Source organism: Culex quinquefasciatus, chromosome 2 (assembly GCF_015732765.1).
Source record: "Culex quinquefasciatus strain JHB chromosome 2, VPISU_Cqui_1.0_pri_paternal, whole genome shotgun sequence".
Classification (NCBI taxonomy): domain Eukaryota; kingdom Metazoa; phylum Arthropoda; class Insecta; order Diptera; family Culicidae; genus Culex; species Culex quinquefasciatus.
In genome coordinates this window covers 139,258,028-139,390,541 of record NC_051862.1, presented here as the reverse complement: position 1 = coordinate 139,390,541, position 132,514 = coordinate 139,258,028, and the positions used below count along the sequence as shown (strand labels likewise).

The following is a 132,514-nucleotide window of genomic DNA, read 5'->3' as shown; positions in this document are numbered from 1 at the left end:
TTTCGTGTTTCATCCTAGTTGGCTTGCCCACAAGCAGAAGAAAATCAGTTCAATTAGTTGGGTGGTGACGCGCGGTCAATTATGTGGCATTGTGTGTGAAAAGAAAAGAATTTTATTTCGTGTTTCATCCTGGTTGGCTTGCTCACAAGCAGAAGAAAATCAGTTCAATTTGTTGGGTGGTGACGCGCGGTCAATTATGTGGCATTGTGTGTGAAAAGAAAAGAATTTTATTTCGTGTTTCATCCTGATTGGCTTGCCCTCAAGCAGAAGAAAATGAGTTCAATTTGTTGTGTGATGACGCGCGGTCAATTGTGTGGTATTGTGTTTGGAAAGAAAAGAATTTTATTCCGTGTTTCATTCTGATTGGTTTGCTCAAGTCCTTCCTACATCATCGTTGATCGGGAGGCACGACGTCGTGTGAATTGTTGCATTAAAATAAGTTTAAGTATTACTGTAAATGACTGTAAAAAAGTCCTTCCTATATCATCAATGTCGTCTGGGTAATCGTGATGAAAAATTACATTTATTCAGTATTTAAATACCTGTGCGCGAGTGTTTTGGTGTGCTAATTAGAAAGACCTTCCCATAGCATCGTTGCTCGGAAGGCTCGCCGACGGGTTTGTTATGAAAGTCCTCCCCATAGCATCGTAGCTCGGGAGGCATCGAAAAGCCAATACCTTATCCTACTAACCCAAAAAAAAAAATAATCACGTGATGCTTGAAGGAGATGCTGTGAATTCAAAGGTCTCAAGCGGTATCAACAAGTATATAGCGAAAAACTATGTGCTTGATGAGTCTGCAACTTCAACTATCGGACTAACATTCCTCCCTTTTGTTGAACTGCAGGCTTCTTGGGAGGGCGCCGGTATTGACTAATAAAGTCGGGGTCTTCAGGGGTTAAACAGTGAACGGATGGTTGGCTCCCACTGATCATTTTTGATTCATTGTTTAACTTCAGCTGATCTGTCAATAACGGAGTAGCAGCTCATTGGCTGTCAACCATGCTCATGCTCATGCTCATGCTCACTTTTTTTTTTTTAATTTACGTTAATATAAAAATATTCTTTCATTAGAGTTCTTCCAAGCAGCTTTTACAGAGGTGGGTGACTCACACCGCCGTGTCGGCAATTCGACCACTTGGAAGGGGGCAGTTCTAAATCCCGGGGTGGGGAGGTTCACCTTTGATAATTCTTCGAGTCTTGGGTCATTTCACCAATTAGAGTGCTTCCATTAGAGTAGAAAAAATATTTTCGCAAACTTACTCATTTAAATCATATTTTCATTCCCTGTAATAACAATTTGACTACCATTTTATTTTGAGGTTATTAGTAGGGATAGTGAAATTTCAATCCGCGAAATTTTGCTTTTTCCGCGAAATCCCGTGGAATTTTATGTTTGTGTAAAACTGTAACGATTATAATTTTATTAGTTTTCAATTGAAAAGCATTTGAAGAATTGTTCAGTTTTTTTTCAGTTTCTTTTAGAAACTAAGTAAATTTAGTAATATCTTCATTCTTTGCAATAAAAAATTTACATGGTACTTTATTTGAAACGAATAAAATAAAAATAAAAAAAAGTAAAATGAAGAGTATTTCTTTAGAAATTCTAAAAATATTTCAGATTTTTTTCTGAGTCCTGTTTAATTTTAACGATATTTGCTTATTTGGGTGGATGATTCCCGTGAAAATTAAAAAATACTACTTTTTAATGTTTTCTGTTCTTAAAAATTTCGACTTCGTTACAAATTACATTATTTTTGACAATTGATTTTAAATTTAGTTTTTAATAAGTGAGATGAGAACTTTAAAATTTATTTTTTATGTGCTAAATGTCGCAGAAAATTCAAATTATTATTCTCTTTTTGGCTGGACAAGATTGTGAAATCTTGCTTTGATATTAAATTAAATTAAATGTAAAATGATAGAACAGAAGCAAATAAGCGAAAACTTTTTAGCAGTTAAGCAGTTAAGTAATTGAGAATACGCATGCCCTACATTTGGTTTCAAAAATATATATAGAGCTCATCTATTAACCAGGTCGAAACTTTTTTGAAAATTAGGAAGATTTTTTTGTTACGTTCAAATTTAGTGAAGATTTTTTATTTGATTGAAGAATAACAAATAGTTGAGCATAAAAAGTAGTTTTTGTGATTTAAACATAAGATTTTGAGAGTGAGTCGTGTGGTGTTCGTCGGGGGGATCGGTGTGTGACGTCGCGCGCGAGAATCCGCGAGAAAGTGGTGGAAGATTCTGGAATCATTGAAAAGAAGTTCGCGTCGAGGCCTTGGAAGTTGGGCCATCAGTCGTGTGGTGTTCGTCGGGGATCGGTGTGTGACGTCGCGCGCGAGAATCCGCGAGAAAGTGGTGGAAGATTCTGGAATCATTGAAAGAAGTTCGCGTCAAGGCCTTGGAAGTTGGGCCATTAGTCGTGTGGTGTTCGTCGGGGGATCGGTGTGTGACGTCGCGCGCGAGAATCCGCGAGAAAGTGGTGGAGATTTCTGGATTTCATTGAAAAGGGATTCACGTCGTCGTGTGTATATTCACTTTCATTTAGTTTTGGAAGCCCTTCCCATAGCATCGTTGCTCGGATGGCACGACGGCGGTAGAAGTGAAAAATCGCGATTGAGGAATTGATAAGTCCTTCTCATAGCGTCGTAGCTCGGAAGGCAACGATTATGTTTCCCTGATCTATTTAAAATTGCACGTTGCCGAATAAATCGATAAATACAATAACATTTAATTTTGAAAGTCCTTCCCATAGCATCGTTGCTCGGATGGCACGCCGGCGGTATGATGTGAAAAATCGCGATTGAGGAATTGATAAGTCCTTCTCATAGCGTCGTAGCTCAGAAGGCAACGATTATGTTTCCCTGATCTATTTAAAATTGCACGTCGTCGAATAAATCGATAAATACAATAACATTTAATTTTGAAAGTCCTTCCCATAGCATCGTTGCTCGGATGGCATGACGGCGGTAGATGTGAAAAATCGCGATTGAGGAATTGATAAGTCCTTCTCATAGCGTCGTAGCTCAGAAGGCAACGATTATGTTTCCCTGATCTATTTTAAATTGCACGTCGCCGAATAAATCGATAAATACAATAACATTTAATTTTGAAAGTCCTTCCCATAGCATCGTTGCTCGGATGGCACGCCGGCGGTATGATGTGAAAAATCGCGATTGAGGAATTGATAAGTCCTTCTCATAGCGTCGTAGCTCAGAAGGCAACGATTATGTTTCCCTGATCTATTTAAAATTGCACGTCGCCGAATAAATCGATAAATACAATAACATTTAATTTTGAAAGTCCTTCCCATAGCATCGTTGCTCGGATGGCACGCCGGCGGTATGATGTGAAAAATCGCGATTGAGGAATTGTTAAGTCCTTCTCATAGCGTCGTAGCTCAGAAGGCAACGATTATGTTTCCCTGATCTATTTAAAATTGCACGTCGCCGAATAAATCGATAAATACAATAACATTTAATTTTGAAAGTCCTTCCCATAGCATCGTTGCTCGGATGGCACGCCGGCGGTATGATGTGAAAAGTCCTTCTTATAGCGTCGTAGCTCGGAAGGCAACGATTATGTTTCACTTTCTGGTCATATCATCTACCAAGATGAATCCTGACCTTCCTTTCCTTCCCCTACTAACACAATTCCCCACTTCCCGTGATGCTTGAAGGAGATGCTGTGGATTCAACGGTCTCATGCGGTGTCAACAGGTATAGAGCGACAAACTCTGTGTCTGATGAGTCTGCAACTTCAACTATCGGACTAACATTCCTACCTTTGTTGAACTGCATCTCCTTGGGGGGGCGCCGGTATTGACTTGAAGCAGAGATCTTCAGGGGTTATACAGTGAGGATGATTAGCTCCCACTAATCATCTGTTGGTTCATTGTGTAACTTCAGCTGATCCGTCAATAACGGAGTAGCAGCTCATTGGCAGTCAACCATGCTCATGCTGCTCATGCTCATGCTCATGCTCATGCTTTAAACATAAGATTTTGAGAGTTATTTTAACTTTTTTCACGTTCCGCGAAATTTGCGTGAAATTTTGTGTTTCGAAATTGAGGTCCCCGTGAAATTTGTAATTTTCAAGCGTGAAAAATCACTAAGCCTAGTTATTAGGAACATTGAAATTGGATTTACTTAAGATTGAATGAATATTAGCTTATTTCTTTTACTTTTATTTTTTTTTAATTTTCACAAAATTTTAAAATTTGGTTCAATAATTCACATAAAATTTGAAATGTAAAAGTTATTTTTTTCAACTTTAGATATTTTTTTACAGATTATACTTTTGCTTTTTAATTTTTTATGAAACTTCATGATGAAAACTTAGAAATATTTTTCAAAATGTCGAAGGAAATTCAAGTACAGTCCAGACTCGATTATCCGAAAGCCTCGGAAAAATTTCACTTCAGATAATCAAAACTTCGGATAATCGAATCACGAAATGTTTTTTTCGCTGTCTTATTTTTGATTGTCGAGCTTAAGTATGACCCCTAAACTACGCTAAAGTGATTTACATTTTTTAATCCAAGATGGCAGTGACGAAATATTGACAAAGTGCATTTTATTATTTAATAAGCAATCAACTATTCAAATTTGACTAAAATGGGGCTGCAGAACTCAAATTTAATGTTTAAAATAAGAAAAAAAAGAAAAATATAATTTTTGTCCGTGATTCGATTGTCCGAAGTTCCAAAAAACCTTTGGATAATCGAGGCTTCGGATAATCGAGTCAGGACTGTGACAATATTCATTTTGGCTAGATAAGACCGATAAATCTGTCTGTTGGAGTTAATTAAAATATAGATACCTAGATAAAATAGAAGCGTTTAAGCTATCATTTAAGTTGAACAAAAAACTAACGCATTGTATTTTTCTGTTTCAAACTTGTTTAACAGTGCATATCACAAGTATATTGGTAATTCAGTCTAAATATCTAACAAAGATATTTTGAAATGATTGGTGAAACAGGCGATCGAAAAATAATACAAAATAAAGTATAAAAACGTACTTTATACAATTGGGTCCTAAAATGAAGCTTAGATTGCTGATATTATTGTTTACAGCGATAAAGCTTATTTTTCTGAGTACAATGACCCTTTGTACGACCACATAGAGTTTAAAATGGATTTTTAAATCAATTTTGAAAAATTAACCTCGCGGTCCTTCTTGACAGAAAAGCTCCTACTTGACAGCTCGTTCCAAGGGGACCATAGTTGATCCATCGAAAAAATGTTGTCTTGTCAAAATTTTGTTTTGCATTAAAATGAAAAAAAGTGATCAGAAATGGTTTTTAATCGTGTTTTTTACCGTTGTGCATAAAAATTGACATAGGGCTTTAGTACCCAATTTTAAGAAAACATTTTCAATAATATTTAACTATTGTGACAGGCTATGTGGTAGCACTTCCACCTCGTAAACAGTAGATCGGGGTTCAAATCCCGACTTTGGCCAACACAGCTGGGGTGATCTTCTGTGTTGTATTCTGGTAAAACAGAATTTAGCGTGCAAAGGAATAACAACGCGAGGGAAAAAGTGAACTGTCAAAAAAGGAAAAAGTTGGAAAAGAAATAAACAACGCGGTTCAAGAACGGGGAATTAAATTTGGTTTTATTCAACTATTTGCACCCGGAATAAAACACAACATTTGGCGACGAGTGGTGAAACAATCCACGAGAAGCGCGGAAGTGATTGCGATTAAATTCGGGCGCGGAAAATAGTTATATCAGCGCGGAAGTTGACGCGGCCAAGGGAGCTGCTCGACAAAGTAAACAAAGGAGAAAAAAGAAAGATTCGATTCGGTTGTGACCAGTTGTGACACAAGAGCAGATTCAATTCGATTGTACGAGGATGGATTTTTTTTTTTTTTTTGTTGCCCAGTGGGCATTGGGTTAAGTTCACTGCGACCACCTGAGAAGGTTATCTTTTGTGATGTACCCTGGCTACTGTCCATACTACAAATTACTCGTATCCATTGGATCGGAAGACGAGGGGTTATTTTGCAGACATGGTTTATCCCAATTCGGCGCAATACAGTCGATGAACTGTATGACCTTCTTGGGATGGGTGTGGTGCCATACATCGTACGGCGTAAGAAGGTGCGATCCAAAGAACCGCAGCCTTCGAGACACAAGTGCTCCACAGAAGCAGAGTAAATGTGCCGAGCTTTCCAGCTCAGTTAAACAAAAACGACAGAGGTTGTTAGGCCACCTGCCGATTTTGTGCAGGTGATATCTGGCAGGACAGTGTCCTGTTAGAAGCCCTGCGAGTATTCGTAGTTCCCTACGGTTTAAGCCAAGAAGTTTCCTGGCAATTGAAGGACTTGGAGTGATAAAAGTTTTAGCTTGTCTCAATCCTCGCATCTCGCCCCAGATTGAAGCGATTTGCGATTGTCCCCAATTAGTTATTTCTTGCTTCACGGCACTTTTGAGATTCCAAGGAACGGCTCAGGACCCACGAAGATGTTTGATGAGCCTTGTCTGGCAAGTTCATCAGCCATTTCGTTGCCTTCAATGCCGCAGTGCCCTGGAACCCAAAACAACATGACTCTGTTATGCCGAGAAGCAAGTTCCCTGAGGGAAGCGACGCACTCCCAAACAAGTTTGGATTCGCATTTAGAGGATTTTAATGCCAATAGTGCAGCTTGGCTATCCGAGAAAATACCGATTTTTGCGTGTCTATAATTTCTCATAATACACGTCCTTGCACAGATGTGTATGGCATACACTTCTGCTTGAAAACGGTAGGCCACTTTCCCATAGATATGGTTTCCCTGGTTCGAGGACCGAAGACTCCAGCTCCAGTAGAAGTGCCCATTTTTGAACCATCCGTAAAGAAACGAATAGTTCCTTCTGGAAGTGTAGGTCCTCCATTACTCCACATTTGGCGATTTGTTTCAATCACCTCATATGGAATGTCCATGTTGGGCCTCACCTCCATGCAGTCCGAGACTGAAGTTGCAAGGGGGGAAATGTCAAAAGCCTTCACGATCCGCGAGTGACCCGTTCCATCTCCTTCCACCCAGTTGTTACACCGTTGTAGTCGTAGAGCGCCAAGCGCTGCCTCCTGCTTCACATGCAAATGTAAAGGCAGAATGCATAGCATGGCTTCCATGGCCGCGGTGGGGTTGTTTTCATTGCACTCGTTACAGAGAGACATGCTAGTCGTTGGAGCTTGGTCAGCTTCGACTGACATGTCTTCTGTTCAGTCTTCGGCCACCAAACAGTCGACGCATAGGTTACCCTAGGTCGAGCGATGGTGGTGTAAGACCAGAGTGCAAGTTTCGGTTTAAGGCCCCAGGTTTTGCCGAACATTTTGTTGCACGCCCAGATAGCAGTAGTTGCCTTCTTTACCGCATAGTCCAGATGTGCATTCCAGTTCAGCTTTTGTCGAGGATTACTCCTAAATATTTGACCTCAGAACTGAAGGTCAGTTGGGTTCCTTTCAAGGTAGGCGGCCTAAGGTCGTGTTTCCTCCTGTTAGTAAACGGGATTATCACGGTTTTGTTAGGGTTTATTGTCAGCCCTTCCTGCTCACACCACGACATGGTGCAGTTTAGAGCTGACTGTAGACGGTCCGATAACGTACCGTCGTACTTCCCCCGGATGATTAGGACTACGTCGTCAGCATATCCAATGACTTCGTAGCCGAGTAGTGTAAGTTTTCTTAGAAGACTATCTACCACCAGCAGCCAAAGCAAAGGAGAGAGTACTCCCCCTTGCGGACAGCCTTTGGCTGCTGTTATTGTGATAGATGTGTCTCCTAGCGATGCTGAAATCTCTGCTCGTAAGCATAGCATGAATCCAGCTCGCAGTTGTTCCATCGACGTTCCTCGACCGGAGCGCTTCATTGATGGCTGTGTACGAAGTGTTATCGAAGGCACCCTGAATATCAAGAAAAGCACAAAGTGCAGATTCTTTATATTTCAGTGCGTTCTCGATACGTGACACTAGCGTGTGTAGGGCAGTTTCGGTCGATTTGCCCGCTTGGTATGCATATTGGTGTTTATGCAAAGGGAAGTCCTTCAAGAACTCCGCCCGGATGTGGTTGTCCGTGATTTTCTCCATAAGCTTGAGCAACGTTGCTGTCAGGCTTATGGGTCTGAAGGCTTTTGGCGTCGTGGGATCACTTCTGCCGGCCTTAGGTATGAAGATCACCTTGACTTTGCGCCAGCTTCGAGGGATGTAGCCCAGGGTGAAGCTGGCTCGAAGTAAGTTGATCAACTCAGCCATTATGGTGTCGGCTGCTTTTTGGAGAAAGATTGGAAGGATGCCGTCGGGTCCCGCAGCCTTCAGTGGTTCAAACGTGCCGAGGGCCCATTTGATTGAAGACTGATTGAACATTCGACGGGCTAGTTGGACTGACTCTCTTGATGGCCGACACCATGCGCCATCTGCAGACCGGATACTAGCAGCATCCTCCTCTCTTTCAGTTGATTCTGGAAAGTGCGTACTCATGAGTACCTGCAGTGTTTCCTTGTTTGTGACAGTGAGAGTGCCTTGCTCGTCTCTCACCTGCCCTAGACCGTTAGAATGGTCTTTTGACAACGCCTTTTGAGTCGGGTTGCTTCAGACATCGAGCTTATGTCCTCGCAGAAATTGGCCAGGCTAGTTTTTTTGGCCCTCCTCAGCTCCGCGTTGTACTTCGTAAGGGCTGCTTTGTAGGCATCCCATTCAGAAGTGAGCTTTGCTCGGTTGAAAAGCCTTCGTGCCTCCTTACGGAGGTTGCTCAGGCTTTCGCTCCACCACGGTACGTCCCGACAGATTTCCCTCACCTTTTTTGGGCAGCTTGCCTGATAGGCAGCCGTGACTCTGTGTTGGAGAATATCCGCTGCATTGTCCAATTCTTCGGGTGTTCGTATCCGTGGAGGGGCATGTGGTTTGGACCGGGTAAGGTGACCTCGGAAGGCATTCCAGTCCGTGTCGGATGGGTCACGAAACGTTTCCCTTTTCAGTTGACTGGCTTCTATGTCGAAGACAATCTGTCTGTGATCAGACAGACTAGCTTCTTCAGAGACATGCCAGTTTTTAATTTTGTCTGCAAAAGCAGCACTACACAGAGTGAGGTCCAAGACCTCCTGTCTTGCGACAGTAACAAAAGTAGGTTCATTGCCCTTATTGCATACATTGACATCATGCGACGACAGGTATTCAAGAAGGTACTCACCTCTTTCGTTGACGTCTGTGCTTCCCCATATGGTGTGGTGGGCGTTCGCGTCGCAACCGATGAGGAACGGTTTGTTGACAGCCCTGCAGTAACGCACAAGTGCGTCCACCTCAGGTGGTGGTATTACGTCCTGGTCGCCCGGGAAGTAAGCGGATGCAACGACCACCTCCTGCTTTCCTCTGGTCGTTGGAACCGTTAGCGTTACAGCTACGATGTCACGCTGGGTAAATTCTGTAATGAGAGAATACTTGATATCTCTGCGTAGCAGAATTGCAGATCTTGGGGATGACTGCGAGTTGCAGTAAATTAACTTACTGTCTGGACTTGTAAGTCCGCGTATTTTTTTGTGGTTTACCCACGGTTCCTGGATGAGAGCAACTCCCAGTTGCTCTTTTGTGAACCTTCTGCTAAGCACACTTGATGCGCCCTTAGCGTGATGAAGGTTCACTTGGATGCAGCGGATGCTGCTCATTGTCCAGGGGGTGTGCCGCCTTCTGCCCGTTGTCCATTGGACTCGAGCGTCGGTTGACGGATTCCGACGGCTGTGTCGCCGATGTATGAGGACCCAGGATCCTCTTGTAAGCTCCCCAAGGCTTGCAAGCTTGGGGTTACGGGTTTGCTTCCTTTGCCCTTGAGGGGTTTCTGAGCGTTGCTGGTTCCAGGCGGTTGGGGCTTTGAACCGCGTGCGGTTTTTGGCTCCGTACCCGTTGCAGCATCGGTGCTAGAGGCGATTGGTTTCTGCTTTTGGGCTTGGGGGTTGGGCTTAACCGCGTTTGCTTTCGCAGATGGTCGTTGCTTGCCCCCCTTGCTGCCTTTTTGCTGTACCGTTCCACCTTTCGCGGGATTGCTCGTTTGAGCAACAGAATGTCCTCTTTTGGCGGTGGATGCGCCCCCCGGTCACCTTGCGCAAGCGAACCTTGCTGAACTTAAAGTTCAGGTGGGAGTTGTTGGCAGCGATGGTCTCTGCTGACTTCTCGTCTACCTCCAGCAGCAGTTCCACCGTCTTGGCAATCACTTTCCTCTTGATTACCCGCCAAGATTTGGTGCTGAGACCGACGTTTTGATTCTCCATAAGCTGGAGAATGCGTCCAGTGGAGTCGTTGCAGCTGTCGAAGACGTACGCCGTAAAGGAATGCAGCTTCGGCAGATCTGCGACCTCGATGGCTTTTAGAGAAGCACCTTCCCACGGGATGAGTGAGGTGATAGTCTCTTTCAGCCAGGACGCAGTGCAAGCGTCTCCGCACGCAAGTTTCAGGTACCCCTGTTTGAACTCGCAGCTGCGGAAGTTAGGCCTGACCACCGGATTGACGAGATTGCCTATCATTGTGATCAGCGCCTCCTTGACCACTACGAGTTGCTCCATAGAGAGCCGTGTTGCGGGATAACCCTCGGTGGTGATGGCAATTGGAACAGCGTCCGCCAGCTCCTTGAAGGTAATCCCTGGTCCTGGATTGTGGTTGTCCTTGGACCTTTTGTTTTGTGGACCGGATTGTCCACCGGTATTTGGAGACGGTTGGTCCTCAGAACGTTGCCGTTTCTGCGTAACCACCGAGAAGCGACACAACTCCCGAGCTGCGGCTAGAGAATGGCCTTGGCCAAGGAGCCAGTTGAAGCGCTTGAGCTCAGCATCGCTCATGCGCAAACCTCTGCCCTTTTCCATGGTTTCTCCGTTTCGCCTCGGGTCGTCCTCGCCATGCTCTTGACCTGCCTGTACGGATGACCGATTCGGCGTGTTCAGAATTGACGACGAGACCGAGGCGATCGTCCCCAGCGACATGGAGTCTAGTTGCTCCTCCATGCTCTCATCCAGCAATCCAATGCTGTCGAGCTCCACATCGTCCGTCTCCTTGGACGATCCCACCTCTTCATCTTCCTTCTTCTCCACTACTTCCTCCCCACTATCTCCCTTCTTCTTCTCCACTACTTCCTCCCCACTATCTCCCTTCTTCTTCTCCTTCTTGTCCATTGTTTTGTTTAAAGTATCCATGATTATCGAATGTACGAGGATGGATGGTGGAAAAAGCTCCGGATTGGCTCCGTTTGTTCCCGGGGACACGTCCACGGTCTCTTCCCGGTGGAAGAAATGGAAACGTTCTTTTCAAATCTTCCTTGACGTGAACAACGTCGCAATCGCATCACGGAAGAAGTCATACCTCCTTCACTATGTGGGACCGCAAGTGCAGGACGTGTACTTCAGCTTGCAGGGCGACGATGAACCGGAAGTTCCGGTGGGATCCGACGTATTCCAAGAGGCGATGAAGCTGCTGGACGAGTACTTCCTGCCAATGAAGTGCCTGCCGTTGGAGCGGCATAAATTTCGAAACCTGGTGCAGGCCGGCGAGGAACCCATCGAAAGTTTTGTCCTACGACTGCGGGAGCAGGGCAACCTCTGCGAGTATGGTGACCACTTGGACGACGAAATTAAGGAGCAGATTTTTGAGAAAGGAGCGTCGGATGATCTACGTGCGAGGATTCTAAACAAACCTCAGATGACTCTGGCCGAAACCGTTGAAGCTGGCCGTTCATTGGAGACAATCGAGAAGCACAAGAACAATTTGACGCTGAACCCAACTCCGGCGGAGAACGACGTGGAGGTGCACAAAATCCGGTCAAGGACTCGATCGAACCGGGAATGCTACCGTTGCGGCAAGCAGGGTCATTTCGCCAACGATGATAGCTGCCCGGCGAAAGACCAGGAGTGCAAGCGCTGCGGTATGGTTGGACACTTCAAGAGTTGCTGCAAAACGAAGAAGCACAAGAAAAAGGTGGGAAAGCGGCTGCGGCAGGTGAAGACTGGTCGACGTGACACGGACTCTGAGGATTCCGACGATTCGGAACAGCTGAGTGATGATTCGGCAGAGGAGAACGTGCAATACCTGTTTGCAACTGACCCAGGTCGAGGAGGTAATGTTATTTGTACTGTGGGTGGCGTTCCAGTTAAATGGGTGGTGGATTCGGGTGCCGGAGTTGACGTTATCGATCGGCGAACCTGGGAGCACATGAAGAAGGAAAAAGTGCGCATAAAGTCTCAGCAGCCTGTTGTGAAGAAAAACCTGATGTCCTATTCTGGCCATGCAGTTGAAGTTGCTGGAATGTTTTCGGCGGAAGTAGCCACGGAGAGAAAGAGCATTGTTGCCGAGATCTACGTTGCAGAAAACGGAACCTGCTGCTTGCTGGGTCGGAAGACAGCTGAGATGCTAGGAATCCTCAGTATCAATACGGAAGTGTGCGCTGCTAGGGAGAGCAACGGAAGGCGATTCATTGAAGCAGCGTCCCTCACAGTCGACCGGCAATCGAGCCGGTATCGAGCCCGGAAGTAGATGGAACCAAGATGGAGTATGGAGAAGTTTAGGTCAAGACGATATTGAGTTGTAGTAGGACACTACAAGAGCAAACCGGAAGAAGGAGAGATTGTTGTATTCTGGTAAAACAGAATTTAGCGTGCAAAGGAATAACAACGCGAGGGAAAAAGTGAACTGTCAAAAAAGGAAAAAGTTGGAAAAGAAATAAACAACGCGGTTCAAGAACGGGGAATTAAATTTGGTTTTATTCAACTAACGTCATGATTCGAATTCCCGGACGCTTCGAAACCCGGACACTTTGTTTTATTTGGTAGTCAATTAAAACAAGTTTGATTAACTTAACAAACTAACGTTTATTGACACGACTGTACTGCTCGGCACTCGGATACAGAATGAATGAAAAGTGAGAAAGAAAGAGAAAGCGCGCGTGAATGAATGACGTTTGTAGGGAGTGTCCATAAACTACGAAACTATGGCATGGTGATAAATAACGTAATACAACATCTTCCCTGTTTTATCAAAAAGAAATCTTAAAAGAACTGTGCTTGAGAATGAGGTTAATGTGTAACTAAAAATAAAGAACTAAAACTAAACCACAAAATGCTGGATGTTTCTGAAGACCACTGGAGCTTGTTCGGATGATGTGTGACTGCTAGAGGCAAAAGCTTGATGACTGGTATCGAGATTTGGTGGGTTACCTTGGGCGTGTTGGGTTCATTACGTGGATCCGGACTCACCAAGTCTCGAAAACTTCGTGTAGCGGCCAAGACCACAGCTAGCACCATTCGTGGTTCGCCGTGCGCGGACTGGATCATCCGTCTGCGGCTGCCGCGGGACGCCTGTCGTACGATCACAGCGCGTTCTTGTTGGTTTACGATCTTGCCCGGCAACGCTACCTACACACTGAGCTTCAATGCGGCAGATGCTGCGCTTGGTAGAAACCGGCATGTTGACGCGAGTCATTTTGCCGAACTCCAAGAAGCCCAAAGTGCGACACACGTGCGCAGATAGCAACGGACCTTGCTCAACATCGACCACTTGTAGGACCAGGTTGTACTTACGGCCGTATTGCCGACAACGGATAGTCGTCTGACCGATCACAGGAATCTCGCCGCCACCAAAGCCATGAAGGTGGTACTTCGACGGTTGAAGATCACTGTGGGCTCTTCCGGTCATCCGCTGTAACCAACTGTGTCCCACGAGGCTGGCGTTTGCCCCTGTATCCAATTCGCACTGAACTGACTGCCACTTTCCAGCGATGCACATGTCCAGATTAGCTTCAACATGCCCACCACTTCCATCGGAAACTTTTCCGATTGTTGCACTTTCGCTGCTCGTCGACTCCGTCTCCGTCAAGTCACCGTCGGTACTGCTATCCACAAGCACTTTCTGCACACGAGACTTCCGCTTTAGCTTCTTCCGACGCTCTGCCTTGCACACTGCTTCGAAATGGTTCTTTCCGCCACAACGATAGCACCGCTTGCCGAACGCTGGACAACTGCCTTTCGTGAAGTCATGCATTTCGCCACAAAACTTGCAGTTTTTGCATGCTTCTTCACTTTGTTCACGCTTGCACTTCGTTGCTCGGAAATCGGGTGCTGTTCGGCAATTTCCTCCGCGCGGCAAAAATCAACTGCTTGTGCCTCCGTCAGATTCTGCATCGTCAACAGCTTCGTGCGCAGCTTCAACCATTTGATCGACGTGACGAGCTTGTACTTCAGCAAATCTTCTTCCAGGACTCCAAACTTACACATCTTCGCTTGCGACTTCAATCGACACAAGTAGTCATCGATTCTTTCCTCCGTCCCCTGAGACAGCGAGAAGAAATCAAACCAATCGATGAACTTGTTCCGCTCACGTACAACCTTCCGCTTGATCGCCGCCAATGCCAGCTTCGGGTCCTTCTTCTCCACGGCGGTCAGTTCGAAGTTGAAATACTTTTTTAAAGCCTCCGTTCCAACCACCGACAGCAGTATGCTGGTTTTCTGCTCGTTTTGAGCCTCTGACCACTTGTCCATCCCAACCGCACTGGCGTAATACTTCCAACTTTCTTCGAAAAAATCGAAGTTTCTCTCCATGTCTCCGTCCAGTTCCAGCGGGGGTGGAAGAGGAACCGATGCCATTGCCGCCGGTCTTTCCACAGGCGCAGCCGGCGCCTTCTTCAACGATCCAATCATCTCCTGGAACTTTCCCATAAACTCGGCAAACTGCTTCGAATCCATTTTGTGGGAAAACACTTCACCTCGACACGACGTTAAAGAAAAATATGGCGCTGGACAGGATCAAACAAGTTCGCTCTTCACTGCGCAACTGCTTCGCGATCACTTCCGCTGATAATTTTCTTCGTCGCTCGATCGAACTTTTCCTCGCCGAACACTTTCCGCGATTTCAAATGACGCCGGAAATCACCTTTAGTCCACGAGTGCTTCTGACACCATGTTTTATTTGGTAGTCAATTAAAACAAGTTTGATTAACTTAACAAACTAACGTTTATTGACACGACTGTACTGCTCGGCACTCGGATACAGAATGAATGAAAAGTGAGAAAGAAAGAGAAAGCGCGCGTGAATGAATGACGTTTGTAGGGAGTGTCCATAAACTACGAAACTATGGCATGGTGATAAATAACGTAATACAACACACTTCATCTTGTTTTATCAATTATTTGAATATAAGTTAGCATTATGAATGTCAAAACTGTGTTATTTGATGAATTCCAACATCAACTTTCATTTAAAGTTTGTTTGAAAGCTGTAGTTAATGCCAAAGCAATTAAATACAACAAAATTATAAGTTTATCAAAAAGGCGAAACATTTCACTTGAAATATTTCATAGGCGTTCGAAGCACCGGGAAGGCAAAGCAGAAATTTATGGTTTCGATTTCCTTAAATTTTAGTAAATTTTTATATAAACTATTGATTGTTTTGATGTTAACTGCTTATTTAAGACCTAAAGAATGCCATTCACTAACATTTCAGTCCAAATTTGTGCGATTCATAAGTAAAATCGAGTGTCCGGAATTCGAAGCAAAAGTGTCCGGATTCCGAATCAGCTTTTATCAGTGTCCGGGATTCGAAGCACAACAAGTCATTTTAATTTTAAAATTCTGATGAAAAATTGTTAGAAAAGACATATTTTGCATGCATTCCCTTAAAACTGACTATTTATACTATATCCTGATGATATTTCTACATTTCCAACTTATTACATGATTTTTTGCCAGCTATAACAAAAATGATATGCTACTAAGTGTCCGGATTTCGAATCATGACGTTATTTGCACCCGGAATAAAACACAACATTCTGGATTCGATTGCTTAGTAAGGGGAAGGTGGCGTATCATCACAAGCTGAACCACATAATGGCCAACCAAACAAAACGTCTTTGTTATTGTTTACATTGCGTGCTCTCCTTTTTGTTTATTCAATGTCAAACACTTTAAAACGCGTTTTTGTAGGAACGTCAAAAAGCGACGAGTGATAAGTAAGCACGACAGCGTCGAAATATCCCCCACCCCCCTTCAAATTGGTCCGAAAAATCAGGGGGCAAAACAAATAATTTAAAAAAAAAAACTTGAAAATTTCTACTTTAGCACAATAATTTAACATAAAATTTACACAAGGCTTAGAGTTTTCTGTAAAAAAAACTCAACAAAACTAAAAAGAGAGAATAGTGCGCACTGGCTTGCGATTATAAACCTTTCGCACGCATTTCAACAAAGTTTTGTGTTCATTGGTCCATTGAGTAGCTTATATCGACAAATGACCATCACAAATTCTTCGAACTGGAGTGGCCGATACGGCAAAGGCACACTTTCGCTTTGTCGGAGGTCTTGGGTTCGATTCTCGTAATCGGCACTGTTTTTGAACGGAGAACTCGGCCATCTCGGGATATATCTTCTTCATTCGTTTACAGTACCTATTTACTACTACCAGTCCATGATGATGGCGCTGCCCTGCTGTGGGTGTAAGAAGAAAAATATAAAGTGGAAGTACATTTTCTATTAAAACCTCGTATTTTGAAAACTATTGCAGTTAAAAGACATTTCTTTTTTGAGAGTGTGTGGATTTTGTTTCTCAATATAACTCAAAAAACATCTCCAGCCATGTTAATCCGCTCAGCAAACCAACACCTGATGTGAGCTCCCATATGATCAGCTTGTTGTTGTCAACGGAATCCGCAAGCTCCCTACTCCCAATTGCTAATTCAACGTGCAAATTTGGAGTTCAAATTTGACTTCCTCGCACCGAGCGAAGGGGGCAGAATAAAATGTGGATCAACCGCCCCATCTGCGCTGGCATTGCGCGCTCGTGCGAAAAAAACAAGTTTTCGAGCTCAATTAGTGGAGCCAGCTATGATTTTGCGAGTCTTTTTTTGGCAAGTCTTCCATTCGCAAAGGCCACTTCTTCGCCGTTGATTTGGTTGGTGTTCTTTAATTTAGGCTATTGGATCCCGCGTGGACCCCACTTTAATATGATCCTTCAGGGCACCCCTTCGTTTGACGGCGGCAGTCGTTGACCCTCGGCCGTTGGAGACGTGATCTTGAATTTCGCGCAAAGTTGAAGGATACAACGTGGGTTCCCTTTCTCGAGGATGTTCGGCGCTCGGTTTATGATAAATATTTGTTGGAGGGAAGTGTTTGTGATGTTGAAGGCAGACAGCGGAGAAAACCGGCATTTAATTATAATGTAACGAACGCAGAGCAGCGATCAAGCAAGTCCTGCTACGTCTTCTTGGACCAAGTCACGTTGATCGAACGTGTCCTCTTCCGATTGCCATGCGGCGACGGCGTCAGAGGATCGAATCAATAAGATGCGTGCAATTAATCATGATGAGGCTTATTATCTCCGCGGTGTCCAGTGTCGAAAAGTGGATATTATCTGACTTTCTTCGGTTGGGAAATTACGAACTTGGCGTTCGTTAGCTGATATTGAAGCGTTTATCAGACATCAGACAACGTTTTTTACAATGAAAGTATAACGTCCAGATGAAAACTTAATTGAGTTAGCTAAAAAGTTGTTGATCCAGATAAAGGCATTTCTTATGGTTCAGCTTCTGTTCAGAATAAAATCTGTGATCATGGCGATGTCCAGTAATTTGCCTCATCTCATGCATGCACCAGGTGGTAACTGATCCCGGTGAGCAACTGTGCTTGAATCACTCGCCAATTATCCCGGTACCAGCACCAACTTTTCTTTGTGCCAGCCATCATAGTTACAACTTAAGGCTGTAGTACACGGATCGCGTGTACGGTTGCACGTACCACACCCGGGAGATCACATGGTGGCGGAGCGGAACCAAAAAATAACTGCTAAAAAACGATATCGTCGTTACTTTTCTTTTTATTTTTCCAGCACCCTTCCCCCTCTCGGGACCCCCCCCCCTTCTCGCACAAAACGGTTGTTTTCCTCAAAATCACTGACCCAAAAGTCGGTCATGCAAGCCGCGTGCTGCACTGTCTTCGGCCACGTTCTGCGTAGGTTTTACCACCTTTTTATCTAGTGGATCGAGAGCTGCTTTAATCGGGGTTCCAACGGTCGGTGGTGTTACGACTAGGTGGTGCTGGCAAAAAGTCATACCCGTACCCGTACCTTACGTGTGTAAAAGTTGCTGTTGATGAACTCCACGAGGGGCCTTTTTGATGTAGTGGACACTTTTTAAATACGAACCATTTCATTGTGATGGCCCTATTAGCAATAGCAGGTGTGTTTTGCAGGTGCTGGTATGATAATTTTGATTTTAATTTATGCATCCTTTGCACAAGTTTTATAGTTCTTTCGTTACCATTGCCTTTTTTAAGATTGAAAAATCGAAGTACATGTTGAGACAAAAACAAACCTGAAATTTTCAATTTCTTTTTTATTTGAAATTAAGATTTAGTAAGTGTTCTTCGGAATGTAGATAAAAAACAGCGTCAATTTTGTTATGATTTGAAAATTAAAGATTTACAAAGTGTTTCATTTCGAAATATCTATGATTGCCTGAATACATGTAACTTAACAATACAGAAGCACTTGTTCTCACAAAAGATATAACCACAGTATATATTAAACCATAAAGCAGCTTTTGATAGTAAGCTTTTAGTTAGTTGCAAATGCTTTTAAAAATAAAATGGTCATGTTTCTAATAATGATGATGATTTTTGAGAACATTAATTAATATTTATTATTTTTGATTGAATTGGTTTTAGCCTATCTAGAAAAATGAATCAAATAAACTTACTAACCACCTAACTTTTTTTTATGTGGGGTTTCAATTTTTTATCACAAATTAATGTATGCTGTAATCACCTACCAGATTTACAATATTTTCTACAGTGTAAGCATTTTTTGTTGTTTTAATCGATATTAGAGCGTCCAATTTCCGAGGGTTATAAATTTCTCGGGAAACGGATTTTTTTAACCAATTGGCTCCTTAAATTAAGCTTAAATTGTGATATTATTGTTCACAGCGATAAAACATTTTTTTTCTGAGTATAAACAACCGCAAAGTATTTAAAATTGATTTTGAAATCATTTTTTTAAATTAACTTAACGGCCCTTTTATTGTAAGGTACGCAATTCGGAAGGAATCGGTCAAGAAAAATTTCAAATGGGCAGCAGCGGTAGCGAAAGCAAGTCGGAGAGGGTGAAGAAAAGCCCCAAGAAAACATTTCCTCTCTTTTGTTCTGCCGTTCGTAAAGCTGTTTCTTGACCCCCTTTCTTTTGAAGAGCATACCAGCCCTATGACAGAAAAGGTCCTGCTTGACATCTCGTTGCAACGAAACCATAGTTGATCCATCGAAAAAATGTTGTCTTGTCAATATTTTTTGCATTAAAAAAAATTAATCTGGCGCGTATTGAGAAATTAAAAGTGAGAGTGTGTGCAACATGGAGTTAAACTTTCTATGAAGTTGCTGTGAATGTTACCATGACACTTTGAAAAGTTTAACTCCATGTTGCACGCACACACTCTCACTTTTAATTTCTCGATTCCCGAGAAAGACACACGGCAAACCAGCCTCGAAACGACGCGGCGCACTTTCGGCAAATGCGTGCTGTCAAATCCCGTACTGCACGTTTTGTTTTTGTTGATCGTCTTCTTCGAATCGCCTGGCATTGTTGTCAGGTATGTTTTATATTGCACCAAAAGTGCAGAAAATCGCTGGCAACAATGTCTATGGCATATTCTGAAATGCCGCGCGGCGTGTACCTATGAAAGGAACGGACAATATTATAAACCGAGATACCCCATCTGAGATTTATACGTAGAAAGTTGTGTTTTACTGGCCTGAATCAGAATTTATAAATACGAAAATATTCTATCAGTGAAAATTACGTTTTTCAACATTTAAAGATTTTGCGGATTTTTAATTGATCTGGCCTTATAGGTGGATCGATCTTTGAAAAATATGTTTTATCTCCAATGTGCAGAGAAATCTCTAACTTTTAAAACGCTGTTTAGGGTTTGTAGGGGAAATATACCCATTTAAACCTAACAAGCGGTCCGGTTGAATGATGCAGGATAATCTGGAGTGTTCCTTGAAATTTACTAAAACCAAGAACACCAACGAGTAGAGCAACTTTTTGTGATCATTTCTGTTTATTTTTACTTTTATTAAAGTTATGCTATTCCTTTTACAAGCATTAAAAAAAATCCAAATGCATTCTAATCAGTCGAGTGCATTGGGCAACGCCCATTTTCATACTTTCAGCTTAGCTTTTTTTCTTCTTCCAGCGCTCTTTTGGGTCTGCTTAGTGCTGTTAATATTGATGAAATTTTAAGCGAACACTCACGAAAAGTAGCATTTATAGAGAAAATTTCCTGGCATCACAGGCTCACTCCAACAGGCCTTTGTTCTTTATTTGCCTTCGCTCCTCGCTCGGTTTTCTTCAGCCGTCGATTGAAATGGGTCGTCAAAATTCAAACGTCAAAAGACTTGGCGCGTTTGTTTTTTTATGGCGCTTGCTAATTATTTACATGTTTCGGGATTATTTTTCAAGTTAGTGACTAACTAATGTTCAAAAGAACATGTTGCCGGTAGTTGGAAGCAATTTTATACGCGCAAGTGTAGATGTGTGTGCCACCAAAATGATGAGAAATAGTCTCGCAAAATAGAAATTATGATCAAAAGTGCATTAAATTTGATCTTTTTGGCCAGTAAATGGCATAAATTTGCGTGCTTACTCGAGGCGGTGCTTTTGCTGGTAAGTTTATAGCCTAAATAGTATTTTTGGAGCTTTAATCGAGCATCAAACTCTTCATATGACGAAGGTAGGTGTTTGATTAGAAAGGGTATTTTTCCCCTAAATCCGTTTTGATTGTCAAAAGATATTCCACTTTAAGGACAATTATATTTTGGCTGATTTTTTAATGACAAACATGGTCCCAGAGGTTCAAAGTCAAACGAAGTTTGCATTAAAGACGGATGTCTTTGAAGTGGAATATCTTTCGACAATCCAAACGTATTTACAAACCTTAAACAGCGTTTGAAAGATAAGATCTCTACAAATTGGTAATAAACAATATTTTCAAAGATCGATCCACCTATAAGGCCACATCAATCAAAAATTGAAAAAGGCATTTTATATCGATAGAATATTTTCCTATATATAGATTCTGATTCAGGTCGGTAAAACACAACTTTCTACGTATAAATCTCCGATGGGGTATCTCGATGTCCCGCCCGTGTGGATCAATCGGACCGTGCACTGGACTCACAATCCAGAGGTTGCTGGTTCGAATCCCGCGGCGGGCGTTCTAAAAATGAAAATATGGGTTTCCAAACCCTCAAATACTAAGGAGGAGCCCATGGCGGCAAAGTCCTTGTAGTTAAAATGAAGACACTTGTGGTTGGTAATAGCAATGGTGGCCGATAGCTATAAAGTCAACTTCGTTTTTTGGGTATCTCGGTTTATAATATTTTGTTCCAGCCACGCCGTGCTGTATAAGAATTATTATGGGAACCTCATAACATTATAATTGATATTCTGTATAAAGTTAGAATGTTCTTCAAAAAGCAAGAGTATGGTTTTCCTTAATCATTTTGCTACGCTTTTATGATTAATTAAACCTCGTAAAAACGGATTCCGTCGCCACAAACAACCAAATTAGCACCTAAACACCACTGTTTAATGATCCTGCACGCGATACAATTTCCTGGCCCTTAAATCTACCCGCCGATATCAAGCCCCGATAAAGCTCCCAGACGTAAAGGTCCCCAATTTATTACTCTACTAAATCAAACCCAGGAGAAAGAAGAACCAAAACAAACCTTGGATTATGGTTTCGTCACGACGAATGTCCACGACAAAGTGAAGAAAAATGCTGATAATGAGCCTGTGAAAGCTCCATCACGAGAGCCTACGTACATAAAATGTTTACGTCGAAACTCGCGGCAGCTTTCTTTGCTGAGTCGAACGACATGTAATTGTGCTTCTGTGTCGAGTCGCCGTTCAAAGTCCACATTCGAGGAGGCTTCGCGGTCTTTGTATCACAAACTAGGGGTTGATTTTAAGATAAGTTTGCTAATTTTGATTATGTTTTCATGTTGAATTTTGGTTACTCAATTCTGAGTTGAGAAATTATCATGTTAGCAAAAAAAGCTAAACTAGAAAATTTCTTTAACAATATTCTAGTTCAACAATTACCAACAGACCCCATTAAACTTAGTATCAAGTGTGTGCGGTTCAACCTGTGCAACGCTAGACAAAGTTATACAAATAGAACCCGCACCGGGAAAGCTTTCGGGGCCGATATAATATCAATCACGCTTTTGCCGGGAGTCTCGTTAAGCCGGCGAGCCGAGCTGACCCGACATCACCAGGGGTGTTAGGTTAGGTTAGGAAGTGAGATGAGGTTAGATGAGGTGAGGGTGCACTGCTGCATACGGCTGTCATCGCGACACACGTGCCACAAACAAATATCACGGCAGACGGTAGAACATGAAATCCGTGCCTGTGGGGGTTTTTAAGAGTGTATGTGTGCGTGAATGCTCAGGTACAAACATGTTATAACTCGTGTGAGCTCGTGTGAGCATGAATCGAGTCCGAATGTAGTGACGATGGCGGCGACAACGAGTCGGAAAGTTTGCACACAAACTATGCTGAAAGATAGTGTGTATGGAAGAAAACGAGAATGATGAGCTTTTCAGGTGTTGGTGCTTTAGCTTTGGTGTTCGATGCTCAATGCTGTAGAGTGTATCTTCAAATTTTGTCATTTAAAAATCATAGCTATTTGAGTCACCATGCGTCTCCACCTTTTGTATCTTAATGTGATAAAACCTTTTTTGCCTGTCACCTCACTAAGGAAAGACTATAAAACACTCAAAAAATGAACATCTTATTTTGACGTCCTAGACCAACCTCCACGTATACATATCTACTCAGGATCAAATTCCGAGCAATTGTCTGTGTGTGTGAGTCCAAAGATTGAAGATATCAAAAGTTATTGAATTGATTTGATTTGATGTGATAACCAACATTGCCACAAGGATGACCTATGTAGCGGTTGCCGACAATTACAGTGTCTCAGACTCAAAGGAAACATCTTCAAATTACTGCCGTATAAAGGGCCAAAAGGGGATGGTTGGACGATATTTTGATAAAAACGTTGTCCGGATTTCCAACGAGTTCAAATGATTGAAGATGTGACAACCCTAATAAAAGAAATAAGAACTTAAGTGTTATTTGTACATTTTTGGGAAGCCGGATTTCAAATATCTTCTATGAAAACGTTGTCTGGATCTTTCATGAAAACTTTCGTTGGAAAATTACTCGTTCAAAAAAAAAAAAAAGGAATTCCTTTCTATACATTTAACCTGACAATACCTGTAACTTTAAAAATGGCGCAGTTTTACAATATTAAATGTCATTTGAGACAGTACATTTGATTTTGCAACTAAAATTTAATTCTCAAAATATAGCATGTTTTGCACATGTTCCATATTATCCAAAAATCATTCGATTTCCTTAGATTTTTTGCCTTTTTATTACAATAAAACAAAAAAAAACTAAAAAAATCACAGAAAAATCGGGATTCTTTTCCTGAACCTTTTTTTTCTGCAAGGTTTTACCTAAAACTTTGCCGAAGATACAAAATCGGTCATCAAATACCTTCTAAAGATACACACAACCAAGTACACAAAAACTAATGATGCACGTAGCTCTTATCATAAAAGAAGAAGGAGCAATTCTCTACCAAAACCGGAAATGGATTTTATTTGTATTTTATGATTTGGCTCAAACTTTGTGGGGACCTTCCCTATGACCAAATAAACTATTTTGTGTGATTGGTTCATCCATACAAGTATGATTTGCAGATTTTTTTTAATAACTTTTTTTTCACTAAAACTCAATTTCCCAAAATAAGTATTTTTTGATTTTCGAGATTTTTTGATATGTTTTAGGGGACAAAAATCCGCAACTTTTGAGCCATAGAGAAACATGGTCAAAAAATCTGCCGCCGAGATAATTTTTTTTGAAAAAATAGTGATTTTTGAAAAAAATTGAAGTTTCATGCAAAAACAAGTTTGACATTATTTTTTAATGCAAAATTGAATTTGCAATCGAAAAGTACTCTACAGATTTTTTGATAAAGTGACAGTGACCGTTTCTAAAAACATTTTTTTAAAGTTCAGAAAATTTGCTATAAAATTGTCTAAGAGACATTGAAGATTGGACCTCAAGTTGCTGAGACAGAGCCGCTTTAAGAAAAAGAAACACGAAAATTGAAGTTTTCTAAATCTCACCAAAACAACCCACCATTTTCTAATGACCATATCTCAGCAAATAATGGTCCGATTTTCAATTTTAATACATGAAAAATTTGTGAAATTTTCCGATCTTTTCGAAAAAAATATTTCAATTTTTTTAAATCAAGACTAGCATTTTAAATGGGCGTAATATTCAATGTTTGGCCCTTTTAAAATGTTAGTCTTGATTTAAAAAAAAATATTTTTTTCGAAAAGATCGAAAAATTTCACGTATGTTTCATGTATTAACATTGATAATTGGACCATTAGTTCCTGAAATATCGTCATTAGAAAATGGTGGGTTATTTTGGTGAGATTTAGAAAACTTCAATTTTCGTGTTTCTTTTTCTTAAAGTGGCTCTATCTCAGCAACCCGAGGTCCATTCTTCAATGTCTCTTAGACAATTTTATAGCAAATTTTCTGAACTTCTCAAAAAAAAAAATTTTTTTTAGAAATGGTCACTTATGGGCACTATTTTTAAAAATTGAAAAACTGCAAATATTTCGCTAAAATCAAACTTTCGGTGGCTATATCTTGAAAACGGAGCCATTTATCAAACAATCTGTAAAGTAATTGTGGTTTGGTTGAGCGTTTTAGCAGAATGCATTACTGTGAATACAAAGAGACGAGTTGTTCCTTTTAATTCCGCTATATATTTTTAATATTTACTTTAGGGACGACATTCGAAAGAAACGACGACTGTTGGTATCCAACTGATCCACGGAGCGAAAAAAATCACCGGGCTCCAGGCGGGACTTGAACCCGCAACCTCCTCATTAGTACTGAGACGCACTGCCAATTGTACCACTGAGGCCCTTGAGATTCTAGATGTCTCAAGCCACCTTAGTGCTACGTGTGACAATTTGGTATCTTTTCCAGCCTGAGAACAGTAGACTTAGATCGCTTTGTGTTCAGTCGGTATCGTCATCATCGTCGTCTCTTTCTGGCGAATGCCGCTGAGCAGGAAGAGTGAGACTATGGCTTCATCCAGGAAGATCACAGCGGGGTTTGCTGCTTGTTATCCCTTTCGAGGCATGGGCTCCCGTTTCTTGCTCGGAACGGTTCGCATTACTGCAATGGATTTTTTATTATTGTTTTGTATCGACACTAACGACATGTCTCCGATTTTTACTTTAGGGACGACATTCGAAAGAAACGACGACTGTTGGTATCCAACTGATCCACGAAGCGAAAAAAATTATTAAATTTCGCTTCGTGGATCAGTTGGATACCAACAGTCGTCGTTTCTTTCGAATGTCGTCCCTAAAGTAAAAATCGGAGACATGTCGTTAGTGTCGATACAAAACAATATTTTTAATATCTTGACAGATACGTATTTCGTCTACTACTTGCAGACTTCATCAGTCTTCTGTTCTCGAGTACTGTAAAGTACTTTTCGATTGCAAATTCAATTTTGCATTAAAAAATAATATCAAACTTGTTTTTGCATGAAACTTCAATTTTTTTCCAAAAATCACAGTTTTTTAAAAATTCATAACTCGGCGGCAGATTTTTTGACCATGTTTCTCTATGGCTCAAAAGTTGCGTATTTTTGTCTCCTAAAACATATCAAAATATCTCGAAAATACAAAAATACTTATTTTGGGAAATTGAGTTTTAGTGAAAAAAAAGTTGATTAAAAAATCTTCAATTTTTTTTCCGTGTACCTATTTTTTCTCAAAAGTCCTCAACAAGTTTGCTGAAGACACCAAATTGATCAGAAAATTCACTCAAAAGTTACAGCTGTTTGAATATTTACATACCATTTTTGTATGGACAGCAGCCAAAATTGTATGGAGACTTGTATGGGTGAACCAATGACGCAAAATAGCTTATTTGGTCATAGGGAAGGCCCCAACAAAGTTAAAGTCAAATAAAAAAATACAAAAAATAAAAATGGTCGAAATCGGCCGATTTCGTAGAGAGTTGCTCAAAGGAAAAATCAGTTTAGCAAAACATTATAATAAAAAAATGAATTTCAAATTTCAAGCCTGATTTTCGCACTTTGCTGTCAAATCCTAATATACTGCGCGTTTTGTTTTCTTCTTCTTCGAATCGCCCGGCATTGTTGCCAGATAAGTTTTATATTGCACCAAAAGTGCAGAAAATCGCTGGCAACAATGTCTATGGCATATTCTGAAACGCCGCGCGGCGTGTACCTTTGAAAGAAACGGAAAATAGTATCACAATATCAATAGTTTCCGAGGTATCGTCAGTTCGTCGTCGTCGTGCTAACTTGTCGTACGTGCATTTTGGGTCAAATTGAGTTAAGAACGCCATTTTGTGCAGCTCACAATGCCTCACCTTTTGACCTTCACAGATCCCCAAAATTCGATTTCAATCCTGAGATATTTAACGGAATCCGAAAAAACTTCGTGCATTTTTGTCATTTTACATATGAAAGTAGTTTCAATCTTGTCATGCTATCTTGTCACTCCCTGGAAATATATGTAAGTGCGACTACTGGATTTCAGGTCAGAACACGTTTGACGCACGTACAAGTTAGACTATTGTAGACATTTGCAATTAGGGGAAAGTGGGGCAAGTGTAACAAGCTAAGGAAATGCTCGTTTTAATCCATTAAAAAGTTAAAAAATCTGTCGGATTTTATTATAATCATCTTATTATTGGTCTTGCTTAAGACTTTGATAGAAGAAAAAATCCTGTTTTTTAATGTAAAAAATTGATTCTAAAATGTTTGATTTTCCTCAACTAGTGGGGCAAGACGAACAACCCGTTGGGGCAAGAGGACCAATGCATGAAAAAACATGTTAATTTGCTAACAATTGAACTGTTATCACTTAGATACAACAGATTAGAATGTAATTGAAAGGTTTCTTCCATTTTTAGATTAAATAATAATATTTTACTAAAAAAATTATCGTTTTTGCAAAAAATAAAATAAAAAATTACTTAGATGATAAATAGTAAATTCTCATAATATCACTATATTTTGTATGGACATTTTTTTTATCAACTGTTTTTCAGTTTTTAAGTACTTTTATGTATTTATTTCCCAATAAAATATGTTGTTGCAGCAATTCATAATTTTTTCCATACTAAAAATCCATATGGTACACTTGCCCCACCTGAACAAGATTTTTTAAAAGCTCTCAACAAAAATAACCAAAAGTTAAATCATACTTTGTAATAGGTGCATGTCATTGGTAGGGACACTACTGATCTAGGAAAAATAGCATTTTGATAAAATGAGTCTTAAAACGAACCCTAAGCCTTATTTTGTACATTCCAAATATTATAAGAAAACAATGGTTTTGAAAAAAACTTCATTAAATTTTATGCCCCTTGGCGTATACGTCGTTTTGGCGGTTATGTGGTAGTAGAATCAGCTAATTGCATTGCTAGCAACAATTCGTCATACTGGAAATAATCAAAATTGTAAAAATTACGGCCGTACGAGCGATTGTTCCTCTTGCCCCATATGGTCGTCTTGCCCCACCTTCCCCTATAACTCGGGATTCCGGATTCGGACCTCGGATTCGTGATCAGGGACAACAGTAACCCCTTAGGACAAAGTTTCACGCAAATCGAAGAGGGGTCGGGGCAACTGCTGGGTGATTTGGCGGAGAATTACCCATAAGGAAAATAGATTAAATTTTCAAGAGTTGTTATTTTTTTGCAATTTTAACCAAAGATGTTTTATTTCACAACAACCACCCCAGCAGCCCCAAAGAGAGTGCATCACAAGCTGCATCGAACTGTTACCGGTCTCAACTCACGATCGACATCAGCTATTCTCCCCAAAGCCGGTTCGGTTCTTCCCCAAAGCACTACACACAGTCAGTCGTAAGCAAAATCACCACACCACTACCGTAACGTACACGAGCAAGTTCAGCTTTCAGACCTTGCAGCAACTAGCCGGTTTCTCGTCGTTGATTCACGACGAGTCGGTTGTCGGGTCGGTATCCAAAAGCTTCTCCAGCGACGCTGGAATTAGTCATTCAGCAGCGCTCGTTCCGTTGCGTTCGTCTTCTGCGGCTCACCGTTCTTTTGTTCCGAACTTCGGGCTAGTTTTTTTCTCTCTCAGTTATTCGCGGGTACTCGCGAGAGAGTTTTTCCCTTCGTTTTGCCTTTCCCGGTCATCGGGAGGAACCGGTCCGGTATAGTCGCGGCGTGGTTGTTGTCCGTCTCGCGTACTCGCGTTGACCGCATCAGGTTCGTTCTGTGGATGTTCTCGCGTTCTCGGTGACGTTCTATCGTGTTCTGTGAGACGTAGAAGTTGTCGTCGTTGTCGATGTTATTCTAAATTATCGAAGCCAGGTGAAACTGGGTGTTTATTTATGTAATTTGAGTGTGACCATCGTCCCACTCTCGTCGGTGGGGAATTCGATAAAATCGTGTGTGGTTGTTAACCGTGTTTTTTTTTTGCTGGAAACAGTTTGAAAGCAGTGCAGTGGAGGAAAAATTCCAAACCGTATCAACAGATTTCCAAGTGTGATAAAAGCAACAAATAGAAAAAAAACGTACATCGAGTGATAAGAAATTTCACCGGAAAACGGATATCGAAAAGTGGAAGTAGATAAGTTGTGGCAAAGTGTCACGAGCCTTCAACAAATATTGGATCGCCGAGAACCAGCAACTTTACAACAGGCTTGAGCAGACGGCCACTCAAGCTTAAGTAACAAATTGCAAACAACCCAGCGAGATATTGTCCCTCACGGCAAGACTGCATAAAAAACCGTAGGCGAAGCTAAACGAGTAAGTTTCTAAAGCAACGAACAAGGTGTCACCACTGTTCAGCAGTGCAGTGGCTGCTTTCGCGAGAACAATTACACAAGTGATGTTGTAATTCGCTGTAAAGTGGCGATTTTTTTCTCGCTGCTTTTTTTCTTGCTTGCTTAATTCAAACAACGGAACATATGGCGCGAATAGGGGCAGAAATGTGCCAGTAAAGTAATTGTTTGAGAAGGGCTCTTGCAAAATTGTTTTATATCTTGAAATTTTCGTTATGAGCACATTTTATTTACAATTTACATTTAAACTATTTTTTTCGCATTTCGTTTTAAAATTTCCTTGATTTCAACTGAACCAATCTTTATTCCCATTTGTACACCCAAAACTGGCAGCGCTAGTCCGAGAGAATGATGGTCTCGAGTCGAGAGAATAGTGGTACCATTCACGGACGCAGAGAACACAGCTCGAGATGGGCGATAGAACTATTCTCTCGAGGTTCATTTGCAAAAAAAGTTCATCCGTCAAACAAAAAACCAAAAGTGTTGACAACGGGAATAGAACCAGAGACCTTTGACAAACCAATCCAATGACTTAGCTGCCTCGGCCACCACAGCTTGGTGACCATGGAGAAGTCAGAAGTCGATGTATGACACTTGTTGGAGATTTATTGATTCAACTAACGAATGAACTCATTTGTTATGATGGTGTGAGTTGGTACCATTATTCTATCGATTTTGGCACTGAGCCCTCAATAAATTTTGAGAGAACGATTATCTCGATTCTGAATTTTGGGTGTATATAAAATAAAACTGCGGATAACCGATTCATGCACAATTTTTTTGATGCTGATTTTTTTTTTCTATTTTCTTGCTATTAACATCAAACTTTAGTGACATTTGAATGGTTGATTGCCTAATAATTACGCCATCCTGGATTAAAAAAAAAAAAAAAAAATGATCGCTTTAGAGTAGTTTACTCTCCCTGTTCGCACAACTAGGGACCCTAAATAGGGAGACTGGTCGATGTGAATTTGACGCAAAGTCTGGCCAGTCTCTCTATTTAGGGTCTCTACGCACAACCCCATGGAAGGGGTCGTACCGTCGATCCGTCAGGAGATATAAAAAATTGCCCTCGGATTTGTGATAAGGACCAAGTTTCATGCAAATCGAAGAGTGGTTGGGGCAACTTTTCCCGATTTCTTTCAAGTTGGTAGAGAATTGAAAAATAATATGTTTAAAGCTTTTTTTTATTAATTTTTTGAAATTTTTGATGTCAACATATTTGTTACTCATGACCATTTTGTGATACTTTTCACCTCCTCTTCCCTTTTCTTGAAATTAAAGATTCAAATAATCGAAGTGAAATTTTCCAAGTCACACGGATAATCGAGTCTGGATTGTACTAGAGGTGGGCAAAAAAAAGAGCGAGCCGCTCAAAGAGCCGGTTCACTAAAAGAGCGAACGAACCATGGCTCACAAAAAAAAAGAACCGCGGAACTCCGGTCTTTTCAAATAACCGTTCCAAGATAGAATAATTTTCAAATTTGTTATAAATATAATTTATCGAATTTTGAACAAATTGCATCACAAAATTTGTTCTTAGAATTGAAAATGCAATCCTCAATTGAAAAATAATTGCTTGTAAAAATTAATCCCAAAATAACATTGCTGCCAAACACCACTTTAATGTTTTCAAACATATTTTCAGTTTCCTACTTTTCTTGGAAATTCCAAAAGTAAATGATTTTCTAATTAAAATGAAAAAGCTTTTCTTTATTTCACTGATCGTACATTAAAGTATTATCCGAATGCAAAGCATAGCATAGCTTGTAAAATATTGCCAAAAATCTACTAAATAGCTGAGAGATTATGGAAAAAAATAATTCTCTTGCCTGATTAAACTTCAGTGTTTATAGACTTCATCGATTAAATCAGCATTTAGAAAAGAGTTCGCAAAATCACACAATTCTTAAAATAACCTTTTTATCAAAATTTTGAAAAAGAGCGAAAGAGCCGTTCAAAAGAGCGGGTCTTTTTAGTGAGCAAACGAAAATGAGCGGCTCCTTAAAAAAAGCGGTTTTGCTCACCTCTAGATTGTACCATTTTTAATATTTTTATTTTCATTCAGGTATTTTGTTATTTCTGATAAGATTTAAATCCACTTCTACAAACTCTACAAATCATTATTTTTGTCTGTTTGAATTTTGAAAACCCTTAACCTATTCGATTATTTAACAAACACGATTTAATCTAGTAAAATAAACGTATTGAATTAATTTACTAACAGCAACGTGTTGATTACTAAATAAACATTAAATTTATTTTTCAATTTTGAAGAATCACAAAAAATATAGGAAATTTAAGAGTCAAATAATTTCACAACTAAATTGTTTAAGACCTTTTAAAATTTAGGCTTAAAAAATCCATCTAAAAAACCAAGAATTCATCTTTTTCATTTTTTTTCAAATTTTCATAAAAAAATCAATAGGACTAATCTTAAAATCAGGCTAGGTTACACCCTATTGAAAAGTTATCACGGATTTAAAATTAATCCATTACTTGCAGAGACATTGGAAAATGTGGGGTTATTTGAGTTCACTCAAGGAGATTTGAGACTATGACAAACAGTTAAACAAAAAATTCGCATTTTTTTTGTGTTTGACAGTTTGCCAAACTCGCTAAACAAGCCAAATGTTTGAAAAATGCAGGAAAACTGTCAATCTGTCAAAATGTGCGAGTTGGATTGTTTGTTTTTCATAGTCTAATACTTCCTTCAGAAAACACTTCTTTTCTTTCTGAATTTCTGATCTGCTCAAAAAAAAAATCATGAGCTTTTTTTAGATAAAATCCTTAACAGTGAGTAAAACTTAAAAATTTCGATATTTATTTAAAATTGTGAAAAGATTTTTTTATTTTGTTGACCATAATTTTGAGATTTTCTTTAAATATTTTATTTCAAAAATTTAATTTTCATGACTTCATCACTCCTTAAAAATATAAGATTTATTTCATTTTTTCACAATAGAAATGGAAATAATTCTAATATTTGGCGTTTCTTTTTAACTCGAAAAAAAAAAATTGAACAAAATATGAAATTTCCTGGGATTCAGGAATTCAGGGTTCCGAAAAATGCCCGAGAACTCTAACCCGAGATTGACGCACAAGTTACGAAAATCGTTTTTCAGAAACAGATTTAATTAAACAAAACATGCGTTCTTAGCTTGAAAAAAAAAATGAAAGTGAAGAAAGCAAGAATTTAAAACTTAACTTAAATAAATTTAGCAAAACATACCTAACCTTACCTGGGCCGTCATTTTGTTACCTGCTTGTTTTGTCAACGTTCTATGGCAACAACACTGTCAGCGAGTTTTAAACGAGTCTGCCCAACAACACCAACCTTTGAAACGCACAATTCGACGTTAACATTTCAAATAGCATCATGTGCAAACCATGCGTTTTGAGAAAAACGCATTCGAAAGTTTAGCATCATTTTTCAATTCCCAATTCAACATAAAAGCAAAAAAGATAGTATAATGTCAACAAACGGTTTTATCGATATTTGATCATCCATATTCATTAAAACTTTATTTAAGTCATTATATTTAAAGAATATGTACATGGCGTCTATTTCATGATGTTGTTTTCGTCGCCAGGTTCATGTAGCCTTTTATTTAACAGGTTGACAGGACTACGTAAACAGGTACTGCTGTTGCCAGCTATTTTGCTTATATCACTTTATTTATAATCATTATTAAACAAACTTTACTGAAGTAACTTATGCTCATTTTTGATGGAAAGGAAGCTTATTAAGAGTACTTTCAGAATATGCAATATTCAGAAAGTGTCAAAAGGCATATAATGCCTTTTGAAATTTTGAAATCAAAACTACATAATTCTTCAAATCCGTTTAAAATCATTCAAGTACATTTCTCTATCCGTTGCACCCACTTTTCAAAAATTCGTTCCAATATTTCCGTTCCCACCGTCACGATGCCGTCGCCCGGGCCGTCGATAGTCGATAACGACCGACACTGACGGGGCGGCGTAGGGGTTCCGCACTTAATGCTTTATTGCCGTGCTTCGCAAAGTTTTTTTTTTCTTTTTGACAGATGTTTTTGAACCCTTATTTCGCCCGCGATGCTTTCGAAAGTTGTCCAACCGCTTTCGATACACACCGACCGCCGCGACTTCCCCCTCTGCGTTTGTTCTGGTTGAAATTTTGAAAAACGACGCGCCCGACCGACTAGCAGCTGTCATTCAATGCTGCTATCTGTCAGTTGGTGGAATTTGGTGCGGCCGCGCGCCTGAAAAACATAATGCCGAAAAGTGATCGACCTTGGGGCGGCTCCCAGTCGGACGCGATCCCATGTTGGGTGATGTTTTATGATAAAAATAGGGTAGGGTGGCTTATTTTTTACATGTAAAACTAATTTATTTGCAGTTTGAAAACAAAAATCTTAAAATTAATTCGAGCACTAAGTTTTTCAAAATAAATTGAAGCTTAAAAATTAAATTAAAAATAATTCGAACAAAGGTTCTTCTACCCTTCTGTAGAAAAGCCTCACCAGCATATGTGTATGTGCAGAATTACACACTTTCAGCAGCACATTAGAATAATGAGTTGATTGATAGAGCTTTCCGTAATGGCCAAAGGGGTTGCACAGGGGAAGGCTGTTTCTCGCAGCTGGATTATCAAAAAGGTGAAGGTATTAGTTGGAAAGCTTACCCACAGACAGGCCAATCAGTTCGATACACAGCCGGCATAGCTGAGTGAAGAGGGGTTACTCTTCCTTTACATCTTACTTTTTTCTGTTATAGAGTTATCTACGTGCGCATGTATTGCGTGTACGTACACGAAAAAAAGTGAGGTTAAATTTTGTACCAGCCAGCAAAACAAATGGTGTGCTAGTGTGTGTGAGATCGGGCTTAGATAGCTCTATAATTTGGGAATAGTAGAATTCGAAACATTCGATGAGGGTTTGTACTGAAAAAAGTCTCAAATTAAAAAAAAATACTAATATTATTTTCGAAAAAAATTATGCTGATCTAACTGTGTGTCAATAGTTAATGTTTGAAAAAGAGTAAAAAAAAAATGATGTTAGCAAACGTTTCCATAACGCTATATCTGAAATTTGTGAATTATTGGTAGAAAATTCACTAAAATTTTAATTTGACAATTGGAGCGTGTTCAGGGAGGCCAAATTTATTATACCTTGATGAAACTAAAGCATTTACTAACATCAACTTAAAAATCTCGAATTATTAAATCAATCAAATTGTATTTTTTTTCAAAGAGCTGAAAAAATATTGTGTGCGAAAAATTCACAAACTACCCGTTGAACCACTCCATCAGATGAATGATAAAAATAGAATCAAAAGCTCTCGTAACTTTTGTATTGGTGAACTGGGTGGGAAATTACCATCTCAATGTGTTCCCACACCACCACCACTCCACCAGTACTTCTCGAGCTCTCGGGAAGCTGTACTTGATTTGCATGTGGCGGAGATTCTCTCTTTTGATAGTTCGACAACTTTTGTTTGCTTGGCCGAGCCATGTTGGTGATGCTTTGATTTCATTCACAACTTGATTATCCGGTTTTATTATTCAGATTTTTTTTCCTTCTGTCAGTTGATTAAAAATGTCTGCTTTCAAACTGAACTTTAACATTTTCGTTTCCATAAATTCTAGTGCAAACTTTTTAATTAAAACTGCACTTCGCGTTCTTTCTTCATGCTTGAATTATTAAAACAACAATTCTGCTTTCTTCGAACGTTACATTCTGGCCCGCGTAGAAACGGTTGGTTGCCGATAGCGATCAAACGTTGAACTCTGTATAATGACTCCCGATGGGGGGAAAGGGAGGGGGGGACGTTACCGGTGTGTTCTGTTGTGTTGTTATGGTTGGCTAAATCGACCACATACGCCACACATCAGCGTCAGTTGGCTTCACAGTAACTCCTGTGCAACACCCACCCTCGGCCGAGGGGGATTTTTGCCAAGTTTAAACTATTTTCTTTTGTTGAAGTAGTGCTCTCGAAATATTACATTTCTGGAATTGCTGATTCTGTTAAAATCTGAACCAAATTTAGATAAACTCATTAATTAAAGATTGCAACAAACAGTATTACAACATTCTTTACGGGTAATACTCTACCAACTCACACGGAATCGAGAAAAGTTGCCCCGACCCCTCTTCGATTTGCGTGAAACTTTGTTCTATGAGGTAACATTTGTCCCTGATCACGAATCCGAGGTCCGTTTTTTGATAGCTCGTGACGGAGGGGCGGTACGGAGGTGTTTTTCATTAAAACTTTATTTAAGTCATTATATTTAAAGAATATGTACATGGCGTCTATTTCATGATGTTGTTTTCGTCGCCAGGTTCATGTAGCCTTTTATTTAACAGGTTGACAGGACTACGTAAACAGGTACTGCTGTTGCCAGCTATTTTGCTTATATCACTTTATTTATAATCATTATTAAACAAACTTTACTGAAGTAACTTATGCTCATTTTTGATGGAAAGGAAGCTTATTAAGAGTACTTTCAGAATATGCAATATTCCAGAAAGTGTCAAAAGGCATATAATGCCTTTTGAAATTTTGAAATCAAAACTACATAATTCTTCAAATCCGTTTAAAATCATTCAAGTACATTTCTCTATCCGTTGCACCCACTTTTCAAAAATTCGTTCCAATATTTCCGTTCCCACCGTCACGATGCCGTCGCCCGGGCCGTCGATAGTCGATAACGACCGACACTGACGGGGCGGCGTAGGGGTTCCGCACTTAATGCTTTATTGCCGTGCTTCGCAAAGTTTTTTTTTTCTTTTTGACAGATGTTTTTGAACCCTTATTTCGCCCGCGATGCTTTCGAAAGTTGTCCAACCGCTTTCGATACACACCGACCGCCGCGACTTCCCCCTCTGCGTTTGTTCTGGTTGAAATTTTGAAAAACGACGCGCCCGACCGACTAGCAGCTGTCATTCAATGCTGCTATCTGTCAGTTGGTGGAATTTGGTGCGGCCGCGCGCCTGAAAAACATAATGCCGAAAAGTGATCGACCTTGGGGCGGCTCCCAGTCGGACGCGATCCCATGTTGGGTGATGTTTTATGATAAAAATAGGGTAGGGTGGCTTATTTTTTACATGTAAAACTAATTTATTTGCAGTTTGAAAACAAAAATCTTAAAATTAATTCGAGCACTAAGTTTTTTCAAAATAAATTGAAGCTTAAAAAATTAAATTAAAAATAATTCGAACAAAGGTTCTTCTACCCTTCTGTAGAAAAGCCTCACCAGCATATGTGTATGTGCAGAATTACACACTTTCAGCAGCACATTAGAATAATGAGTTGATTGATAGAGCTTTCCGTAATGGCCAAAGGGGTTGCACAGGGGAAGGCTGTTTCTCGCAGCTGGATTATCAAAAAGGTGAAGGTATTAGTTGGAAAGCTTACCCACAGACAGGCCAATCAGTTCGATACACAGCCGGCATAGCTGAGTGAAGAGGGGTTACTCTTCCTTTACATCTTACTTTTTTCTGTTATAGAGTTATCTACGTGCGCATGTATTGCGTGTACGTACACGAAAAAAAGTGAGGTTAAATTTTGTACCAGCCAGCAAAACAAATGGTGTGCTAGTGTGTGTGAGATCGGGCTTAGATAGCTCTATAATTTGGGAATAGTAGAATTCGAAACATTCGATGAGGGTTTGTACTGAAAAAAGTCTCAAATTAAAAAAAAATACTAATATTATTTTCGAAAAAATTATGCTGATCTAACTGTGTGTCAATAGTTAATGTTTGAAAAGAGTAAAAAAATGATGTTAGCAAACGTTTCCATAACGCTATATCTGAAATTTGTGAATTATTGGTAGAAAATTCACTAAAATTTTAATTTGACAATTGGAGCGTGTTCAGGGAGGCCAAATTTATTATACCTTGATGAAACTAAAGCATTTACTAACATCAACTTAAAAATCTCGAATTATTAAATCAATCAAATTGTATTTTTTTTCAAAGAGCTGAAAAAATATTGTGTGCGAAAAATTCACAAACTACCCGTTGAACCACTCCATCAGATGAATGATAAAAATAGAATCAAAAGCTCTCGTAACTTTTGTATTGGTGAACTGGGTGGGAAATTACCATCTCAATGTGTTCCCACACCACCACCACTCCACCAGTACTTCTCGAGCTCTCGGGAAGCTGTACTTGATTTGCATGTGGCGGAGATTCTCTCTTTGATAGTTCGACAACTTTTGTTTGCTTGGCCGAGCCATGTTGGTGATGCTTTGATTTCATTCACAACTTGATTATCCGGTTTTATTATTCAGATTTTTTTTCCTTCTGTCAGTTGATTAAAAATGTCTGCTTTCAAACTGAACTTTAACATTTTCGTTTCCATAAATTCTAGTGCAAACTTTTAATTAAAACTGCACTTCGCGTTCTTTCTTCATGCTTGAATTATTAAAACAACAATTCTGCTTTCTTCGAACGTTACATTCTGGCCCGCGTAGAAACGGTTGGTTGCCGATAGCGATCAAACGTTGAACTCTGTATAATGACTCCCGATGGGGGGAAAGGGAGGGGGGGACGTTACCGGTGTGTTCTGTTGTGTTGTTATGGTTGGCTAAATCGACCACATACGCCACACATCAGCGTCAGTTGGCTTCACAGTAACTCCCTGTGCAACACCCACCCCTCGGCCGAGGGGGGATTTTTGCCAAGTTTAAACTATTTTCTTTTGTTGAAGTAGTGCTCTCGAAATATTACATTTCTGGAATTGCTGATTCTGTTAAAATCTGAACCAAATTTAGATAAACTCATTAATTAAAGATTGCAACAAACAGTATTACAACATTCTTTACGGGTAATACTCTACCAACTCACACGGAATCGAGAAAAGTTGCCCCGACCCCTCTTCGATTTGCGTGAAACTTTGTTCTATGAGGTAACATTTGTCCCTGATCACGAATCCGAGGTCCGTTTTTTGATAGCTCGTGACGGAGGGGCGGTACGGAGGTGTTTTTCAATAATTTGCAGCCTGAAACGGAGATGAGATAGAAATTTGGTATCAAACGGACTTTTATGTAAAATTAGACGCCCGATTTGATGGCGTACTCAGAATTCCGAAAAAACGCATTTTTCATCGAAAAAAACACTAACAAAGTTTTAAAAATCCTCCCATTTTCCGTTACTCGACTGTAAAACATTTTGGAACATATCATTTTAAGGGAAATTTAATGTACTTTTCGAATCTACATTTTTCATTTGGAACAACATTTTTCATTTTAAAATTTCGTGTTTTTTTAGCTTTGCAGGGTTATTTTTTAGAGTGTAATGATGTTCTACAAAGTTGTACATCATTTTCGAAGAAATTTGATCATCACTCTAAAATTCTCTGTGTTGAATTCATTTTAGCGAATTTATGCACCAAAATGAATCAGCATGTGCCGGTTGTTGCCTTCTTGAAGCCACTGAAAGAATGTTTGGTCTTAATCAAATGTGTTTCAAAATATATATAATTTTTTGGTACAATCATTGACGTCCTAGTTGGCAATCATTGTTTAATGATGATTTCCATAACTTTGCAAGGAATGGGATAATCGTTAGCAAAAGGAATCTGCATGTGTAGGGCACTATTCTGAACAACTTGTAGAAGGATTTTTATCAAAATATTGAAAGCGACGCAAAATTTATATCTTTGAACGAAAATTCATGGCAATGATGGAAGTCTTCACGTTGAAAAAGATTTTTCAAATTTGATGGTTAATAATTCGTAGAAGTAAACTCTTTTTTCGTGGTAATAAAACACATTTTTTCATATAAAATTTCTACGCATTCTCAAATTTTTAATGCGTATTTATTTTTGTTATTCTGGCTGACTGACTGATATCAAAAAATAAAAAAGTATAAAAATTTAAATTACGAGCCATGGTTGTAACATTTTAATTAAAAAAAGTGGTGTAAAATGCGTTATACGCCGCTCCAGTCGGTTTGCCATCATTAATTTCCAAAATATCTAAGTTTTGACTAAAATTTTATTTTTTTCGAAAAATAAAATTTTTGCGGTGCTGTACATTGGGATTTCATAAAAATTCAAAACATTTTTCAATTCTGATTTGAAAGAATGGAAAATTACTCCAAATGCTGCAAAAACTCAACTTATTATTTTCCCTCACAAACCAAGGGCTGATTTTCTTAAACCAAAAAGTCATCACATTATAAAGATGAATGAGGTAAATTTAATGTGGGAGGTTCAAGTAAAATATCTTGGACTTGCTTTTGACAAAAACCTTACTTACAAGGATCACATTGAAAGTATCCAGGTTAAATGTAACAAATATATTAAATGTTTGTATCCCCTTATAAACAGGAATTCTAGACTTTGTCTTAAGAATAAACTGTTAATTTATAAACAAATTTTCAGACCTGCCATGCTTTATGCTGTGCCGATCTGGACAAGCTGTTGCTTAACCAGGAAGAAAAAACTTCAGAGGATTCAGAATAAAATTCTGAAAATGATTCTGAAACTTCCTCCCTGGTTCAGCACCAGTGAACTTCATCAATTAGCCGAAGTTGACACTTTGGATGTTATGTCCAATAAGATAATTGATGCATTTCGACAAAAATCATTGCAGTCTTCAGCTGCATTGATCCGCTCTTTATATAGTTTATAAGTTAGTTTTAAGGTATCCCTTTTCCCTTTTGTACATGTAGGACCTCCTACATTTGAAATCACTGAATAGCGAAAGCTACAATATTTCATGAATAAATGAAAGTTGCTAGTATTTAAAATTGAGGTGAAAAGTCATCGTTTGTGATTGGACACTCAATAATATTTAAACTGAATGAATGTACATGGAAAAGAAAACTGAATAAATATAAATAAAAAAAATCAAAAAATCAAAAATATGATTATCAATGCAGAAAAATGCATTTTACCTTGTTTTCAGTTGATTAGACTACTATTTTCATGGAAATTTTGATTTTTTTTTGCCCTCTGATTTTTTAGACCAATTTTGAAAAGGGGGGGGGGGGTATGAAAAAAACGGCCTCATGTAATTTTTATATTTTCTATTTATTCTAATTTATTTTGAAGAATTTTTCAAAGGCATTTTGATGTTTAATCAGTTAAAAGTTTTTGTAGCAAAATTTCAACCTTCAATCCTGATTTTCAATATTTTTAAGTAATCACAAAAAAGGATAAGTATCACAAAAAAACTATAATCATTTTAATAAATATATACATAAATAAAGAATGAACATTTTAAAATGTGGAGTTTTTATTTAAATCTAATAAACCAAATTTTATGATGTTTCCTTTTTGAGTAAAACAAACTGCGTTGCTTGAAATACAAATGAACAAAAGAAAAATTTAGTTTATTGGAAATGTTTGAAAAAATCTCCAGTTATAGTTATGCTTCTGTCACAAATTCGCAAATTGCTATGAATTTTCAGGAAGAAAATGTGATTTACTAATTTATGAATGGAAGATTTACATTTACATTTTTTGTGTTTTTTAATCCGACTGTAACTTTTTTGGTGACTTCGGTATGTCCAAAGAAGCTATTTTGCATCATTAGTTTGTCCATATAATTTTCCATACAAATTTGGCAGCTGTCCATATAAAAATGATATATGGAAATTCAAAAAACATTCAATACTACGCCCTTTTAAAATAATGTTAGTCTGGGTTGAAAAAATTTGAAAATATTTTTTTCGAAATGATCAGAAAATTCCACGAATGTTTCATATTTAAAATCGGACCATTAGTTGCTGAGATATTGACATTAGAAAATGATGGGTTGTTTGGGTGAGACTTAGAAAATATCAATTTTCATGTTTTTTAACCTTTGCATGGCAATATCTCAGCAACTAAGGGTCGTATCAACAAAGTTCAAAAAAGCAAAGTATAGAGAATTTCAGCCTTCAATTTTTTTTTCAAATGTGCACTAATTTAAAAAAATGAATAACTGCGACTATTTTCAAAAAAGTCTCCTAAAAATGTATTTAACTTGAAAACGGTGCACTTTATCAAAATTTCACTGAAGTACTTTTTGATTGCAAATTTGATTTTAACTCGAAAAATGGAAGGGGACAAATTTTTGCGACCAATATTTCGATTTTTTGGCAAATCAGTTTTGATTCAAAAATTCATAACTCGGTCAAAGATTTTTTGCACAACCTGCGAATTTCTGAAAAGTTGGCATTTGATGTCCTCTAAAACATAAGAAGACACCAAATCGATCAAAAAATTCCTTAAAAAGATACAGGTTTTTGAATTTTCATGCATCTTTTTTGTATGGACAGCTGCCAAATTTGTATGGAAAATTATATGGACAAACTTGGGTAATTCTCCGCCAACTCACACAGCAGTTGCCCCGACCCCTCTTCGATTTGCGTGAAACTTTGTCCTAAGGGGTAACTTTTGTCCCTGATCACGAATCCAAGGTCCGTTTTTTGATATCTCGTGACGGAGGGGCGGTACGACCCTTTCCATTTTTGAACATGTGAAAAAAGAGGTGTTTTTCAATAATTTGCAGCCTGAAACGGTGATGAGATAGAAATTTGGTGTCAAATGGACTTTTGTGTAAAATTAGACGCCCGATTTGATGGCGTACTCAGAATTCCGAATAAACGTATTTTTCATCGAAAAAAACACTAAAAAAGTTTTAAAAATTCTCCCATTTTCCGTTACTCGACTGTAAAAAATTTTGGAACATGTCATTTTATGGGAAATTTAATGTACTTTTCGAATCTACATTGACCCAGAAGAGTCATTTTTTCATTTAGAACAAAATTTTTCATTTTAAAATTTCGTGTTTTTTCTAACTTTGCAGGGTTATTTTTAAGAGTGTTACAATATTCTACAAAGTTGTAGAGCAGACAATTACAAAAATTTTGATATATAGACATAAGGGGTTTGCTTATAAACATCACGAGTTATCGCGATTTTACGAAAATTTTTTTTGAAAAAGTTGGTCGTCATCGATCATGGCCCTTCATGGTCACCCGCGACAGACACGGACGACGAAACAAAGAGAAACGCAAAAAGTAACTTTTTCAAAACTTTTTTTCGTAAAATCGCGATAACTCGTGATGTTTATAAGCAAACCCCTTATGTCTATATATCAAAATTTTTGTAATTGTCTGCTCTACAACTTTGTAGAACATTGTTACACTCTAAAAAATAACCCTGCAAAGTTAGAAAAAACACGAAATTTTAAAATGCAAAATTTTGTTCTAAATGAAAAAATGACCCTTCTGGGACAATGTAGATTCGAAAAGTACATTAAATTTCCCATAAAATGACATGTTCCAAAATTTTTTACAGTTGAGTAACGGAAAATGGGAGAATTTTTAAAACTTTTTTAGTGTTTTTTTCGATGAAAAATACGTTTATTCGGAATTCAGAGTACGCCATCAAATCGGGCGTCTAATTTTACATAAAAGTCCCTTTGACACCAAATTTCTATCTCATCACCGTTTCAGGCTGCAAATTGTTGAAAAACACCTCTTTTTTCGCATGTTCAAAAATGGAAGGGGTCGTACCGCCCCTCCGTCACGAGATATCAAAAAACGGACCTCGGTTTCGTGATCAGGGACAAAAGTTACCCCTTAGGACAAAGTTTCACACAAATCGAAGAGGGGTCGGGGCAACTTTTCCCGATTTCGTGTGAGTTGGTAGAGAATTACCCACTTATGATGCAAAATGGCTTTTTTGGGCAAACCGAAGGTACCAAAGATGTTTCAGCCGGATTAAAAAATAAAAAACAAAATTGAAGAAAAAAGACCATTTTCGTAAAGAATTGTTTACATATTTTAAATCTAGAAAATTTATTTGACCATAACAATGTTTGATTAATTGATTTAACGACCAAGTTTTACAACAAGTTTTGCTATTCCTCACAATTTCCACCATGCTCAAGCTTTATAAAAAGCTTTTCTCGTTTCTGTGTGAGTTTTTGTGCGCTCAAACAATCTCGTCTAACAGCGAATGCAAATATTTTGCCCGGCTTTTCTCTTCTATTTTTTGCTTACATTTTTCCCACTTATTGTCCCACCTCCCCTTGGAAGCGCGGTGAAATGTGAGAACTCGGGAACAAGGCCACAGATTCACCCTCTCCTGCCGATGAAAAGCTCTGCTAGGGGAAAGCCGATCCGATGCAGTCCGATGTGTCTGTGTGTGAGGGGTAGTTCTGGTTGAGTCGGTCCCCACTTTGGACCCCGCGGTTGGACGGATAGACTTAGATAAACATATGTGATGCTCACACGGAATGGTTTTGGATTTCCATTACAGTTGGGTTGACAACGTTGAAATGTGCTTTGTGAAATTTGATGACACATTCTTTATGTTACAGTTGTGCCCCATTAGCTTTTTTTTGCTGACAAGCAAATATGGCAATGGTTTTGTGGTTTATTGGAAAGTTGTTTTATCGATGGGAGTTGTGGTAGTTGTAGTTGTCTGAACATGCTTCAGTTATTCATATATTCATATAAGGACTGAGTTTTTGGTTAGTCTCTTAATTGAACTGTATCAGGAGTTTTGGAAAGAATCGTTCCAACTTAATGTTGCATCAAAGTGTTATTTGGATCAAGGTTCTCAAACATGTAATAGAACGTCTTTGCTCTGAATGGTCTACTCAATTACTAGGTCTAAAACCAAAAATAGATGAACTAGTTCTTCTTCAACCACTCGCTGTACCTTCAAGCAAGATCCTCGGCTATTCCGCTCACGTCACAACGTTCAAACCAAACCAAAAAAAAAAACTGATTCATCGCCCGGATCCACCGCAAGACGCACCACGGGACAATGTCATCCGGTTTTGCCGAACCAAATCTTGCCAACCATTGCTGCTAATTCCAAATGCTAAACCCAATCATATAATTGAGTTCAATTTTGGCGTCGTCCACCCTCGCACGCAAACATTATTCAACGCAAATTAGGTACCGATTCGTGCCTTCACATTTGTGGCGTGTTTTTTGGACACTCCCCAACCAAACAAGCGCATCTTCACGTCCAGTCTGGAAAGGTCTAGAAAACATAGACGGTTCGTGATTGACCTCAAAACTTCTTCGAATGTGGTTTAAAGAGTCCGGAGAAGTTCGATTGGAGCCAGAGAAATTGAGACCAATTTGATTCCCTTTTTAGGTGACACAGTTGTGGTCAGTCGTCAGGACTTGGAGTGAGGTCATGAGACGAAGTTGGGGACAAAAATGAATTTATGAATTCAAAAACACGCAAGTGTCTCTGAAGTGGCAACTGATAGACAATCTTATCAAAAAAGCAAAACAACAACGACTATCGAACTATTTGGGTTTTACTGTGGTTGTCAACAGTTTTAAAATATGTCAAAAACTTTTAAAACCTTCACATAGGACAAATTATGGGCCCTCCGATTTTTGCGATAATTTAACAGCCGGCTTTCGGTTATTTGATTGGACAACTTGGTTTGATAGGCCCAAAATAGGTACATCTACCCTATTTCAACCGAATTTGGAAATAAAATTTATTTTTTTGCCTTCCTCACTGAGGTAAGGCTTTAATCCTGCTCTGAAAATGGACTTTTTATTAAAAGCTCCTCGACTTGGTTTAAGGTCTCATACATCGCTATTGAATTGTTTGATGTTTCGATAAGTAATTCAAAAGTTATGTATAAAAACGTGTTTTCGCAAATATCCGGATCTCAATTATATGCACGTAAACGATGTCCGGATCCATCATCCGACCCATCGTTAGTTAGGCAATTGAGAGGCCTTTCCAATGAGTCCAAAACATTGAAGATCTGGCAACCCTGTCTCGAGTTATGACCACTTAAGTGATATTTATGTACTTTTTTGAAGCCGGATCTCACTTAAATGGATGAACTATGTCCGGATCCATCATCCGACCCATCGTTGGTTAGGCAATTGAGAAGCTTTTCCAAAGAGTCCAATACATTGAAGATCTGGCAACCCTGTCTCGAGTTATGACCACCTAAGTGATATTTATGTACTTTTTTGAAACTGGATCTCACCTAAATGTATGTAAACTATGTCCGGATCCATCATCCGACCCATCGTTGGTTAGTCAATTGAAAGGCCTTTCCAATGAGTCCAAAACATTGAAGATCTGGCAACCCTGTCTCGAGTTATGACCACCTAAGTGATATTTATGTACTTTTTTGAAGCCGGATCTCACCTAAATGTATGTAAACTTTGTCCGGATCCATCATCCGACCCATCGTTGGTTAGGCAATTGAGAGGCCTTTCCAATGAGTCCAAAACATTGAAGATCTGGCAACCCTGTCTCGAGTTATAACCACTTAAGTGATATTTATGTACTTTTTTGAAGCCGGATCTTTCTTAAATGTATGTAAACTATGTCCGGATCCATCATCCAACCCATCGTTGGTTAGATAATTGAAAGGCCTTTCCAATGAGTTCAAAACATTGAAGATCTGGCAACCCTGTCTCATGTTATTACCACATAAGTTATAACTGTGTTTTTTCTGGAACTAAAAAAAGCTGAAATGTGTGTCCAAATCACTCATATTACCCATTTTTGGTAAAAAGTGAGGAAGGCATCAACCACATAGGTAGATTAGGTTAGTTTTTTTCAAAAGGGACACTTTTAATCCCCCCCTCCAAAATCAAAACCACCAATCGTTTGCATGTTTCATAAGGGTTCACATGCCATACTAACTTTCACCGCCGGAAATTCTATCGACGTGGTGTCACCTGCAACTAAACCTTTTCTCTCCAGGCGCCGTCGTTCGTCGGCAGTGAATTATTAATTGACCCCTGAGGGGTGAGGTTCGGTGCGTTGCGTTTTTATTTCCTTTTTTTCAAGTTCTTTACCCTGTTATTTCTCGGGCAAAATATTAAAAAAAAACAACGCCATATGTCAGTCCCACGCGACACCCAGGACGCCAACGCAGCCAACGCAGCTGCGGTCAGTCTGCAGGAGACCGGTTCTAGGAGGGTTCCGTAAGGATTTATTAACATGAGAGCCAACGGCGATGGAAACACCCCTCGCAAGAGTTGTACCGTGAATTTAATGCGAACTTTCACATGCAGAGACCGGTTGGCGCCTACACACTTGAGAAATGGTTGTGTAGATCGGGATATTGCTTCTTTGAAGCTATACTGAAAATCAAAACAAATCTAAGATTTAAAAGTTATGTGTATCGTTTTTTGAAAGGGTCAAATTTACCCAGTAAAAACTTTTATTTAAAACAGCCAATCAAAAATCTGTCAACGCGCAAATCTGTCCGTCGCAACGTAACTCGTTACGCCGCGTAATTAATGTGACACTAATACGCTTGGCGCAAACATAAAACCGGCAGCAGCACCATGTTCCCGCCACAGTGTCGTCTGGTCTGGTTTGGTCTGTCGCCACATAATTTTCAGCACACGACCGCGAAACGCGATCACCTCGTCGTCGTGGTCGTGAGACGAAGACGCGAAATCGGTGCGTGCGCGCCTCCGAGGGAAGCCTTACGCGATATTCAGGGCACTCTCTGGTCTCAGTATCAGCGACCAAAGTGGTCCAAGTAGTATGGGAGTAGTGGGTCATTTCGTCGAATAAATCGCTTTATCGAATCATATCTTTACTAAATTTAAAGTAAAAAAAAAGAATTCGGTCTTATCACTTACTTAGTAAAATGACCGATTCGGTAAAATGACCAAATTGATAAAATTACCGTTTCAGTTAAATTTACAATTATAGTGATGTGATTAATTGGGTAAATAAATGAATTGATTCATTCGATGAAACGGCCAGTGAAATGTTTGAATTCGTGAAATCATGAAAACTAAACGGCATATATGGCAAAATAAACTAAAAAAAACTAACTCTGACCTATGAATTGGCCAAAAGTGAATTGTGTTACTTAAAACGTTAAAATATAATATTAGGGGGCATTTAAGGGTATTTTTTTTATTTTATTCGAATTCTTTGGACAATTTTCTATGAAATGCAACTTCTAGAAAGTTTTTTGCTCTAATAGTTGCAAAGTTATGATTAAAAGAAAAAAAAAGTTTTTCAGAAAATTGTCAACAAAGAGGACGGTGCCAAAAATAGAGAGATGGTCCAATCAGGACCAAACATGGGATTTCTATTAGAGATCCTAAATAGGGAGACTGGTCGAAGTGAATTTGACGTACCCAAACAGGCACGAGTTTGACGTATCCAAACGAGCATTTGCCTTTACGCCCAGCAAAACTTATCAGTGTTGCCAAGCTCAAAACATACGTTGCCAGATCGATTTAGCTAGCTTAGACCAGTCTCCCTATTTAGGGTCTCTAATTTCTATTACCTATCGATAGATGAACGTTCCCTCCAAGTTTGGTCCAAATCGGTGAAGGTCGAGTCCAACAGTGTACCCAGTTGACCTGGAATTACCCATATTTTGTCCAGGGAATTCCCGAAATTGAATAAAAAAACAAATGTTTGTCTGGAAATTCAGATAAGGTTGTTAAATACTTAGTAATTGATAAGACTATAAAGAATAAAAAATTGTATTCGGCATATCGTCGCCGTTTCAATCTTGTCATGCTATCTTGTCACTCCCTGAAAATTGATGTAAGTGCGACAACTGGCTAAAGGGATTTCATATCAAAACGCGTTTAACGCACGTACAAGTTAGACTGCCGTAAACATTTGTAATTATAACTCGGGACTCCAGCCACCAACTTCATCCAAAATTCGGGACAATGCACATAATGGTCAGCCAATAAAAACGTGTTTGTTATTGTTTACATTGCATGCTTTCGTTTTTGTTTATTCATGGTCAAAAATTAAAATGCGTTTTTCTCGGGTCTTCGAAATGGCTGGTGCGACAAGATAGCACGACGACGTCGATATAAAACATGAAATAAAAAAAAATGTCAAAAATTTTTAATTGACTGGGATTATTTTATTTGCTGTCGCTTCTGGGTTTATAATATTATCAAAGAAATGTTTCAAGCTTTTCAAGTCACGTCAAAAAAAAATCGTAGTCATATATTTATAAATGACTTCTTTTATTTGAATCACTTTGTATTAAAAATTGTGGTTCATTTAAAATCCAAAGCACAACACAGAACAAAAAATAGTAGTTTATGCAACAAGTTGCAAAAAGAGGATTTTTTCAGCACGAGTCGTACATTTCTCCAACGAGGTCTACCGAGTTGGATAAATAAGAAGAGTGCTGAAAAAATCAAGTTTTGCAACGAGTTCCATACAACATTTTTTGCAATTCAAAAAAAACACACACTGAGTGAAATTTTAAGTCAAATTTTCATGTATTTTGTCAATAAGTCGTTTAAATCAAAAAAATGTTGAAAAGTGTTACTTTTCGAAACAAGTGCTGAAAAGTTCAACTTTTCACCACCCATTTTGAAAAGTGTTGCTATTCGATTCTGTTATTTTTGGTACAGAAAAGTAAGCTATTTCGTCGTTCAAGAATGACAGGAAAAGTAAATAGTTTCACGACGGAATTGCAAAAAAAAACATTTTTAATTTCTTTTAAGGTATCTAAAAAGTGCTGTCCTTGTTTCAATTGAAGTGTAGATTATCATCAACAATCAGTATTGAGCTAATTCTATGATTCTAAGCTTGAAAAACATAACATGTATAAAAAATATAGATTTTTAGACTGTTTGAGAAATTTCCCAGGATTCCAAAAATATTTTTCCATTTTCCGAGAAATTCAAAACCCGGGAAAACTAGACGCCCTAATTTTTTATTCCTTTACACTTCGATTTACGTGAAACTTTGTCCTAAGGGGTAACTTTTGTCCCTGATCACGAATCCGAGGTCCGTTTTTTGATACCTCGTGAATATGCGAAAAAAGAGGTGTTTTTCAATAATTTGCAGCCTAAAGGGTGATGGATATAGAAATTTGGTGTCAAGGGGGCTTTTGTGTAAAATTAGATGCCCGATTTGATGGCGTTCTCAGAATTCAGAAAAAAAACGTATTTTTCGTCGAGAAAACACTGGAAAAGTTTTAAAAACTCTTCCATTTTCCGTTACTCGACTGTAAAAAAATTTGGAACATGTCATTTTAAGGGAAATTTAATGTACTTTTCGAAAGGTAATTTTTCATTTAGAACAAAATTTTTCATTTTAGAATTTCGTGTTTTTTCTTACTTTGCAGGGTTATTTTTTGAGTGTAACGATGTTCAACGTTGTAACAAAGATGTAGAACAGACAATTACAAAAATGTTGATATGTAAACATAAGGGGTTTGCTTATAAACATCACGAGTTATCGCGATTTAACGAAAAAAAGTTTTGATAAATTTACTTTTGCGTTTATCTTTGTTTTGTCGTCCATGTCTGTCGCGGGCGACGTTGAACGGTCATGATCGACGAAGACTAACTTTTTCAAAACTTTTTTTCGTTAAATCACGATAACTAGTGATGTTTATAAGCAAAACCCTTAAGTGTATCTATCAAAATGTTTGTAATTGTCTGTTCTACATCTTTGTAGAACATTATTACACTCTAAAAAATAACCTTGCAAAGTTAGAAAAAACACGAAATTTTAAAATGAAAATTTTTGTTGTAAATGAAAAAATGACCCTTCTGGGTCAATGTAGATTCGAAAAGTACATTAAATTTCCCTTAAAATGACATGTTCCAAATTTTTTACAGTCGTGTAACGGAAAATGGCAGAGTTTTTAAAAATTTTCCAGTGTTTTTCTCGACGAAAAATACGTTTTTTCGGAATTCTGAGTACGCCATCAATTTCAATGTCTAATTTTACATAGAAGTCCTTTTGACACCAAATTTCTATCTCATCACCGTTTCAGGCTACAAATTATTGAAAAACACCTCTTTTTTGGCGTGTTCAAAAATGCAAGAGGTCGTACCACCCCTCCGTCCTCCGGACCTCGGATTCGTGATCAGGGACAAAAGTTACCTCTTAGGACAAAGTTTGCAAATCGAAGAGGGGTCGGGGCAACTTTTCCCGATTTCGTGGGAGTTGGTAGAGAATTACCCAAAACATAAAAATGAAATTATTTCTTACTTGTTTGATTTATGAAGAAATGTGGAGAAATTAAAATAAAATAAAATACTATTTAATTAAAAAGAAACTGGTAAATTCTGCTTATAATATATTTCCATTAAAACACAAATGCCAAAAAAGTGTTAAAATGTAAATATGTAAAAAAATATTTCCATTGAATGATAAGGCTGCTATATTTTTTTTTTAATTTTTGTTTAGAGCTCAGTTCCTGAACTAAAACTTTGCCGAAGATACCGAAGCGATCAGAAAATCCTTGCTCATGATACGGATTTTAGAAAGTTTTCATAGAACTTTTGCTTGAAAAGCTCCAGAATTTGTATGGAGAAACCAATGTTGCTGAAGAGCTTGTTTTAACATAAGGGATCGATGGATAAATTTTCCTGCTAAGCAAAACATACAAGATTAACAGTACGAAACATTACGCTGATCCGCGATGACTACGTAGTTTGCGCAAGACCCAACTCTTCGCAGACGCGCATTATCGCGATTACTCACTCGCTCGCCTAAAGTGGGTTCTTTGGGCGGATGTCGGAGATGTGGATTAAAATAATTACCTGTGCTCAGTCAGTTAGTGGTACACACAGACAAAGTCTGCGAGCCCCGTACCTCGATCTCGATCATTGTCGACCGCCGTAAGATCGTGCAAAGTGGTCAGGGACGTGTCTTCGAGATTGCTCGCGCAAAGATTGTTATTATAAATCTACTATATAAACTGAAGTCAGCAAACAGGCAGACAGGTAGGAAGCCCGCCGGACAAAGACAACTCTGCTTTGATGGGTGAGTCAAGGCCGTACGGAACTTCAAAACCGCGAGAATCAACTCGGTGTGGTTACCCACGCGGATAATTTTTCGCGCTGGAAGCTGCGCGCTGCAGAGGTGATTTTGGAAAGTTGTTTTGCAACTGTTGCGAATTTTTGGGCGGTTTATATTTAGAACAGGAATTTCAGCATGTTGGCGGGATATGTTTTGGGAAACCACACCTTAAGACGTGATCAGTTCACTACCAATCGATCGCTTATTAAAATAATTATTTAAAGTGCTCCGCCATAATTATCTCACCAGTGTAGCAACATCACCGGCGTTGTTCGACTATTTTTGAGAAACCCCTCGCGAGTAGAGTCAAATCGATGAACACGGAAAAAACTACACGAAAATTCGTATTTGAAGTATATTTATATATGGATAATCTTGCTTTATCTTAAAAGATAACTCGACGACGTGCCACCCTAGCTAGGATGCTAAGGAATTTGCTTTTTCTACTACTTACTACCCAATTCGATTCAAACAATTTGTGCAAATTTCGGCGCGTTGGATTTTCTCCGTGAACCTCTTCCAGAGAGGTTGGATTAGCCGACGGTGTGGTGGCGGCAACCATACCATCTGATTGCAATTATCCACCAGGCCAAGTCTCACACATGTGATGGGCTCTTCGCCAACTGGGAATCATGCGGAGATAATGAGCATCGAAAATCGAAAAAATCGCAAAAATCCAACTCCCCGGCCAGAAATAAACATGTTTGTGCCCCGTTGGTCAATTTCTAATAGTTTTCCAACTCTTCCCCATGGGCATGTGTGTGTGTAGCAATCAAATGTACAATCGAAAACACTTTTTAAAATTCCTTCTCGCGAAGAATCGATATAGGCGAGTTGGGGTAATTTAATCATTCCGGGACTTCAAATCGTGCGGAACAGAGGCTTTGCTCTCTCTCTCTCTCCTATGATGCAATATAAATGCTGTTACGTCAATCTTGATATGGATGTTTGTGAGCAGTTTGTTGGAAAATATTTAAGGCGAGAACGATATTTCGACGTCGTCGTGCTATCTTGTCGCACCCGCCATTTTGACGTTCCGAGAAAAACGCGTTTTAATGTTTGACCTTGAATATTCAAAAACGAGAGCACGCAATGTAAACAGTAACAAACACGTTTTGTTTGGCTCACCATTCTGTGCATTGTCCCAAAGTTGAAGTTGGTTGCTGGAGTCCCGAGTTATAATTACAAATGTTTACGGTAGTCTAGCTTGTACGTGCGACAAACGCATCCTGACTTTCCTGGCCTGAAATCCCTTTGGCCTTTTGTCGCACTTACATCAATTTTCATGGAGTGACAAGATAGCACGACAAGATTGAAACTACTTTCATATGTAAAGTGACAAAAATGCACGGAGTTTTTTCGGTTTTTGTTGAATATCTCAGGATTGAAATCGAATTTTGGGGATCTGTGAAGGTCAAAAGGTGAGGCATTGTGAGCTGCACAAAATGGCGTTCTTAACTCAATTTGGCCCAAAATGCACGTACGACAAGTTAGCACGATGGCGACGATTTGCTCACAAGAGTTCGATGAAAATCTGAAGATTTGGCAACCCTTTCTTGAGCAATGATCACTTAGGTATTATCTCAGAAAATTTATGCGAACATGGGCAATATAGGAATGTTTTGTTCAATTATTCCAATCTGTAAAGATCACGAATTCTATCGATTTTTAACTACGTAACAATTCGTACTCGAGACTTGGTTTAGGCTAAATTTTCCTTCCTATGACTGTCTTTCCAAAGCCAGTTCGATGAAACCCTCATTATACTCAATGATATCGCCCATAAAAAACACACTCAAATGAGGAAAAGCGAACTTAGATTGAATCACGACTCTGATTAACAACGAGAGCGTGAACCACAAAACTCGCTGCCTCCCACACTCCCACGTGGCTGCTGCGTGATAATCAAGCATTTCCTTCATCACAATTATCATCCGTTTTATGCGCACGGTGTGGGGGTTGCACCGTACGGACACACACGTGTGGTTATGTTTGCATCCGCCACACTTCAAACGCAAAAGTGCCGCTCCATACAAGTACCAACTAGTACTCCTTCAGTACAGGTTTGAGGAAAATGAAAGTACTTGTTCAGTGAGAAGTGAGGAAGATTTGTGTTACTTTGTACAATCTGAGGTACTTGAGGAGCTCTAGATTTGATTTGATTTGTTTTTTTGCTCTCCTAGTAGCCACTTGAAGGGTAATTCTTCAAGCCCCATTAATTGCCGGTTGTGCCGCGCGTGGCTGGATAATGAGAGCCGGCTTTTTCTTCCTCTTGGCAACACTGTTTTGTCTTTATTTTTTATGAACCACCGCGTGCGAAATTCAATTTGAACATGCCGAACCAAAGTGATGAGGTAATGATGAGAACATTTATGAGCCTTTTCGGGCCGAGCATCCGTCCATTGAAATGGGCGTCCGTAACGAAGCAGAAGTTATGGTCACTGAAATTGGCATCCCCAGAGACAACTGGCCGCTTGATGACATGTACCTCCAGCGCGTCCAGCTTGAGATCCCTCTTCAGCAGGTACTTGGCCACATCCGGTTTCAGTTGATCAGGTAAACTACGAACACGGTTCATTTTCTTCCTCTGGACAAGCTCCTGCAACATGTCAAAATCTTTGACAGAGAAGCAGGTCACCTTGGTTCGAAATTGGGTTAATTTGTAAATCGGATCGAAACCAAATTTACGACTTTCCACTATCGCCACGAGCTTGTAAAAATCCGTGGTGTTCTTCACCACAAAAGGTGGTTGCTTTTGTTAACCTGCCGACTGGCCGAGGGGTGGAACCGCCGGGACGTCTCCTCCTCCTGCTGGGCTGGCATTGTTGTTGTTTTTGTTTTCCGCTAGCGGGCTGAACTTGTTGTTGTTGAGCAGATTCTTTTCCACTTTTTCTTCTCCGACGATAGCTCCGGTGATCTCAAGGGACTTCTTCCGCTTCCGATTTCCGGAGATGAGTTGAAAATCATCCGTCTCGGAGGTCACTTCCACATCCTTCCGTCAAACAACTCGAAGCAAGCAACGTTGCCTTTAGCGCGCACGTCACAACACGTCTACTCTCTCGAAGCTATCGTGAAGCTATCGCTTGATGAAAAATATGTTGTTTCAAAATTTGAGAATCCAATTTTACATAAAAGATGCTTTGACACTAATGGTACGTTCGTTTGAGGGCTAGTTCCGCACTGAGTGCCGCACTCAGAGCTGTCAAAGCGTTTGTTTGAAGAAACTCGCGCTAGTTCCGCACGAGTTTCGCCGCCATCTTGGAACTGAAACTCTAGTGCCGCACTGGCTGTTCAAACGAACGTACCATTAGTAAACATCCAAAAAAATAAAAGGGGTCGTTTCGCCGCACTGTCACGAGATATCACATATGTAGTGAGAAATTCTCTACAAAATCTGTCAATTCGACTTTTTTTGCTTTTTTTTAAATTTGGCTCAAGGCCTTCCCTATGACCAAAGAAGCCATTTGTCTCATTGGTATGGTACGAAAATATTCGAAAATCTGTAACTATTGAATGAAATTCTCTGATCCATTGATATCTACGGCAAATTTGTAGGAATTGATGTGGACTATTGAAGAAATGTAGGAACACGGATTTTTTTTGCTGATTCTTGAATATTTTTTTTACAGAAAAATCGACTTCCCAAAATCCGTATTAAATTTTTGGACATGTTTTAGAAGTAAAAAACCGCAACTAATGAGCCATAGAGAAGCATGGAGAAAATTGTTGACGCAAAACAAGAAAATTGAAGTTTTTTAAGTCTCATAAAAACATTCCCACAATGGAAAATTAAATTTTATTCAAGTGGCTTTATCTTGAACACGGTTGTTTTCGACATTAAAAACACATTTTTTTTCAAAAATCAGAAATCGGCGGGTAAATGTTCTCCGTACTCTCTATGGTTCAAATGTTGCGGTTTTTTGTCCCCTAAAACCAGTGTTGCGATTTTGAGCGCTCATCCGCTCATGAGCGAGCATTTTTCGCTCATTCGTGAGAAGGAGCGCGACGCGAGCTAGCTCACGTTTGCTCGTGCTCGTGTTTGCTAATTTATTTTATGAGCGAAAATGCTCATTGCTCGCGCTCGCGCTTAGTTTTGCTCATTGAGCAAAATAAGCGGTATTTTTTGTACCTGTAACGGGTAAACGATAATAACTTTTTTTTTTCAGCAGAGCTTCGAGGTTGTTTTTTTTAATGGAGGCTTGAATAGGCTAATCTTAATAATATCGGATGAAGTTATTGGTCTTATTTTTTGTTTTGAAACTTGTTTTGGAGTCAGAGTTAAGGGGTTCAGGTGTTACATTAAGATCTGTACTCAGTAAAAAAAACCCATAGAAATATTACATCTGGGAAGTACGTCTTTTATGTTAGAAAAATGCGTAATTTTGCTTCTGAAAATGTGTAATTTTGCCACTTTTCTGGTGTAATGCAACTTTTTCAGTCTTAATCTAGGAAAATTATAACATTCAAGAGGTAATATTCAACCTTACAAAATTACAACTCCCAAATGTACACTTTTTTACTGTGTAGAAATAATACGGTTAATAAAAAAATGTTGATAATAGAGTGACACGTGAAAGTGAACTATTTAATAAAGCTGAAAAGTATCTTTTAAGGAATACAAATATGTTTTCTTGGTAATACGTTTAGTCATGTTTTAATTCCTGGGCACCTCATCTTGTTTAGTAAATTATTTGTAAATAATTTTGCATAATAAATGTCAAATCTGTGTCTTAGATAATTTCACATCAATTATCTTATTTATATGCTGGAGTCGATCCAAATAAATAAATGAGAAATGAGTGTGCTCACAAGTAAAAGCATGATTAATATAAAAAAAAATCGATAACCATCCTATTTACAGCTTATTAAAGACCTAAAAATTCCGTTCCTTGACAATTTACTCTAAATTTGAAAGTGAAATAAGCTAAAAAGAGTGTCTGGGATTCTCAGCAAATTAAGACAGTTTACTTGCGTGTCAGCCATTTTTCATTTATCGGGAAATTAATCAAAACAAGTTTTCTAAATTATCAAACTCTGAAAAAAAATATGGGCTGACAACATTAAAGTTTCATAAATTTACCATTACCACATTGATCACACAAAAACTGGGGTAGAAAAGTATCCACCGCGATCAATTTTTGACAGTTCGACGCCAACGAATAATTTGATGAATTTAGCGCGGTTAACCAAAATTAAATTACCAATGCATTGTTATCCGAGCATTCGTTGGTGAAGGTTGTCTGAATCAACATGACTCGTCGCGTCCCGGCGCAAAACGCCGGCAATATTGCCCTACCTGCGGCTCAAGCAGGCAAAAAAGTGGGAATTTCCAAAAGGAAGGTTGAGGCCTCAACTGATGGCCAAAAACCGGGGATTTCCAAGAGGAAGGTGCTTTTGGAAGTGACATCGAACAGCAAAAAGACGAAAAAGAGCGACGGTACTGTACCGATGGATGAGGAGGAGGAGAACTCTTCGTCGCACGAGGAGCAGCTATTGAAGAACAACAAGTTTGCTGGACTGCCTGACGAGGACCAGGTAGCGGAAGCAAAGGAGAATGAAGTGAAACAGCGAAAGGAGAAACTGCCTCCTTTTTATGTGCGGCAATCAGCAGCAACGATCGACTTTCGAGCGGGGCTGGTTGAACTCATCAAGTCTGGGAAAGTCCTAGGCAACATTCGTCTGTGTCAGGACGGATTTAAGGTGCTGGTGCAATCCAGGCAGCACTATCAACTGGTCAAGGATTACTTGACCGAAAACGAGGCGGAGTACTTTACCCATGATGTCGTCATGGATAAGCCGTTCAAAATCGTCGTCAGAGGTCTGTACGACATGCCAGTGGAGGAATTAGCTGCCGAGCTAAAAGTTTTGAAACTGGATGTGTTGGCCGTGCACAAAATGAGCCGACGCAACAAAGACATCAAGTACCGTGACCAGCTCTACCTGCTGCATTTGGCTAAGGGATCGACGACGCTTCCTGAGCTGAAGGCAATTCGAGCGGTTTTCAACATTATCGTGTCGTGGGAGCGATACCGACCAGTGCATCGTGACGTCACACAATGCTTCAACTGCCTGGGCTTCGGGCACGGAGGTAAGAACTGCCACCTAAAGCGTCGTTGCGCCAAATGTGGTACCGATGCGCACATCACATCCCAGTGCATCCAAGATTCGCTGGTGAAGTGCCTCAACTGCAACGGTGAGCACTCGTCAACCGACCGAAAGTGCCCCAAGAGAGCTGAGTTCGTGAAAATTCGGCAGCAAGCATCGACGAAGAATCAGCCTCAGCGTCGTAGAACTCCTCCAGCCCTGGTGGAGCAAAATTTTCCACCTCTTCAACCGCGACGCCAGGTCCCGAACTTGGCACCGTTGCCGTTGGATCCCAGGAAGAGAGCTGAGATGAATCATCCACGGCCGGGTTCCAGCCAGGAGCCGAGACCGCCACCACCGGGCTTCAGCCAGGAGCCAAGACCAACCCAAGAACCAGCAGTTGAGGAAAATGGTAATGATCTTTACACCTCAACCGAACTCCTCAATATTTTCAAACAGATGTCCGCTGCACTGCGTGGATGCAAAACCAAGACCCAGCAGATTGAAGTGCTGACCTCGTTCGTCATCCAGTATGGATCGTAGGTCCCTCAAGCTGCTGAATTGGAACGCTTGCTCCATTAGGAGGAAGAATTTAGAGCTGGTGGATTTTCTTCGCGAGAAGGAGATCGACGTAGCTGCCATCACGGAAACTCATCTGAAGCCCGGTGAAAAAGTTTATCTGCAAAACTACAAGATCGCGACGCAGCTCGATAGGACCACCTCTGGAGGAGGAGGTGTGCTTGTCGCTGTTCATCGTGATCTCAAGCCACGCCGGCTGCCACACTTTAAGCTGGACATCATCGAGGCCGTTGGAGTGGAAATTCCCACTTCGGTTGGCCCAGTACTCTTCATTGCTGCATACTGCCCACGTCAGGTGAATTCCAGAGATGGTTCAGCAGCAAAACTGAAGAGCGATATCCAGAAGCTGACACGGCGGAGCGCAAAGTACATCATCGCTGGTGACCTCAACGCGAAGCATGAAGTTTGGGGCAACAGCAGGAGGAATCGGAACGGAGTGATTCTGCACAACGATCTGCAAAACGGATACTACAACGTTGTGAGTCCAGATCGTCCAACGAGGGTGGCTCGGTCTGGGAATCACTCAATCATCGACTTCTTCATTACCAATATGGCTGAGAACGTGGCTCATCCTGAGGTGTTTGAAGAGTTGAGTTCTGATCACTATCCGGTGGTTGTGGAGGTTGGAGCTTCCGTTACTCCGCAGCGGCAACCAACCCGGAAAGATTACCACAACGTTGACTGGCAGCAGTTTCAGCAAGTGGTCGACAGCAACATCGACTATGATCAACACCCGGAAACTTCTGCTGATATTGATCGTTCGCTGGAGGTGATCCAGCAGGCTATCAACCAAGCAGAGGCTGCCAACGTTCGGGAGGTTCCTGTTAATTTTAAGGTAACTGATATTGACGTAGATACTAAACACTTGATTAGACTTAGGAATGTTTATAGGAGACAATATCAACGGACTGGGGACTATGACAAAAGATTTCAGTGAACAATTTGAACAAAATCATACAAGACCGACTTGACAATATCAGAAATCAAGAATTTTCAAAACATGTAAGCCAGCTTGGGAATTATTCAAAACCATTTTGGAAACTTTCAAAAGTTCTTAAAAACAAACCAAAGCCTATTCCTCCTCTTATTGTTGAGGATTCTCCTTTGATTACATCCGAGGAAAAGGCAAATGCACTTGGGCTTCATTTTGTTAGTTCACATAATCTTGGCGCTTCCATGACCAGCCGTAAAGAAACATCAGTTGCCAATAGTATTTCAACAATTAATAACTCTACCTTTGAATTTCCTGCAGATTCCCATGTTTCTGGTGAGGAAGTCAAAGTTGCAGTTAAACAAATGAAAAATATGAAAGCTCCAGGCTTTGATAACATTTTTAATCTAGTGTTGAAAAAACAGAGTGATCAGTTCTTTCAACATCTAGCCAATATTTTCAATAAATGTTTGCAACTTGGTTACTTCCCTACCAATTGGAAACTGGGCAAAGTCATACCAATTTTGAAGCCTCAAAAAGATCCAACATCGCCAACAAGTTATCGTCCCATTAGTCTTTTGAGTAGTCTGTCCAAACTCTTTGAGAAGGTCATCTATTCAAGGCTTTTGGATTTTACCAACGATAATAATATAATTTTGAACGAGCAGTTTGGCTTCCGAAAGGGTCATAATACTGCTCATCAGCTTACGAGAGTTACTAAAATCATCAAGCAGAACAAGCTTGAGTCTAAATCAACTGCTATGGCTTTGTTGGATGTTGAGAAGGCTTTTGACAATGTTTGGCATGATGGTTTGATACATAAACTGTATTTATACGGTTTTCCAATGTATCTTATCAAAATTATCCAGCACTATCTTTCGGAGAGATCGTTCAAGGTTTTTCTGAATGGGATTGCTTCTGGATTATTCAACATTGATGCTGGGGTTCCCCAAGGAAGTATTCTTGGCCCACTTCTGTACAATATTTTTACATCTGATTTGCCTACTCTTCCTGGTAATGGTGTGTTGTCACTTTTTGCTGATGACACTGCCGTTATTTATAAGGGTAAAATAACCAGATATTTAGTTGGCCGTCTTCAAAGGGTCTTGACGTTCTTTCCGAATACTTTGGCGACTGGAAAATTCGCATAAATGCAGCCAAAACTCAAACCATCATTTTTCCACTTTCCAAATCGGCCCGATTTGTCCCAAAGGATGATGTTTTGATTAAAATGAATGATGTTTCGATACCCTGGTCAAAAGAAGTTGTCTATTTAGGTCTCATACTTGACTCGAAACTTTTGTTACGGCAGCATGTAGACAAAATATTGAACAAGTGCAGCATTCTCATCAGGTGTTTGTATCCTTTGATTAACAGAAAATCAAAGCTATCTTTGAAAAATAAGTTAGCAGTTTACAAACAAATAATTTACCCCGTTATTGAGTATGCAGTACCTGTTTGGGAGTGTTGCGCTAGAACTCATAAATTGAAGCTCCAGCGTGTCCAAAACAAGGTACTCAAAATGGTTTTGAATGTTCCTGGCTGGACAAGATCAAGTGAGGTTCATGAATTAGCAGAAGTAAAAATGTTGGATCAGAAGATTCAAGAAAAATGTTTGAAATTCAGGGAAAAATGTGCTATATCTGAATACCCCTTGATTCAAGGATTGGTTTAGTTTATTGTAAGTTTAAGTTAGTTTTAGGTTAGGTTATGTTTTCTTAACATTTTTTTTTCCTCATTGTACCTAGTGTTACAAAAATGATAAATCATATACTTTTAAAGTTAAGAAAATGATCAGTGTTTAAATCACGAAAAGCAAACTAAAGCTGAAGAGCCACAGCTGACCACTTATTATGTAAACCAAATGTAATTATTATAAGAAAGATTCAATAAAGTATATTTAATTCAAAAAAAAAAAAAAAAAAAATAAATTACCAATGCAACTTTGATGATTTCATGTCCCTTTTTCGCGATGAAATTATCTTCAAAAGTGGCAATCCAATTGGCCTGTGCCAGATTCATAAACAATACTAAAAATCTACCTGGTTTGCTGTTGAGCGCTCATTGAGCGCGAGCGCATGCGTTGAGCATGAGCGAGCACGAGCTACCTATTAAGTCCTCTTGCTCATGAATGAGCGAGCACGGATTCTGGCTCGCTCGCTCATTCGCAACCCTGCCTAATTTTAATGGCTTCATTGGTCATAAGAAAGGACTCTACAAAGTTTGAACCAAATAAAAAATGTAAATAAAAACAATTTCCGGCTTTGGTGGAGATTTGCTCTAGTGCAAAGGCAAATAACAAAGCGTTCTATGAAAATATCGTTCACTCATTGATGTTCTTTTGAGAGTTTGACAAACATGTTCTTAGCTGCGTTCAACTGCGTCTCACTTTTGTTGGATAATTTTATCGATGAGCAGCGAGCCACTCATTCGTGAGGTGATCCTATTAAACTCAAAAAGAATCGTTTGAAATCTTGCCGAGAAAAAGCTACGAATACTCACCGATGAAATTTTCATTGTTACGCCAAAAATAGATTAAAACAGTAACTTCCGGACCCGCATGACCCGCTGGGGTGCATCATCACACGTGAAAAGAGAAAACTTGTGACCGATTCGTTGCGGCGGACAGTAATTTGCTTTCACCCCAAACCAAGGTTGTCGCGAAGGTCTCCCTCTCTGTCGGGAGACCGTTTTATGGTAATCGCAACACAGCCCTGTCTTGTCTCTTGTACGTAAGTGGACTGTGTGCATGAAACTGGTTTAAAACAAAGCAAAGCAGAGTAGCAAGACTAAAAACTACGACGCCACCGGATAAGTGATCCCATAAAATGGGGTCACTTTTCCATCTTGTCATACACATGGGCAGCGAGTATGCTAGGGTGGTTCTTGGAAATACTTTTACGAAATCCATTTAGACGTTATTAAAATTAAAAGTCTCACAAATCCGTTATATCGCTGTGGCAAGTCAAACTCAAACAAAAAAAATTCCGAAACAATGTAAGGCAGATGCACTTTAACACTGCATCGATCTTGACACGATCTTATTAAACTGCTGAAGTATGTTTCCTGTCTACCAAACAAGCTGCTGGAGCCGGTTGATATTTTTTATTGCCATAATTTCATACAAAGGTTCAAACTGTGTGCGTACGAGCTCTTTTGAAAGCTAAAAGCTCGTTGTATGAATCATCCTGCTGCACATCTGGACAAAGAAAGATAGAAGATGCTGCGTTCTTGCTTTCGAGAAAATAAGGAAATTAAATTACATCCAAACATAAACTTGCACTTTAGTATAGCTCTCAAGAGTAAACGGAACATAATTATAGCTGTTTATGAAAGAAGCTTTTTTTGGCATGATTTTTTTCTTTTTTGTCAGAGACTTGATATTAATTTGATAAAACTGTTTATTTTTACTGTGCGTTTTTGTTCCGCAAACATTTTTCATTTTTCGAAATAATTTAGTTGATCTGGTCCAGAGTCAACCAACACGATGTTCACTCAAATCAAGAGCTCTGACATCGAATGCCATTTCAGCTTCTCTGATACTCAATGCAACAAACGATGCCATAAATGGTGCAAACTTTTGTTGATGATATCCAAATGGATTTCCTCGTCGCGCTCAGCAATTAATCTGCCACGTGGCATTTAAACGGGTTGTGAAATTCTAATGGATAATAAAGAAATTACTTACCGCGCAGAATCACTTAAAGTACACTTAGTAGTTTACTGTTGCGCTCAACGTTAGATAATCCTCTTTAATAATACATATCTTTTTTATTTCTCAACCCTTTCACAGAACTGCAGAAAATCAGCTACTCATCACAGTCACAGGGCGCGAGCACGGCGGAATGGAATTAGTGACCATAATCCGCAAGCCGGTCGCCGTCATCGGTTCGCCACGAGTTGTTTTCGATACCGAAGAGTTTATCTGTGGATAAATAGTGCCTCTAGAAAAAAGCAAAAATAGAAATTTTAGATAACGATTGCACATGCTGGCGAAATCGTCGTGTAGATTAGTGATTTGTGTGTGATAAAAAAGTAAAGTGAAGTAAAGCGAAAAATAAGGCACAAAAATGTCCGACATCTGTGATTTCGAGTGGTCAAACAACCGGTTCCGGCACAACCTCACCATATCGGACCTCCAAAAGGGGTACAACAAAAATGAGCCCACCGACCGGAGCCGGGCCCTAATCGCCCTCAAAGAGCTCATCGGGGCCAGCATGGATTACGCCCTGAAGGACAAAAGTTGCTTCCAGGACGACGAGTTCCTGTTCCGCTTTCTGTACGCTCGAAAGTTCAACGTCAACGACGCGTTCCAGCTCGTAATCAACTATCACGCCTATCGGCAGCGGAACGGATCGCTCCTGCAGCGACTATCCGTCCTTGACGAAAACATCCAGCTTGCGCTGCGAGACGGATTCCCAGGCGTCCTCCCAAATCGAGATCGAAGGGGTCGCAAAGTGTTGATCTTTCTGGCCGCCAACTGGGACTACTCGTCGTACTCGCTAGTCACCGTGTACCGGGCGATGCTGCTGTCGATCGAGAAGCTGCTCGAGGACAAGCAGAATCAGGCGAACGGGTTCATCGCGATTGTGGACTGGACAAACTTTACCTTCCGACAGTCGTCCAATCTGAACCCGAAAGTGCTCAAGCTGATGATCGAGGGATTACAGGTGAGTTTTGATTGCATTATCAATCAAATTGGTACATTTTCAAAAACTCTTGTTTTAAAACACAATAAAACTCGAAAAATTGCCCTCCAAATTACTTGGAACTTTGTAAAATTTGGTATAATTCCTTTTCTCAATTTTTGGGCATACCAATCTTAGTCATCATTCATCAAAAAAGAAATATTTTTTTAAGAAAATGAAAAAGATTAGGCATTAGGATTATTTGCAACGGCCTTACAAAACTCCAAGACAATTAACCCTCTACAACTCAACCCCAACTTTAGACGGGCTTCGTTCTAAAAAATCGCCAAAAATCCAATTTACAACCATTTTTTGATGTTTAAAAAGCAAAAAATTACTTTGCCAATGTTTTAAAAAATTACGTTTTTTTCTGAGGTCAACTTTGGCTGTGTTTCTTGCTAACATTTCCTTTTTATTATGTGAAATTAAGTATTTAGTTATTTTCGTAGTGTACCAGACTACGCTTCAATGTGACAATGTGAAAAAAAACAAGCAAAAAACTGAAAAAGTGACTGACTGACATGAAAAAACCAAAAGGAGCTAAAGGTAATGATAGGAGGTGGTAAACTATGCCAAATACTATCATAAACAAACATAAAGTTAACAATATACATTAATGCAAGTTAAAATACTAAAACTAACTTAATCCACCTATGTGGTTGGAGCCTTCCTCACTCATTACCAACAGTAGCTGTACACAAATTTCATCTATTTTTTAGATCCGGAATAAAAAAGTATATAAATATCACTTAAGTGGCCATATCTCGAGACAGGATTGCCAGATCTTCAATGTCTTGGACTCGTTGGAAAGGTTTTTTGATAACCTAACCAATGATTGGTAGGATAGTTGATCCGGACATAGTTTACATACATCTAAGTGAGATCCGGCTTCAAAAAAGTACATAAATATCACTTAAGTGGGCATATCTCGAGACAGGGTTGCCAGATCTTCAATGTTTTAGGCTCGTTGGAAAGATCTTCTGATAACCTAATCAACTGGATGGTCGATCCGGACATAGTTTACATACATTTAAGTGAGATCCGGCTTCAAAAAAGTACATATATTTCACTTAAGTGACCATATAACGAGACAGGGATGCCAGATCTTTAATGTTTTGGTCTTGTTGGAAAGGTCTTTTGATAACCTAACTAACGATGGGTTGGATGGTTGATCCGGACATAGTTTACATACATTTAAGTGAGATCCGGCTTCAAAAAGTACATAAATATCACTTAAGTGGGCATATCTCGAGACAGGGTTGCCAGATCTTCAATGTTTTAGGCTCGTTGAAAAGGTCTTTTGATAACCTAAGCAACGATGGGTCGGATGATGGACCTGGACATAGTTTACATACATTTAAGTGTGAGGACAAAAACAAAGGCCAGTAGGTATGGCCACTTAAGTGATCTTTATGTACTTTTTTATTCCGGATCTTAAAAATAGATGAAATTTTTGTACAATTCCATCATAACAGCCATTGTTGGTAATAAGTGAGGAAGGCTCCAACCACATAGGTGGATTAAGTTATTTTTTTTAAATTTTGAATTGAACATAATATGTTATTCTTAAAAAAATCACGAAGCAAATGATTTTTTTTAACTTTTGATGTTTCGGATAATCGAGGCCTCAGGACGATTTTTGAGGGTTAATTCCGCATAAGAATGACCCTTTGAACGTTTGTTTGAGTGCGGAATATGACTAGAACACAGGAACAAACATAATAATGCCATTTTTTATCAACAACAAGAAACGTTTCAAAAATAAATCTTGTACGGCATTCGTTGAACTCCTTGAAAAATAAAACTTTACCCATTGAGTTCAGAGTTGGAACTTCGATCTTGAATTCGTGATAAAATAAAACTAAAATTATTCATAAGAACAAAATTTTACGAAAATCGAAGATGGGTTCAAGACAAATGCTGTGTGAGTTAGCAGAATATGAATGACTCAGAAAGAAAACTTTTGAACACAATTTATATCAGCCTTTTTATTTATTCCATCAAACATGCGTGCAGCTATTTTTATAGATAAAAACTATTTTTTATAATTTACTAGTTCCAAATTGTGTTAAAACCTAGGTCCTGCTCAAATCATGTTTCTATATCCAAACGTTGAATTAAAAAAGCTGCACAATATTGCGATATTTGATGCACTTTTCTAATGATTCACACTTTGTCACCTGCACAAACCTCGTCAGCTAGTAAACAAGTTACGTGTTTCAGCTCATATTGGCCTTCCGATGTGTAATTCAATATTTTTCCTCGATCTTCTCCCCTGCAGGACTGCTTCCCGGTGCGCTTCAAGGCGATCCACTTCATCGGTCAACCGTGGTACGTGGAGGCGGCCCTCGCCGTCATCCGACCCTTCCTGAAGGAGAAAACCCGCGAGCGGATAAAGCTCCACGGCGGGAACCTGTCGACGCTGCACGACTGCGTGGCCCGGGACATCCTGCCGACGGAGCTGGGCGGCGAAGGGCCGACCTTCAACCCGCTCAACTGGTACCACGAGCTGCTCGAGTCGAGCCAAATCTCGACCAAGCCCGCGCCATCGTACATTCTAAGTCAGCCCCAGTTCTACACCAAATCACCTGCCCCGCTGGCGACGGCCACCATCACGACGACGACCACGGCGACCGCCCACAACGGGGGCGGCGGAGATTTCCTGAAAAGTACCAAAGCGGCCGTGGTCAAGATCGGCGTGCTGACGACCAAGGCCAACGATCCGGCGGCCAACATGCTGCTCGGCGTGGGGAGTGACACGTGACCGGATCGACACCAGATCCTCCACCGGCAGCCCTCCTCGGTGGCAGAGTCCGAGTCGATTTCTTGATGAAGGTCCTGATCTCAAATTTCCATCACAACAGTAACAACAACAGCAACACGGCAAAAACACTCATCCATGCGACAACTCATGACGCAAAGGGGCCACGTGGCGTCACGTGTGTATCTTTAGATATTTAGAGTCCGGAGCTTGGCAGCGGAACTGGCTTCGTGGGTTGCGACGGCGGTCACTTGAAACCATTTTGTGTAAGTATCTTCGAATTACGTAATTTTTACCGAATTCAATTTGAATTCACCCGATTTATTTTTATTTTCACTTCTAAAACATTTCAACATCAAAGGGAGCGTTCTTGTATTACGTAACGCAGGTGGGGGAGGAGGGGGATCGAAGGCCGTGTTACGTTTTATTATTTTTTTAATTTGCATGGAAATTTTGTTATGTGGGGTTGAAAGGGGAACGCTCCCAAAACCTGCTTTAAAAACAAACTTGATTGCAAGAAGTTGACCCGCATGATCGCACATGATCGATATATCCAACTGATCTTATATTTAAGTCAAATATGAACCACTCTAATGTCCATGTATTCGACATTTTTAGAAAAGCTTCCACTCGTTTTGGCCATTTTCAAGATAACTTTACCTAAAACTTGCCAGGTGGCTGATTTATAGCATATTCAGATTACAATTTGACAGCTCGTATTGCTATAATTTTTGTCGTAAAATCTACCAAAGGTGAAAGATTAAAAAAAATCTTGGAACATTGAATAACTTAAGTTCCATAATTGTACTGCATTTATAGCTTCGCAGTAATAAAATTGAATGCAATTATAGCGCAGAAAAATCTGTTACTCTTTTGGTGTGGTAGTCGCCTGATGTAGGTACACCGTCCATTAGAGTGACTAATGGCTCATTGAAAAGTGTGTAATTTACGCTCCCGTCAAGGCCATATGCAAACCTCACGGTAAACTTATCATGCATCTAGAAAGTCGTGCAATTAACGTGTGGCGATCCCAAATCATGGCGTGTTGCGGAGTCGTGTATCAATCCTATCTACGAGTCAATCGATGCGGCAGTGTTGCCATTTTGGTCGCCATTATGGCAGTATGCCATAAAAAGATCCACATTAGTTGACAGGTCAAAAAAACTTTTGTCTAATTTTTAAGGTTATGTGAGTGGCGTGCCGAAGATCAATTCCATAAGGAACTAAATTTATGCTTTCAGCAAATTTAAAAATGTCTCCAAAACCGTGGTGTTGGGCTGACGCCACCGGCGGTTGACACAACCGCTACGGGCACGTGTCACGCCAGTTGGGCTCACGCAAAGAGCTTGATTACACCGAGCTTTGGTGTGTATGTCCTTCTGCACCGCCGCAACCCCCGGCAACATCGATTCCATTAAATTTCAAAGTGTACGGTCGTGTACCGGCGACACCGCACGCTCGTCCAATTATTGTCAACCCAAAACCCTAACCTCATCCGCTGTCAACCATATTCCGGTGGCCGTAATTGGTGTGAAATGTTGTTGTGTTCCCAATCCGGGGCGGGCGGCTTATAAACACGAACTTTCGGCGGGCCTCCCCTTAATTTAGTGCACCTTTCTCGGAAACGAGAGTGTGACGGGGACCGTCTCAATCGCGGTCCAAGCCGGATTTCCGAACTGTCGCACGCAATCGAAGTTTGGGATGTTTGAAACTGTCAATTTGGTCTGAAAATAAATCAGTCGAGTAGAAGTAAACTATCCAAGCAAATTGTAACAATGCTAACCTCAAAAATGAAACCCTAACCTAATTTGGATAAGGTCGTCCAACTATTTGCCACTTACCCTCGGGGTGGAACGCGAGATTTGGTCATGAAATGTGACTCGACCTTCAAGGCTCGGAATCGCGTGTCACGCGTTTGCCACACTTTGCGGCACGACAACCGACGCCAGGCATTGTTTATTTATTTCCCCTCCCTCTCCGTTAGTGCGAACCCGTTCTCAATCATGGCGGAAAACGGCATCCTGAAGGCGTCTTAATGTTTTTTTTGTTTCGGTCTCAGTTGGCGCCTGCCTCTTGCAGTAAATCGTAGCCATCTACGGTCTCTAGGATGATCCGTTTTGCGGGCCACGGTCAAGGCCTGCTGAGGAATTTGTCGTGGCAAGTTGACTTCAGCGGATCAGCGCAGCGGTGTTGTCAGAGGGCAGTGTTGCCAAGATTCTTGAATGAACCGTTATCAGAATTAACTAAGAAAAGTTAACACAGAAAAGTTGCACTTCAAGATCAAGTGGGGTTTGTCAAAGCTGGCAACACTGCGTTAGGTATAAATAGACCATTGATCGCATATTTGAAATAGGAAACCTTCTTGTCTCGCTACTCGCTGGGATAGGATTACCAAGATGGCGCATTCGTACAGAAATACGATGAGTAAGAAGAAACGACAAATAAAACAAACCAGTAACAACTTGATCACCGGTTTTGAGGGCGACCTTAGCCCCAACTGGTCGTTCAACGACTGATCAACAGTTGTCCGGTGAGTCTCTCGTTGAAGCTCGCGCAACAAAAACCTAGGCAAATGGCACACCGGAGGACAGCTCTGCAGGCAAACCGGAGTGAAATTTATGGTCCCTTTCGACCGGGGACTCGGTGGTTCGGTTTCACTGCGCCCCCGGAAAAACGCACGCTTCATAACCTCAATGTTTAATCGCAGCGCAGGTCCGCCCGGCTTAAATTCATTTTTCACAAAACGTAAACGGCCAATAAAAAACGGCCCGCGCCCAGCCTCTTTCGTACACTTTCGTCACACAGCTGGGGCGTCCGGCGTCCGACGATGCTGGAGGCGGTGGATCCGCAATAAATCTTTCATTTAAATTGGCTCACCGCGCCGGAGCCGGAAAAGTGGCCTTCCGCATGATGCGCCGCATAATGAGGCGCTGGTGTATGTTTAATTTCATTCGTTTTCTATACTGCAAGTTTGGCGAACTTGTTGCCGGACAAAACTTGGAGGGAAATTCAAATTAGCCTCAAGGTGGAATCGAAAACATATAAATTTATCTTGGAAACCGATTAATGAGGCGCCATTATGGCATTGTCGGCCGATAAACGTCAGGCCGCCATTATGGCAAACTGACAGATCATGTATGGTAGGGTAATGCTCTTGTTAAGTTATTAGAAAATCAGAAATCAATTCAAATTGTATATAGATTTCTTCTTAAAAGTTATTTGGCAAGGTTGCCAGCAAGGTTGCTAACGATAAAATGATCGAGATTCGATAACGATAACGATACAGTGCGGGTTCGTTAGTTCGAAAAGAATTGCATTCAAATGAGTGAATCATTTGAACGACTGACAGCTGTCATAAGCCCCAAACAACGTGCTCGTGAATCGACGAACAAAGGGGTCGAAATGTAAACATTAGTTTCACAGCAAAAAATTGTGTAAATTTGGAAGGTTGAATATTACCTCAAAGATAAAAGACCATAAAAGATGATGTAATTTTACGTAAATTTTGACTAAAAAACACCAGAACACCAGAAAAGGGGTAAAATTACACATTTTCTGAGGTAAAATTACACATTTGTAATATTACCATGAGTTTTTTATTGTGTTGACAACTAAATTTTTACGTTTGGGTGCTTTTAAATTCGAACATTTTCGAAATAGCAATCATTCGAATTAGCGGACATTCGAAGTAGCGATTTTCGAATTATCGAATCCGCTCTGCCGTTATCGTTTTTTGAAAATTCTATAGGTGATAATCTTATCAACGGTAACTCATTTTTAATTAAAAAAAAAAATAGAATGCATAAATCCTCAAAAAATCAATTAAATTTCGTATTTTTTTTGTAAAATATCCAAATTTTGATAATCCGCAATATGGGTTAAAATCAAAGCTAAATTTTGTATGCATTTTCACAAAATTCCGTATTTTTTGAAAATACTCAAATTTTCATAATATGCAATAAAGGTATGAAAATAATCTATAGGGAGCCGCAGCCGTGCGAGTAAGGCGGTTGCTTTACAACGCAAATTCCTGCTTGTGAAAAACTCGGGTTCAAATCCTTGGCTCCAAATAATCGCCTAGCATTTATCACCCGGTGCAAAGGTTGTGCTTAGAACCTAGCAGTGCTGTGTAAGAAGCTTGGCCGCGCGCTGAGAAGAGCTTATATAGCAATACAATACTGCTCTGGTTCTAGCGATGCACAATATAAAGAAGAACGCATGCAAGGTGGTCTACAAGAGTTACGGCTTTTCGGCTGGTCGACACACGCGTTCACCCAATACAATGGTGTTTGCGTGCGAAGTCAACAGAAAGGCCCAACAACAGTAAATTGGGCAATCCTACAATAGACCTATAATCAGGTTTCAGTGGTAGATTACTCAGACAGAAAAAAAAGGTATGAAATGATTGAATTGCATATGCTTTTTCTCTGTTTTAGAGTTTTTGGAATTGAATAATGATTCTTTTACAAAATGCTGTATTTTTTTCAAAAGATCTAAAAATTTTATAACTTTCAATATGGGTATCAAACGATTCTAAAATTTGCCTGAATTTTCACTGTTTTAAAGTTTTTTGAATGTAACACTAACATTATCGAAAAATACCGTTTTTTTAATACTCAAATTTTCATAACTTGAAATACGGTTTCAAACGAAGTGAAATTTCGTAAGCATTTTACCTGTTTTAGAGTTTTTGGAATGAAATACAAAAAAAATACACAAAATACTGTATTTATTTAAAAAAATCGAGATTTCTTATAATCATCTTTGTTTTAAAAAAACGGAATATTGTGCATTTTGAGAAACTTTGAGTTTCAGCAAAAACAATTTCTAATGAAAGTGAAACAGCATACAAAATTTCGTTACTTCCGATACCCAAATTGCCAATAATTATTTTTTTTAGTTTTTTTTAATACGATATTCTGTGAAAATTTTAATATTTAACAAAAAAAACTCAAATAAAAATTTGAAGCATGCCAAATTTTGTATTGCAAATTATGAAAATTTGAGTATTTTCGAAAATATGCAGTTTTTTGTTGAAATTTGAGTATTTTACAAAAATTCTAATGAAAGGAAAAAACCATAAAAAATTCTACTATTAATAAAAAAATCGATAAAATACGGTATTTTGTAAAAAAAATACTAAATACCAAAAAAAACTCGCTTTTAGGAAAATTTTAGTGCTTTCGAATTTTTTATAGAATTTCAATAGAAATAGAAGTCTAATCAACTCAAAACAATCTAGAATGCCTTTTTCTACATCCATAATTATATTAAGCTTGTTTGGGTTGGCTTAAAAATATTTTGAACTTTTATGAAATAACAATGTTCAGCACCGCAAAAACTTCTTTTTCTCACAAAAATAAAATTTTCGTCAATGCTTAGAATAATGCATTTTAAAACACTTTTTTCATTCACATGTTGAATCCGTGGCCTGTTATTTTAATATTTTATCACGTAAAACTTATGACCGTGCTACAGATCTTCACTATTTTGAGTTTAAGGGCTTTAAGTCAAAAACCCCAATCAAACTCAATCTTAAAATATCTTTATATCCGCCAATGCGTATGTATCACTAAATCCCTGTTTTCCTCCCTCTTCCTTTTTTCCAGATTGCAGTTTCGAATCAACCGATAATTATCATCCCGTCGCCGTCGTCTCGAGCTTAAAATGTCACGCGTTTCCGCCCACGGTAGCAGCGCCTGACGATCGTTGATAAATTAAGCCGACAAAGGACGCCACAACTACAAAGTTTAAAATTATTATAGCGGAGCAGAATAAACTCTCGAGTGAAACTGATTGAGCTTAGCAACTACTCTTGAACTGAAACACTACTTTACGATAATATACTATTCTGATGGTTAGGCTTAGGGCGCGTAACGAAAACAGTTTAGACGACATCAACAAAAACAATACAAAGAGCTTTACTAACGATTATACACAACTATTTAGTGTAAATAGTAAGGTTTCGTTGAAAGTGTTTCTGCAGAACGCTTTCTCTCTTTAGAAGTACTTTACAACACAAAACACACACACGCGTATTTGGAAAAAAATCGAGCTTTTACGGCTACTCAAAGAGAGAAGAAAAACGGTTTGCACCTAGACGTTAGTTTGTATTTATACTTTTAGGCTAGATTTGAGGTTACTCTGTAGAGACGTTCGTTCGTTCGATTGTGCTGCTACTAATGAGGAGAGAATCCGTCCGAAAAGTGTTTTTTTTTCACACCAAGCAAGAGCAAATAACTCCAGTAAGACATTAACTTATTACAACGTACTATTTGCTATAGTTTTGTGGTTTACAAATCAAAACGCTAGTGTTAGGTATTTCATTATTATTGTAAAACTTTGTATGATAATTAAAGGAATTTATTGAAAAGATCATCTCTTTTTTATTTGAAAGAAACATCATCAGAAATTGTATTACTGTCAAAATAGTTTTTTGCTTGACAGTTGTCAAACGACCCGGGTTCACCTGTAAAAAGCTTTGCCACATCGAAAGCACGTGCCGCTTTGATAATGCTCCCATTGTTCCGAGGCCGGTGCGTGTGGTGTTCGTAATGACCACACAAACGAACACACACACCGACGAACCTTAAACTCATACGATCTTGTATTAATCATAACCTCAATTCAAACGAATCGCAGATTACAAACGGAGGACGCACGCCGCGTGGCACGTGGCGCCGCCGCCATTTTTCAAAGTTTCAATTGAATAGACAATTTCTTGCCCGTTTTCACTCTCACGTTTGAGGAGGACCTGCGCCGGCCTTCATCAGAAGAGCAGTAGCATAAATTTTACGCAAGTCGGTTAACAGCTTGAATTGCCAGGGCTGGTGGAAATAATCGACTTAAGCCCCCACCCTCCAGCAGCATGACATGCATGGTGCGGCGTTTATGCCAGCCGAGTACGTGTTCAGTAGAATGAGAAATTGTTGTGCACTTGTGCAATCTTTAATTTGAACCAATTACCCCCGTTGCAGCAGCAGCAGTGTGACTTAGAGTTCTGTTGATTTCCGCGTTGGTGTTTTTGTGCGGAATATTTCTCGCAATCTGAAACTAAGAAAATTTAAACTATGGTAACAATCTTTAGACCAATAAAATTATCTTTTAAAGGAAAACTCAAACTCAAATTGGAAGATTTATTTCTCAAGTCTAAATGAGTCGCTTTTCAGATTACACTTTAACTTTTTTCAAGACCAAATCATCTTTGAAAAAAAAGTGACGATGAATCTACAGGGCGGGTTAGCTAATTTGAATACAACTGCATTCGAACTAAAGAATCCAGCATCGCTAATTTGAACAACTGACAGCTAAATTTTGAAGGTTGAGTGCGAGTGAAAAACAAATCCATAGTGAAATTTGAGTTATCAGGGTTCTAAATAGCGAGATTTGAATCAGCAGATTCGTTAATTCGAATAGAACTGCATTCAAATGAGCGAATCCAAATTCACTGACTGGAACGACTGACAGCTGCAAAAGCACGAAATCACGTGCTCGCGAATCAACGACGACAAAGGGGTCGCAGTGTAAACATTTGTTTGACAGCTCAACTTTGACGTTTGAGTGCTTTTCAATTTGAATATGTTCAAATTAGCAAGCATTTGAAGTCAAGGGAATGATGGAACGAGAGGAATCAGAAATCCGCAAACATAAATTTAAGATTGTTCAGGTGTAAACTGAAAACGCAATCAAAAACTAAAGTGGACGAATAAGGCTCTTAACAGCTTATTTATTCGTCGGCGTACATTTAATTTTGCAGCCCAACACTAGTTATTGAATTGAAAAAATAAAATTATTTTTCAAATTTTCTTTTCTTCATTTGTTTGCACCTGCGTCGAAGACCAAGATTGTTTACTTTTTACTCTTTGGTCTGACAGTTTTGGTCTGACAGCTTTATCTGGTCTAGGCGAGGGATAGGACACAGCACCCTCCAGTTTGAAGTAGCGAATTTCGAATTGTCAAATCCGCACGGCGTGGCTAAAGCAAAATGTTATAAACCGAGACACATTGTTGTGTATTACCGGCCTAAATCAGAATCTGTATATATGAAAATATTCTATCGGTGAAAATTGCGATTTTGAAAATTTTAAGGTTTTTGATTTCTGGTACGGATTTTTAATTGATCTGGCCTTATCCAGATTTTAAAGCAAAGATGGCGTTACGAATGGTGAACGTCCGAAATGTCAAAATTGCGCAGTGGTACACTCAACCCTTGGTGGTTGGTCGCTTTTTCGTTTGACACTTTTTTAGTTTGTACCCCGTTGGTTGGTCAAAGTCAAACCAAAAAGTGACGAACTGTCACTTTTTACACGGCGCTTACGCACACTATCAAAACAAACGTTTGGTAGTGTGTGTGGACTCCGTGTAAAAGGGGTGTCAAACTAAAAAGTGTCCCCGTTCGTTTGACAACAGTTGGTGTCAAACCATCGGGGTTTGAGTGTACCAACATTAGACAAAAGTTTGGCTGTCATGCCATATGGAACACCTTTTGTCTAATGTTGGTATCACTGCGTGATTTTGACATTTCGGACGTGCACCATTCGTAACGCCATCTTCGGTTAAAAGTCTGGATAGGTGGATCGATCTTAAAAACATATTTTTTATAACAAATTTGTAGAGGAATCTCTCACCTCTAAAACGCTTTTGATGGTTTGTAAATCCGTTTTGGTTGTCAAAAGATATTCCTTATCAGCCAAACATAGTTGAATGAATAAGCTTTCAATTCATGCAAAACGTTCATAGTTTTGTGAGAAATTGACAGAGTTATGTGCGATAAAAAAAGGGATCAACTCTCTCCACTCTCCCCTAACTAGCGCTTTGAACAAAAATACAAAAAAGCGTTCTTATCGCAAAAAAAATCAAATGAAAAATTTCGCTTTAATTTTGTTTGTTATCAGCTTTCATTTGACAACCATGATTATTAGGGTGGTCCAAACTGAGCTTCCTCGGGGGTAACTCCTGAAATCAAAGATTTGCTCATCACTAGGCTAAATTCCAAATTTGAGCTCATTTTGACCACGAGAACCCCTTCCTCTTGATGTTTGTATGGGAATGGGCCGGCATTTACAAAGCGGATTCAGTGGCAGTTTCATTCTCAACTTAATGTTAACATGTTTAGGGTTAATGTTAATATTCCATAGGTCGCCTCCCTATGGTGTCGTGATAAGGTCCAGTTTGTGACGATACACTACCTTCCCTTTACTAAGAGCAATCGATTCCAGAAGAGAAAAGATCATCAGTTGTGTTGGTCCGAGCCGGGATTTGAACCCCGATCTACCGCTTACGAGGCGGAAGCGTTACCTCTGGGCTACGTGGCTCGGTTTGTTACCTGTGGAGGGCGCAAAAGTTATCAAATTTTTACCGTTTCTCGGATGTAGAACCTTAATGAAGGTGAAGGTTTAGTGAGGCTTTCCTGTATTTTTTTGTTATTCGCAGCTCTGTCCAAAGTCAAACTGTTCAAATCAAAATGATATTTAAAAGTAATAATTCAATACAATTGCTGAAAGTTTTTACTTTATAGTACCCATTTGAGTTCAGAAAAGTAGAACGTTTCAGACTTGTAAAAGGGGTTGAGCCGTGGTTCGTCATTTTTTCGTTTGACACTTTTCTTGTTTGTACCCCGTTGGTTGGTTAAAGTCAAACTAAAAAGTGACGAACTGTCACTTTTTACACGGTGCTCACGCACACTATCAAAATAAACGTTTGGTAGTGTGTGAACCCCGTGTAAAAGGGTGTCAAACTAAAAAGTGTCCCCGATCATTTGAAAACAGGTGGTGTCAAACCATCGGGGTTTGAGTGTACTTTTCGATTCTTTTATTTTTGGTAAAGAAAAATTTGCCGTTTCGTCATTCGAGAATGAAAGGAAAACTAAGTTTTTTCACAATGGAGTTGCAAATATGTTTCAATCATGATTCTTTTTTGCGAAGACTTTAGATAATCTTATCTGAACTGTACCGGCATAAGTAATTTATAAAGAAAACTGTATTTTATAGTCATGACAATACATTCCCCACAACAACGTTAGTCTTCAATTTCAAAGGAAACGTTATTCAAATCAATCTCGTAAACCCACTCTTCCATTCAAAACAATGTCTTTTTTATTGGTCTTTGATTGAATCGACAGCTGTGCGTTTTGAACCAACTCAACTCAACATCTAGAGGGTTCGTCGCTCCAAAGAAGGCTCGTCACTTCCGGCCGTCTAAGTCACCGCGGAAACAGACTGTCTTCGAAACTGTCGTTTTATTTATTTATAGTTTATACGCAGACGCGTGGGAGTTCACTTACCTTCCGTTACGGATTCGGTTCAGCGGTGGCTTGTCGATTGGTTGTGTCTGCTTCGATGTCCGCCAGGCCTAAAACGTCGAGAGTTCGTCGGTTCGTCGCTGTTTACAATTTATAATTCGATGATTTCTTCAATTTCCGCTGCGCGCTAGCTCGAATTTTCTTCTTCTTTTTCGAACTTTTAATCCAACCAACCGAGCGCGCGTATACTAAAGAGTCATCGTAGAAACACTACAGTTGTACGAAAGTGGGTAAATGAATGCAGAAAATAAAACACGATTTGGCCAAACTTGGCGCTCTGGTGGCGCAGTGATGAGTCACCTCATCGGTTGGTGTTCAAAGTTTGAAACGTGCTTCCGAGGGCCCCGCGGATGGTGTCATCTCTGCTTGCAGGATTGATTTAAGCTGCGATACGTTGTGCCAACTCACGTGAAAGTGCACAAATTTGTTTTTTGATAAAATTTGGCGAACGTACTATTAGCGAAACGGATGATCATGTGGGTGAGAGTTTGTAGGTTTGTGATAACAAGGTTGTAAAAAAACCGATGCATGATCTCCTTTTTCAGTAAATTATAATATTGCTAATAATATCAAATTTGTCAAGAACTATATTTTTAAAGATGCCACTTTTGTCTGTGTGCTTTCATTAACCGGCGTCCGGCAGTGAAATTGTGAGAAATGTAATTCGCACCAGACTTTGCTTGAAAATTTGTTTAACTCGAAAACGGTACAATTTATTTAAAAAAAAGTCAGGGATACTTTTCGATTGCATTTAATTTACATCTAAAAACCATGTTTTTATTTTTGCGTATCATGGGAACCAAAAATCAGCTGAAAATTTTCACTTTTTTTACATTAAGATGATCACAGTAAAGTTTGTAGGAGCGGCCGTGGCTGACTGGTTACGGTGTCCGCTTTATAAGCGAATGGTTCTGGGTTCGATTCCCATCTGCTCCCAACGAGAAAGTTAAGTACACAGAATTTGAAATGATGAATATGAACGAAAAATCAAAAGTCGCTCGAGGCGGGGTTCGATCCCCCGTCCTTAGGGTTGGTAAGCAAAAATGCTAACCACTAGGCCATGACGACTTGGTAAACTTGGACTGGAATTAGGAATACTGTTACAGAGAGCGAGTTGTGGCGCTATAACCATGGCAAATAGTGTAAAGGGCATTCGTGGAAATACAATGTCCCATCCCACAGGGTCCCGGAGTACCAAACCTTCTTAGCATGGTGCTCCCAACGAATACAACCAAATCTCGGAGCGTATGGTGGTGTGTCCCCACGCTTCTTCCTCCCCTGTCGATTCAGAATTGTGTTGTTGTTCGAACACTCTGTGCTCAAACTCAACCCAATTACGAGTCATCTCTGCGATACGGCTTTACGCAGTAGGCCTGGCCGCTTTAACGCTTGTGATGTCTCAATGCATTCTAATGCAATGGCGCACTGCAAATGTTAATAAATGACAAGAAGAGTGCTAGGCGTCATCTAACCTAAGGCACTCTCCAGGATCCCTTCGAAAGATTGGCTGCGCTAGGGTCTGATTAGATTAGATTAGATTAGATTAAGGTGATCACAGTAAAGTTTGTTAAAGTCTAGTTTTGGTAATAAAGTAAATATAATAAATATTTTTTTCGTGAACATAACTACAACTTTTGCCGAAGACACCAAATCAATCTACGAATCTCGTCTCAAAAATATAAAAAATATATTTCATAGAACTTTGGCTCATAGTTCCTCTCATGAAAACAATAATCATGTATAATATTGTTAACTGATACACATAATGATTTGTTTGTTTTGATACACATAATTTCCTTGTTTATGAACCATGCGACTCCACCAGGCATCCCTCTCCTCACCTACCACCGGAGACTTCAACGTGATCGAAGCGATGAACTTGATCCAAGTCATTATTCAATTGTTGTCCCAAATTTAGTGATTTTCAAGCGCATCAATTGCCACCGCCGCCCAAAATATGTAGGTGAAGTCAAATGGTCACTTTTGAAGAAAGACGCACCGGTGCGCACCGCAAGAGAAGAAAGAAATGTGTAATACATTATTTACCTTGTTGAATGGTTGAGTCAGCAGAATTGAAAAACAGCGAAAAAAAAACAACAACAACCCGCGAAAGCACTCCGACGTGACCGACTGACTGACTGCCTGATGGATGGATGGATGGCGCCGCCAACGACGATGGACATGATGGCATAGACCCCGGGGAACCGAACCCGCCGTCGGGTGGCCAACCAATGCGTAACATTCTGCTGCTCTCTCGTGGCGGCTCGCAAAATCATCGAAAGCAAACGGTTGTTTTTATTATTACATGTACTGGTACTGGAGCCGATCCATGGCATTTGTCAGAAAAGATTTTACATTTTACAAACCATCCGTTTTAACGACCCCCAAGTCTTTTGTGGTCTCTATCGCAAGTTTCTTAGAGCGTCCAATTTCCTGTCCCGGGAGATTTGCAAATTTCCCGGGAATTCTCGAAATACAAGCGGAAGTATACATTTTCCTACCTTTTTAGCACCAATGTTTTGAAACCGCCGGGAACCGTGGTGTAGGGGTTAGCGTGGTCGCCTCTCACCCAGTCGGCTTGCGTTCGATCCCAGACGGTCCCGGTGGCATTTTTCGAGACGAGATTTGTCTGACCACGCCTTCCGTCGGACGGGGAAGTAAATGTTGGCCCCGGTCTAACCTAGAGGGTTAGGTCGTTAGCTAAATCCAGGTGTAGGAGCCGTCTCCCTGGGTCTTGTCTCGGTGGAGTCGCTGGTAGGCAGTTGGACTAAAAATCCAAAGGTCGTCAGTTCGAATCCCGGGGTGGATGGAAGCTTAGGTGTAAAAAGAGGTTTGCAATTGCCTCAACAATCAAGTCTTTCGACACCTAGTTTCGAGCAGGAATCTCGCAATCGAGAACGCCAAGGCAATGCTGAAGAGCGAATAATTTGATTTTTTTTGTTTTGAAATTATACAAAAAATAATGATTATATAACCTTATTGGATTTTATTCATTTCGATCTACTGTTCACATTGAACTAAACAGCTTGTCTGTGAATTTCATGAAATGTCAAGGTTTAATTCAGATAATATTTATTTTTGAAGTAAACACAACTAGGAATATTGTTTACTTACATGTTGGGCAACAAAAATAACGCGATTGAAAATAAACTTCTTTATTTTCGACAACCTTTTTGACGATTTTTTTTGTTATTTCATTTGAAAATATATTCACCTCTTCCGGCCAAGATAAAATTTGAGATTTGTTTAACCTTTCTTGTTTACCTTGAACAAATTGGACAACAATTGAATTGATATAATTACTTTTTTGAATTATAAATTTATGAAGCGTGCACAGGGTGGGGCAACATGGGGCAACTGCCCCACCATCCTCAGAAATTTGTTCTAAATTTGGTCAGGGGGTGTCCAAAAATAACGTATTTGTCAAAACGTCCATATTATTGCCCAAACTTTCTCAAAGAGCTGGGCACGCCAGTGATAGCATTACCCTTTAAATGTGAGGAAGACGCCAACCACCTTAGGGTGGATTAAGTAACGTTTTTTCATGTTTTTACAGACACTTTTTCAATTTTTTGATAGTTTTTCATATTTCTGCAATAGAATGGCAACATTATCATTTAAATTGTTAAAAAATGCGTTGAGGCATCGTCCTTCCAATGCTTTTTAAAGATCAAAAACTGGTTGAAAATGGATTTATGGCGAATTTTGAGATCAAAGCCCGTCTAGAAGCACTTATGAACTTTTTTGATGAAAAATACGTTTTATTCGGAAATTCAAATCCGGCGTTAAATTTTACACAAAAATCCTTTTGACACCAAATGTCTAACTCTTCACGGATTCGAGCTACATACAAATCACTGAAAAACATGTCTTAGTAAAAATCCAGAAACATCAAAGGGGTCGTATAACCACCATAACTAGAAAAATGGTTCTCGGGCTTGTGAAAAAACAGGATTCCCTACACCCAAAGGAAAAATACATCTCAAAATCAGCAACAAAGGATTTGCTGCAGAAAATGGCACATTTTAAAACATTTTTTGCAGCAAGCCCGTAGATCATTTTTGCCCGCGTATAAATATTTCAGCGATCTGCAGTTCTCACCAACACATATAAAGCTGGCCCGTCCCCGAGCAACAATCCAAAGAGAAGAATATCTTTCATGCCACCCTGCATCACAATCATGCGACTGCCAGTTGGGTGATATTTAAAATTTGTTTGTTTTCAAAAAACTTTTCATGCCTAAAATATAAAAAATAATTTCGATTTCCAATTTTGCCCAATTCGTCTTTATTTTTTTCAATATTGTTTTTTTTTTGCCAGCTATATTTATAAACACATTCAAAGATGAAATCTGAGATATCAAAGAAGTTCCACAGCTTGAAAAATTATTGTGATAAGTCATTCAAAGAATCTGGTATGGGTTAATATTGAAGTTTTTTCATGAAAACCTTTTAAATCATTTGATCATATGATTCTTATGGCATCCTCATTCCTCCATAAGAAGGGTCAAACTCCCCCCCAGGGGGGAATCCCTCACCGGTTGAGGAACACTGCGTTTTTTTTTTTGAAAATACGTTTTTTCGGAATTTTGAGTACGCCATCAAATCGGGCGTCTAATTTTACATAAAAGTTCCTTTGACACCAAATTTCTATCTCATCACCGTTTCAGGCTGCAAATTGTTGAAAAACACCTCTTTTTCGCATGTTCAAAAATGGAAGGGGTCGTACCGCCCCTCCGTCACGAGATATCAAAAAACGGACCTCAGAGCCGTGATCAGGGACAAAAGTTACCCATTAGGACAAAGTTTTACGCAAATCGAAGAGGGGTCGGGGCAATTTTTCCCGATTTTGTGTGAGTTGCTAGAGAATTACCCAAAGTTGGCCCAAAGTTGGGCCTTTAAAACAAGACTCAAACAAACAAAAATTAATACACCCAAAGTTTTATTTCTCCTCAATCAGTTAAATTTATCTTAACTATAATAACTTATCACGTTTTTATTTAAAAAAGTTGTTTTTTTTTTGTAACCTGCCATGGATCAAGCCTTCTTCTGCTGGATAGTTTTTAACTGCTTTCGCTCATCAACTTCGAAAAGTCTGCGTAGCGGTTTCCAGCCAAGTTATGGTTCTGCAATTTCCTGAACGGAGTGAGATAACTCAACCCGTTTCGCCAGTGGAATGCAACTCTGCAGCCAGAATGCAACTATTTCTTCACCTGGATCTGGATCATTTAGAAAGAATCATTCACGCGCGTTAATTGTGTGCACATAGCTTACGGCAGCCGGCCTTCCTTCGTGCAGTTTTCACAGTAATGTAACATTTCAAGATCACTTCACGCACATGACTCTGGAACTACAAGCAAGCAAGCAAACATGACTAAACCAGTAAATAACAATTGCAAATGAAGGAGAGAAGGTCTGAATGGAAAAAAGCAAACATCCGACGACTTAATTGCTTCACTCTGCGCCACAAAGTTGATTCATAATGAGATAATTCACCGCGTGAGTTGAACAAAGCAACTTCGTTACAATTAGAACTAAAAAAATAAAAATTGTGGTGAAATCAATTAAAAATAGTCAATTACTTAATATGTATCATATATTTATTTTTTTAATGGTTTCAAAATTGTAGCCTTGGTTGAATTTTTAAATGATAGTTTTGTAAATTAATTAAATAATGTTCTATCGAAACATTGTAATTTTATACAATTTCTAAGTTAATAGTTGAAATTTTATAATTTAGTTTCTTATCATCTGTAAATTAACAGAACTTTCGAGTCATATTTTCAAGTTAAGCTCAAAAAATATTCAAACAAAGAAAAAAAGCAATCAAGAGGAACAAAATATTAGCCCAATCCAACTCCAGTCTAGTCACGAAGACCGAATTTTACCTTCATTTTCGAGCGCCCTTGCCCTTTTGAACAATGTTTCAAGTTGCTTAATTTGCCTTGCGGTGCTCTCAATCGAGCGCACCTGGGCTTGAGGTTTTGTGGCAGATTTGGCACAATAAAAGGGAAATTCGAGACAGTTTCCAAGGGCAGCGGAGCAAACGAATAAATATTAGAGTCGGCTGCTGGTGGAAAACCTCCAACCACGAGAGCCCCACTCAAATGGAGATTACCATTGATTTCTGAGGCGTTTCTTATTGGAGTTATTCTCCGGTTCTATGGTTGTGCAACAGTTGATGGATTTTTCACAGTCTGGTGGGTGTGCTTTCATTCGTGAAAAAATAACAATATTGAAATGATGGCTTCTAGAAAGTTGAACAGAGCAGTTCTTTCGTGCTCTGAGTTTTGGAAGGCTTTAAGACAATGTAATCGATTATGGATCATGAACTCAGTTGAATGCTTTGAATGGCAGGATGCAAAAATTTTAGAATTTTTCATTTTATTCAATATTTATAGTTTTTAATCAAATCCATCAAGAAAACATACATGGTAAATAATGCATATTCGAAAATGTCATGTATTGAACGAAAAAAGAAAGTTATTATCTAAGTTTACGCAAATCTTTCTTTTTATATTTTTATATTTGGCTGGAACTTCATGCATTCCCTATCTATCTTCTTCTCTATAGAGATATATTTATAAAAAATTTCGACGGCTTTGTTCGAACGTGAATCAGTTCAATACGGAGCGTCGGATCGCTCTTTGTTGCGTTGGGTTCGTATAAGTCCAAGGAATGTTCTAATCTAATCTAATCAAACCTTAGCGCAGCCATTCTTTCGGAGGGATCCTGGAAAGTGCCTTAGGTTAGATGACGCCTCTTTTGTTATTTCGACGTCGTCGTGCTATCTCGTCGCACCCGCCATTTTGCCTTTCCGAGAAAAACGCGTTTTAATGTTTGACCTTGAATAAACAAAAACGGAAGCACGCAATGTAAACAATAACAAACATGTTTTGTGCGGCTGACCATTATGTACATTGTTCCGAAGTTTGTTTGAAGCTGGAGTCCCGAGTTATAATTACAAATGTTTACAATAGTCTTACTTGTACGTGCGTCAAACGCGTTCAGACCTGAAATCCCTTTGGCCAGTAGTTGAGTGACAAGATAGCACTACAAGATTGAAACTTCTCTCATATATAAAGTGACAAAAATGCACGGAGTTGTATCGGATTTCGTTGAATATTTCAGGATTTAAATCGAATGTTGGAGTTCTGTGAAGGTCAAAAGGTGAGGCGTTGTGAGCTGCACAAAATGGCGTTCTTAACTCAATTTGGCCCAAAATGCATGTACGACAAGTTAGCACGACGGCGACGATTAATTAACATCGATAGTGCGCCGTTGAATAGGAATGCTTGAAACAATCACAGACGTTAAAGCGGCCAGGCCTACTGCGTAAAGTCGTATTGCAGAGACATGTTTCGTTTGAAGTGGGTTGAGTTTGAGCATGGAGTATTCATGTTCATTGTATTTCCACGAATGCCCCCCCCCTCTCGCTATCTATCTCTCTCTCTCTCTCTCTCTCTCTCTCTCTCTCTCTCTCTCTCTCTCTCTCTCTCTCTCTCTCTCTCCCCCTCTCTCTCTCTCTCTCTTAAATGTTTTATTTTTTTTTAATTTTTGTATTTTTTTTAATTTTATTTCTTGAATATATTTTTTTAATTTTTGCGGTTTTTAATTTATTTCAATATTAAAAAAAAAAATTAATTTTTTTGAATCATTTTTTTTTATTTTTTTTTTATTTTGTCAGTTTTTTATTTTTTTATTTTTTTTTGTTTTTTGTTTTTTTTAAATGTTTTTAATTTTCTTTAATCTTTTTAATTTTAATTAAAAAAAATTAATTCTATTATTTTTTGGTATTTATTTTTATTATTTTTTTTTTAATTTTATTTATTTTTTTTAAATCCTTTGAATTTTTTTAAATTTTTTATTTTTTTTAAATATATATTTTTTAAATATTCTTGAAATTTTTATTTTTGTTGTTATTTCAGTTTTTTTTATTGTTTTTTTATTTTGTCATTTTTTTAATTTTTTTTTTTCATACATAAAAAAACAATTTAATTTTTTTCCGTGCATGATTCAGTTTTCTGTGCATCATTCCATTTGCCGCAGTAGCAAACCAGCAGAATAGCGGGTAGCAAAATGAAATCCCGAAGAACTGAGAGCAAATTTGCTACCGCGACAGGTACCGCGGTGGGGTTGACGTCGGGTGCAAATTTGATTTGCTTCGATGTTTGCTACCCGCGCTGGAGATGCACTAAGTCCAAGGAAGGTTTTTACGTCAAAAAGTGGCAATTTTGCTTACTTTGGAACTGGATCCGTAAAATCTGCAGATTGTATGAGAAAAGTTTCGTAAAATGAGCAAACAAGCGAAAAACGTCAAGAAACGTAAAAAAAACAAGACGGTGTTTGTCGGGTTAAACTTGTTTTTTTTTATATGCGTTTATTTTTTATTACACGAGTTGAAAAAAGGAAAAGGAATTGATCAAATTTTACGCAAATGCGAGCAATTCAAGCAAAACAATGTAAAAGGTTCAAAGTCAAAAATGTAAACAAAACACATTTTTCTTGCAAACGATGCTAAGAGTGTTAAACTATCTCTACACATCGAGAAAACTATGAAAAATATGATTTTTCTATGAAAAAACATCTATTTTACCAAAAGCTAAAGTCAACGATATCTTGTTTGTTTTCAAAAACCTTATAGACCCTTTGCTTCTAAGGGCCATTGTGGAAACTGGTTTGTTTTGGTTTGAAATCGTGTTTGAACCAGGGACAAAAACAATGTGTTTCAAAACAAACACCGAAACAAAGAATGGCCCTTTGTTTTAAATTTGTACGAAACATCCAGCTGCCGAGACTGAACGGAGTAGCAATGCAGTGCGAGGCCACGGGACACATACTACTTCCGGCTGCGTTGACAAGGACGACCTAATCAAGCTAATCAACGTGAACACCGAAATTCCGAACAGTTCGCGCGCCCGCTTGAAAGTCCTGCCAGCGCTGGCATGGTACAGGTCAGCAACCGCCAACCTCGTTCCAACACCATCCGCGACGTCTCGAATCAACGAATGAACTCTTCCACTATCAGAGATTTAATCAAAATAAAAATTCCCTAGTATTTCTGGCCAATTCCTACACCATCAAGACGTGCGTCATTATGATTCCAGTAATTGTCTGGTTTTGAAAACAAACATAAACGAAAAAACATAAAATTTACATAAATATATTAGATAAAACGGATAAAACCATCACTTGAAGACACTGTTAGTCCATTTCTCCTGTTTGCTATTCCGTGTCGCTATCTCGTTCCGATGAATGTACCCGTTGATAAGAACTTTCGCACAGAAAGATCCCCCCTCCCTCTCGGGTGGTGGCCGGTCAAGTCGTCGGTGCCATCGACCCGTAGGCAACATAAAGATCCGGCGGAGATGGCCATGCAATTTGGCAGCATTTATGTTGGTAGCTTGGTTCCTACGCCTCCATCGAAATCGTACGATATTCCTTCCACAGATGCTTTAAGCTGTTTCCTCTAAGAAGGCCACTCTGGGTGTTAGCAATACCGTGTTGTCCTCACCCTAGTTCCGAGCATGTCTGGAGCACCTTCCGGTCAAAATCGTCTGAGTTTGTGGGCTTTTTAGCCATCCAAGTATCCAGCATTATCCTATAAAACAGAACTTTATTACCGCAATCTGGGGTGAATTGGGACTACAGTCTGAATAGGGACAGCAGTTTTTAGAGCACTTAAAGCTTTTAAATTTGGAAATGGATGTACACATTTTGTTGGCCTGAGTCTGTTCTAACCGAAACCAACCAGAAAAATCAAAATATTGTGCTCCAACATGGTTAAAACTGCTGTCCCAATTCGCCCCATGTGTCCCGATTGACCCCAGTTTACGGTATGTACTTTAAATCACTAATACCACACAGAAAACTGTGCTAAAATATTGAACTTACCTTTTGAAATGCAGGAAAACTCGATGTGTAACAGACAATGTATGAAAAACGCGACATTTACTGTAAAATTTACAAAAACGAACGAAAAAATATTGTTGATTACAAAGGCCTAACACGAAACACGAAAGGCCCAACACGAAAGAACAATTTGTTTTGGTTTGGCCTGCGAGGCCAAAAAACAAAATAACAACAAAAACAAAGCCTGCCATCGTGTTTGGACGTTTGCCATAGGACCCACATGGAAAATGAAACACGCAAATGTTTACAAAAGCTGTAAATCATAAAGGGCTAAATCCGATCCGGCATGTTGATAACTTTTTTTCAGGCCAATGTATTTTTTTCATTACTTTTTCCGGGAAAAACACATTTTTGCATAAAATTGAAGATGGGGAAGCATAACATATTTAGTTTTATGCTTTTTATTTGATTAATAATCAGAATTGGCAAATAATGTTCGAAATAGGAATTGAAAAACTAACTGCAGATTTCATCCTCGTTTTTCTCAATGTTTTGAAAAATGTGATTGGACGTTTTACAATGTTTTGCTTTTATTATTTTTTATTTTTATTATTTTATTATTTTTAATGTTGTTTGGACCTCAAACTTCAGTGCCCGTTTCACCCCACTTCCGTTTGTCGTATTTGGCATGAGTTCATCTCATGTATAGGACAAATAAACGCCGAACATTTCATCCAAATCGGAACATCTCGATTCGACCTATTACAGATTGGTAAAAACTTTAAAATACAATGTAATTACACAAAAAAAACTGAAAAAAGTTAAAACTGGGAGATAGAGGGTCAGCTTTAAACCCTTTAAACTTCGTTTTGCAGCGCCACCGCCTCTCAAGCGGCCTTTCCCGGAAACAAAAGGTTTATGGCAAACTAAAGTAAATAAAGGAATGACAGTTCTCTGCGCGCCGGCTGATGTGTTCAAAAATGATGCAGTTCGTAATCAGTACATAACGGAATCAAAACAATACGCGTCGTCGCCGTCGTGAACCGTTCACGTTTCGGTCGTGATAGTTTTGTTCTCCGGATTTGTTCCGGTCACGCGGTCGTGATGTCCATGTTCAACTCGTTCGAGCTGCGTGCCTTCGGGACCAGCACCAGCATTCCGCTGCCTCTGCTGGTCAACGTGGCCATTTCCGTGGGCGCTTACTACGTCGGCCAGAGCTTGATTCCCAGGATGAAGACCATGTTCCTGAGCGCGAATCTCGCCGGGGTCGACATGAACAAAAAGTCCAAGGCGAAAATGTAGGGAAAGTTTTGGATGGCTTAGTTGAAATTAAAATATGTTTAAATATTCTTCCCTTCCAGTCCTGAAGCCCTTGGAGTTGTTACAGGATGTATCTTCCTTGTATCGTTATTTCTGTTCATTCCTGTCCCATTTATGGGCAGTTTTTCCAAGAATGACTTGGAAGAATTTCCTCATGATAAGGTATTGCATGACAAACTTGTTTAATTATTAAAATTAGTTTTCAAACGAATCCCTTCAGTTTGTAGAGTTCATCGCAGCAATGCTCTCAATTTGCTGCATGATCTTGCTGGGATTTGCTGACGATGTCCTCAACCTGCGCTGGAGAGACAAACTCTACCTGCCTACGGTGGCCTCGTTGCCGCTGCTCATGGTTTACTACACCAACTTCAACTCCACGACCATCATCCTGCCCCGGATCGTTTCCCAATTTCTGGGAATGTCCGTAAACATCGGTGTGCTCTACTACGTGTACATGGGCATGCTGGCGGTGTTTTGCACCAACGCGATCAACATCCTGGCCGGCATCAACGGGCTCGAGACGTGCCAGTCGCTGGTGATTGCCGGCTCGATTGTGGTGTTTAATTTGGTGGAAATTCTTTCCGGACGGTGCCGCGAGGAGTACGAGTTTTCGCTGTACATTATGTTGCCGTACATTGGGAGCACGCTGGCGCTGTGGAAGTACAATCGGTGAGTAACATTGTTTTGTTTATGTTTTAGTCAAATTAAGACGGGTTTATTTCGTTTTATGATACATTTGTTTTTGGACTTCAAATTATTTTCATTACATCCAGCATAACATTTTGCTTGTCTCATATATTTTTGAAAATACCAAAGGAGAAATGTAAACAGGATATATAAAAATCAATTCATTTATTTACCGAACTCATTAAAAATTTGACCGATCTTTTTTACTACGGATTCCGAATTTACCGATTAAACCGGTAATCTTAATTCTTAAATTGACGTGACCAGTTGAGTCGCGAAAATGGCAGAGGATTTAAAACTTTTTTTGTATATCTTCGATAAAAAGTACATTTTTTTGTTCAGAATTCTGAGCACGCCATCAAATTGGGCGTCCCGTTTTACATAAAAAAGTTTCTTTGACAAATGATCGCCATTTCAGACTGTAAATAACTGACAAATGTATTTTTATAATGTTCGAAAATAAACCAAACTTAATCCACCCTAAGATGGTTAAAGCCTTTCTCACATTGATATAGTTATATTTTTCATTTGATTATATTGTTATATCTTTACTCTTTTGTGCGTGTTGGAAGGGTCTTTTGAGTACCTATCTAACGGTGGGTCGCATGATAGATCCGTACAACATTTTCATCAAAATATCTGAGATCCAGCCTACAAAAAGTGCACAAACAACACTTATGTGCTCATAACTTTTAATAGGGTTGTCAGATCTTCAATTTTTTGGACGCATTTGTAAGGTCTTCTAAATACCTTTCTAGAAATGTATAACATGACGGGTTTTCATATAAAAAAAAAAAACATTACCTATTTACAATTTTCAGAGCTTTTGTTAAAATCGTTAACTTTTAAAGAACTTTACAAAACTTTAAATACTAACTAGGGTCACAGACAAAGTCTGTGCTAGGGTCTTGTTGAACTCCAATACGGGTCGAATGAGTCCAGAACGTTCCAAATCGGTTTCCAGTCCGGAGATAACCAAATGCATTTTTTTGGTGCACGGACTTACAGACATACACACGCACAGACATTTACTCAGAAGTCGATAGGTATACGTGAAGGTGGGTCTACGAGGTCGAATTAAGAAGTTCATTGAGTGATTTTATAGCCTTTCCTCGGTAAGGTGAGGAAGGCAAAAAGAGGTCATACCGCCCTCTGTGACGAGTATCGAAATACAAACCTCGCATTTGTGATCACGGACCAAAATTACCCCTTGGACAAAGATTCGTGCAAGTCCAAGAGGGGTCGGGGCAACTATTTTCCGATTTCACATGAGTTGCCAGAGAATGACTCAAATTCTCACAATCAAAAATTTAAAAAATCCAAAATTTATTATTTCAAAATTTATTTAAAAAAGGTCCGATTTAAAAATTCTTTAATGCCGCATTTTTTGTCGCCATCTCAGATTATAGAACCAAATGTTGAAAAAAAAAAACTAAAAAAAATCATGGTTCGATTTTCCAGAGTAAAATTTTGTAAATTATTTTTTCGAAATTCTCGAATTTGAGCTCCATTTTTTTAAATTTTAGAGGTTTTTATTTGGAGTTTTCAAATTATCAATATAATGATTTTTTTAAATTTCTGATACTTGAAATTTGTTTTTTTTTTTTTTGCCTGGTCGCTTTAACGTGTGTGATGTTTTAATGCATTCTAATGCAATGGCGCACTGCAAATGTTGATAATGACAAGAATATGCTAGGCGTCAATCAACCTAAGTCATTCTCCAGGATGCCCTCGAAAGACTGGCTCAAGAAAAATCTTTTCGTGACCCTTGAGCGTTTTTGATACGGAGTTTTGCGTTCCTTCCGAGCTCCGTACTAGCCTTACAGTTCGATTCGCAGTTGAAAAACCCGTAATATTTGGGGGATACTTTTTCTGTAATCAATGTTGCAAACGAGTGACAAAAGGTCGAAAGACATAAGGTCGAATGGACAAAAGGTCGAATGCCAAAAGTTCGAATGCACAAAACGTCGAAAGGACAAAAAGTCGAATTAAAAAAATACACAATTTACAAAACAAAACTTTTTATGTGAGCCTTAATTCACAAATACTGAAAAGCCACTATGGAAAGGCGATTTGAACGTTTTTCTATAATTTCATTTCTTTAATCTTAAAAATTTAGAGGTCTTTTGAATCAAAACTTGCCCCCTGATTGTTGGGTACCAAATGTTTTGTCTTTCAATTACGAAAATGTTGGTACCCAAACATGTACCGTCAGTGGGGGTGACTATGGGTCAAAAAACGATACACCTCTCGTATTTTCTTAATAACAAAAACAATTTAAATAACATCGAAAATCTTTCAACGTAGATTTGTTCTTAGATAGTTTACTAACATTTTCCCAAAATATGGTTGATTTTGATGAACACTACCTTAAATGCCTATTGTTTGAAAATTGACCCAATCTCACCCCTTAGAGGGGGTGACATTGGGTCAAATGAAACTAAAATGATGCTCAAATACAACGATATGGTAAAACAAGTCATCCAAAAGTGTTTCTTGTTCGAGGGAATCGTATTGACACGCTACACTGTTTGAAGTGGAGATTTTCAAACATTTGTGTAGTTTTCGAGCAATTCTAACAAAAATATTAGAAAAATGATTTTTGAGAGGTCATTTTTGGCCAAAAACGTACCCCAACTTTAGACAGTTGCCAAAATAACAGGATTTGTTCTAGGAACGAGATTTTTTTTAGCGAAGTCATCTTAAGATGTCTCCTACACAACCCTTTCAACAGAATTCATTTTCATTGAGAAGAACCTGAGAAATGGTAAAATCCGTCAAAAATCACTTTGACCCAATCTCACCCCCCAGACCCAATGTCACCCCCACTGACGGTATAGGTTATCGCTTAAATTTTTAAATTATCGCAGTTTCAGTAAAAATAGTTGATTTTTTCTCGTTTTTATCATTTTTTGCGCGTAACGCGTGGCGAAAAACCCAGTTTTTATTTTCAAAAATTCATATCTCGGAAACTTTAAACCGTCATTTCAAATTTTCAAACGACTTTTTCAAATGTATGGCTGTTCTTTTCATATCTCAAATAATTTTTCCTTGAAAGACAAACTATTCACCATTTAATTGCCTCCAAAACTGCTAAAATCGGTTGAAGTAACACGGAGTTATGATTTTTTGAACAATGTGTTTTTTTTAAATTAACGAAAATTTCCGTTTTTGTGACAACTTTAGCATGGCGCCAAAAAAAAAAAATACTGGAACTATTTGGGCTAAGGAACCCCCAGAAAAAAGTGAGCCCTAGAGGAGAACTTTTTTTCGGTTTAGGCTTTTTCAAATGGAATTGCTGTATAATTATTTGTTTCATTTTTTCACAATTGACCTTTTATCCTTTCGACGTTTTGTCCACTTTCGATCTTTTTTTTCCGTTCGACCATATGTCTTTCGACCTTTTGTCGCACATCCCTTGCGAGCTATCTTCACTGAATCTTAGCTCTTTCCATCACTCCCCACATTTATCCACGACCACGTGCTCTCACCGCTGAGTATTTCGTTCTCTCAGAAAACCGCAACGGAAGAACGTGGGATGATTGTGAATGTGGGAATGGGAGAGGAAAAAAAACCTACACGATGATAATTTCGGATTAATAAAACACAACTCAAATTTCCTGAAAGTATTAACGAATGCAACGCAATATATTTTGGTTCAGAAATCAATCACAAAACTGCACTTATCCGAATGTAGTCGTTTGTTGCTTGAATTTACCTAAATTAATTAAGTGTGTAGATACTTTTTGTTTTGTTTCAACCGATGGCCTTGCGTATTTTTGGTAGTTTGCCGCGTTTCTTTGCCACGCAATTAGTAACTATAATTTATAATATCAGGTATACTTACTTAAGTTCTAAGATATTACACAGGCTATCATTGTTTTTTTTTCTTCTCAGCAGTTTGTTTGTTTATTTATTCTATCACTTCGCGCACTTCCTTCCTCCAAACAAACAAATGATTGTAGAACTGTGCCAATTTTCCTAAAAATAGTCGTTGAATTTGATAGAGAGAGAGCTATTGAAAAAAAAAAACCAGCAATCTTTACATTCATAGAAAAAAGTTACGTTCAGGCCAAAATTTCGTTTTCGTTCACTATCTAATCGGGGTTTGCTTCTCTCCTAGTAATTTGGTTAATCCTTTCCTAGCCAAACTTTGCTTGCACACAACACGCAGTTTCCCAAGCTCGCTTTCGGTTTATTTCTTGTTTTTTTAGGAGAAGGTTAGATTTCTAGAGTTTTTATTTTGGTTGAGTTTTGTGATTATCGTACAGAGTTGGCTTTTTTCCTTTCTCTTGATGTTTTTTTTTTTTGCTTGTTTATGCTAGATGAAAAATGTAGTTTTGTATGGCGCTGCGCGTATGATTATGATGATTCGTAGGAAGTTGTTTGTATATCGATTGCTGACTTGATTATGTGAGTGTGTGAGTGTGTGCTAGAGTTTGGATGGTGTGTGAGTTTACATTTTGTTTTGAAATCGTATTTTCTGGAATTTTCATCTCTCATCAAATGATCTTATTTTATAAATTGAATTCATTTGGTTTTTTGACGGTTGCTTCAGTAAAAACATATTTTCCGGAGCGTTTGGTACGGTATGTCCACGCATCCTGCCTCCCCTGTAGATTCTGTGAAATGTGATCCGTTCTCATAATCCTCTCTACCACAAGATCCTCTGTAATTACTCTTAGCTTTAAGTAAAATGTAGTTACAATTAAAACTCAATTAATGAGTGTGTATTTTTTGGAGAAAATTTGATCTAATATATTCGCAGATAATACGTCAAAAGTCGCTAAATGTTTGTAAACAATGAACAATGTTTTTTAAAACAATGTGATCACACTCAAATCTAGTAGTTTCAATGGAAAGAATGTAAGCTTTCTTTTGAAGTCATAGTTATTTGAGCAAACAATTAAAGAAACAAAAGCTGAGATTGAAGCACAGACAAGCGGACACGAATGGTATAAATTATATTTACAAATAACAAATCATGTTGCCCACTAGCGCAATCTGTTGTCTTGTCGTATAAACTGAAGATTTGAACTCAATATTGATTGAACAAAAATAAACGTGTAGAAACATGAGATTCGATTCCAGAAAATGCGATTCCGTCAATCATCAAAAAATTTGTTGCCGTACTTGGTACGTATGCCTAGCTAAAGTACTCATCATCGATGACGCTGTCCTCCCAGCGGGCAAACAGGTTGATGACGACGTTGTCGAACCGCCAGCTGTTCTTCCGCACGTATTCCGGCGCGTAATACTTGTCCACGTGGCGCTGTAGCTTGCTCAGGGTGAGCGCCTCGTCGCCAAAGTATCGCCCACTGGCAATCAGGTTCTGCACGTACTCGGCGTCCATGACGGTGGCCTTTTTGGGATCGGGAAGAACCGCCGACGGCGACGACTCCGTAGTATTGACTAATGCTATGAATTCTAAATATTTCACTATGTCTATCGGTTGGTAGCAGTGTCGACAGTACCAGCCCCCGTAATGGTTCAGATCACCGATGAGCATGACCGGCTTTTCGATCCGCATCAGCCGATCCGGATCGGACCGGTACACTTCATCCACCGTGCTTAATTGACAGGCCGCACCTCCGATGAGCGTGCTGGCCGGATGCTGCCAGAAGAACCCAAACACGTTGTACTTGAGCCGGAAGCGAACCGGCTGCGGCCAGTTGTCGTACCACCGGAAGTAGTTCACGGCCCGTCGGTTCAGAATCTCGTCCGTCCGGCTGTACAACAACACATCCTCACCGTGCAGGTCACTCCTGCCGATGAACTTCCGCATCTTCCGCAGCACGTTCCGCCCGCTGCAGGTCACGTCTTCAACCAGCAATATCCGAGCCAAGTTCTCCCGCAAAAAGTCCGTACTCTTCAGGTGATCCCCGATCGAGTACGCGTCCTTCTTCATGCCCCCCACCGCACCTCCCTCCCCTAACTGTCTATCACACAGCACAAACATGCTCACCACGTCGATCAGCTCCATCATCTGCATCTCCAGCACTTCCACGCTTATGAACGTCGTATCGATCACGTAAAACACCCCCTTGGGGATCTTCCTCGGGGCGGCCGTCTGGTTCCTCGGTGGGATCCGCGACGCAATAAACGCCCGCCACAGCACCTCCGGCTGGCCGCAGTCCGGCCCGTGCCACTCGGCTTTGCACCGGCACCGCCCGTCCGGGTTGACCTCGTTGTCCTCATCCTCGCTCTCTTCCATTCGTCTCTCGCCTACAGCTAACTCTTCTCCTGCTCCTCCTGCGTCAACATCAGTCTCATTGGTTGTGGTTGTTGGTGGTTGTGGTTTGGTGGCGGGTTTGGCGGCCACCGGGAAGTGGGTTCCCTCGATGAAGCATAGCCGCCGCTGCTCCCGGTAGCCGTCGTGGTAGTAGATCCACCTGGAAGTAGAGGCAAGCAATTTGTTGTACTCCACATCGAAATAATCTAATCAAAATTCAATATGAAAATTTCTAAAATTTGAGAGAGCTAGTCAGTCAGCTGCCCGAACAAAGAACGTGCTCTTTTTCTCGTTTTGCGTCTCTCTCTTTCTTGTGTTTGCTGCGTGGTGACAGACGTCATTTGATTTCGGTCATGGGAGAGATGATCGAAATCCAGGTAGAATGTCAAACGACCGTTTTCTGAGCGAATGTGCTCATTCTTTGTGTGTAAAACAAACGAAAGTAGAATGTCAAAACCAGGTTGTCGCGGTGAAGACGATTGGATGTCACCTATCACAAACAAAGTCGATATTTCGTAGGCACTGTGACATTGCGTTGTGCTCAATCGTTCCTGTGTAAATGAACGAAACCAGTCAGATTGATGAATTAAAAGCGAAAGCTTACAAGTTTTGATAAAGACTTTTTCTTGTCTCAAATTATGTAGATGAACGGTGACAAATTTTCAATTCAAAACCAACTTTCAATCGGCTTAAACTTGAAAACCACACTAAAATTAAAAAAAAATGAAATCCGCAATTCAAACAGTTTATCGCGTTCATTATGAAGATGTTTTATCTTTTTAGGTTATTTTTAAATTTAAAAAAAAACTTCAAGATTTTTTATATGGATTCTATGTTTTTTTTATTTGCTTATTTAATTTTTTGTAGCGTAACTATTACAAAGCGTTTAGCTTTTGTGACACTTTATGTTAATGAATTTATGATTCATGTATAAAAATTTATCTTGAAATTTAAAACATGAAATTTAGTTTATTTTTTAGTTCATTTGGCCCACCCGAATAAAAAAAAAGTTATAAAAAGTTGAACCCCACTTACGGGATTCATGACAGTCTTTGGGAAGCACTGTATTCTAAAATGTTCAGGGCCGATCGCATTTGTGTTTCCAACCGACGTCCAGATCTGTCGAAAGAACATCGCACACGATCGCACGATCTCGATCAAGTTCTCCGCGCTTTTCAAGTCGTTGACAGAACGTGCAGTCATTTTATTGCTTTTCAATGGTGGATCTTTAATGTACCCCGGAAAAAAACGATGGATTTAAACGCCGAGCAGCAAATTTGCCTCTTCGACCGACTCCCGAATGAGGTAGGTTCCGCAAGATGCCGGTGCACGTGGAAGCTAACCTAACTCTGTACCTTCAGGTTCTGCGGCTTATTTTCCGGCAGCTAAAGTTCGCCGATTTGCTACAGCTGTCTACGGTGTGTCACCGTTGGAACCAGGTCATCTTTCACCACTGCAACGACAGCATTCTGTTCAAGCCGGAGCGATGTGACAATCTTTGTGAAGATCGCAGTTACAAGCACCTTGATTTGAGCGTTTGCGGCTTTCCGGTACCTTCAAAAGCCCATCCGGAGTACTGGTTTGAGGAAACGATGCTGGAAAAGCTGGCCAGATGGCAGGCCACGAGTGTGACCATGTGTCAACACGATGCCCATCTCGAACAGCTGTTTCGGATCCTGTCCCACTTCCCACGGATCGATTCGCTCAACTGGTGCATCTGCAGCAAGATGCAATCGTGCATGATGACGCACAAGCGGTTCCTGTCTATGTTAGAAAATCACATGCCGCGCGTGCGTCACCTATCGATTCTGTGCAACTTTGTAAACTCGATCGACCTGTTGATGGATTTGGCGCCCAATCTCGTCGAGCTGCACGTGATCGTTCCGGGCCGACTGCTGTGCAAGCTGTGCAAGTGCAACCAACTTGGCAACTTGCAATCGTTAAAACTTGAAGTCGACACTTGCACCCGGCTGGAACGTCTGAAAACATTCCGTTTCGATGAATTCATCACGTTTTTGAAATCCCTCGCCAAACTGCAAAAACTTTCGCTCGGAATCGACGACCAGACCCTCATCGCGTCCATCATAGGATCAGGTCTCGACATCAAGGAGCTGGAAATCACCAAAAACCGCGAGTGCAACCTGGGGATCCTGCGCGGCCTCCGAAACCTCGAGGTCTTCCGCACCGACTCCCAGTACATTCACACGGACAAAAACTTCCAGGACTTTTTCCGCCCGATGCCGCAAGTGACCGTGGTGGACATCGACCATGCCGTCAACGTAGACATCGAGCGACTCGCGCTCATGTTCCCCGATCTGAAGGTGCTCCGGATGCGGTCCCGCCTCAACTGGTGGAGCATTAGCCGCGAGCTGTTTATCGTGTTCTCGATGCTGCACAACCTGGAGGAACTGTCGCTGCGCGTCGGTTCCATCTCCAACGGAATGCTGGAGCTCTTCGAGCTTAAAAACTTACTCCCGAAGCTGCGCAAAATCACGCTGGCCGATTGTGGCGTTGAACCGGTAAGCCAAAACCCACCACTCCTTAAAAGTTTACGGTCTAACCTTCAAATTTCAGCCCGATTTAACCGTGCTCGGAAGCATCCTGCGTAAGCCGACCCTGCGCAAGCTGCACATCGAGTCGGACCGGTTGAGGCGCAGCCCGGTGCCAACCTCGTCCTATATCATTCCCGGTGTCAACCCGGTCTGTGAAGTGTACGTGAACGGAGAATTTGTGCAGCGTTAACTAGTGATGTGTATTGTTTTGGTTTCATGCTTTTTATGCTGTTCCTATTGTAATATTGTGATGTAATCATGTCTTCATTTTTGGCGTGAATCATGTTCCTTTTTAGGTAATAAAATTATTTTTTGATTATTTTTTGTGAGTAATTTGGCTTTTCTTCAATCAGTATTAATTATGCACAAAAGCCTACGTTATGTAAAAAATTTCAAGTTATGTAAATGTGTAGGCCGTTGGGACAGGGGACCAGAATAACCCTCCTTGGTTTTAGTTGAGACTTATCTATTAAAATAGTGACTTTTTCAACAAATTCACATAATTTTCTAGCATGTTTAAACTGGGAAAGGACTTTTTTTTAAGTTATCAAACTGATTTTTTCTGCTCATTTAATATGCATTTTTGGAGTTTTTGTTTTTTAACAAAACTTAATTTTTTTGCTTTTTGAGTGTTTTTGAAAACACGATAACAGGCAAAAAAATAAATTTTGTCAATTAGACTTCAAAAAAAACTTAACATTTGTTGAAAAAAGAATGAATAACATTATGTTATTGTTTTGTATATCGCAATATCAAAGCTTGATATTTTCTTTATATTCTCAGTATGTACATTTTTCTGTTATTTTTATTTTAACAACTAATCCGACCACGTTAATAACAAAATTTGGAATTGATTTTATTACAGCCTGATACAACAGGGTCTCAGATTTTGATTTTTAAAATCTCGATGTTTTCCCGTTTTTCTACCGAGACCAAAAGGATTTTTTCTGGATTGTTATTACATCAAACCTGACCTGAATATCGTATTTTCAAATGTATGAATTTGGTACGGGTTTGTGCCTATTTTTGCATTCTAGGATAGCTTTCATGGATTTTTCATCTCCATATGTACTTATTTTTTTACAGCTCAGAATTATCAAACATTTGTTTTGATTTAGGAGAAATATGCAAATTATTACTGAAAAGTAGAAAACGTCTATCAGGATGTTTTGAAAATCATTTATGAACTTAAATAATTAAACTTTAAAGTTAAAATTTGAGTTGAAAATATAAAAAATACACAGTTTTCAACATACTCTTCAATGCTGTGTCCCATTCTTTAAAATATAAAGTTCGTATAGATTAAAAACTTCTAACTTCTTTTGTATATTTTTTTTTGATTGACTGAAATTTGGTGAATAATTTCTGTTTAACCAAGAAAGCAACCTTTCAGCATTAGTTCGTCCATTTACATTTTACTAGAAACAAATGTTACAGTCTAAAAATTGTTTTAAAATTTTAAAGTACTAAAGTAATTCTAAAGCAATACGCCATGGGTTTCCAATGTAAAAAGGATCTTTTGAAAAAAAGTAAGTGAGACGTTTTACATAAAAACTGATTTTTGTTTTCATGTTGTATTCACCCAAAAACAGTGTTGGGATTCTCGCGCTCTCGCGAGCTACATTTCTCTCTCTCGAGTTCTCGCCGCGAGACCCGAGCTGCCGAGAGCAACTCGCCGATTGTCCGTGCTCTCCTACCCTCTCGGTAGCGCTCGCGAACGGGCTAGCTCGTGAGCCAGAATCACCCGAGTGGTAAAACGAATTGGCAACGAAAAAAAAAACAACAAAACGACTGAAGTTACATCTGTTCAACATCGCGTCGTTCGCATTTATAAGCCTGATAGAAAAATTGCTTGCCTGGCTAGCAAGTGGCATTCGCGAGCACTCACGGCGAGAAGGAGAGCGCGAGAGAGGAGAGCAAAGGACTACAAGTTCTCTACCTAGCTCGTGAACGAGCAAAGCTTTCTTTTTTCTCGCTCGAATGCCATCACTGCCTAAAATTCCGTAGTAACAGTTCAATAGGGCGAATCTGCGTTTGTAAACAAGCAGTCTATCCCCCTCTTACTTGACGTGAACTGTCACTTGAACGAAAGGGATAGACTGCTTGTTTACAAACGCAGATTCGCCCTATTGAACTGTTACTACGGAATTGATTGTTTGTATAAAAAGTGTTTTTTATGCCAGTCTTAGCCATGATCATGCTCAACCAAATCTGATTTTTTTTATATCAGAAATTTTTTTATCTCATTTGTCTATCCAAAATAAAAAAAAATCCGAAACGACTGAACTAATTTTAGCTTGCCGCGTTTCAAAAGAAGGGTTAAAGTTGGGCGCCAAACAAAAGAAAAAAATGTGTTATAATTTTGGTAAAGGAACTCTCATGCCAAATTGGAGCAAAATCGGAGCACATTTTATCAGGATCGGCAGGTTTGAGTGGAATTGCTGAATTTAACTAAAATTCTCGACTTTTCCCGGTTTTTACAGTTTTTTTTTGTATTTTTGTTCATTCATTATTAGTATTTTTATATACTTCGGTTTCAAAAACACTCAAAAAGCAAAAACTGGAAATTTGGTTTATTGGACCTTTTAAAAAAAAAAAAAAAACACCAGACTTTTATCTTGTCAAGTTTTTGTTTCTTATTGGCCTATCCTACAAACTCCAATCATTTTCTTTTGCCTTCTTGCAGTTTAATGTAATTTTCTAGTGTTTTTCCGATTTTTTATTGCTTTATTTGGCATTAGCTTTTAAGTCACAACAAACAGTGTCAAAACGTAATATAGGAAATATAACCAAAAATTCTGTAAACTTAGTTTTTTTGGCCATACATAAAACATATGGTTAAAATTGAATCGAGAAAAAAATAAGTTTTTTTTTCAAAACACAGACAAAAAGCCACGTGAAACGAGTAAAATCGTCGAACCCAAGTTTTTTTTCTGAAAATAAGAGTTATTCTTTTTAAAGATTTAAAATTGGTAAGAAATGTATTATTGAAATATAACATTTTTTTTTAAATTTTATTCGTCAAAATTCGTCAAAAATGTTTATTGCTAAAATCCATAAAATATTCTCTTGAGAGATTCCAACACAATTGTCAAATGTTTCTTCTAACTCAACTCAATTAAATTTACGCAATCAACAGTAATATAGAGTAAATTTTCCCATTAAAAAAAAAAGTATATATCACCATATTTAAGTCCCAGCTTTGCACGACACTTGCTCATAAGTGTAACATAGGGGAACAGCATCTAATTCCAGCGTGCCTCTAATGTTGGCAGGTCAGAACTTTGACATTCAATTAAAGCTAATTAACAGCATTTTCAACTGAAATCGAGTGATAAATAGCTCAATAAGAAGTGAGCAAGCAAGTTTCTATCAAAAGTTTTGCAAAATTAGTTGTTTAAATAGTTAAAATCAGCCAATTGGATGGAGTTAGGAGCGAGTGCTTAACCTGCCAAACATACGAGAATTTCCCCTAATCCATTCGTTTCGCCGGTTTCGATTTGCGGCCAGAAAAACCCAACCGCAAATGTGTCTGAGCCGTGCACACCACCAATCTTGGCTCTCGCACCAATTGGAGCAAACACCAATTTGTAGAAAGGAAAGAGGAGAAAAAAAACTTTAAAATGTGCTCCACTTGTGCAAAATGTTTCTAACAACCGGCGGTGTCACACACACGCACACACACCCATTTGCGAATTCCTTCGGTTTAGTTTCAAGATTGATTCGCATGGAAGCAACAACAAAAAAAAAAAGGGAAGCAGGTCTGGCTGGCAGATTTTATGTGGGCTTATGCTGCTTTTTCGTATGTTGCACTTTTGTGCTCCCAGATGATCCGACTGGCCGCATAACTGTCTCATTTCACATAATTTTAAGATGAGTTTATAAATGGAGAGATTTTGAGTCAATGTTTGAGATTTTTAACTAAATTTAGTTTAATAAATTAAAGAAAATTATTTTTTTTACCACTTGAGACACTTAAGAGCACAAGGAAAGTGCAGAAAAGGATGTTAAGGAGAAGGCGTTTTCCAGACTTGCTTCTATATCTAGAGGTAGAAGTGCTCGTCGCACAGCTGCTCTCCCGAGGAATGAATGTCTCAATCGATATTTTTTCGGGGCGTTTCAAGCCCGAGACTCGAGTCAGTTACCTGTAGTATTTGGTGTAGTTGTCCGGTTTGGGGACGGCCTTCAGCTGCAGTGGCCTGAACCGGGGGTGTCTCATCCGCGCTCCTCCTGGCCCGGGGGGTCTGACCGTCGTGACCAGCTCGGCCCCATCGCTGGTCGGTTCAAGGATGAATTTCACATTGAACCAGGGCGATTTCGCCTTCCCCGAGGCAGCCTGGGTCGAACCCCCGGCCGTCGTCAGGTCATCCTGGTGGATGTTACTGGCCAGCAGCGATCCAAACGCCAGAAATACCGATATCAGGAAAATCTGCAGCAAAAAGAGACCCCACAGGAACAGCTTGACGTCCACCTTGGGATGCTGCATTCCGGTTCCGTGGTTCCCGGAATCACCTAGGAAATCCTCAAACTACGATCTCTTCACATTTTCATCTCATAAAACACAAAAATGAAAAACCAATTTTCACACTTTGGCAGACATTTTCCTCCTACTCCTACGCCAAAAAGCCCGAAATCTCTTCCCGAAACGTTGCGACTGTTCCAAACTGCGTGCTGCTAGTGAATGAGCAAGAAATATGACTCATAAAAACTCGATGAGCACTGCTCTATGTTTTGCCTTTTTGTTGTTGTCTTTGCTTCTTCTTTTGACAATCATCTGACATCGCACCTCTCGGCCTCCCCCTTTTTGCTATGTTGCTGCTGTTTTATGCTCGGTTGGTGGGGTGGTGTTTGTGAGATGTGAGGAGCATAAATAGTGGAGACGCAAACCTGCCTTAATGGTGGGACATGCTGGAAAATGTGCAAAGAAAAAATATAATAATTATAAATTATTTTAAATGCGATTTTTCCTGATTAAGATTTGATTTCGTAAACATCAAAACATGCAAGAATTCATTCAAATTGATTGATGCGCAATTTTTTGTGGAAAACCATCGCATCGGTAGAAGAGTTTTGAACAGCTTGGCTTCCCTCCCATATTTAATACAATAAACTTAATAAAAAAAATCAGAACGGTATAATATATGCTATAAAAGAACATAACATTTGACGCAAGTGATGTAGTATTAACATTAAAAAATTTAAAACATCATTTTTCCAAAACTGATCATATCTTGAAAATAGGATAGGATAAATAGAAATTTGCCGTCAAATGCAACTGGGTGGACCAACAAATCAAATCAAATTATTCGCTCTACAGCATTGCCTTGGCGTTCTCGATTGCGAGATTCCTACTCGAAACTCAGTGTCCGAAGGCTTGATTGTTGAGGCAATTGCAAACCTCTTTTTGCACCTAAGCTTCCATCCACCCCGGGATTCGAACTGATGACCTTTGGATTGTTATTCTAACTGCCTACCAGTGACTCCACCGAGGCAGGACCCAGGGAGACGACTCCTACACCTGGATTGAGCTAACGACCTAACCCTCTAGGTTAGACCGGGGCCAACATTTACTTCCCCGTCCGACGGAAGGCGTGGTCAGACAAATCTCGTCTCGAAAAATGCCACCGGAACCGTCTGGGATCGAACCCTGGGTGGACCAGTTTTGGTTAATTTTTCACAAAGAACTCTTTTTGTAAAAGCAAGCGTTGTATTGTCACTCGATTATCTCGGCACTGACTGAACCGATTGGGTTCGTTTTGGACTCATTCGATCCGTCTTGGGGTCCCATAAGTCGCTGCAGAAAAATAAAGTTATGCTAAAAACATGATCTGGAATACTGTAAAAATTGTGGGTTTTTGAAAGAAAACCCGTCATGCTATAAATGTACGCATTTTTAGAAAGGTAATTGAAATACTTTTACAGCGAGTCTAAAACATTTAAGTTTTAACAACACTATCAAAAGTTATAAGCACTTAAGTTTTGTTTATACACTTTTTTGAGGATCTCAGATATTTTGATGAAAACCTTTTCCGGGTCTTGCATGCGACCCATTGTTGGATTAGCAATCAAAAAACCATTCCATCGCGTCCAAAATATTGAAGATCTGACAACCCTATCAAAAGTTATGATTACTGATGTTTTAATTAAACAATTTTTGGAGATGGATTTTACATATTTTTATGAAAGTGATGACCGGATCAATCATGCGACCTATCGTAATCAAAAGGGGTAATTCTCTACCAACTCACACGAATTCGGGAAAAGTTTCTCCGACCCCTCTTCGATTTGCGTGAAACTTTGTCCTAAGGGTTAACTTTTGTCCCTGATCACTGAAACTCTGCCATTTTTCGTTACTCGACTGTAAATTTTTTTTGGAACGTGCCATTTTAAGGGAAATTTAATGTACACAGAAAAAAAAGTTGAATTTTGGAATGTTGAAAATTTGGTAGGTTGAATATTACCTCTTTATTTGTGTAATATTACATAAAAAATTTGTAAAAATGTGAACCTGATGAATATTCATCAAAAACTGATGAAAATTCATCAGTTTCTGGGGTAAAATGTATCATTTATTTTGCCACAAAATCTGTCACCATTTCCTGATGAATATTACCATCATTTTTTTTCTGTGTACTTTTCAAATCTACATTGACCCAGAAGGGTATTTTTTTCATTTAGAATAAAATTATTCATTTTAAATTTTCGTGTTTTTTCTAACTTTGCAGGGTTTGTTTTTAGAGTGTAACAATGTTCTACAAAATTGTAGAACAGACAATTACAAAAAATTTGATATATAGACATAAGGGGTGTGCTTATAAACATCACGAGTTATTGCGATTTTACGGAAAAAAAAGTTTTGAAAATGTTACTTTTTGCGTTTCTCTTTGTTTCGTCGTCCGTGTCTGTCGCGGGTGACCATGAACGGCCATGATCAACGACGACCAACTTTTTCAATGTTTTAAAGCAAACCCCTTATGTCTATATATCAAAATTTTTGTAATTGTCTGCTCTACAACTTTGTAGAACATTGTTACACTCTAAAAAATAACCCTGCAAAGTTAGAAAAAACACGAAATTTTAAAATGAAAAATTTTGTTCTAAATGAAAAAATGACCCTTCCGGGTCAATGTAGATTCGAAAAGAACATTAAATTTCTCTTAAAATGACATGTTCCATAATATTTTACAGTCAAGTAACAAAAAATGGCAGAGTTTTTAAAACTTTTTTAGTGTTTTTTCGATGAAAAATACGTTTTTTTCGGAATTCTGAATACGCCACCAAATCGGGCGTACAATTTTACATAAAAGTCTCTTTGACACGGAATTTCTATCTCATCAACATTTTAGGCTGCAAATTTTTGAAAAACACTTTTTTTCGCATGTTCAAAAATAGAAGGGGTCGTACCGCCCCTCCGTCACGAGATATCAAAAAACGGACCTCGGATTCGTGATCAGGGACAAAAGTTACCCCTTAGGACAAAGTTTCACGCAAATCAAAGAGGGGTCGGGGCAACTGCTGTGTGAGTTGGCGGAGAATTATCCAAAGACCTTTCCAATGGGTACAAAAGATTAAAAATCGGACAACCCATCAAAAGTATGCAAAATTATAAATTTCAATATTTGACAACATTTTCAATTTTTTTACATTGGTGACATTGATAGCCGGGGTGACGTTGATATTCCGAAGATTTTTATTTTTCAAAATGAAAAATTCGAATTAAATACAACCAGAATCCCAGTCACGAAATATTCTAAAGGAGCTATTACACTACAGCCAAACAAACGAACAAACTCGCACTTTTTGACAGTTTGCCTGTTTTGTTTGTTTGCCTGGATTTGTTTGAACAAATGTTAACCTGCATGCATTTTGCCTTGTTTGCGAGTTTGCCGCAAACAAGTTTGCGAGTTGGGCAAACTGTCAAACACGAAAAAATGTGAATTTGTTTATTTGTTTGGGGTAGTCTGATAGCTCCTTAACAGTGCTTGTGTTGCCAAAATCCTGCTAGAAGGATAGATTATTGCCAGAATTCTGCTAGAATGCTGTAAGAATATCTAGCTTTGTAAAAACTCTGCTAGAATCTTGCTACAACGTCGTGGCTAAAGAAGTTTTCAAAGGACCTCAAGAAGAAGTTTTCAACTAAGAGTTTCAAGAGTGAGTTAACTATAATAATGTAAACATTGATGAATAAAATTGTTCAAATACCCTCAAAGTGTCATGTCTTTCACAAGTTCTAAATAGAAAACGAACTGCGAACAGCAAAAATTAGTTTGTAGGTTACAAGTTTGATGTGTTATTTAAATAGAAATCAACAGTATGATAAAATTTATCAGCATTTTTAGAAGAACAATTAAATGGGTATTTTTTTATCATTCTACAAAACTGGTTTTGGTGGCAACAAAAAAAGTTTATTTTTTAATTTTTTTAATGAAAAATCAATCTCTTATGAATTTTGTTCAAACTTGAAACATTTTGTTTGCCTACTTAATATCGGAGTAATATAAACTTCATGAAAAGTTGATAAACTTAGAATAATCGGGCATTTATTTTTTTTTCTTTTAAATTAAACATTTCCTTACTAATGATCAATTTGATGTAATTTCATTAAATTTGGTCACCTTCAGGCAAAAAAAAAGGTTAGAAACACAGTGACTATCAAAGTCACCCGGCTTGTTAAATAACATTTTTCAACGATGCAACTTTTAATAGCACCATTGATTTTTTTTAAACATGCATTATGTGACCCAGCCAAGTACATGTTCAAAAAAAAAATTATGTACAATTATTGACGGTATTTTCCGATTTTACAATTGCAATTAGAAAAAAAAAAGTTGGTAATAATTATATTTTTCCGAAAACATATATGAATTCAGTGTAGTAGGCTTATGCTTTGCGATGTTCCCTTCAATGTTGTATACTTGGTTGATGAAAATTTTTAGCCTAAAACTATTTTTTATGCAATTTAAAAAAAAAAGTTTTTCGACTACTTTTCTAGGGTGCGGGGCAGAATGGGCCACCTTGGAAAATAAGCCATTTTGTCTAATAAAACGTTCAAGAAGGGTAAAACATTATTTAAGGGTCCTTTCTAACATAGTTTCCATGAAGTTAGACCCACTTTTATGAAAAAGGTTACTTACCAAAACAAACATTTTTGAATATAGTTTTAAAATGTTGTAATAAGACACTATTTTTACAAATAAGCATCAAAACAACTAAAAAATCAACGGTTGTTGCATTAAACGTGATTTGTGAAGCTATTAGGAGTGAAATAATCCATTTAACTGAAATTTCGTAACTTCTGATTGTTTTTATAAGGCAGGAAAAGGGTGGTCCATTCTCCCCCCAAGTGGATTTTAATTTAAAACTTCACCACCATATCTCTTAATGATTTAAAGGGTCCTTTGTTGTTTGATTACCTTCGTAATAGGTCCTGGTAACATTATAAACATTGAACAAACTTTTTCAAACAATCTAAATTTCGAAAAAGCTTATTTAAGAACCTCAAAATTAACAACATTTGTGAGGTTTTGTCAATAAATTTACATTTTGGCGAATAATTCGAAAAATACAGTGAATTCAAACGTCGTTTTTCGGTGTGGTGATGTGATTTGACGTCCTTTATAAGACCCTTGCCTTACAGTTGGTCTAAATCCATTCTAAAGCCTAAAACCAAGGGTGGCCCATACTGCCCCCGTGGGCCATTCTACCCCCCCTGCTCCTACAGTGTTTTTTTACCTATGCTTTCCCCTCTTTCCAGCTACCCCTCGCAGGTGTTCGTCGGCGACACGTTCAACTACCTGTCCGGCATGACGTTCGCCGTGGTTGGCATCCTGGGCCACTTTAGCAAAACCGTGCTGCTGTTCTTCATCCCGCAGATCATCAACTTTGTCTACTCGGTGCCGCAGCTGTTCCGCTTCATTCCGTGCCCGCGCCACCGGTTGCCCAAGTACGACCCCGCGTCGGACCTGCTACACTGCAGCAAAACCCAGTTCCGCGTGGGTGACCTCAACGTGCTGGGCCGGGTGTGCTTCGCGGTGTTCCGCACGCTGCGGCTGATCCGCTGCGAAGAGTCCGAGGACGGCGTCGTGAGCTGTAACAATTTCACCATCATCAACTTTGCCATCCTGCTGACTGGTCCGATACGCGAGGACCGTCTGAACCGGCTGCTGGTGGTGTTCCAGGTGGTGTGCTCGCTGTTTGCCTTCGCCATTCGGTATCCGCTGGCGCACTACTTTTACGATACCATCAACTGAGGGAGATGAACTATCTGGCTACAAGAAGTAATCCGGATTAGTGGAAAACCAAAGGTAGGTACGTTTTGTTTCTGTTTCAAACAATTCAATTTATTAAGTATAAAAGTGATACAGGACGAATTTATTTGTTTATTTGTGCCGAAAATTTTCCTTTTTTATTCAATCTAAAAAACATTTTTTTCAAATCACGAGCTGAAATTTCAAAGTCAATATATCCCAAAATGCCTTATGTGACAAAATCACTGCTTCCGGGTGGGTCGGGCCCGCGGCCGATGTGGTGGGTCTCCTATGGCCATACTGAAGCCATACCCGGGCAGACGGTAATAACAAAATTAATAATATTTCAATAACAAATTCTGTTAAAATAACAAAAAATGTTATTATTTTATCCTGAAGTTCAACTTCAAGAAGAAAAAATAATAACAGTTTCTGATAAAATAACAAGATTTGGTATTAAAGTGATATTATACTGAAAATGTTTAATAACACGCTAATAAGAGGAAATGTTATACATTTCAAAAACTTTCCTAATAACAAGATTTGTTATTCGTTTGGTATTCTGACTTAAAAATAAAATTACCATTAATCGCACAAATGGAAAAGTTTTAAAGTGTTCATAACAAAATCTGTTATTATTTTTACTTTTGTTAAATATGTTTAGATCTTTGGGATAATTTTGTCTTATTTCGTCGGGGTCATTATTTTGGCCATGAAATGGGGTCCTTAAGCTAAAATTATTCTAAAAAGTTGAAATTTTGAAAGTTGATTTTTTTAATTATTTGAAATACCCCCTAAGGGACTTTGCTAAAATTGGCTAGAACTATGGGATGATTTTGACCAATTTTGTCGGGATCATTATTTTGGCCATAAAATGGGGTCCTTAAGGTAAAATTATTCTAAAAAGTTGAAATTTAGAAACTTGATTTTTTAATTATTTGATATACCCCCTAAAGGACTTAGTTTAAAATGGTTAGAACTATGGGATAATTTTGAACAATTTCGTCAGGGTCATTGTTTTGGCCATGAAATGGGGTCCTTAAGCTAAAATTATTCTAAAAAGTTGAAATTTTGAAAGTTGATTTTTTTAATTATTTGAAATACCCCCTAAGGGACTTTGCTAAAATTGTCTAGAACTGTGAAATAATTTTGACCAATTTCATCGGTGTCATTTATTTCACCATGAAATGGGGTTTCAAGCTAAAATTAATCCGATAAAATTAACTTTGAGAGTTCTTTTTTTTAATTTGTTATATTCCCTAACGGAATTAATTTATTTATTGAGAATTTTTGAAGTGTGAATAACAAAAACTGTTATTATTTTCACAGAGCCAGGAAGTCGGAGCTGACGTTGAAGTTCGAGCTGGAGTGAGACCTCGGAGACTGCATCGGATTCATTTAATTTTCAGCAACTTTTACTTGGAGTCGGAATCTGTGAAGTCGGGTATTTTTGTAGAGCTGAAGTCGTCGTTGACGTCATATCCTGCATCCAGAGTCGGAGTTGTCTTCAAAGTATGGATTCGCTTGGAGGTACCCGACTCTGCAGCCCTGAATAGTACAGAAGAGTTATGGCAACTGCAGGTTTATTTGCAAATTACAAATAAACCAAAACAATAACTTTTTTTGTTATGGAGACATACCAGTTCAATAACATTTTTTGTTATTATGCTGATCCACCTCTCCGCACAAAATAACAAATCTTGTTATTCCTTCATGATTCCTTCTGTGTTATTGGTTTGTTATTGCAATAACAACATAATAACAGTTTAAGTTATTCTTCGAACAAATCTTTGTTATTGATTTTTGTTATTTTAACAACTAATCCGATCATCCCAATAACATATTTCGATCTTCTCACAATATCAAAAACTGACCTTCCCAAGTTATTTCCGTTTGCTCGGGTAGGCAGCAGCCGCGCCAGCAAGTATAGCCCAAGGGAGAAGAGCACGCCGTACAAATCGAGGGTGACCGTCAAAAGTTGGTGGCAGCAGCGTTGTTTCCTGCGCAACTTGAACTGCGGAGGTTTGTTTGGCGCGATATTCTAAAGTTTAGCAAAGTGAAATTAATTACAATAGCTTGTCGAACAAAAAACAAAACCTCACCAATTTCAACGTTTCTGCCATGAGCGAAGACAACAAAGGATAGCAAAGCAAGCGAAGTTAAGACAAATATCTTCATTTTAAATTACTATTTACTGACAAAAAGCTGCAGAGTCGCTTTAGGTTCAGATAGTACAAAATAAATGAAAGTCAGTCATTGCGTTCATTTATATAGGGCTCAAGAAGCAATGTAGTAGTTATAGTGTTGACTCACATCGCGGCATTGAAAACTAATTCCGAAGAAGAATCATAGAAAATTCTCAAATGAATCATAATTAATACAGCACTCATTTCTGAAAAGTATATTTGTAATCATGTACCACGGAAGCTTAAAAGTTAGGTTAGGTTAAACGTTAAAGTTAGGGTTTATTAACGTTTTCACAAATGTTTTTTTTTTGTAGATATTCGATTTATTTTTAATTTGATTGGTATTGTGTCCAAAAATACGGTTGGCTCTTTGGTTCCTCCATTCGAGTCTCCATACAAATTTAGAAGACTGCCAATAAATACATAATTGCAATGAAAATATTACAAAATCATCACCGATTATCAACTTTTTTGCACTCGTTATCACGGTTATCACGTGCTGTTTTTTTTATAAAAAAAATGTGACGCCCGAGTGGTTTCTCAACAATGTGTTTTATGAAAAATTAATGCGCCCCGCTAATACATGTTGCATGCAATTGTCGGTCTTGTATGCTACTGCGGCGAACCGTCCTAATTCTCCATACAAACCCATCCAAATTTCCCTTGGTTCTGGGGACCTTCCTGTTTTGCTTCTAAATTATTTTTTCAAACTTTTGTCGGCTTGTGTTAGCAGATGGGACCTAACCGATTAAGTGTTTTCCTGAAAGTTTTTGGTTGTTTTGGAAACCCATAGAATATCAAAAAATAAAACCTTTTTAATAACAACTCGAGCTGTTCTGATATTTCTTGTACTGGTAGCATCCCATAGCTTGCTTTTGAAAGGTTTTATTGCCCTTGGAATACAATGGTTAGATATTGCTGTGATCTTGCACATCCCGGGCAGACAGTAATAACAAAATTAATAATATTTCAATAACAAATCCTGTTAAAATAACAAAAAGTGTTATTCCCTGGGCCTTGTAAAGTCAAGGGGCATGATTTGATCCTAGTGCATTAGTTAAAATTTGGGTATACATTATTTTTTATAAGCACTATGGACCAGGGTGGCCACCTCGGGAAAAAACCGGGAAAACCGGGGAAAAACCGGGATTTTTATCCACCGGGAGAAAACCGGGAAAAACTCGGGAATTCGACCGACAAACCGGGAAAAAAATTTAAGTTTCGTTGAAATTTGACAAAAGCCTCTTTAAAGTATTCAATATGTTCTTTTCTCAATAAGAATATTATTCCTGTTATTCTAAATGAAGAATTCGCGAAATCTATGCTTGAATTTGTGTGATAGACTCATGCTTCTTGGCTATGGATTTTTTATCTGTTGTATCCTATATATGATACTTTTACAAGGCGAATTTGTTTTTTTAATAAAGCAAAATGTTTGCTCTGTCAGCGGTTCTCAACCTGGGGTACATGTACCCCTGGGGGTACCAAGAGCTGTCTCAGGGGGTCCGGAAGACAAACCCCGTAATGGTGGACATTTACCCCATCTTTGCTAAAATATTAGTTTTGCATAAAATTAAAATTAGAATTTTTTGTAAGTGGAAAATATGGATCTCATGGTACGAAAACAACATTACACTAAATATCTCTCTAAATTTAAAGATCAAGACTTTTCCTTCAAATTATCACACAAAATACACTCTTTTAAAATATTTTTCTTGGCCTGTATCTCAGCAACAAAAGAATGGATCAAAAATGTTCAAAAAAGAATGTAGTAAAGAATTTTCTCAACCATTTGTTTTTTTAGAGATAAAATAGAATTGTTTTTTAATTGAAAATAGCTACAACTTCAAAAAAGTATGTGTAGTATGTTTAAATCTGAAAAAATATAAAAATTCAAAGAACAAGCCATAGTCTCAACATTTGAGTGCAAAAAGTGTTAAAAAATGCATTTTACGCTAGTTCAGTTGTTTTGCAATCATTAGTCTTCAAAAAATGTAAGATTTGACGAAAACAAAAAAATTAACGAAAAAAAACTTAAGAGCGAAAATTATTCAAAAATTTAAAAGATTATTAAATCAACCCAAACATGCTTAAAAATGATTCTAGACTAAAGGGAATGCATTTTAATTGTTTTTACCATTATGTGTTTTGGGTTTTTTAGAAAGTTTTTTGTCATTAAAATTATTCTAAAAAGAAAGTTTCAAGGTGTCGATTTTTTTACATTTGTATGACACTTTTCCTGCACTGCTGCCAAAGTGTATACATTTTTGTTTGGACTAATGATGCAAAAAGACTTTTTTGGTTAAAAAGAAAGTACTCACATAATTTTACCAAAAAAAAAATCACAGAAATTGATAATTCTTGGAAGAATTGTTCTTTTTGAATTCACAAAACCTTTTTCAAAGAAAATTAACGAGCATTTACATCAATGTTGATAACAATGTATTTTTGTAAATCTATTTTACAAAATTAATAAATTCTATTAATAATTTATCTCATTTTAAAAAATAAAAACGTTTTTTGATGAAAAAACCCAATAAGTTGAAAATTAGATGTTTGAATGATAACAGATAAAAACGGCTTCGTTTACAACTTACTTACTTTTTACTCAAGATTTGAAAGCTTTCTTGAGGAATTCAAACTTTGAACCAAATGTATGCGTTCAAAAAGTATGATGAAAAAAATGAAAACATTGTAATTTGGTTTAAAAACATTCCGGAAAATTCCTTCTGGTCTCGGGAGAAAACCGGGAAAAACCGGGAAATTGAAAATCGAAATCTGGTGGCCACCCTGTATGGACACCACTTCATGCTACGAGAACTCGCTTTGCCGCAGCCCCAGGGCTTAAGCGTTGACAGAACCAGGTAGCTCTCCGGTAGTGAAAATATCACAATTGCACAAGACACCGCTGCTTCTGTGACTTTTTCACTATCACAATGTGGGTTTTAGGTTGGGACTTCAGGATAGTACAATTGATTTGTTGGTTAGATTAAGCATTTAAAATAAATCTGTATTCTTTCAAAATCTATTTAAAGTTAAAGTTAGTTGCAATTGTTAAGCTAGAGTAATGCTGTCAATAAACTTTGATTGATGTAGAATACTAGGCATTCTTTTATGTCAGAATTTTCATAGAGTCTCGATTAATTCGTTGATCTGTTGAACTAACGGTTTTCGGATTAGGTTTGTTTCGACCATTGTTGCGAATCGAGGAACTACGGATTTTTTTACGTAAATGGTCATTTCTTTTTCATATCGCGATGTTCATCCAATTTGTATATCAGTTACTGTTTATAAATTTGTATTGTTTTTGATAGAAGTAGTACTACAACAGTTAAAGCGTTAAAGGAATGTTTAGCTTTGAACATAAAGTTTAGAGGATTTTAGATTAAAGTTTAGATTTTCAATTCATGTTAGTTAGCAAATGAATATTTGGACTTATATGAATAATTGAATAATTCGGACTTAGGAACACACTGGACACACAACTGTGCATTTATTCTAGAGTCAGATCCATACAGCGTCAGTGTTTATTTGGTCGAAGTGTACTAATTCATTGGCAGATCTGATTGTAGTTGTAATGTACGACAATACTACTGATGGACGTGAGAGGGCGAGGGCCCAGTTTAGAGGTTTCAACATCAACGATGTGCGGCTGGATCACCCTAAAAAAAAAATAATAACAAATCCTGTTAAAATAACAAAAATTGTTATTATTTTATCCTGAACTTCAACTTCAAGAAGAAAAAATGACAAGATTTGGTATTGAAGTGATATTATACATAAAATGTTTAATAACAAGCTAATAAGAGGAAATGTTATACATTTCAAATACTCTCATAATAACAAGATTTGTTATTTGTTTGGTATTCTGACTTAGAAATAAAACTATCATAAATCGCACAAATGGAAAAGTGTCCATAACATAATCTGTTATTATTATTTCTTTTGTCAAATATGTTTAGATCTTTGGTATAATTTTGTCCAATTTTGTCGGGGTCATTATTTTGGCCATGAAATGGGGTCCTTAAGCTAAAATTATTCTAAAAAGTTGAAAATTTGAAAGTTGATTTTTTTGAAATTATTTGATATACCCCCTAAGGGACTTTACTAAAATTGGCTAGAACTATGGAATAATTTTGTCCAATTTAATCGTGGTCATTTATTTGACCGTGAAATGGTGTCCTTAAGCTTAAAGTAATCTGATAAAATTAACTTTTGTAAGTTGTTTTTTTTAAGTTTGTTATATTCTCTAAGGGAATTGATTTATTTATTGAGAATTCTTGAAATGTGAATAACAAAAACTGTTATTATTTTCACAGAGCGAGGAAGTCGGAGCTGACGTTGAAGTTCGAGCTGGAGTGAGACCTCGGAGACGGCATCGGATTCAGCTAATTTTCAGCAACTTTCACTTGGAGTCGGAATCTGTGAAGTCGGGTATTTTTGGAGAGCTGAAGTCGGCGTTGACGTCATATCCTGCATCCAGAGTCGGAGTTGTCTTCAAAGTATGGTTTCAAAGTCGCTTGAAGGAACCTGACTCTGCAGCCCTGACTGGTACAGAAGAGTTATGGCAACTGCAGGTTTATTTGCAAATGGCAAATAAACCAAAATAATAACTTTTTTTGTTATGGAGACGTAGGGTACGCTATCCATTAGTGCACACTAAAAAATTTGGAATATTACATTTGACGTAATCGTGGATTAAACGTAAGATTATATCATGTAATCTTATTTTCGATGTAAAGTTAGGTGTACTTTGACGTAAAATGATGAAATTCCCACTGGTTTTCATTTGCATCGTGCGTGATCTAAAATTACATCACAAATAACCTAATTTTATGTTAAATCTGATGCACATGTCTGGAGCATCAAATTTGATGTAATTTTACATCAAATAAAACCCGATTTCACGCACTTTAGCCACTACACCTTTGTTTGATTTGTGAAACGTCAAAACGTCAGCCAGCTTTCACGTCGCAGCGAACCACATTTTTCGTTTAGAAAATCGTTGAAGAAAATCAATGTTTTTGTACTGCTGACCAGAACCTGCTACCATTTTGGATAAAAACGGTAAAATTTCCGACAGAGGTGAGTTTATTCTTTATTTGATGTGGAATAGATAGCTGATGTTTATTGTCGTTTGTAATTTGTTTTTTTTTCAGGTTACGGACATCATGGAACGCGAGGAAAAAAATGCTGGCTGGAAATTTTCTGGGAGTTTTTCCACAATTAAAAATGCTCTTGAAGTAAACAAAAACGCAGTGTCCTAGAACCTCGCTGTTCCTCCTCGGATGTTTCCTCTAGTGGAGTGGCCAACACGGTATAAATTGTATGCCGGAAGATTACTGGTGGAAAAGAAGCCAATAAAGAGCCAAATAATTGAAAAAAAAAACAAGAAAAACAGTGATAAGAGTGTTTGAAAAAGTGTGATTAATTGTGTGAATTGTGTACAATAAAAACATTTTGATTTTAGAAAATATAGACTCGTTTTCTCTTTTCCAATAAGAATTATCAGATTCCAATTAAAAATTGTTGCACCGAAATTACGTTTAATGTAATTTTACACGATCTTGGAGACTGTTCGGATCGTGTAACTTCACGTCTAATTTGACACAATTTTGCGTATAATCTGACGCTCCAGTTATGTGCATCTAATTAAACCGAAAATTACACGTTTTTTTCGTAGTGTGTGGACCCCTTTCCTATAGTGGACCCTCTGAAGGGTTTTTGATGAAAAATTCAATAAAATCACAATTTCAAGCGTGTTGTTGTCTACAAATCTTTTAATTGGCATGTTCAGCATCATTTAAAACAATGTTGACTGACATTGAATTGTCCTTTTCACCAAAATAAGTGTTTTTAGTTCGACATCTGAAATCAGCCATGGCCACTAGCATTTTCACAACAAAACTGCATTTATATTTTATGATTGAATCAATCATCCAATCATTTTTTGACTTATTATTTAACTTCAGCAAGTCGAAATAATGTAAGTTTAAGTAACTTTACTAAAATAAAACGAAGAACTGCTCATTTTCGAGCAAAAATTATGGGGGTCCAATATAGGACAACGAAAATCCAAACTTTGCCAAAAGTGGACCCCTGTTAATTTAACTTACAAAAAAAAGAAAACTGTGTATTTAAGCAAAAGTTTCTCTTAAACATACAAAGAATGCTTGTTGTAATCAACTTAAACGCATATTTTTTCAATTATGAGTATAAATATAGCTGTTTTCATGTTAAAAGTACCAAAAATGCTGAAGCCGTATTTATAATTAATCAAAACTATAGTTGATTGTACTTAACTGAAGCATCATAAATGCAGTTTGAAATGATATTTTATAATAATAAATCAATAACAACACTTTTTTTTAAATAAACATGCGTGATTTTATCAGCAACTGTAAACAAATCTATTATTTAGGATCGGTCAACCATTTATGTAATTAATATGGAAAAATTTTGCATCAAGATTACTTTTTTTAATTATTTTTATGTTTATAGTGGATTTTGAAACGTTTTCTCTGATCTTTTTCGGAAATAAATGTTTTTAAATGTCTGTTAGGTTTTTTGTTGTTTAAAGCCAAATTTGTTAACAAAACATATTTTTTATAATGAAAAGTGAGCAAAATCCATCCTTTATTCATCATATCTATCATTAGACCTACACCATGCATCAAAACATCAAATATCGGTTAAATTTGGTATAAAAATAACAGTTTGCCTATAGTGGACCCGGGTCCACAATCGGATTATGGACCCGGGTCCACTATAGGAAAAGGGGGTCCATAACAAGGCAAAAAAACTTTTTTTTCAAATGGCTATTTTTCTGCTCAAAAACAAATAAATGATGAAACAAATAATCAAAATTGTTCAAAAGACTTCAGATTTCATTGTTTTGTACAAAAAGGTATGAAAAAGTGCTTAAAATATTGAAAATTTGTGAAAAATGTGCTTCGGCTCTACTAGGGGGTCCACTAATGGTTAAAATACCCTAAAAGTTCAATAACATTTCTTGTTATTATGCTGCTCCACCTCTCCGCACAAAATAACAAATCTTGTTATTCCTTCATGATTCCTTCTGTGTTATTGGTTTGTTATTGCAATAACAACATAATAACAGTTTAAGTTATTATTCGAACAAATCTTTGTTATTGATTTTTGTTATTTTAACAACTAATCCGATCATCCCAATAACATATTTCGATCTTCTCACAATATCAAAAACTGACCTTCCCAAGTTATTTCCGTCTGCTCGGGATGCAATTATGCAATTGTTTGCAGACAAGTTGCCAAAGAATGTCAGTAGCTTGGTTAACATTGAAGGTCGGTGAATTTTTGTTTGAAATTTACCTTTTTGCCTTCATCGCTGAGGAAAGGATACACTGAACTTTAGAGTGTCGTTGAGTAACTTCTATCATATTATATTCTTAATGTGAAGACTCCCATCATTGTCATGATTTTTCGTTCAAAGATATAAATTTTGCGTCGCTTTCAATATTTTGACAAAATTCCTTCAACAAGTTGTTTAGAATAGTGCCCTACACTTACTTTACTTTTACTTTTACTGCTCGTACAACCTCCGGGTCATGAGCTGTCTCCAGATGCGTTGCCATCTAACTCGGTCCTGGGCTGCTTCTCTCCAATTCCGCTGCGGAACTCCCACACTTTCCAGATCTTCCTCCACTTGGTTCAACCACCTTGCTCGTTGCGCCCTCCGCCGCGTTCCAACCGGCTCCGAATTGAACACCAACTTCACCGGATTGATAGTCTGGTTCGGTTGGCGCGTATCCAGCGCGTCCGGCATTCTCGCGACGTGTCCGGCCCACCTGATCCGGCCAGCCTTGGCGACCTTCCGAATACTTGGCTTGCCGTAGAGTTGCGCCAGCTCGTGGTTCATCCTTCTCCTCCATACAGTGTTCGCACGCACGCCGCCAAAGATCGTCCTAAGCACTCGCCGTTCGAAAACTTCAAGCGCTTGCCAGTCCTCCTCGAGCATCGTCCACGTCTCGTGCCCGTAGAGAACGACCGGTCTTATCAGCGTTTCGTACATGGTGCACTTTGTACGCCGGGAAAGATGACCAGACCGTAGGGTCTTGTGGAGTCCGTAGTAGGCACGACTACCGGTGATGATGCGCCTCCGAATTTCTCTGCTGCAGTTGTTGTCCGACGTTACCAATGATCCGAGGTACACAAACTCCTCCACGACCTCGAACTCGTCGCCGTCGATCGTCACGCTCGGTCCTATGCGAGCCCTAAGGGACTCGGTTCCTCCTGCCAGCAGATACTTCGTCTTCGCAACATTCACCTTCAATCCAACCTTATCCGCTTCCCGCTTCAATTCGGTGTACCGCTTAGCCACCTCCTCGAACGTCCTGCCGACAATGTCCATGTCGTCGGCATAGCAGATGAACTGGCTGGACCGGTTGATAATCGTGCCCCGCATGTTGAAGCCCGCTCGCCTCATGACACCTTCAAGCCCAATGTTGAAACAGAGGCCGGAGATACCGTCGCCTTGTCGCAGTCCCTTGCGCGATTCGATCGGGTCGGACATCGCTCCCGAAATCTTCACGCTGCACCGTGCACCATCCATCGTTGATTTCACCAGTCTGATCAGCTTCCCGGGAAAGCCGTTCTCGTACATGATCTTCCATAGCTCATCGCGATCGACCGAGTCGTACGCGGCTTTGAAATCGATGAACAGGTGGTGCGTCGGGATCTGGTACTCGCGACATTTTTGGAGGATTTGGCGTAGCAAAAAGATTTGGTCCGTCGTCGATTTCCCCTCCACAAAACCGGCTTGGTACGGCCCAACGAAATCCTTTGCTCGCTCCAACAGACGACAGAAGATGATCTGAGACAGCACTTTGTAGGCCGCGTTAAGAATAGTGATGGCTCGATAGTTCTCACATTCCAACTTGTCCCCCTTCTTGTAGATCGGGCATATTACTCCCTCTTTCCACTCCTCCGGTAGCTGTTCTGTGTCCCAGACCTTGACTATCAGCCGGTGTAGACAGGCCGCCAGCTTGTCCGGGCCCATCTTGATGAGTTCAGCACCGATACCATCCTTACCCGCTGCTTTGTTGTTCTTCAGCTTCTTGATGGCATCCTTAACTTCCCTCATCGTGGGTGCTGGCTCGTCCCCGCCGTCCACCATACCGCTGACGTCGTTTCCCCGTCGCCCTGGTACTCCGCCTCTGGGCCGTTCAGGTGCTCGTCGAAGTGCTGCTTCCACCTTTCGATCACCTCGCGCTCGTCCGTCAAGATGCCTCCGTCCTTATCCCGGCACATTTCGGCCCGCGGCATGAAGCCTTTCCGGGATTGACTAAGTTTCTTGTAGAACTTACGCGTTTCGTTGGAGCGATACAGCTGTTCCATGTCCTGGCACTCCAACTCTTCCAGGCGGCGCTTCTTGTCCCGAAAGAGATGGGTTTGCTGTCTTCGCAACTGTTTGTACGACTCCTTGTTCCCACGGGTGTTGTGCAGCAGCCACTTGTCCCGCGCTGCTTTCTTCTCGTCCCAAATCGCCTGACATTCCTCGTCGAACCAGCCGTTCCGTCGAACTCGGTCCACGTACCCGATGGCGCTCGATGCCGCTGCGTTGATGGCTGCTTCCATATGGCTCCAGCAGGCCTCCAGAGGGGCTTCGGCAAGCTCACCCTCGTCAGGCAACGCAGCTTCGAGTTCCCGCGCGTACTGGGTAGCGACCTCAGGATCCTTGAGCCGCTCCAGATTATACCGCTGCGGGCGACGGTACCGGATCTTGTTGACCTCAGACAGGCGTTGGCGCAGCTTTGCCACCACCAGGTAGTGGTCCGAGTCGATGTCCGCGCCACGGTAGGTTCTGACGTCGATTATGTCCGAGAAGTGCCGACCATCGATGAGAACATGGTCGATTTGCGTCTCCGTGTCGTTTGGTGATCTCCAGGTGTACTTGTATAGGAGGTGTGCTGGAAGAAGGTACTACGTATGGCCATGTTTCGGGAGGTAGCGAAATCGATGAGTCGTAGGCCGTTCTCGTTCGTCTGCTGGTGGGCGCTGAACCTCCCAATAACCGGTCTAAACTCCTCCTCCTGGCCGACTTGAGCGTTTAAGTCGCCGATGACAATCTTGACGTCGTGTTTTGACACTTCCTATACTCGCGGTCAAGAAGCTCGTAGAAAGCGTCCTTGTCATCGGCGTCGCTTCCCATGTGCGGGCTGTGCACGTTGATGATGCTCAGGTTGAAGAATCGGCCCTTGATTCTCAACCGGCACATTCTGTCGTTGACTGGCCACCAACCAATCACGCGCTTCGACATTTCGCCCAACACTATAAAAGCTGTCCCCAGCTCGTGTGTATTGCCGCCGCTCCAATACATAGTGTAGTCACCGTACACCCGGTGGTCCTTCCCCGTCCAGCACACCTCCTGCAGCGCCACGACTTCGAGACCGCGGACCCGCAATTCGTTGGAAAGAATGCGGTCGCTCCCATCGAAGTTGAGAGACCTGCAGTTCCACGTCCCGAGTTTCCAATCCCTGGATCCCCGAAAATCGGGTCGGCGATTGGATCTGCTCGCATCTGGAGCTCTCTGCACTACTGTTTTACGGCGGGTGCGTGTAGCCATCACCAACCCCTGTCTCGCCGGAGGACCGTCGTACCAGGACTGTTTAAAGTCCCACCCTGGCACTGGGACTGTTAGTCAGCCGCCCCTAACCTGGGGAACAGACGCTGTTCCGAGCCGCCCTAACCTGGGGAACAGACGCTCGGGGGTGCCCTACACATGCTGATTAAATTTGGTAACAATTATCCCATTCCTTGTAAAGTAATAGTAATCGTCATTGGTCAATGATTGCCAACTAAGACGTCAATGACTGTGCCACAAAGTTATATAAATTTTGAAGCACAATTGATTTAGATCAAAAAATATTTTATTGGCTTCAAGAAGGCAACAACCGGCACATGCTGATTCCTTTTGGTGCTGAAATTCGTTAAATTGAATTTAATACTGAATATTTTATAGTGATGATCAATTTTCTTCGAAAATGATCAACGGCTTCACCTTAAGTGGCAGGGATCGTTCGGATTCAAATCAACAAAATTCATCTCCTTGCCCTTTTTGTTGATGCTATTATTCACCGAGTGAATCAGTTTATTTCCATCTGTAACCTATATCATAGCGCCTGGATCTTTTCCGTACCATCAACTCTGTGTTGATGTCCTACAAACGGTGATGCTTCACCTTGCGTAACCACTTTACTGTTTGCTTCTGTTACTGGATTTCTTAGTGAGTTTGCTGAGTTTCTATAAGATATTTACTGGATCGATTATTGAAATTTGCTGTACGGGGGGTGAATAAATGATTGTGTTTTGCTCTATTACTGCTTGTTTTTCTTTTGTCCACTGTGTTGTTTTTGTTTTCATGTTATTTAAGTTTGGGTGTTTATGAGTGTTTTGTGTATATATATTGCAGATTTTTGTAACTTTTTTCTTCTTCAATAAACCAAACATTTTACCACCTGGACGTTGGCCCGGTTATTGCATACTCAACAATCAGTTATTTGCTTAAGCTTAGAAACTAAATAGTTATTTCGTGTTTTCTTTTTCTCGCGGCAAAGTAACTTCATTTTACAAATTTCAACATCAATTTTCAACTATTGGGATAATTTTCTTCTACTACTGATAGTGCCAACTAATGTGTGTTTAAAATCAATGTTTATGCAGCATACCATATTTTGAAAAAGTGTGTGTTAGTTGGTACCTTTTTTTGTTCAAAGAAAACCAAAACATTTCGTTAAGTGCTTGCTTTTGTCTTGTGTGTGTTTTTCTCTTCCTTTATCTTCTTCACATTTTTAATATATAAATATATGAATAGTATCTCAAAAATATATAGAATTTTATATTGTGTATTCTTCTCTGTCCTCTTTCTTACATGTGTTTTTGCAAGTCTATTATCTTTTCCTTTATTTAGTGTTCTGTATATTCATTGTGCAGTGTTTTCCTCTGCAAAATCTTTATCGTTTACAATCGTCAAGGTATCTAAAGTTGTTATGAAGTGTTGTTTTATTTTCAGTTGCAAGTAATATTATTGTTTTTTTTTCTTTTTCCAAACAAATTTCATATACTGATCACAGTTAACTATACGATATATTACCAATAGTATGCTGTATTGTTAAGTGTTTGTTTTTGCTTTCTACCTTTTTGTTTTTTTTTCTTTTATGATAGGCATTTTCTCAATGCTTTTGATGTGATTTCCTCCCTCCTCGAAACTCGCTACAAATATACTTTATACAGGTTAAAACTTACGCTTATTGAGAGAGGGAAAACAAACACTAGGATTCATCGAATTGCGCAACGGTGCGATTGCTAGGCACAACATAAAAACAATTGTTTTTTTAAAGAACTGTTGAAGCGTATTTTAATAGTTTCTAGGTGTGGTTGCGTACTTGCAGAATTATACAATGTCTGTAGGAATAACTTTTACACTTTCAAAATATTTGTAGAGAGATAAATGGTTAAGGTGGTATTCCATTAAAAAAAAAACTTGGTTTGCAAACAAGTGAATCTTTCAGATTTGTTTACCACACGTTTAAATGTCAATTGAAAAATTTCCCAGAAGTCTCAAAAAAAAAATCGAGAAACTCAGATAATGTCAAAACTTCCCGTAGTGGAATACCAACTTCACCAAAGTTTTCCTCTCTGACACAAAATTACATATGTTATGCTCTCTCTTTGACACACTCTTCCGTTCTCTCGTTTGCTTCTCTCTAGTGACAAACATTCTCCTACCTTTATCAGGCATGAGATCCCTTTCTCTTCCCTGGCATAGCGATTTTTACAAATTAGAATTGCAGAATTCAACAAGTACGGAAAAGTTTTTTCTTCTTATTTAATTTTAAAGAGTTTAAAATTAGTTTTTAACAGATTTGCCCAGTGGATGCTTTCTGGGAGCGTGCATCAATTCAAAAAAACCTAGGTATAGCCTCTGGGTAAGAATAAAGACCTTCTTTACCGTGTGATGATGATCAGTATGATGCTTGTGTTTTCTGTTTCGATGGCTTTTTGCATTTTGCTTCGCAAAATTTAGTACGATGATGTTTACAGTTTAGTTTTATAGCACGGCTTGGTTACTTATCGACTAACACTTGTGTGTGTCTTGTGTAATTGTTGGACAATTAATTAAACATAAAAAAGAACGCACACTGTTGTACTGTTGGTTTTGTGGATATCGTCAAAAAATAAGAATTAGCTTAACCATCTGCCTCTAGGAAATAATAATAATCAGTTCGTGTGTTTTTGTTTTGTTTACTATTGCGCTAAATGACTGCAAACTATCGTTTGTATTATTTTGATTATTGAAGTCTGGATGATCTAGTAAAAAACTTACACAACTAATTGCTCTTTCGAGTGTTCTGTATTTGTGTAATCTTCTGTGTATTGTGCAATGAATCTCTCTTCCCACACAGAGTTTCAAAAGTTTGATTTTTTTATGAATACTAATTAAAAAATATATAAGCCAAGACTTTTTACTTCTTTTAACAGTTCCAGTTTTCTGAATTTTTTTTTTAAGAAGCTAGAAAACTGTGAAAAAGTGTAAAGGTAGATTTAAGATTCCTGTAATGGAATACCATTTTAATACAAGTGGAATAATCGTTGAAACTTTGTTGCTGTGTGTGTGTGTGTGTGTGTGTGTGTGTGTGTGTGTGTGTGTGTGTGTGTGTGTGTGTGTGTGTGTGTGTGTGTGTGTGTGTTATTATTTATTTCTACATACTAGGCATAAAGAGAGGTACTTTTCGTACAGTGAGTGTGTGTAAAAACAGGTAAAAACTACAGGAAAGTGACTGTTTCTTAAGGAATCTAACTGATTCAGCAGAAAAGGACTAAAGTTCGCTCGAATTGTGATGTTTTATCACATTACTTTGAGAAGTGATATGGGAAAAATATATTATTGAAACAGGTATTCCATTGCGGTAACATTTTCATGAACTTCAATGGAAAAAAAAAATTTGACCGCTTTTTGTGACAAACACTGAATCTGTCAAAACTACATGTACAAAAGATGTTGAATAGCACAATAAAAGAAATATTGCATTGGAATTTGATGAAATATATGTAAAAAAACGTTAAAGAATCGAAATTTTACAAACAGTGATGCGGGAAATATCTTTTCATAAATTTAAAACTTACTACAGCGTTATACAAACAGTTAGTGATTTCTATTGACTAATTTTTGAGTTTATGGGTTTCTTAAAACCTCACAGTTTTGAGCTACGCCCTTTTAAAAAATATTGTAACGTATCCGGCAGCAAATTTGTATGGTTCTTGCATCAGTAGATTTGTAGAAATTTTTTCTCTACTTTTCAAAAATGATTTTTTTTATCATTTGATAAAAAATTATCACTAACATACTCTCAATTTACTGAAATTTGACATCTTTATAGCAACTTGCATGCAAGTTTTGCAAGGAGAAATATTTATGTTTGGGTAACTGTCCCATGTCATTTTGGACGATTCTGACTTTTCATCAATTTTAAGTTTAGTTTTTCGTATACTTTCAGAAAAAAACATAAAATATATTACTTTGCTTAGAAAATCATTGAAAACAACACAAAGTCTGTTTGTCCCATCGTTGAACTTCTACGCATAATTGTCCCACCAAGTATTTTCTATCACGAAATCATGAGTTTTACGAAGCATTTTATCTTGTTTACCTGCAAGAGGATCACGAATAAGGGTGATAAAATGTTAACCGGGGTGGTTACGGGGAATATGGACCCACGGGACAATTATGCGTAGAAACACAGAAATCGATCGAAATATTTCAATCGCGTTTTTCTCAGTTGCCCTTTTTTGAACATGGGACAATTATGCGTAGAACGGCTTTGCTGAAATTCAACAAACCTGAATACAAATGTCGGCATTTAGGTAAGCTAATTAAAAACAAAAGATAATTGCCTGCAACAACATTGTGCTTGCGAAAAATTTAAGCCCGTTTCGGGAATGTTTCAGGATCGGAAATGTAAATATTAAAAAAGAGCGTACCACAAAATTCCAATCTTAAATGTGTCAGTGTAGCAAGTTTCTCTAAGATCAAATTCTTGTCTTAGAGAAGCAAAAAAATGGGTTTTCTATTGAACTGTGATTTTTTTTAATGTTTTCTAATTAAAAATAAAATTCTGTAACTTTCATTGGTTGGTGTCTGTGCTAAATTTTTTATCATTTATTGATAAACTTTCAAGCATTAATTTAAACATGAATTTCTGTTTTTAATATTTTTGATGGGTTTGTGATTGAAACAATATAATGTTTATTCTGGACACCAACCAATGATAGCAACTTTAAACCAAGTTGAATCGTGATACAATCGAAAAATTTCATTGCATTTTTTCTTAATTACTCTAAGGTTGAATATATGGTAGATAATATTTAGATTTTTAAAATATATTTTTGATACCAATCGAAAGCTCACCAAGTAGGTACGTAACAAACATCGAAAACAAAAACATTTAGTTTTTTTTTGCTATTTCCATAACTCCTATTTTCTGTCCAAACATTTTCATTCCACTCAATCACGTAACGCTCGTCCAAATAATGTATTGCATTCCATGTCCTTTGCGCATCCAATTGTCCTTGTGTCCGATTCCAATTTTTCTGCTGTTATTATTTTCTATAAATCTTATTATCCAATGTAAGGTACACCCGATTAGTGGTTTTTCCTCCTATTTTGTTCAATTTAAGATTTATTTGTGGTCATTACCTAGGTAAATTTTGATAAGACATTTCGTTTTCCGTGATTTTGTTTTCTAAGGGAAAATTTTAGCAAGCTTTTGTACTTTCAATTTCCGGTTGTTGTGTTTTGAGATGTGTCCTGTGTGTGTGTCCTAATGATTGAGGTTACTCTTTCTTCCGCTCATCCGTCACCCGATTCTCTTTCATTCATTTTGTAATTGTTTGTACGCGATCCTCCGGACCGGACTAGATTTAATCTTGTGTTTGGTCGGAGGTCGCAATAGAGTTTTGCTTTTAAACAAGAAATTTGACATAGCTCATTTGAGGCGGGATTTTTGTTTGCCTTTAGAAGGAAGCCCGCCTCGCTAGAAATGCTCACGCACTCATGCATCAACAACGAAAACTTCAATAAATAGAAACAATAGAAACAGTGTAAAGAAGGGTAGAATAAGTTAACGATTATAAATATAAATAAGTTTTTTTTTGTTTTTTGTTTAAAAAACAGCATCACAATGCTTGCTCGAGAATGCAGAGATAGTGTGAAACAATTAAAAAACAAATCTCAACCTTAACGGAATAAAAGCGCGGTGCACTTTACAAGCGCACTCGCGGAATACCAAGTAAGAGCGCGTAGTACTATTAGTTTAAAAATAATCACAAAAAGATCAATGTTGAGCGCGCAGGCGAGCAGACGTGGAATCTCCCCCTTCCATGCAACGAGAACAGTAGCGACGAATACCTTCTTCGCGATCACGCTGCCATCTAGCGTCATCGTAATGCTAACTTGCATGCAACATTGAATGCTATTCCACGTCCACCCTGCGACCGCAATTTAAAACAGAACTCTGGGAATGTTTCCGTTTGTTGTCAAGCGGGATCGATTTACTCCCGCCGGGCGCGCTTGGAACGAGTGTTGGCCTCGTTCTCGTTTGGCGTCCCGCCGAGAGCCCCGCCCGTTTGTGAGCGGGACTTTTTGCCCCCCACTTGCACCTGGCTCTGGGCCGTAATTTGCAGCGAGATGGCGTTCGTGTTGAGCTTCTCCGCCAGCAGCAGGTCTTTCAGACCCTTCATCTTCTGGCTGTACAGAGTAATCATGGGCCGTTTGGGGCCTCCGTCTTCGGAGTCAACCAGCTCGAGTGACTCCTTCTTCGGCTCAACCACCTTACACTCTACCTTACCGTTGCCGGATTCTTTCTTCTCCGCGACCGCCGCCAGCTTCCGGCTACTCCTCGTGGTTCCGTTGGTCTCTCCGGCCGCCGCTTCTCCACCGTCTTCCGAGGTGAACGGCTGGCCTCCTCCCTGCAGCAAAAAGTCCGGATTCAGCAGCTTCTCGCCACACTTACCCACCAGAGCCTCCAGCGACTTGGGCAGCCCGCTAGCCTTCCCGTTTTCCAGATTCGCATCGGCCTTGCACACAATGTTGTTATTGTTGTTGGTCAGCGGTTTGCCCGGCTCCTCCACGGCTCCCAGATTCCCGTTGGCGTGAAACGTCCGCGGGCTCTGCTCGCTGCACCGGATCACGACCTGCGACCGGATGTCGTGGTCAAACTTGGCGATCGTCGCGACCAGCGGCTTGGCCCAGCCAATGTGCAGAATCGGCGTCTGGCTGCCCTCTTCCCAGCAGCAAATACCGTCGTAGAAGCGCAGCAGGTTCGCGAAGCAGTGCGAATCCCGCAGGATACTGCGCGCCGAGTGGCCCGAACTCTCCAACTTCATCACCTGCGGGATCAGCTCATTCGCAATGTCCAGGAACTCCTTGTAGATCTCCTCGTCGTCCCGGGAGTAGTTGTAGCTAAAAGGTGGAAGTCGGGTTAGTATTGGTTAGTCGGATTAGCCCGTTGGGTCGTTACTCGCACAGTACAAAAAGATTTCTACGGTAACCTTAAACTAGTGATCTTCCGATATGCAGTGTAGAGTTTATTCTTATTGTTACATCCCAGTAGCCTGGTCAGCAAGAAACCTTTGATTTCTTATCAATTGATGAGATCCGTATGTACAGTACTGAATATATAAATTGATCTCAACGATTCAAATGTAATCAGGAAAGGACTAGCAAATGTTCACCTTCAAAGATTTCGCTGAATAATCGGCGGCATCGGCCTAATAACCTCACCGTACTGTGCGAGTTTCACCAACCACACAACTCACAGTCTAATGACGTCGCTGCTGTCGGCCCACGAGGCAAACGCCTCCCGGTACTTGTTCCGCCGGTAGTAGAATCCACCCTGATACGTGTACGGATAGACGTGATGGTTCTTGTAGCAGATCTGCGCCGACCGCACCGACTCGTTGTACAGATCCTCGCAGCTGCGTCGGCCCGCGGTCGGCGAAACTTCCTCCAGTTCCCCGAGGCAGCCCAGCGCCATCGGGTACTTCTTCAGGTGACCCATGTCGTACAGCTGCCACAGCAACTGCTGCTGCAAGTCCGCGACTTCCAAGCAAGCGCTCGTGGCAGTCAACGAGGGGTTGATGGCGGAAACGATGGCCGCCACCTCCATGTAGCGATTGCAAACGACCGGATGGCCGGCCACGTAAAGCCACGTTTGGGACTCGACGCCCGGAGCAACCGACTGGCCACGTTTGTCTTCGGCACCCTTGCCGTGCCAGGTCACTTCGATGGTTTCGTCACCGGTCTTGCCGAAAACTACCCACACGTGATCCTCGGAAATGGCCAGATGTACGTCGCGGAATCCCAACATCTGGCAGCCGGCCACCACGGCGAACGCAACCCCGAAGCAGTCCAACTTGTTTCCACACAAATAGCTGTACAAGCTCTGCAGATGAGCCCTGTCTTTGTACGAACTTCGCAGCAGCGAGTTCCAAATAATGTCGGACACCTTCTTGATGATCTCCCGACTCGCAAATTTGGAGTCCGTCTTGACCAGCAGCTTCTCGATCGGTGCCAGCACGGCTTTAAACTTCTTGTACAGTGCCTCTATGACGTCGTACTTGATGACCGGGAAGTTGCTTATGACTTCAATGTGCGGCTGCACACCCGCTGGTCCCGACGATTCCAGCACCTTGGTGGTCAGCGAGTGCTCGATCAGTCCGGTCACGATCGACAGCAGCGTCAGGTCCGGATCGTCGTCCCGATTGTTCAGCTGCTGCCGAAACAGCTTGATCACATCCTGGATGGTCCGCAGCGGGAACAGCTTAATTACGTCGTCGCAAAACTCCGTCATGGTGGCGGAGCGGGAGTTCCGCGGAATGGCCACCGAATAACCCGCGCGCGAAAGCCAATTATTTCAGCACGGCGCGTACGTTTTGCCTTTTTTCACCTCAACGTCGGCGCAAAATTTTCTTCATTTGACGTTTGTGATTCACCTTTTTTTTGTTTTCTTGTGCGTTGGCTTTTGCGTGTTGTTTTTACCATTCCGAGTCTCTCTGCTTTGTTCTTTTGCGCATTTCGCTTTTTTGGCAAACGAAAGCTTGAAATACACGAAACTTTTTCCAGCTATCTTCTCAGCTCAATGCTTTGCTCATTCTCGTTCGTTCCCAGTTGTTTGTTTCAATAAAAAAAACTTTGAGTTAGTCTTGTCCTTTACATAGCACCGCTGCTTAGTAGGCATGTCGTCGTATAGATCAAAAAGTTTGAATAAATGTATTCTAAAGCATCGAATCGGCATCGCAGCTTTTATTTGGAATTGTTTCATCTACTACCAACAAGAATAGTTGTGCTAAAAATACTTAATTTTGCAATCCCGCTGTGAAACTGTCAACTTTTCTTGTCCTTCTGGAGAAACAAAACAACCTATCAATGAACTTTTCATCACTTGTATCGAAAAGTAACATTTTTTAATATTGTTTTGTTTTGAACGGTGAATAGACTTAACACATGAATGTTTGATATACAATTCTATTCAAAAAGCGTTTTTCAGAATTGCAAAAAATGTTTTATGCAACTCGTTGCAAAACTTGGTTTTTCAGCACTTGCCGTATTTAACCAACTCTGTAAACCTCTCGCTTATTGCGAGATAAAATCACGTTTCTCCTGCGCTGTGACTGACAGGAGATTATCGAGCTGTCAAATCGCAACATGGAGTTAAACTTTCTGTGCAGTTGCTGTGAAGCTTACCAAGGCTTTTCAGAAAGTTTAACTCCATGTTGCACGCACACACTCTCACTTTTAATTTCTCGATAGCCGCCTTACTACCGCAGTGTAAAAATTAGCAAGTTGAACTGAAATTCTACGTTGATTTGGCTGTCAACTTGATTTGTTTTGAATATTTTCCAAAAAGTCAGCTGAAAACTCAAGGCAACCTTTGACAACAGCCAAAAATTTGTTCTGCGGCTGTCATGCGGCCATCATCCTGCGGTCATATCAGCGCGCGCGAACTCTAATTATAGACGCCCGCGCTAATATTCTAAAGCATCGAATCGGCATCGCAGCTCGGCAGGTAGCGATGACAACCAAGTTTTATTGGGAATTGATTAATCTACTACCAACAAGAATAGTTGTGCTAAAATACTTAATTTTGCAATCCCGCTGTGAAACTTTCAACTTTTCTTGTCCTTCTGGAGAAACAAAACAACCTACCAAAAATAACAAATCTGAAAATCAATGAACTTTTCAACACTTGTATCGAAAAGTAACATTTTTCAATATTGTTTTGTTTTGAACGGTGAATAGACTTAACACATGAATGTTTGATATACAATTCTATTCAAAAAGCGTTTTTCAGAAGTGCAAAAAAAAAATTTATGCAGCTCGTTGCAAAACTTGGTTTTTTCAGCACTTGCCGTATTTAACCAACTCTGTAAACCTCGTTGGATAAATGTACGACTCGTGCTGAGAAAATCTACTTTTTACACCTTATTGCATAAACTACTATTTCGTAACATTTTTAAGACTTCGGATAATCGAATCACGGAAAAAATATAGTTCTTTCATGTTTTTTTAAAATTATTTTCAACATTAAATTCGAGTTCTGCGACCCCATTTTTTGTCAAATTTGTATGGTTGGTTGCGTATTAATTTAAAAAATGCATTTTTTCAATATTTTGTCACCGTCATTTTGGCCGCCATCTTGGATTTAAAAATTCTAAATCTCCTTATTAGAGTAGTTTAGAGGTCATACTTTAGCTCAACAATCAAAAATAAGACTATGATTAATTTTTTTCTGCACAAACTACTGTTTTATGGTTTTTTAAATTAAAAAAAACATCTTTATCATTCTTTATCCTTTCTATGCTTCAGTCCAGCTCTGCTCGTAGAAACGATAAAAGCATAAAAACGATAAGCTCAACATGACATAGCTAGTTCGTTTTGTGTTATGTTTTCCACACCCTTTTGCTGTCAAACAGTAGTCTGTTTTGTGATATGTTGCGCTGTGTTTGTAAACAAAACGTATGCATAACATTCCGCCGGTGGCTACTTCTCGAAGGAGAATCAAAACATTGCCCATACGAATAACTTTGTGTGTGGAATCTTTGGATCGTTGCATACCTACTTTTGATGGATTTGGTGCGAAAAGGTGCAATCAACTGTGATCAGGGTGCAGTCCGAGCTGTAAGATATAATGGTAAGGTTAATTTTACTGATTTTATTTAATTTGGTGACTAAAAGACACCAACCATTTCAGTCGATGGCTCGTACTGTCTAACGTGCGGTTCGGACAAAAAGATCAAACTATGGAACCCCCACTCGGGTCTGCTGCTGAAAACGTACGGTGGCCACGCCGGAGAAGTGATGGACGCGGCCGGTAGCTGCGACAGTGGCTTCATCGTGTCCGTTTCACAGGACAAAAGCGTCATCTACTGGGACGTGACCACGGGTCAACCGGTGCGGCGTCTGCGAGGCCATGCCGGGGCTGTCCAGTGCGTCAAGTTCAACGAAGACTCGTCGATTGCGGTGTCCGGTTCGACGGACAACACCGTCATGTGTTGGGACATTCGAACGCGCAAACTGGAAGCGATCCAAACGATGCGCGAAGCCAAAGATTGCATCACGTCGTTGGTCGTGACCGAGCACAAGATCATAGCCGGCTCGTTGGACGGATCCATACGAACGTACGACCTGAGAGCCGGGGAGCTGACGTGCGATACCGTGGGCATTCCAATCACCCACATCGTGCAGACCTCCGATGGGCAGTGCATCCTGGCGGCGTGTTTGGACAGTACGATTCGCCTGGTGGACACGGATTCGGGTGAGCTGTTGCAGGAGTATAAGGGACATCGAACGGAGGATTACCACATCGAGTGCGCCGTCATCCAGGGAGATTCGACCATCATATCCGGATCGTCTGAGAGCTGTGCGGTGCTGTGGGATTTGCTCGAAGGAAATGAGCTGCGGAGACTGCAGATGGACTTGGGCGTTGTTCACTCGTTGGCGCCGCATCCGACGGGGTCGGACATAATGTTTGCCAAGAAGCGAATCGTGGAAGTGTGGGGAAAGCCGTCTGATGAGATCGAGGAACTTGTGGAAGATTAGGGTTGGTTTGTATAATAAAGAATAATGAACTACAGACTTTTATTGTTGGATACACCTCTCGTAATTTCTTATTAAGAAAAACAATTTAAATAACATCAAAAATCTTTCAAGGTAGATTTGTTATTAGATAGTTTACTAACATTTTCCTAAAATATGGTGGATTTTGATGAACACTACCTTAAATGCCAATAGTTTGAAAATTGACCCAATCTCACCCCTTAGAGGGGGTGACATTGGATCAAATGAAACTAAAATGATGCTCAAATACAACGATATGGCAAAAACAATTCATCCAACAGTGTTCCTTGTTCGAGGGAATCGTATTGACATGCTACAATGTTTGAAGTGGAGATTTACAAACATTTGGGTAGATTTCGAGCAATTCCAACAAAAATATTAAAAAAATGATTTTTCGAGAGGTTTTTTTTGGCCAAAAACGTACCTCAACTATAGACAGCTGCCAAAATAACAGGATTTGTTCTAGGAACGAGATTTTTTTCAGCGAAGTCATCTTAAGACAGGGGTGCTCAAAGTTTTTAGAGGCCGGGCCAAATTTGAAGCCCAAATGAGCTTGCGGGCCAAATTTGCAAAATAAGTAATTTAAATAAATGAAATTTCGTTATTTTAATTTAAAAGAATTGAAAATACATCTATAGTTGTTTTTTTTAACTTCTGTTATTTTTGAACATTTTCTTTAATTAGAAGTAAGGCAGTTTCAAATATTTTTCAAAGTTTATTTCACTTCCCTTCAAAATAGGTTCGGAAAATTCAGGGGGCAAATTTTTTTTCACAAAACTGGAAAATTTCAGTGGAAGTAGAAGTCTAATCAACTCAAAACAATCTAAAATTAATTTTTCTGCATTGATAATATTATTTAGCTTGTTTGGGCTCGTTTAAAAATATTTTAAACTTTTATGAAATTACTGTGTTTGGCACCGCAAAAACTTTTTTTCTCACAAAAATAAAATTTTCGTTATTTAAAACTTAGAAATTTTGGAAACTTATGATTATGCAATCAACTTGACAGGTATATAATGCATTTTAAAACACTTTTTTCATTTAAAATTTAAGCTGAATGCACTTGTGATTTTAATCAAATTTTTATGTTTTGTTTTTATGTTTTGAAAAGGGTGACATATAATCTTAACAAATAAAAAAACAGCGTAATTTTATCTTTAAATTAAGTGGGATCGTTGAGAACCAAAATTTCTATGAAAAAATGCTAGAAACTGTTTTA

General features: G+C 39.1%; 6 protein-coding genes and 2 long non-coding RNA genes across 8 annotated transcripts; 5 read left to right on the top strand and 3 right to left on the bottom strand.

The window, feature by feature from the left end:
* Positions 1-28,124: 28,124 nt before the first annotated feature.
* Positions 28,125-72,140, top strand: LOC6031837 (clavesin-2). Its single transcript, XM_038254831.1, has 4 exons — positions 28,125-28,936; positions 62,112-62,988; positions 65,288-66,033; positions 71,377-72,140. Exons 2-3 carry the CDS (start codon positions 62,389-62,391, stop codon positions 65,768-65,770), a joined length of 1,083 nt encoding a protein of 360 aa, XP_038110759.1. The 5' UTR covers positions 28,125-28,936; positions 62,112-62,388; the 3' UTR covers positions 65,771-66,033; positions 71,377-72,140.
* Positions 72,141-85,213: 13,073 nt separating this feature from the next.
* Positions 85,214-86,219, bottom strand: LOC119767391. Its single transcript, XR_005277486.1, has 2 exons — positions 85,961-86,219; positions 85,214-85,667 (listed from the first exon to the last, which is right to left on the bottom strand). It is a non-coding gene; the product is annotated as an uncharacterized LOC119767391 (long non-coding RNA).
* A 665-nt stretch (positions 86,220-86,884) lies between these two features.
* LOC6031838 (UDP-N-acetylglucosamine--dolichyl-phosphate N-acetylglucosaminephosphotransferase) lies at positions 86,885-107,075 on the top strand. Its single transcript, XM_001842489.2, has 4 exons — positions 86,885-87,216; positions 87,280-87,400; positions 87,459-87,907; positions 106,464-107,075. The coding sequence occupies exons 1-4, from the start codon at positions 87,023-87,025 to the stop codon at positions 106,957-106,959; spliced, it is 1,260 nt and encodes a 419-aa protein (XP_001842541.2). The 5' UTR covers positions 86,885-87,022; the 3' UTR covers positions 106,960-107,075.
* LOC6031840 (beta-1,4-mannosyl-glycoprotein 4-beta-N-acetylglucosaminyltransferase) lies at positions 91,542-101,470 on the bottom strand. Its single transcript, XM_038253003.1, has 2 exons — positions 100,855-101,470; positions 91,542-94,317 (listed from the first exon to the last, which is right to left on the bottom strand). Exons 1-2 carry the CDS (start codon positions 101,193-101,195, stop codon positions 93,072-93,074), a joined length of 1,587 nt encoding a protein of 528 aa, XP_038108931.1. The 5' UTR covers positions 101,196-101,470; the 3' UTR covers positions 91,542-93,071.
* LOC119766843 lies at positions 95,292-97,031 on the top strand. The gene is made up of 3 exons (XM_038253005.1): positions 95,292-95,462; positions 95,519-96,676; positions 96,732-97,031. The coding sequence occupies exons 1-3, from the start codon at positions 95,409-95,411 to the stop codon at positions 96,897-96,899; spliced, it is 1,380 nt and encodes a 459-aa protein (XP_038108933.1). The 5' UTR covers positions 95,292-95,408; the 3' UTR covers positions 96,900-97,031.
* Positions 107,076-113,672: 6,597 nt separating the features above from the next.
* Positions 113,673-114,616, top strand: LOC119767440. The gene is made up of 2 exons (XR_005277515.1): positions 113,673-114,227; positions 114,302-114,616. It is a non-coding gene; the product is annotated as an uncharacterized LOC119767440 (long non-coding RNA).
* A 5,612-nt stretch (positions 114,617-120,228) lies between these two features.
* LOC6031841 (menin) lies at positions 120,229-128,237 on the bottom strand. The gene is made up of 2 exons (XM_001842492.2): positions 126,996-128,237; positions 120,229-126,639 (listed from the first exon to the last, which is right to left on the bottom strand). Exons 1-2 carry the CDS (start codon positions 128,027-128,029, stop codon positions 125,730-125,732), a joined length of 1,944 nt encoding a protein of 647 aa, XP_001842544.1. The 5' UTR covers positions 128,030-128,237; the 3' UTR covers positions 120,229-125,729.
* A 1,895-nt stretch (positions 128,238-130,132) lies between these two features.
* On the top strand, positions 130,133-131,314 carry LOC6031842 (WD repeat domain-containing protein 83). Its single transcript, XM_038257839.1, has 2 exons — positions 130,133-130,369; positions 130,430-131,314. Exons 1-2 carry the CDS (start codon positions 130,303-130,305, stop codon positions 131,275-131,277), a joined length of 915 nt encoding a protein of 304 aa, XP_038113767.1. The 5' UTR covers positions 130,133-130,302; the 3' UTR covers positions 131,278-131,314.
* Positions 131,315-132,514: the final 1,200 nt, after the last annotated feature.

What these genes read in the sequence shown, in the direction of transcription:
- LOC6031838 (XM_001842489.2), top strand. Translation starts at nt 87,023, where the DNA reads ATGTCCATGTTCAACTCGTTCGAGCTGCGTGCCTTCGGGACCAGCACC. An exon ending in AAAAAGTCCAAGGCGAAAAT is followed by an intron (nt 87,217 to 87,279) that starts GTAGGGAAAGTT and finishes CTTCCCTTCCAG; the next exon opens with TCCTGAAGCCCTTGGAGTTG. An exon ending in AAGAATTTCCTCATGATAAG is followed by an intron (nt 87,401 to 87,458) that starts GTATTGCATGAC and finishes GAATCCCTTCAG; the next exon opens with TTTGTAGAGTTCATCGCAGC.
- LOC6031842 (XM_038257839.1), top strand. Translation starts at nt 130,303, where the DNA reads ATGGATTTGGTGCGAAAAGGTGCAATCAACTGTGATCAGGGTGCAGTC. An exon ending in CCGAGCTGTAAGATATAATG is followed by an intron (nt 130,370 to 130,429) that starts GTAAGGTTAATT and finishes CAACCATTTCAG; the next exon opens with TCGATGGCTCGTACTGTCTA.
- LOC119766843 (XM_038253005.1), top strand. Translation starts at nt 95,409, where the DNA reads ATGGATTTAAACGCCGAGCAGCAAATTTGCCTCTTCGACCGACTCCCG. An exon ending in TCGACCGACTCCCGAATGAG is followed by an intron (nt 95,463 to 95,518) that starts GTAGGTTCCGCA and finishes CTGTACCTTCAG; the next exon opens with GTTCTGCGGCTTATTTTCCG. An exon ending in CCGATTGTGGCGTTGAACCG is followed by an intron (nt 96,677 to 96,731) that starts GTAAGCCAAAAC and finishes TTCAAATTTCAG; the next exon opens with CCCGATTTAACCGTGCTCGG.
- LOC6031837 (XM_038254831.1), top strand. Translation starts at nt 62,389, where the DNA reads ATGTCCGACATCTGTGATTTCGAGTGGTCAAACAACCGGTTCCGGCAC. An exon ending in TGATGATCGAGGGATTACAG is followed by an intron (nt 62,989 to 65,287) that starts GTGAGTTTTGAT and finishes TCTCCCCTGCAG; the next exon opens with GACTGCTTCCCGGTGCGCTT.
- LOC6031840 (XM_038253003.1), bottom strand. Translation starts at nt 101,195, where the DNA reads ATGCAGCATCCCAAGGTGGACGTCAAGCTGTTCCTGTGGGGTCTCTTT. An exon ending in AACTACACCAAATACTACAG is followed by an intron (nt 94,318 to 100,854) that starts GTAACTGACTCG and finishes CTCTACTTCCAG; the next exon opens with GTGGATCTACTACCACGACG.
- LOC6031841 (XM_001842492.2), bottom strand. Translation starts at nt 128,029, where the DNA reads ATGACGGAGTTTTGCGACGACGTAATTAAGCTGTTCCCGCTGCGGACC. An exon ending in AGCAGCGACGTCATTAGACT is followed by an intron (nt 126,640 to 126,995) that starts GTGAGTTGTGTG and finishes TCCACCTTTTAG; the next exon opens with CTACAACTACTCCCGGGACG.